The sequence below is a fragment of the Melozone crissalis genome, unplaced genomic scaffold (genome assembly GCF_028551555.1).
Source record: "Melozone crissalis strain CALT ecotype California unplaced genomic scaffold, PUWL_Pcris_2 ptg000006l_1, whole genome shotgun sequence".
In the NCBI taxonomy this organism is placed as follows: Eukaryota; Metazoa; Chordata; class Aves; order Passeriformes; family Passerellidae; genus Melozone; species Melozone crissalis.
This window is the reverse complement of record NW_026535784.1, coordinates 42031803-42175981: the sequence shown is the minus strand read 5'-3', so window position 1 is coordinate 42175981 and position 144179 is coordinate 42031803. Positions and strand designations below refer to the sequence as shown.

The window sequence follows — 144179 nt, the reverse complement described above, 5'->3', positions numbered from 1 at the left end:
CAAAATACTTAATTAAAAATATTGCAAAAATGTAAAGAACTGAAAATAATAAATAATTACTTTAAGTTCTATGATTATTATCTGTCTGTCAATGAAACATTTTATAATCTGCTAGTAAAACAGAGGAATTAAATTTCCCATCAAGGAGTATGTTCCATTAATTCCACACCATTTTTTTTTACTTCCACTTAATTTAGTGAATACCATTATTTAATCTTCCTTTCTCAGAGAAGCTTCCCATCTATTCCTAATGCTTCATGGAAACAGTTGCACCATGGAAACACCTTGCACCTAAAAACTAAAACCAAGATGGTTCAGTCACCTCTTCAACAAGGTAAAAAAATTCTCTTGCCCACTTGTCTGAGCGGGTCAGAGTCCAGCAGCGTGTGAGCCACAGCACAAATCCCAGGTGATCTTCTCTTGCTGAAGTGCTCCATCACCCTACTGACTGGAAAGTGATTACTATTTTCATAATCTCTCACTGCTTACTACTTTTGCTTTTTATATCAGCCCAGGTTGTGGGTAGGAAGTTATTGTGATGATATCATGCAGGCACAATAGGGATGTGCTAGAATATGATATTTGGATATAATTCCAGTGCCCTTGACAAATCATTAATTTTAAATGTCAGCAGGAATATATCTCTGCTGTGAGATGAGGGCCCCCTCTTACATATGTGTTGGACTCATTTTTCTCCACTCCCTGCCTTCTCCAAGCTCAACAGAAAGTCTGTGAATCCCCTTCCCTTCAAATACAAATTGAGATGTAGACCCAGAGGCCAACATTCCCGTATTTCATTTTTCAAAACTTGCAGAGCAAAAGTGCCTTGGAGGTGTGTGCTGCTCAAATGCAGAGAGCAGCTTTAAAGTGCCCCCTGAGGTGGAATTCTGCTGGACCACAGCCTGAGGAGTGTGCCAAGTGGAACACACTGAACTGGTGTCACCCTGACTGTGCCTATCTGCCTGCTTCCAAGGCTCCAGGAGCCATGGTGTGCAGGGAATGGCAGGTCTGCTGCCCTCCTTCCCCTCCTGGCTGTTGGTTCTCCCTTCATTCCTCTGTACATGGTGTCTGGGGAATTCTGCAGCCTGAACTGCTTTTTGTTTTTCTCCAGGTGAGGAGTCAAGCTCTTGGCATGAGTAGCCACAGAGATCTTTTTTTTACAGAAAAGTAACTCATGGCCGCAGAAACCTAAATTACCAAATCTACACTTCTCCCTCAGCAAAGGGGAAGAACAGGGCACAACTCCTTGCCAGCAGAGCCACCCCACAGGGAATGCTGCTGCCAGTGCAGTGTAGACCTGTCCCAGGGCAGCATGGACTGGCATCAGGAGCCAGAGAAACCCTGAGTGATTAGGATGGTTTTAAAGTGCACGTCTTCCCCCATGGCCAGGAATCACCGTGATACAGTCCCAAGCTGACCACATGCTGTGTCCTTGTTTCTGTCATCCAAGAGCATTCACTCAACATTCTGATGTTTCTGTACCTTTATGTCTGTGGTGGGGAAACCAGGACATCCTGCTGTGCTGCCAGTCAGCTGAATATGCAATCCTGGTTACTCTCAGACATATGCCTGCTGCTAAGAACTTCCTCCTTGGCTGCAAAGCTAACTTTGTTCAAACTTGCTCTCTCTCAAGGATGTCAAATAAATTCTTGCAGAGCGCCTCTACCAAATCTCTCACTGAAGCTCTGTATTACAGGGCAAGTGATTTGTGAGCTCATATCCTTGCTTCATGCAGCTGTCATGGACTCTGTTTGACCTGCAAGGGGCAGTATGTGGCTTAAAATGCTTCTTTCTTCTATGGCTCTTTATCATCCAGCTCAGTGACTTTCAGAGGGAAGGATAATTGGAGAGCTGACTGAATTCCCCTGACTAGGAGCTCACTTATACAGTCTGCTTGTCTGAATGGTGTCACACTGCTTCCTATTATTCCTAATACTGCTCAAGCATAGGAAAAGATTTTGAATTCCTTTCTTTTCTCAAGCTTTTAAAGCTGCTTTTTACAGTAGTCAAAAGATTTCTTTCCCTTTCTGTTTTGAAAGCTTATATTTCCTATGTGAATTTTAGAATAGCACTGTGTGGCTCATTTCTACATAATGTTTGGGTGTCATCATAAATATACCTAGAGAAATAAGTACATTCAGTCAACAAACAAACTTAACTTGTGCACATGATTTCCTTTGCAAAGCTAGTGTTAAAATTCTCAGCAGGGATAAATTCTGCTAAAGGTTTCCTGAGTTTTATGCCAATAAAGTGGTTCAAGCTTAACCTTTTAAGAAGAGAAAAATAGGCTCCTTTGCTTTCTTTTGAGAGATATCAGCCTGATTTGTTTCTTTTTGGTTGTCACCTAAACTTGAAAATAACTTCAGTGACACCTTGCAAACCTCTGTTGTGCAGATGGAGTAAGAAAGCAGTGTTTATATATACTGGGTTTTATTCTGCAGTCTCAGCCATGAGTCAGCCCTCCTGAGGACTGAATGATAATCATAAATGATGCTTTTCTCTCTGATTCCCATCCTCCCTCTGCTTTATGTGTAAAGGTGCTATGCTTCTGCCTTGTCAGCTGCAAGTCTGGTGCTTTTTCACAGCCTTTAAAAATAAATCTTAAAAGAAACTATTCTGTTCTGTTTGGCTATAAAGGACACTGAAAGTTTCATATATAGCATATCATGAATAAAAATAATTGCTGGAACTGCAATGTACAAGTACTTATTGTTCCCAAGTAAAATCAAGAAATGTCACAACTGAAAAATATTACTCTGGAAAAAAAAGTCCTTGCTTTAAAACGTAGAGGGAAACAGCTCTATCAGGGGAAACGCAGAACACAGAGAGGGTTTTGTTTGTAAGTCAGCCTTTTTATGGTACTCATCAGAATCCCTTTAGTACCTCATAAATATTAATTAATTTATGCTCATAACTCTTCTATGAAGCATGCAAATATTCTTTTCTTCAGTTTAGAGAAGGGAAAATGGGACAAGCAACGATAAATGCATTGCCCAACATCATAAGGCTCACCTGTAATAGAGCAGAATACAAATACAAATGCAAATGCAGGTTTCCAGAGTCTGAACCACACTTTTAACCATTGAACAAGCTTTCTCTCAAAGATAATTTTCGGTATCTATCACAGGGAGAAAATATCAGCCCCACTTTCAGGAAAATAAAAATATGGGCACATGGATGAATTGTTTTATCTGGAAGTCTCTTGAGATTTAGAAGCATTTAAATGCTAGTAAAGTTTCCAAAGACTGACTTTAGATTCAGCTATCTTCATAAGGTTTCAAGATTTAAAAAAATTAATTGAAATAGTCCATAAACAATGAGAATTACAGATCAAGAGGGGAAATCATGAGCACAGCTATTTTTTGGCTTTCCAAATGTACATGAATATCCTATTTTAACACCATGGATTTCTCTCTCCTGTCAGTTTCATAATCCTCAATTTCAGGGATGATGTAAAACACACTCTCCAGTAAGTATGCTGATGGTTTCATTCCCCTGCTAGGGCTGCCTAAACCCCAGTGTTGTGAACTCAGCGAAACCAGCCCTGAAGTCAGGAGATTTTTAGAATTATAAATATTTCTGGTTCAATCTTCTCCAGTAATACCAGGAGTTCTCAAGTAAGAGAAGGCCTGCACCATGCTAGATAGAAAAGAGCTGATGCGAGACAAAGTCATGGATCCTTTTCCTCAGTGCTGTCTGACTGCAATTAGACAATTGTCACATTAGGAAAGGTACAGTGAAGCATCAGGGGTAGCACTGTGACAACTTCAAAGACAGCAGAACATCCCAGAACCTTACTTATCTCACTTAATAGATCATGACTGCATTGCACCGTAAATATTGCTTATGTGTTTTGTTTGTAGCCACCTAGGAACAGGATGCAAAGAGTTTGGAAGGAGTTAGGTGTGCATCCATCTGCATGACACTATATCTAGTAACGTGTATCTCAGTATGCCTAAGATGGGAATGCTTTAAAATAGGAATATGTATTTTCTGGCCTGTGCCCTGAGCTCTTCTTCCACTTTTAACTTTTCCTGCCCTTTCCTGGCACAACAATGTTTTCAACTCTTGGTCTTTTGAAGTTGCCTACTGACTTGAAGGTTTGGTTTGAGATGCTGCTTAAAACTTTTGGACTGGCTACTTTCATCTCAGTGTTTTAATATTGGACATAACAAAGTTTTAGCTTTAAGACTTCTGGACTTGGAATTTAAGTGCATGTGAATCAGAAGTCTCCAGGTTGATATTAGTGGGGAAATTAAGTAGAATGCAAGGTGGAAGAGAACATGTATATCCATGTAAAAGCAGCCAGCGATGTATGTGATGAAAGCAGAGAGGGAGAAAGTTATACCAGAAGAGTTGCATTGTCGCTAACAAAATGCCTCCTGCTGTGAATTGCATGGGATGTGGTGGCTGTCCCTCACTGAGTGCTGCAGGAATTTGCCTAACTGGCCATTCACAGGGGTCACCAGTAACCTCTGCAGCTACATCCAACTGCTTTGCTCTGCTGACCTCTCTGCTCTGCCACTTCAACTGAAACAAGTTTCAATACCAAAATGTTCCTTGCTCTAAACTTCTCCCAGGCATGTGTGTGGTGTCACATTGCATAACACAATGTCCAACAGTCCAAGCATAAATTGGCCTTGTGTTACCAGGAGTGATGGCAGCCTACAGGTATTTCTTGTGTGTCTGTGTGTGGCGAGAGAGACTAATAGATTAGGAAGTCTGTTCAAAAAAAGCTGTTTGTTCTTTCACAACAGCTCAGTGTAAAGCCACTCAATGTCTGCTTGTTTTGCTTGCTTCTGCACCTACCTCTGCAAAATGATGTTACCTGACAGTCTAGGAGGTAGAAAAGAAACTCTTAAAGTATTTTATTCCTCTATGACATCTGGCAAGTCAGACTCCTGCTTGAAGATGAAGTTGAGAGCTCAGCCCTCAAGTGGAAACTCTTTTGGAAGCAAAAGGCTCTTTTGGAGGCAAGAGGTCATGTGGCTGATTTCTTGCAGCACCAACTGCTCAAATCTTAAAATAATTAAGTAAGAAGCAGTAGATTTAATCCCACTGTGGTTTGTTTTTTTTCCCCTCTGACCATCTGTGAACAGAAGTGCTTCTTCCTTCGGTGCTGAAACAAGGGAAGATTTACCAGCAGTAGAGACTACAAAAGAAATGGCAAAGGCTTGGGTCCTGCTGGGATGCTCATCACTTCAGGAGAAGCAGAGTTATCTGAAGAAACACAAGCAGTACCTGTTAGCTTGTGCTCTCTCTTTCAAAAAAAAGGCAGCCTGTTTTGCTTCTTCTCTGAAGGGGAATAAGAAAAGACCCACAATGTTCTGCGCCTGTGGGAAAGGTGGGAAGATAAGAAAAGACATCTTGTCTTAGAGAAGGATGATCACAGGCACGTTGAACTGTCACGTCTAACATTTCAGGGTGTGAGCAGCCTGGAAGAATAAACCCATCATAAGGACATTTAAAAATGCAAGCACAAAGTGGAAATAAAAAAATAAAAACTAGTTGAATAATAAGGGGAAATTATGTTGAATAATAGGGGGAAATTATATCAAATAATATGGAGCTTAGCAGTAAAATGAATGGTGGAAAGAGGTAATTACTGAAAGACATGCAAATAAGCAAGAAAGAAGAGATTCAAGATAAGCCTTGAAAGAAGATTAGGGACAGAAAGTCAGTGTCTCCCACAAATATTTTTGGAAGCTTTTTTTCCTTAATTCAGTTCCATATGCTAAGACCTGATCCCATCTTTAGAGTTGATGGGTTATGCCTTTTTATCAAGCATGTTTCTCAGCTGTGCTAACAAGTTTTTGAGCAGGAATGCAGCACTGTATTTAAGATGGAAAATAGAAAAGCCTGCTTTAAGACTTTTAAGCTTCCTGAAACTCCTGCTTTTTGAAAAGCCATTTGTTCCCAGATACAATCTCTTGAAGAATAAACTAAGGCCAACTGCTTGCTGCTCCTCACTGTTTTTATAGTCAGGAGTTGTGTATGGGCCTATTTGCTGAGAAGTGTTAACTGTTGCTCAGACTCTTTTTTGGCAAAAATAGGATTTCTTGCAATTTGTGCATTAGCACTTCTATGCCAAAAGCATAAATAAAAACCAGGTAATATATAAACTCTATATGTTTGAAAGCAATAATCTTAGACTCTGCTTTAAAGCCGCTCTGAGAACCTATTACAGCAAAGCAGATTTCTCCAAATTGGTACCTCTCTCACCACAGGTAATATTCTTTAATAGGATCTTCAGCAAGTTATTCCCAGTGCATTTGCAAAAGAGAATTTGCAGTTCGTATCCACTGCTGTTCAGAGAACTTTTGGGGCATGAGGTGTATGGGGATGAGAAGCAGCATTAGCTGTCACCAGAAAACTGACTACAAGAAACCCAAGACTTCAGCTTTATCACAGATATAGATGTGGGTATTTTTGCAAGTGATAGGATGGATATTGCATCACTACATCCAGCTCTGTTCCCAGTTAGCAGGTGTTGAAGCTGACAGTGGGTGCCTTGCTCGCTCCCATGCTCGGGGAGCAGGAGCTCTGCCAGCTGCACTCCCCTGCCAGCTCCCCAGATCACAGCCTGCAGGGACTGGAAGGATGGCACAACACAGGAAACTCATTTACAAATGCCTGAATTTCAGCTGCCTGGCTGAAGAATCAAGAACTTCTCAAGATATTTCAGGGTCTTTTCAGAGCTGGGGACTCAGACAACCTTTACAAGTAGAAGGGAAGCTCTTTAAATGCAACCTACTAAAGTGAGCTGCAACTACGGCTGACACCAGATTTCCAGGAAGTCAATGGTACCTTCTAATTCAGGATATTTTATGGTTCTAAAATACATCTTTATACAGCAGCATATCTGCTGTATAATTTAATTTTGCACATGCTGATGTATTCTTCTCTGATTTTTCCTTTCTTATTATGAGCTCACAGCCATTTCTCCTTCATATTGAGACAGCTTCAATGAACACAGATAATTCTGTCTGTGCTCCTCAGCAAGCAAAGGCCTCTTTCATAGACTCATGAAATGTTATAGAATATCCTGAGATGGAAGAGTCATCAAGTCAGCTCCTAGCTCTGTGCAGACAACCCCAAAAATCCCATCACTGTTTCCAAAAGCTTCTTGAACTCTGTCAGGTTCAGTGCTGTGACCACTTCCCTGGGGAACCTGTTCCAGTGCCCAATTCCCCTCTGGGTGAAGAGCTTTTGCCTGATCTCCAACTTAAGCCTCTGCTGACACAATTTCAGGCCATTCCCTTGGGTCCTGTCACTGGTCACCAGAGAGAAGAGATCAGTGTTTGTCTCTTCAGTAGCTCCCAGAATATTCTCTATAATTTTACCAGTCATTGAAATGAGACTGACAGGCCTGTAGTTTCCAGGCCATCCCTTCTGGACTTCTTGAAAATTGGGAAAATGCTTGCTAGGTTCCAGTCCACTGGGACATGTCCAGATTCCCAAGACTTCAAAAATCATTGAGAGAGCTCTTGTGATGACATCAGCCTGCTCTTTGCATACCCTTAGATGAATCTGATCAGGCCCCACAGACTTACAGAGAAGCAACTGGAGTGGCAAACCCCACACAAGTTTGGGATTGACTAGGAGTTTATAATTTCACATTGTATTTCTTTCTCTATCATTTCTAAGTTCAGTGGGATGTATTTCAGAAGAGGATAGCTCTCACAGCTGCAGCCTGCAATCTGACTCCATGAAAAGCTTTGGTATCAAATCTGATCTCAGTGAACTATGAGCAACCTGAGTACCTGAGTTACTGGGTAACTTTGGCTCTCAAAGTGCAGGGTGGGATTATTGGCTGGTTGGATATAAGCATATGAGCTTTCAAAGAAGCAGATGGAAATGTGATGTAAAGAAAAAGACAAACAGTCTGGCAAGTCAGCTATTTTGCTGTGTTTAGGGTTAAATCCTCCTGTCCTTGCTTCTGCTGAATAGCATTTATTAGCTTCCTTAATATGCCTCCAGGAGTATTTAGGTAATGGGAGAAAATAAAGATGTCAAAATCCCTTCTCTACATTGTCTTGCACCAGGGGTGCTTGTTCAGCACCAAAGGTGAGAGCAAGTTATAAAACCTTGTGTCCCTTCTGATGCTGGGAACCATGAGACAAATGTGGCTTCAGACTGACCTATGGTCAGGGCATGGCACCCTGTGCAGACCTTCCCTTCAGGGCTGGGATTCACTGGCATGGACACCTTCAAGTTTTGATAGGACTTTCTTAGAAGTAAAATAAACTGCTTCCTTTCAAGATAAAGACAAGGACATGTTGAGGCATCATGACTGGTTCAAGGTGATAGTGATCATAAAGATTTTCCATTATGATTAATCAGTTGAGTTTAGGTTTAGGGGACATGTAGAGCACAGCACAATCCAGAAGGCCAAGAAATAAGTGTGGCACAGCTCAGCATGTGCCTGTGCCTGCTCTGGGTAACCAGTGCATAGACACAAGCTCCTCGGAATACAATAATCTAGTTGGAATAACTGCATGTGCTGTATAGTCTTGAAGTGGATGTGAGGTGTCCTAGAAGGAGAACACATAGATTTCTGGGCAAAATTTGTAAATGGCTTAGTTTTCATGGCTGATTTTTCCTGGGGGAAATTTATGAGTAGTACCAGCTTTTCCAGTGCTTTCTGTGTGGAAGTGCTTCTATCACGGTAATTAAAAAGCCTGTAATTGCATGGGGAGGGGCATTTCCACATCATTTACACTAGCTGTGTGTTGCTGAGAAGTCACAAACAGGAACAGGACTCAGACAGCTGTGCTGGTAATTCCCAAAAGAAACTACATGATTTCCATCTTCTCTGCATTGCTTAACCCTAGCAGAGCAGAAACTGCTTTCAGGGATGAGGGGACTGTCTTTCCTGTTCACTTCAGTGATCTAAATCAGTATGGACACTGCCAAGGAACAACGCTCAATTGGTGCCAAATCTGGGCTGTGAGAAACAGACCTCAGCCCACTTGGAAAGCTCCACAGCCTGCCGCTTCCAGGCTTGCAGATGCCTGGGATGAACTGTCTGGTCTGGCAATGCCTCCTTTGTCCCTCTTTTGCTAGTGTGTAGTGCTCTCTTCACACCCTGAATGGGCCCTTCCCTTCCCCTCCCTCCCTTCCCTGAAGGGAGCAGCTGCTCCCAGGAGGAAAATGCTTTTCCTTTGCTGCTTTCCTGAGCCACAGAGGATGTCCCTTTGTAGCCCAAGCCACACGAGACCAAACTAGACCAAACTTAAATACTGGCGGTGTCTAATAGAGGCTTCAAGTTCTGACCATTTCAGCCAAGAGTATCAAACAAAAAATGTTATGGATGTCTTTTTTGTCTCTTCTTCTGCTGTGCAAGCCCATGTCATAAGTCTGGGCTGTGCAGAAGCAGGTGGTAAAATTCCTATTGATTTCAAGAGAGCCTAGGTTTTACTTCAGAAATAAACTGCAGAGCTGTGCAATAAATTAATTCAGCATCCCAGATGCAAACTCATACATTTTACTGTTTAAATTGTGCACTCTGAGTGTATAGTGGGGCTATGGGAGCATAAATTATTCCAGTGTTTGCAAGGTGTTATTGAAAATCAGATGCCAGACTTAATCTGCCTAAACTCCCAAACTAGTGACACATAATTCAACTACAAATTGTGTGCAAAAATGTGCGAGCTGACTGGAAGAAGCTTCAGTCAAATACGTGCCTGGGGGCTCAGTAATGGATACCACGTTACACTTGCCAGTTCATTGCTGTCTGTGCTTTCCTCATGCATCCGTCCTTGACTTACATTTTTACCTAATGGTAGGCCCATTCCTTTCTTCCCAAAATACTGAGAAGGGAACTGAAATGAAAAATTAAAATCATTGTCTAATTTTTACCAGCAGAAGGTTCTTTGGCATAGATTTGCAGTGAAGCAGGCATTATTGACAGCTTTGTCAAGTTTCCCATATGGACAGTTTATGCTGATTGCCAGGCAGTTACAAATAATTGAAGTTAAAGATCTCTGTAGCTTGTCTGACAAGGCTGAAACAAGAAACATGTATATGTTTGATTTTGGGCAGTTTATCATTTATGGTGCTGCTGGTTTGCTTCTTCAAGGAACTAGCAGGTTGTCTTCTATTACCAAACAGCAGAGACTAATTTGGCACTGCCAGAAATGATCACAAAGTGACTTTCATAAAAGATCAGAGAGTGCAGCTTGAAGAAAGCTGGTAATGTCAGGCAAAATGGAGCAAACCCTTCTGTTCAGTATGTGTTGAGAAAGAGTCCATTTCACCTGTCTTTGCTGGTATCATTTTCAATATGCAATAAAAACAGTTGTAATGAAAGAGAAGCTTGCCAGCCTGACAGCTATACATCTTTTTTTATGGTGAAGATGCCTGTGGCAGTAAAAATCTGTTTATTAAAGTCTCAGAATATGTGTAATTACAGGGTACTATGTGATAAAGATGAAGTTAGGCATGAAATAAATGGTATTTTAGATGCTTGCAGTAGTTGTTAGATACCTTGAAAGCAATCTTACCTCACATTGGTAATGTATGAACAAAATGGACTTTCCTTGATGACAAAAATTGTCAAAATTACCAGTGATCAAATCCAACAAGCAGAATCACCACAGTCATTATTCCTGAATTTTTGTGTGTATGACAAGATTTGCATTGTATATTCTATATGTTTGGACTACTAAGGCAGTCAATAGGGGCAGGACCAAGAATCTACTGATAACTGATGTGTGTTGTAATTATGCTGGGTCTGGTTTGTGTCTAGTGATAAGATTCCTGTGTTTATATAATTTAGACACCTGAAAAGAAAAATGGGCATTTGGAACCTCAAGAACGGAGGGAGTTTCTCTTTCTGCTGATTCACAGAAAATAATAGGGCTGAAGGGTGAGAGGTTATCTAGTCCATCCTCCTAAATCAGTGTAAGCCCAGTGCCTTTTGTGCAGCCTCTGAGGAACCAGGAGTAGATGAAGAGTATTTACATATTCCGAGGCTACTCTTGTGCCCATTCTTCAGTGCTCTTTTTTTAGGTTGCTGCAGTCTTTTCTACACCAGTGCTCCTGACCTTTTCTTCTTCCTCCACAAGGTTTATTAGGGGAGAAAGAAAACTCCAGATGCACCTACTGTTCTTGAAAAAAAAAGAACCAACAGTTGATCTTTTCAGTGAAAATGAACACAGAATTTTGGGTTTATTCACCTTCAGTCAATAGGTTTGCCCACACATCAGAGTGGTGCATTTATGGAATGTCACAACTTGTTGCCTTTGTTAGAGGCCTTTAGGATTAGCTGGTTTTCTGCAAAGAATAAGAACTTTTTATCTTCATTGACCTATAAGCAGTCAGTGAAGCTCAGGCTTATTCTTCACTAGGACATTTTAATGAGAGTCCCTACTAAAAAAGTCCACCTCCCAGTCATACCAGTATGGTGCATTTGCTGACTTCAGGAATGTTCTGAAAGAAAATCTCTGAAGTATTTATGGTTGCTGTTCACCTTTAGGAAGATGTAGAACAATGTGCAGGTCAGGTATAGAAAAATATGATGGGATATTCTTCTTCATTTCTATCTGGCTAGAGACGTTACCTTTTGTTTGTTCTGTTTGTCCTGATAGAAACACTGAAAATCATGAAACTGAGAAAAATATTATCTCATTTGCCAGGTTTCTGTTTCCTTTCTCAACCCCTTACAATTGAGCTGATGTAATTATGAAGTTAAAATTACCTCTGAGTTTTGGTACTGCTCAGTTCTTTGCTTCATCTTACAAAAAATGTTGGAGTTTAATGCACATGTTATGGATGTATGGTACCTCCAGTAGGAATTGCTTCAACTAGGGCTATGTAGGATTTACTTTGAACAGGAAATTCTAGGAGATTCTATGCAATCTAAGACTAGGTGTACTAAATAATAGTTATATTTCCTTTATGCCTATAGTCAGGATCTCCCCTTCTCCTTGCAAACCGTGTCCTGGAGCATTTATTCCACTAAATTTTGACCATGACTTACTGAAACCAGTGAAAAGTTTTTCTCAGTGACACAGCAGGGATGTGGTACAATTGCCTTTAAACTACTCTTGTTTTGTGTCTCCTTGTTGTTGTGCTTAGCATTCTCAGTGCCACCTCCTAAACTTACACAGAGTTCTCTTTTGGCAATAAAAGTACTGGCTGGCTTCCACTAGGATTCCCAGGGCTGAATGTGGCCCATAACCTCATAGTGCTCTCTGAGTGAGTGTGATTTCCTTCTGAAAACTTTGATTGTCCTAAAAATATCATTCAAACATCTAAAAACCTACTTGTCAGATTCTCAGAAGATGAGCAGTGGTGTAGATCTCCAGAGTTCATCCACTGGCTGCTGCCAGAGTTCAACACCTAAACACCCTGAATAGCAGAACTAGATTGATGTTTGTATATGGAACTAGTGAACATTTATAGCACCAGCACATAAAATATCACACTGCATCTTTTCCTCTTCCTCACAAGTACAAATAGTTTAGAATATCTTAAAAGTCATTAAAGAGGCAGAGAACTAACAGACCTAGTTTTAATTTTAAAATAATGGTCATTTTTAAAAAGTTCCCCTTGCAAATCTATTGCATCAAATCCTCCAGTCTCACACTTCTGCATCCTAACATTTCATCTTAGTGTCATCACTTTCCACATAAATAGCAACAACCAAGTGTGTAATCCTTAATAGTCATGAGGAATTTCTCCCTTTCTGACTCTGAATTTTACTTGTGAGGAGCTGGAATTAAATTCTCATCCACCAAGTGTTCTGTCTTTCAAAATAACTAAGTTTTCATTTACCCACAGATTAAATCCATGAGTGTATCATCCTCAGGACAGATAAGGCTTTGATGTCAAAGGATTAAATCATTAATCTCTCTTGCAAAGTCAGTGTGAATTTCCAGAACTCTTTGGAGTTTTCCTAATTTGTATCAATTTATGTCCATATTTTACATTTCATGTGTCCTCTTTTTTCTCTTCCCTGAAACTTTGTACATCTTTGTCTGCTGATTGTAATTTCTTCCTTGTCTTTTCTTCATTTTTTGCTTCTTTGAGGAAATCAATTCTTAAATTTTTAATTAATTATCCTAGCACTGTCTTTATATTGGGCATGACCTTTGAGATTTTAGAGTTTTGGCAGATTTAATTGGTCAAGTAACACCCTCCTCCTGTTTACTGAATTCCTCTCCTTGCTGTAGAATCCCATTTGTTACATCTGGGTGACAGAGTTCTCTCAGCTGCAAACCATGTCAGAAGAGCTTTTTCTTTCTTATCACTCTCTCCTTACTTTCAAAGAAAAAAAAATATTAATTAGTTTTTAAATCACAAGTTTGAGTATCTCTGTGTAGTCTCATTCTTATCTCTCAGTTCTTTACACTGAGGCTGTCCTCAATTAGGTTTTGATGGCTATTTATATCACTCTGGAATGTTCATCTCCAATTATAAATCTGTACAAAAGGCCAAGTCTGAATTTACACCGAGCATACTTCACCAGTTCTCATCATATATCTGACTGAAATGTGATCAAAGAAACTAAGAGAGACTTGTGAAGACAATTTAAGGTTCTCTTGAAGTTACTGAGGCTCTATTAAAGTGATGAAATCAGGAGTTAATGCCAGAATGGGAATTTTACATTAGATTTGGTATCCTATCTGTCAGACTGTGAATTTTTCTATTATACAGAATGGAAATAAAAACAGATCTCCCAACACCATTGCAACTAGTTTACACAAAGATTTTTGTTCCTCTATACAGATATAAATTTAATATTTGTCTTGGGATTGGTTTTTTTTCTAGCTGCCTAAGCTTGAAAAAACCCTCACCGGTCTCTTTTGTCCCAGCTGAGTATCCATTAACTTCAGGTGAATTTCATATAGTCAGTCTTTCTCATAAAACATTTATTTTTAATTATAAATCTTGTTTTTAAATACAGTACAAGGGAATTGCATACTACATTTAATGTAATAAGTTTCTGGGTAAAAGGTAGATGCAATCAATAGATTGAACACAAATGAAATCTAGGTAAAGATACGTGGGGATATTTTTCTACTGTTATCCTTTCTTTCTCTTTCCTTCTTTCTCTCTGTCTCCTTCTAACTTCTTCTCCAAATATATTGCAAGCCAGACTAAAAGATCCCAGTCAGTGCCTCAGTAAGTGCCTTATGTCTGAATAAGTTAAAGTTGGATAAGTTTGCATTTTAAAGTTTATGAAGTACCTTACTTTGTCTGTATGCTGTTTTAAAATTTGCCTAGTACATTATTCTACCTTAGTGTTCTAAAGTTTGCAAGTAAAAGTTTGTCACTGAAGCTTCTGAGAATATTGTTGTTTCTCCCACACACCACCCAGAGAGAATCAAACAACCTTGCCCTAAACCCACTGAGCAGACCTGAGCATAACAAGGTGTTCAAACTCTGTCATTCACCATATGATCCACCCACAGATGCTTTTTTCCTGCTCTTTTAATGGATTGGAATATATTTTTCAGTCAGATTCTGTTATGGAGGCTGATTTCAGGATTTCTACAGCAATCTAGAAATATCTACTGTACTGATTTTTAGCTAGAAAACTGCTTATTTCTGAATCCTTATTTTGCCTGGACACTCTATAGAGCTGTATCTCTCATATGTGTCAAGACCAGGGGTGAAATATCTATGGGAAAGCAGTGCCTCCAACACTAAGTCCATTTTATCCATTCTTTTCCCTCTTTGAGACCTGTGTGCTTCCTTGATTAGTCTCAGGGTGAGGAAATTAGTCTAACTGAAGCTGTAGTAACTGAAAAGCCCCAACCAGTGGTTGATTTTAGTGCCTAATGTCATTGGGATTACACCAGTGATGAATTTAATGCAAGTTTAACAAACACAGTCCAACTATAAAAATGTCTTGTATAAAGCTGAAAATCTCTTCACCCAGTTCATTAAACAACCTCCATATTGGAGAGTGACACTTTCCCCCCGTTTGTAAACATTTGCTTCTTGCTTTAAAATTCCCAGTTATAATGCATCCAATCGTAGATCTTATCTACAGTCCAGGGTGAACTGTACAATAACACCCTTTAAACACTGCAGTGTCTTCCCTCTAAGCACTGCTCTCTGGACTGGTTCTATTGTGAAAGCTCCTGCAAGGGCTAGGACTGTTTTCTTCAATACTTTTCACTAGACCACAGAATCTCTCTCCTGTTTTCCTGCTAAACAGGACCCTGTCTGGGTCTGCTAATGAAACACCATAAATTTGTGTAGAATTCTTCCAACAGCAGAACTGCCTGGGAGTTCAGGCTTCTTCATTGTAGCCCCAAAAATATTTGAATTTCTAGCGGCTTATTGTTCTTGAAATTATAGACTTCATGTGAAAAATATTGTTCTATGAATGGCAGAAAAAACCAGCAGCTGCACTAATAACCCTCTTATTTCTTATTTTCCAAGTCAATATCTCTCAGGCAGTATGTTGTGGTCACTGGGGATCAAAGAGGAGGAGTCAGAAATCTGCACGATTGAGTCTAATATCCACCTTGGTGTGACTGATGTCCTGTCAGCAGTTAAAAGTCGCTCTTATCCTGGCTTGTGTAAACTGCAAAAAGAGATGCATCTGCAAAAGGTTTAAGGAAGGTTTAGAGTTTGTATAGAAAATTACAGTTTCCTGAAAACTGGTGAACTGTTATCAATCTAAATCTAAAGTCTCAGATAGGATTCATGGAGATGAAGAATCTGATGCTAATTGTGAATTTTTATCTGAAACATCCTGTTTAAAATGTCTATTTTGAAGGAAAAACAAGTGTATTTTCCTTTTCTCTGTGAAGACCTATAATGTTTTTACTCAGTATAGTTGACTAGATCAACACACTCTTGCAAGTCTTACAAGCTTTTCATGACTTTTCATGACTTTCCTACAAATCAAGTAGGAAACTTTCATCAATAGTTGCCAGCATTTTAATTCTGATTCCCACATCAAAACGAATCAATCCCCTTTATAAGTCTACCCACGCCCTTTGTTTTCCTGTCAGCAGATAGCACAACAGAGCTGAGGGAAATAAATTTAAACAGACCTGAGGGAAAGAAGTTCAGTGTGAGTGATTACTGTGTCTTTCTTTCCATTGTCCTTGTTTCTATCCTTTGCATGGAAGAGCAAATGGATTTGTGAGACTGGGAGGTACTGAGAAGAAAAGCTGTCCCTTTTTGCTCGGCGAAGGACAGAGTAGCAGGTGTGAAGCAATATGTATCCAGCCTACTATTAGCAATTCCCATTTACCAGCACACTTTAGCTTGGGATGCACTGTGTTCATTTTGTACTTACATCTGCAACTGATGCACAGATCCTGTAGAGCACTGCCTTGAGAAAATAAATCCTCTTCTATTCCTCTAATAGTGCATTTGGTTTCCTTTATTTGGGCTCAGTTTATTTAAAGCTTTCTGAGCATTGAATCTCTAGTGTGTAAATAACCTCAGGCAGTCCAATCTATTGGGAAGAACATCTCTGGTTATTTATTGTTTTTCTAAAATGGCACATATGGAAAAGCAGACTATGAAAAATAGCACTGCGTAATAACTGGTTATTATACAATTGTGTATATCATAAAGAGGGTAATGTGCTATGTACTCTTAATTGCCACTTCCACTGTAGTATCTTGAGGCACAGGTCTCTTCTTTCAGTGGTATCATTTTTTATGGAAGCAGTAACTCCCTGCCATAAAAATAGTGCTGTCTTCATTATAGCAACTTCATAGTCATGTCCTATGTGCAGTATAAGGGTAGGATTTCAAACTGCTTTGTTTAGCCACATGTGTTTCCCTTGTTGTGGATATCTGTGTTTGTGGGAATAGCTAATACAAAGAGATTGGCAGCATTTTGACAATTTTTGCACTGACCTCTCTTCAGTTTTGTAGGGGTCTGCCTATGGGTGGCTCAGTGCAAAGCAAAAGCTGACTGTAGATGTTAAATATTACTTACTCTGTATTTTTAGTAGTGAGTGCACAGTGTGATCCTCTGTCTGAAACAGGCAAAAGAAAAATTAATTCCAAGGAAGCAAAGAGCAAACTATGCCATGTAGGAGGCCATTCCAAATAGATTTTTCTCTAAAGAAAAATACAGCAAAATTCTTCTTCTTGTACTTGTGTGAAACAAAAGGTGAGCCTGCATACTGCTGAGCTTTTTTGCTTCTCCACATCCAACTCCCTAGTGGCAAATGTAGTTTAAGTGTTTGGTGCAGTGGGCTAAGCTCTGTCAGTACCTCTCAATAGAATCACAGAATTATTAAGGTTGGAAGAGACCTCTATGCTCATCAAGTCCAACCATTAATCTAGCACCACTATGCTTACCACTAAAGCATATTGAGTGCTGCATAGAGCCAAGCTGCCCTGTCCCAAAGGCAACAAACCTCAAGCACATCTCGAGTTTCAAGGGGTCCCAGGGAGCGCTGATATTGTGTTGCCTTACTTCTGTATGTGTTACATTGGCAGGGAAGTTTGATTTCTTTAGCTATTCTTTCTTTAGCTCCTTTGGGACACCTAGTGAAGTGTATTGGGAGTCTGAAACAAGACCTCAGAAACAAATCATTCTATTAGCTGAGCACCCTAGCTCTGTTGAGGAGGAAAAGTTGCTTTGAATGAAGATTTCCTACATGAGACAGGTCAGAAGCAGAGAAGATGGAAGATCCGGTAGAATCTGCAGGATGGGCAGCTATAGCCCTGAACACTGAGATCTTAGTTTTGGCTGACCTGTAGTCCATTAAGAGAAGTTTTGAGGCATTTCAGAATTCATAGCTGGTCTTAGCCATGGGGACAACTGAGAGGGAGGAGGTCATTGCTGTTGTGCAGGGATAGCTCCTGCTTGTTTACTGAGAACATCTGTGTCTGCTTCAACTTTCTCAGCTTGTCTTTATAGGAGGGGTGCTTCAGCCCTCTCATCAGCTCTCTGGCCTCCTCAGGACTCACTCCAACAGGTCCATGTCCTTCCTGTGCTGGGCACGCCAGAGCTGATGCAGCCCTGCAGGTGGGGTCTCACCAGAGCAGAGCAGAGCAGAGGGGCAGAATCCCCTCCCTGCCCTGCTGCCCACGCTGCTCTGGATGCAGCCCAGGACAGGTTTGGCTCCCTGGGCTGTGAGTGCCCATGGCTGGGTCATGTCCATCCTGTCACCCACCAGCACCCCAAGCCCTTCTCAGCAGGGCTGCTCTGATCTGCTCCTCCCCAGCCTGTACTGGTACTGGGGGTTGCTCCAAGCCAGGTGCAGCACCTTGCTCTTGGCCTTGTTGAATCTCACAAAGTTCATATGGGTCCACGTCCCTCTGGATGACATCTCATCCCTCAGGCATGTCAACCATACCACTAACCTTGGTGTTGGGAATTTTAATTTAATTCAGTTTCTTGAATAGTAATTTATTCAGCTGGGACTAGATCTCATTAAAATACCTAAAAAGATATTGACTGTACTTTTGTTCATAAAGAACTGCTATATTTCTCTTAAAATATGACAGTAGAGTGCATGTTTGCAAATGGAATTTAAGCTCCTTTTTAAGCTGGATTCTTTTGGACAGACATAGAGAGATTTGGGATTTCTTCAAATGGAATAAAACTGTACCTGAAAATATCGTCTCATGCTTGAACACAAGCTGAGTTAGAAAAAGAACATATTTTACAAATAGTGGGAATTAAACTTTAATTAAATAAAACAAAGGAGGAATTGCCCAGTAATATACAACATTAAATTAGCAACACATCTGGCAAGGATACAGCATATTCTGGAATATCTTTGCAATTGCCAACTATTTAAATTGTTTCGTTATGAGCAAGGTAAAGAGAAGTGACATAGGATCAGAAAGTTGGCAGAAAAGGTTAAGGGTGAAAAGAAGTAGGAGAGAAAAGTGAGTTATGCAGCAGCAAGAGAAAGGAAGTAGGCCTCCACCCATTCAGCTGACTACACAGCAGCTTGAAAAAATAAACTCAAGCTGTGAAAGGCCACCTGTTACTGGCATCATCAGTGCCTTTGAAGACATGAGGGAGAAAGCAGAAAAGCTGTCGTGCATCATCCTGTGCTGTACCAATCCTGTGTGTACCAATTCGTATCTGCTGCTGGGGACAGCCTAGCTGGCAGTGGCAGCTGCCTTGGTGGTGAAGAGGTGCTGCTGTCCTTATGCCTCTGCCCCTCGAGGCTGGCAGAAGGAGCTGTGCAACAGCGACTGTGTGGCCCTGGCTGTGCTGGAACAAGGAACTTCCTTTTCACTGAGTGCAAAGTTACCTTCTCCTGTGTTTAACCAGGCTCATGCAAGTGGGGGGGTTTTGAAGCTTGCCATGAAAATAGGTCATTGTAGGAAACAGCTACTATGTCAACTCTGAGACACTATTTTTGGATACCAAAACTCTCAGAGTTACTTTTCAAAAAGGAGATGAGAGTAACAGAAGAGCATCCTGCTCCTGCAGGATATATCAATTTTGTCATCACACAATTTTTTTCTTATTAATGTCTTTGATAAACTTATTTATGAAGTAGTAGTAAAAGTCAATGTTCAATGTATGGTTTGAATTGCATACAGTCAAACCACTACTTTTTTTAGCAGACTTGCAGCTATTTTTCAAGTGTTAGTGTCAAAGGTTCAAGTCAAGTGCCGGAAAACAGATATTCAAAGCACACATCGGGGTCTTTTGTAGGCTCTGCAAAGGCAGATGTAGCAGTATCAGGAAGAGCTGACCAGAGAACTCCTGCTAGCATGCTCTGAAGCCTTCCTTGAGTTTGCCAGCTGCTCCTCTCATCCACTCTGTCCTGCCTCCTTTGGGGCAGTGGCTGTCCTTTGTCATGTGCTTCTGGTGTCCTGTGGCATCCCAGAATCACAGAACCTCAGAACAGCGTGAGTTGGAAGGGACCCACAAGGACCATGGCTTCCAGCTCCTGGCCCTGCACAGGACACACCAAGAGTCACACCCTGTGTCTGAGTGTAGTGTTCAAGAGCTTCTTGAACTCTGTCAGCCTTGCTGCTGTGACCACTTCCCTGGGGAGCTGTTCCAGTGTCTACCAAACCTCTGGGGGAAGCACCTTTTTCTGATATCCAATAACCTATTTTCTAATTTTCAATTTCAATTTTCTAGTATCTAATAACCTAAACCTCTCCTGACACAACTTCAGGCAATTCCCTCAGGCCCTGTCACTGGTCACCACAGAGATCAGTGTCTGCCCCTCCTCTTCCCCTCATGAGGGAGTTGTAGACTGCAATGAGGTCTCCCCTCAGTCTCCTATTCTTCAGGCTGAACAAACCAAGTGACCTCAGCTGCTCCTCATATGGCTTCCCCTCAAGGCCCTTCACCATCTTCATTGCCATCCTTTGGATGCTCTGTAACAGCTTAATGTCTTTTTTATACTGTGGTGCCCAAAACTGCCCCCAGCACTCGAGGTGAGCCCTCCCTAGCTCAGAGCAGAGTGGGACAATCCCCTCCCTTGCCCCGCTGGTGATGCTGTGCCTGATGCCCCCCAGGACAGGACATCTTGGCTGCTAGGGCACTGCTGACTCATATTCGGTTTGGCATCCACCAGGATCCCCAGGTCCCTTTCCACAGTGTCCCTTTCCATCATCTCATTCCCCACTCTGTCCATACACCCAAGGCTGCTCCATCCCAGGTTCAGAATCCAGCACTTTCCTTTTCAGAACTTCATACCGTGGGACTGTTAGAGATATAACTGTGCTACATCTGGAGTTTTGGAGAAAGTCAGGGTAGGTAAGCAAACTTCAACTCCAGCACTTTCATTTAGGGGTATTATCACCTCTTATCTCTAAGCTATATTAAACCTAAGGGCCTCTCTGCCTTATCTGCGGCCAAATAAAAAGGGAGTCCAGATATTCTGGCAAGGTTTATAGGCAGGCTGTCGGATAAAATCTGAAGAAATACAGGCATAAAAAGACTACAGACATCATATTACTAGCTCTTCTTTTTATGAAGTTACTTATTTTAGGTAATAAACCATCTTTTCTCTGTCTCTGTGTGTTGTAGGCAGACAGTGGTAGCTGTAAATGCCATCCTCTTCCTTCCAGTGACTTAACAGAAAGGCAGCATGTCTGCCAGGCAAGTACAATAGAAGAAATTGCTAAGATGGTTTTAAAACACTGAGTGAGGTCGCAGAACCTGGAATGGCAATGCTTCTGCAGGTCCTTTAGCACTACCTTTCTGCTTCACTCAAATAAATTCATACATTCAAGTCTGCTCCTGTATATTGTGCCCAGTGATTGTACCAGAAGGTCTTTGCTACCTGCCTACATCCATTTTTAGCAGCAGTACCTTTCTATTTTCTATTTTGAGTTGGTTTTTCAAGTGGGAAACAGTCTCATGAGAAGCCGCAGCAATCTGAAAGAGCAGTAAGTTAGTTAGCAGTCATGAGATGTTGCTGGGAAGAAATGTAATCCCCACAATTTAAATATGCAAAACACAGCCCTGCTGTTTTGATCAGAAAATAATCTTTCGATTCTGATTATGCTCCATTCAGACAGCAGGTCACCAGGCAGGGCTGCAGTTTTGTGTTAGCAGAAGGCAGAAAGAAACAAAGCCAAATATTTTACCACGCTATTTCCCATTGCTTTTTTAACAGGTCTCCATAGGTTTGCTAAAGTATGGCTGCTGGAGTCACCCATGTATTTAAGGCAGTCCTATAAACCTGTTCAAGGAAACAGAGTAGACCAGATGTATTTTTTCATACCTTTCGCACTTAGTTGCCTAATAGTAAATAGGTTTTGCCACCTATTTTTATCTGATTGTATAAACTGAGCTTGGTAGTACTGCTAGGCACTGATTTAAAGCTGAGATAGTCAAGGTCACAAATCCACCATTTACTTGTGAGGTCTGTCAAGTGTTGAGGGATATTTATGGGAAAGTGAGGGAGGAAGTTTGTGCATTTCCAGTGACTCGCTTGGACTGTCGATCAAGGTGCTTTGAGCACAAAATTAATTTTATGTTACTTTTAATCCCATTCATTTCTGCCATGGCAGTAGGGTTTGTTTCTCAGATGAGGTTTTGAAACAAGTAGTTATACCAAGGGGAAAACGTGTGAGGTGTTTACATTTTTCTGAGACCATTGACCTCCCAGGCTCCCTGTCAGTCACACCAATGGAAGTGTGCAATGAATTAACATTGGTTCAAATTTCATACTTTGTAGACTTTTTTTAAAATGAAACCTGGAAGCTGCTTAGCCTCAAATATCTTAATGACCTGGAAAAAGCAAATGCACCTTCTAACTGATTATGGATAAAATGTTATGATAAGCATCTCTGGGGTTTTTTTTAATGAGTAAGATTGATGGTCAACTTTTAAATGGAAAGAGCTGGCTGAGTCAGACCAGCTTTGATGCCAAGTTCTATAATGGAAGGAGAAGATACTATCAGTTCCCAAGTATTACTACTTTATTTCTAAATTGACAACACCATGCACATGGGTGAAATCTGTGTTTCCCATCACGACTATATAACAGGAGTCAAGATGTGGTTTTGTCAGGACAGTGGAGTAGGAATTATAGGAGAAAAAGGGCTCTTTGCATACTTGAATAAATAATAAATATCCAAAGCAAAGGTACTCACTCATACCACAGAGCATGTTCATTCTGGGAGAAGAAATGTAATTGATTTCATTTCAACTAAAATATTTAACTAACCAGTAGTTAATTACAGCCCACTTAAAACACTGTAGGAAACATTGGCATGAAGCTGCATGTAGCTATACCTGATAGACAGTGATCTAATAAAATATCCTTCAGCTGTATACAGCATCCAGCCACAAATTGGGATTTTTAATTTCAGAGTTCAGTTTGGTAGGAGAAAAGTGGTCAACAATTCTAGCAATTTCATTGCATGAAAAGGAGTCAGGATAACCAGTACTAGCACTCTCAGGGACAGCTATGAGCACTATCCTACAGGAGAAGTTAATTCAGTTCCAGCCCCAGTTCTGACTGTTAAGTTCAGATGTCAGAATTAACTGGGAGAAAAACCCATAATTTTTGAGTGGAAGTTGGAGCACAATATATACCCTGTGATATTCACTTTAATTTTTTTTTTCTGGAAATTAGAATCCAGCTGGGCCAATAACAGCAAAAATCAGTTTTTTGTTTAAGAAATTGCTATAAATGGAGGCGTAAAGTACTGGGCATATACACTTTTAAATAGATAAGGAACTGTGTTTGAAAGAGCATGTAAGAAGGGGCTGGGATCTCCCTTGGCATACTGCTCTTGGCAAAGCACAGATGGAGCTCCATGACTCAGCTTCCTTGTTCTGCTGAAAAGATAGGACAAGTCCTTGGTAGATCCAAAGTGTTATTCTCCCTGTGCATAGATAGCTCCAAAGACAAATTCAGTTTGGTGGTACATGCAGCCTTCTGCCCAGACCACAGTTCTCTCTCCCTACCTGCTTACACAGCAGATGGAATGCTGTCGGCACTATGTTGCATAACTGTCAACATATTTTTCCCATACAGCTACTGCCAAGGTAAAATTGCTACTTATCCATAGGCTAAAACTCTAACTCATAGATCTTCATGCCCCTTAGACTCCTTAAACTGCTTGCTGAAAATGAAATATGCAGTCTGTATGGACACAGGCATTTATGACTGACTGGTGATACCAAGTCTTCAGAGAGAAACATTATGCAAGCAGATGGTAGCTGCTTTCAGCTGCCTTTAACCAGGAGACGAAGGCACCAGCTGGAGCCTTACTAGTGCTTGAAAAGCAAAGGCAGCCACTCATTGACATTTCCCTGAGCCATACAGTTTCCAGAAAAATGTTTTTTGATGTCTCTTCTGCAGTGTAGAGTTCCAGCCAGGAGCTACAGCGCAGCAAGTGGAAAAGGAAGAAGAGGTTTAATCGGCTGGGACTGATACTGATGTTGTCACTGGCTGTGAGAGCAGAAGTTGATTGCTGTTTAGGCATATGAGAGGGAGCCATCTAAGTCAGGAATTAATTCTTAGCCAGGCAACCCACTGACAATGGTAAAGTGCTGATGGGGTTTCTACACTGAAATGTGCAGTAGTTTAAATGTGGACAGCATGTGCACCATGAAATCCAAATTTCCCTAGGGTGGGATGGCTTGCTGGTTTTTCAGACTGAAAACTGGAAATCAGCCTGTTTATTTCATATGTTACTCAGGAGTTTCAAAATTTCTCTAATAGCTTAGTGCTGAGTGCAAACTATGCTATGCTGCATATAAATGGCTGGTTACAATATGAAAAAAAATACATGGAAACTTGGATTGCTTGGAATTAAGCCACATAGGTTATTTCAATTATATATATATATATATAGAGAGAGAGAGAGAGGTTTTCTCCTTTCAATTTGGACAGTCCTCTCTCTTATCCAAACATCATGCATGCCAGGGCCAGCCTAGAAGCAAATCCCAGGCCCTTTCCTTTCTGCTTGCAATGCTTTTAATGACTGCAGGCAGTATTTTGGCTTCTGTTGAAGTACAAATTTTCAAGTAATAGAATGGATAATTTTGGAAAACAGGTGACTGAAGTTCATATGTATGCATGCAAGGGCAGTGAGGAGATATTGCTGGTTTGGAAATATTGCCAGCATCCTCTTCACTGCTGTCTGGGGAGCAGACTTCTGCTCTACTCCCTCAGAAGCTGAGAAGCAGGGGCTGGAGGAGCTCTGCTGCAGTGCTGTGCTTGTCTCTAAAGCCTCTCTGGAGTGTGTGCACTTCATCACTTGCATAACCAGTGCCCAATTGACCACCAGATGGCCTTTGCAGAAGCAAGAAGTTAAGGTCAAGATTTTTATTTCCGATTTGCGGGGTAGACACTGTTTCCAGTCCTGCATAATCAGATTCTCTGTGCACCAGCCAATTTCCTAAGGCATAACATATTTAGATGGGTAGAAAATGGCTTACATTTTTCCCAAAGCACTACAAAGGTAAGCAACAATCCTCAGTATCCTTGCAGAGAGGCAGCATAGAGACATGAATTGTTAATCACACAGGTTCTCATTCACTCCCAACAGGCATTCCAGGGTTGTGGTGCCTCCAGCTGGCTCAGGAGGACTTTGTTTGCAACAGAGTGGGTAACATCTGTCTGTTGTACCCACAACATCAGGGACTGCAGAAAATGCTGTAAAATGAGTCGGAGAAACTGAATGAGCAGTAGGGTGGGTATTTCAACACTGAGTTTTACAGCTGCAGCAATAGCTAAAGAGTTTTTAAGTTAGGTACATCTGCTGTATTCTGTCATTGTGGCAGCAGAGTCACTGTCAGGAAGCTAAACACTGAGCCGTGGAACTTTCACCATTGGTAACGATAATGAATCTGCATCTCAAACTTTACATCTGGTGTAAATAGAAAATAGGAATGTATACAGGACTGCACTGAAAGAAATTATGTTTTCAGGGAAATGGATGCTGAAAAGCATTTCCAGGTGATTTCAGTCCCAGTTAGAAATTGCCCTTCCTGTGTCAAACTAACATAAAGCTCCCACTCCTCCTTCCACATGTCCCCTCAGATCTACAGAATCCCAAACCATTCTCTATTCCCATCTTACTTTTGCTTCTGCTGCAGCTCCAAGCCATCAGTCTGTATGGTGTGTGAGTGTGTAGCATTGTCTCTCACAGCAATCTCAGGTAGTCTAGGTGAATATTTCATGGTTCAGTTTTCTCAAGGACTGTATTCTTTTTTCTCATTCCAGGTGAGGCAAAGGATGCTTGTGACTCTGTGTTTGCATTGCATGGGGTGCTGCTGAGGGAGGGACACAGCATTTCTTGTTATGAAAAAATGAGGATGCCTAGAATTCCCAGAACTATCTTACCTTTGTATTTTTCCTCAATGCTGGTGGGTTAGCAGTCACCTTAAAGCCTTCAGAGATCCATAGACATGGATGGGCTTGAAAATACACAAAGGAATTAGATTGAATTGTTGTTTTTAAATTAGATGGCTGGAATATTCTTCATGCCCTCTTCCAGGTTCAAGGAGAAGTCCAACCAAAATACTGATGAATTTTGTCTTTCACCATCAATATCAATTTATGAAATGCTCTTCTATGTCCTGTGATGGTGAGTTTATTGAAGTGAATCACCAGCTATTTCTTGTCATTGCCAGACATATGCCAGGATGTGTGAATGAGTAGGACTGGTTGTGAACTTCTACATATAGAATCATGGAAGCATTAGGGTTGGAAAAGATATCCAAGACCAAGTCTTGGACCAAACACTACCATGTCAATCAGACCATAAAACTAGATGCCATGTCCAGATGTTTCTTGAACACTTCCAGTGGTGATCAGTCCTGCATTTCCCTGGGCAATTTCTGTTCCAACACTTAACCACCCTTTCAGGGAAAAACATATTTCTGATGTCTAATATGAACCTCCCCTGGTGCAGCTTGAGGCCATTTCCTCTCATCCTGTCACTGGTTGCCTGGGAGAAGAGACCTGGCCACAACGTCCTCTCAGGTGGTTGTAGAGAACAATAAGGCCTCCCCTGAACCTTCTATTCTCAGGCTGAACAATTACAGCTCCCTCAGCTGCTCCTCATGTGAGTTACTCTCTGGACCCTTCACCAGCTCCATTGCCCTTCCCTGGACACGCTCCAGCACTCCAATGTTGTTCCTGTTGTGAGAGGCCAGAACTGAACACAGCATTCGAGGTGTGGCCTCACCAGTGCCAAGTACAGGGAGGCAGTCACTGCCCTGGTCCTGCTGGCCACACTCCTGGCGATAAAGGCCAGGATGCCATTGGCCTTCTTGGCCACCTGGGCACAGCTGGCTCATGTACAGCTGCTGTCAGCCAGCTGTGCCCAGGTCCTTTTCCTCTAGACAGATTTCCAGCCACTCAGTTCTCAGCCTGCAGTGCTGCCTGGGGTTGTTGTGACTCAAGTGTAGGACAGGGCACTTCACCTTATTGAACCGCAAAATGCTCACCTCAGCCCACGGATGCAGCCTGTCCAGATCCCTCTGCAGAGCCTTGTTAACCTCCAGCAGATCAACACTCCCACACAACTTGGTGTCATCTGCAAACTGATTCAAACTGATTGAGGGTGCCCTCAATCCCCTTCTCCAAATCATTGATAAAGATTAAACAGAACTGGCTCCAACACTTAGACCTGGGGAAGCCCCCTAGTCACCAGCCCCAAGTGGATGAAATCCATTCTCCCCACTCTTTGGTTCCAGCCATTTGGCCAGTTTTTAACTCAGAAAAGAGTTCACCTGTGTAAGCCACAGCCTGTCAGCTCCTACATGAAAATGCCATGGAACACAGTATCAAAGGCTTTTCTAAGTCCAGCTAGACATATCCACAGCTTTTCCCTCATCCATTGGGCAGGTCACCTGGTCACAAAAGAACAGGTTGGCCAAGCAGGACCTGCCTTTCCTAAACCCATGCTGGCTGAGCCAAATCCCCCAGCTGTGCAGAACATGTTGCATGATCACGCTCAAGATGATCTGCTCCATAACTTTTCCTGGCACTGTGGTCAGGCTGACAGGCCTGTAGTTCTCTCGATCCTCCTCTAACCATTCTTCTTGTAGCTGGGTGTCACCTGATCAACCTCCAGTCATCTGGAACCCCCACAAGTGGCCAGGAGTGATCATAAATGATGGAGAGTGGCCTGGCCAGCTCTTCCACCAGCTCCCTCAGCACCTTCATGTGAACCCCATCTCAGCCCAGAGACTTGTGAGCTTCTGAGTGGCACAGCAAATTGAGTAAGGCGTCATGGGTAGTGTTCTCATTGAATATACCCTCCAAAAAAAGTGAGGGCAGAAGGCCATGGAAGAGCTGCCAGTGGACTCCCACAGAACCAGGAAGAGTGCAAGAAATTCTTCTCCCAGAGAATACCACTGTCACAGCAAAGAAGAGGGTTGTGGTACATCTTATGAGAAAAAGTGTTTTTACAGTATTCCTTACCACAAAGGTTAAGATGTCAAAAGAAAATCCCAGCTATTAAGTGGATAAAAGTGGGAATCCTGAGCAGAAGCTATTATAATGGCTGAATTCACAGATCAAATCTGCCTAATTCTGTGCCATCACTAATTGTTGCTTCATAGGGTGCAATCAAGCTTTGGATGAACAAAGCCACGAACAGGGGTCTTATTTGTATAAGCTAATAATGTGTTTTTTGCTGGGTGGCAGATCAAAACTGTAGATGTTTACATTTTTTTCCAGCTCAACTTGGAGGCCTGTTTTGGCACAAAATCAGCACATACCTCATTCATCCAGAAAAATTCACCTTTTTGGCCAGCCAGGAAAATTCACCTTTGGTTTCTGACCAGAGTTCTCCTCATTTCATTTCCTTCCCAAAGCCAAGTTTCAATTAGCACATTGAGAGCAAAGACTTGGGCCCCACATGACAGTGTTTACCTCAGTGTGGAAACCACAGGAGATTGCTGAGCAACCAGGACTGCTAAATAGTTCTTGGGAACTAGTGCAGAAAGAATAATTGAGGAGCAGATGAGGAGTTTGTGTGCAGCCTGTTCGTACAGGCATACACAAGCCTGCTCTCAGTTACAGTAGCTGAAGTTGTGCCTACTAACAAGTCTCAGCTGAAAACATTGGGTTTATACTTGACAAAGGATGTTTGTGCAGTGTCAAATAGTTGAAACATAACAGGTTTGGGGTTTTTCTCCTCTATTTTTATTGTACTATATGTTTTGTGAAAGCAATCACTTAGAAATCTCCATTATGTAATGCTGTCTTAAGACATTCTTAAGCTTCATGAAAAGAATCTCTTTTAATTACATGATCAATTTCTTCCTTTAGCGTGCTTTTTTTGCATTCTACATGCCTCATGCCTTTCTTTCTACCACATTATCTTCATGGGAGGATAAAGAATAGCACTATTTACTGTTCTAGGATTACAGTTTCATACATAAAACATATAGTGAGAATTACCACATCTAAATAGGATTAGCATTATTTTTCTACTTATTTTTTAGGTGGATTATTTTTATATAATTTATTCACACCCATCTTTTGTGTACCAGGAGAACAGCTTTCAGCTTCTAACCCTCTTCTTCCCTTCTCCTGCCTGCTGAATGTTTTCTTAACACAGAAGTTGCTGAATAAAGTTAGAGGCCAGGTCATATATGAAACAGGATCTGAACTTTTTTTTTTTACTGGAGATATAAACTTAGAAGTCTATATCTCTCTTTCATCCTTCACTTCCCACCAGAAAACATGCAGTGAATGGTGCAGCTCAGGAGGGGAAATGTGCCTTCCCTGAGGCTGAATTTCTAAGAGATATTTTACAGGCTCTGTCTAGAGCATGCTGCTGGTGGGGCTCCACACACCCTTAGCTCGGGGACAGCTGGGCCATAAGCAACTCCTGGAAGAGTGTCCTTGCTAGACCTTGGCCCCAGCTGTGTGGACAAATGCTTTAGGGAGTGCAGCTTGAAGCCTTCACCTCATTTTAAATCCAGCCTGGTGGTAATCCGCTGGGGACATTCCAAGTAGGAATGTCCTCTGAGGATAAGGGCAACAGCTAGCTCCCATCTCCTCAAATCAAACTGAAAAGCCCCCAGGAGCAGGTGCCTCTGCCTTTCACCATGCAGGTCACCTCCTGGAAAGGGCAGTGAGGGCTCAGAGTCCCCACTGAGCTTGGTGCAAGAAGCAGGCTCAAGGGGCTCTGCTGGGAGATGCCTGGAGTGTTTGCCAAGATGACACCAGTGAGAGCTGCTTTTGCAAGTATGACACACAAGCAAAAGTGCCAGTTTGAATGTTCAGAAGAGATTAGTTTCAGAGACAGAAATACAGATGCAATTGGGATACTACTGCTTCCAGGGGTAGGTAGCAACTGAGAGAAACCTTGAGGGCACCTGCCTGAAACATGGAGCCATCACTGATAGTTTTGTTAGACAGTCTGACTGTGTTCCCAGGGAAGTCTGGGACACATTGGACAAAAACTTTGTTAAGATATCCCTTAAAATGAGAGAAAGAGAGTATTTTGCTTTCTCAACAGTCCAGAGTTTTAAATGAGCTCATGGAGGACCTCAGTATTTCTAGGATGAATTTTAAACAACTATTTAGAGACAGAGGCATCTTCAGCTTGATGCCAATGTTTACAATCAGAAGATGGCATGATTCAGATGCTTTCAACTGCTATTTCTCATCCTGACATTCATTCTGTGTAAAGTATTTTAAATGGGATATAATAATAAAATAGAGAATTAATGAGTTTATAATTATTACTTCTTGCTATTTATTAAAGAGCTTAAATGGATGCTTTCATATTTGAAATAGATTGCTAGATAAAAGGATAAATTTGGCCAGCATTGGGGAATATAATGTGCTCAAACATCTGGTAAGAGTTTTATTAGATCTTACATAATATTTTGATACTAAATAAGACTGCCACAAAATTACCAAAGCACATCTTAAAAAAATAAGATGGGTGACAAGTCTTCAGCACATATAAGCAGGTAACCATGATCAAGCATATCTTCTTCCAGAGTGGTCAGCTGGTGGCAGCTTCTTGATCATTGCCCAACTGCCAGAAACCAAAGAGGTTTACAACAACAGCAATGTTGAGCTTAAAAGCCAGACTGAACAACATGGTTCTGTGAATAAACTGAGAATAAGCTAAACAGTGTAGGTCTTAAACTGAAGTTTATTACTCAAATAAATGGTCTGAGTGCAATTTATAATAATAAAAATGAGTGGAGGAAATCTTCCTCCATCTCAAATGCTGCTTTAGAGAAAGCAGCATTGCTCTAAAGGATGGGGAGGGTAATTTGAGCTGCTGGGGTAATAAGCTTCTCCTTGACAGGGCAGGGTCTAATGCACTCCTTGGATGTATAAACAGAGGTAGTCCAAATAAAAATGGAGCAATGATATTTGTGTTTGGCACTGAAGAGAGCACTAATGAAATCTGTGTCCAGTTCTGTCATTAGAGAAGGGTATTGGCAAACTGAAATGGGTTAGAGAACAATTCAGAAGCTGGAAAATATTTATTATGGGCAGAAAGCCCACAAGCCAGAAGCTAGTGTGTATTTTACGAAAAGAAAGTTAAAGGGTGCCTAATTTGCAATCCATGAGTTTACCAGAGAGGAAAGCTTTGGTGATGGCCTCCTGCAGCCTTGAATCCAGAAAAAATGGAAGTAGAAGCATGGCACAGGATCTAACAGTAAGGCTCTCATCAAAAGTTATGGTGGCAATTGTAAAACTTTTTTTTTCTTGTTTTTTTCTTACAGCTGCACTTTAATAAGAGTCAACACAGGGGAGTGATGCTCCAGAGTCATTCCCATTGGCCTCGGGAGCCACAAATCTAAGAAAACTACTGAGAGTATCTCAAACAATGAGTGAGTTAAAATTGCATGAGCATCCACACAGAGCCATAAATACAAGCATGAGGTCAGGGTCTTACCTGAAACCAAATGCTTTGAATATTGAGAAAACTGTTCAAGACTGTTAACATGTACATCAAAAACAGTCACCTTATGGCACACTGGCTGCCAAGAGAGAGGTAAGAAAGTTCCAGTGAAGAGACTGAAAAAGGAATCCAATATTGCAAGGGAAAAGGGTTGGTTGGGCAAATAACATATGTGAGATGTAGAGCAATGAGAGTAGCAGAGAAGCCAAGTAACTCCTTGCCATGAAAGGAGGTCTGAGAAGAGTGGGGTTTTATACAAGCACATAAGGGTGAAATTAATCCTGAAAGGAAAATGAATGAGGTAGGGATTTGTATTAGGATTTGCGAACACCTTTATGCAGGTGTTCTCATTAATGTGAGAGTAAGGGGAACTGCAGATGATGTGAAAGTACAAGTAACTGCCCTGGAGGAAATATAAAAGAAGATATAAAAAAGTGGTCGAGGATAATAAGACAGGCACAGAATAACAGTGTGAGATTCAGAGTGAAAATATGTAAATTAACTCATTGAGGCAGAGGAAAAGATGGAATTAATCCAAAGGAAGGGAAAATTGTACAGAGCAGCTATGCTGCAAGATAAGAAATGTGCAAAGATGGAAATACAGAGCCAGTGAAATGAGTCTACAGTGTGATATTGTAGCTTAAAAGATGGCATTAGTTCTGAATTTCACATGTAAAAACACAAGTTCAGAGTCTAGACCTGTAGGAAGGTCTGCTGCCAGGCCCTAAGCACAGCACAAGGTAAAGATGACTTCCTAATGTTGTTTTCTTGGGAAAAAAAATACCATGCTGTGAGTTGAGATATCAATAATACAAGGCAATTTTGGAGTAACTGAAATTAGTTCAAGCAGGATCCAGACATGGGTCAAAATACATTTGGATCTGAATGTAGCTGAGGTATTCTGATATTGGACAGGCTCTAGCCAAATTCCCATTTGCACATTGAAAGGTGACACGGATTGGATTGAGGCATGTTGCTCAGGAAACTACACAATGAAACTTGGAGAAAATTAGTTCTGAAACTGATCTGGAAATCTGAGTCTTCCTTGGTTGTCAGACAGGGCATTTCCTTAGAAAACTTCTAACAACATTTTCACCATCTTAGATACAGCACTTGTACAACTGTACCATAAAAATGTTTCAGAGGCAAGGAGATGGATTAGAGTATACCCACTGGGTTTTTTCCACCTTTGTGATGACTTTATGAAAGCACTTTGTCAGCCCTTCACTAACTACTGTGTACTTAGCTCTGATCTTTCCTGTCAGTCTATGGTTTGGGAAGTTAGATTTAGCTATAAATTCCAATCTGTCTCTCTGAAATCTAAAAATAGAATAGTTGAGAATGTATGGGCTGAATTATGGATCAAATGTGTCACTGCAGAAATCAAGGACAAAATGTGTGACATTAAACTGATGTAAAAGAAAAACTCTTGACTTGACTATTTCTGTACTCATAGAGTACATTTTTCATACTCAGAGCTCTGTGAAGACATTAGCTAATTAATCTTCACAGGATGTCAGGGGACCATTACTCACACTTTCATTTTTTAGGCAGAAGAGAAAGTTTAGAGAATCTTTCCGTCTTCCAACTGAAATCAGGAATATGAACGTCTTGCCCGTTGCCCCATGCTGAAGTCTCCAGCCCACACTGCCACCTAATGCCTGTCTCATACATGTGAGAAAATGCAGCCTTGACAGAACAAATTCAGTAGACATTTTCAAACTATTCACAATTTTTAGTATTTAAAAAAATTACATGCTACATAAATTGGCTCGAAGGAGGGTTTGAACTGGTTTAAACTGGTCTGGACTGATTTGAACCGGTTTGAACTGGTTTGAATGGATTTGAACTGGTTTGGACTGGTTTGGACTGGTTTGAATGGGTTTGAACCAGTTTGGACTGGTCTGGATTGGTTTGAACCAATTTGGAACAGTTTGGACTGGTTTGAACTGGTTTGGAATGGTTTCAACTGGTTTGAACCAGTTTGGACCAGTTTGGATCCATTTGGACTAGTTTGAACCAGTTCGGACTGGTCTGGATGGATTTGAACAGGTCTGAACTCGTTTGAACTCATTTAAACCGGTCTGGACGGGTTTAAACTGGTTTGAAATGGTTTGAACTCATTTGAACCAGCTCAAACCAGTCTGGATGGGTTTAAACTGGTCTGGACTGTTTCGAACGAGTTTGGACAAGTTTGGACTGGTTTGAACTGGTTTCAACTGGTTTAAACTGGTCTGGACTGCTTTGAACTGGTTTGAAGTACCAAAGGCCGATCCAGCACACACTGAGCAGCGTTGTTCGCTCTTGTGAGCGGTTGCAGGCTGCCTCCTGTGCTGGTTTGGTGCAATGTGATCCACAGCAGCACAGGCACAGCCTCTGCGCATCACTGATGCAGCCCTCAGATAACTCCTGGCTGCAGCCAGCAGTGACTAGAAGGAGTTTCCTCATCACTTAGGGGGCTTCAGCATTGATATTCCCCTCTACCACTGAGGCAAGCATTGGTGTATGAGCTCCACCTTTCTGGGAGAGGGGGAAACTAGGCCAGCCTGTGATTGCAAGTCTTCTCAGAGAGCTCAGGAGCATAGGAATCCCCAGCCATCATTTGTGATAACAGCAGCTGCTTTGCCCTACATACTGATGAGGCCAAAACTTGTCCTGGGACCACAATGCTGAATTGCTGCTCCCTCCATAGCAGTAACTTCTACTGCATCATCAGTCACAACTTCTTCAGTTTTCAGCTGTGCCACAAGCAGTTAGAGTAGCTATTATTCACAGGTCCATCCCCAGCACAGTGATATTCATAGGCACACAGGCCTGTGTGTGCTGCCCCTGGATTGCTGGCAGCTGCTGAGGCACACACGGCCACGTCCACCCTGGCTCTGGACCAGGGGCACACCACTGACACAGCCATCGACTGTGAGATGCCACTGTCCTCGAAACAGAAGGAGGTGGCACACTTGTGCTGAGTTAACATTCCTGATGCACCTACACTCTGGACTTGCTAAAAAGACATGCTTGTCACTACAGCATGCAAGTAGCCATTGCTCAGAGGCAGTATAAAGCAATTGTAAATCTTTTTTCTCAAATTCTCCAACAGTTAGAATATTCCATTAACAGTATTATTTGCATGGTCTTGCTACTCACTGAGCAATTTTCCTGTAACTATTAGATTTAGTACTGGTTTAATGAACCCTGATATTTTATTGTCCCAGCAGTGCTGACAGCATGGCCACTGGAAGACAATAACAAGGGAGAAGGAACTCCTATCTTGTTGCCATTGTTATAGAGGTGAAATTCTGTTCTGCTGTGGTTGAATAACCTTTAAATCAGGGGAAAAATCAGGCCTATATAAGTACTCTTGTGTTTTCATACACAATATGCTGAATGTAGGGGATTGCTGACAAGCAAGGGAAGCATTCATAGTGAAAGCTAAGCTTTTTGCATTGGAGAACATTTCTTTTTGACCATCATTCAGAAATCCTTTATTAACCTAATGCATGATGTGTCCAAAGCTACAAACGTATGCACAGAAACGTAATTCTATGCCTTTGAGGATTTGGAGATTATACAGTTTGCTTTTGTCCTAATTCAAGTGGAAAACCAAAATGTTTGGAGTCCTTTATGTCAGCACTTGAAGGCATCCTTACTCTTGACTTATGTTGACTGCACAGCAGATATCACTAGAGCCTTCAGTCCTAAAAGTACCCAAAATTTGTGCCTGCCAGAGATCTGTGCACCAGGCAGACTAGCTTACCTGGCATCTTTTCCTTTTGAAGAGAGCTGCCAACTGACTGGGAAATGGGACAGGCAAGAAACCTGCTGAAGAGACCTTGTTTGTTTTCTTTCTCTCTAAATTTCACTGGCACAGACACACATTTGCAAAGCATTTCAGGTTCAGTTAATTCAGCAGCTGGTAGTGAAGAGAGTTTTCTCTGTTCTGCCCTCCCCACAGTGGTTCTAATCTTACCAGAAGATAGCTAAAATTACTGAGTATTAACTTTCATTGGAAACGGTCAAAGAGAAAAATTCATAGCCTGATTTTTAAAAGGTAATGACTGCAAACTTTCCCATTGGAGTGCACATGCTTGAAGAAATTAGGTTATTTTCCTGTTTCAGTATCTTTCAAAATAGGCCAGATTCAGCCTGGGAGGAAGTAATTGTATTTATTACAAAAGAACTCAGTTTTCTGGGAAGTCAGTGGCTTTTTTCCAGGAAAACTTCTGTTGTTGTTACTTTTATTGTTAGTGGTGTTGTTTCTGTTAATTCTGTATGGCAGTCCCACTATGTTATGTAATATAAGATAAAAAACACTCCCTACATCAAGGGAGGTAGATCTCAGGAAGAAAAGAGCAAAGCAAGGAAAAGAAAGGAAAGGAGACAGGAAAATTGCAGTTTCCCCATAGGATCACATGTATAGGCCTTGCTGTTTCTTATCAGTCATCTTCTAACTTTCCCCCACCGCCACTCGAGTTTAAAAAGGAAATGGTTTTGATGGCACCCACCCCCATCTCAGAGCACCACAGTGTCAGTGCTCTGTGCTGGGTTTCCAAGTGCATTCCCAAGCAGCCAATTAAAGCAGACAAGATAGGTACCAAAGGAAAAAATAAATATTCGTCAGCTGCCACCTCGTTATGGAATGCAAGTGCCTGTCTCCTGTCAGAATCACTGGAAGGTTTTTGCAAATGCATAAGTGCATAAATTGTGCCTGGGAAATTGCAGCTACCATTGCTCCCAGAGAAGTGCATTCTGATAGCTTGCTTTTTAGATAATATAATTAAAGACATAAGTGAGGCTTGTGTAAAATTTAGACATACTGAATCTAGACCGTGCACTATTGCAATATTAACAGGGCTTCCATTCTCCACATATCTTGGCAGATATCCTCCTTTGCCAAACTTTTCCAATTGCTGTTTACTAGACAGGGAACAGGCTGAATTCAGTCCTGGTTTTGCCTGAGTGCAGACACAATTTCTTGCCTGCAGTCAGGTACATGTAGTAGCCACTCAAATGTCGAGACAGTACGTTAAGACACACAGAATTGTCCTTCAGAAGAAATAATATCTTATGCCTATGAGGCAGCAGACATCAATTTACATAATTTACCACAGATCAGCCCTAATTAGCCTGAGGAGCACATGCTAGGCTTGAGCATTTTATTGCCTAAGTTATGTGGAAACAGTATTTGTATAACAGGAATGCAATGCTTTTTGTTTTGTTGTTGTTGCTGTTGCCAAAACCAGCACATTACAGTGTTGTTTGCAATGAGTGGTTGTGGGAAGTAGATGTCCCCTCTTCCCTTTGAGCAGAGGGTGGGACAGAGGACATTTTTAACTGTGATTTCTACCTACCTTTAATTGCTACTGTTTTGTCCTTAGAGGTAGGTTAGATAGAATATGTATTTCTGAGCCTGATAAAAGAAGCTGAGATCAAAGTGTTGATCTTTTTCTCAGTGGCATTGCTGTAACTAACTAAATTACTTGGGAATGGAAAGATAATGAATACAGAAAATGGATTGGAAATGTTACCAGAATACCTTAATGAAATTAAAAATTTTAAAAAGCAATTCAGCAACACACTGATTGTCCCTTACAAAGTCACACATAACAGTTAGTGTACAGCACGAAGTAGAGGAGGAAGAAGGGTCTACCAGCTTCCATTAAGTAATAACGTCTAAGGATGAAGGTTTTGTCCTTGACCTCACCTTTGATGAGCCTTGGTATTCTCCCTGAACTTACCTATGAAACTTTAGGTTTTCCAGGTCATTTTAGGGGACAATAGGCGTGAAAATCTTGCTATTGTAAATTCATGACCGTGTGACAGCTGCTTGCTGGCACACATGGCCAATGCTGGCATCCAGGCTCTGGTGAGATAAATGTCCAGGTCCCAGAGGTCACCATGACTGGCTTTACTTGCATTTGCAAGGAAGGGATGGAAAGAGATCTGCATTTCCACTTTGGGAGGCCAGCATGATCATGCATACTGCTTTTGATATTTCTTTCCTGGAGGCAGATGATTTGCCTTCAGTCCTATTTGAGACTCTCAAAGACACCTCCCTGCCTTGCTGGAATGGAATGGCTCATGCAGTAGAAAAGCATGTTTTCCCACACACACTTTCAGCTCTCTGACTCCACATAAACACAACCCTTACAGACTGAGTACCTCATAATAATGCAGTAGGAGCAGAGCAGCACTTCAACTCTGGCAGTTCCCGGGTGTGTTCATGTAGCTCTTAAAAGCCTGGCACCTTCAGCAGTAAAACCCTGCTTTTTAAAATCTGAGTTGCTGTTTTTCTGGCAGAACTGAGGAAGTTGTTGGCTTCCAAGCTGCACAGAACACCTTATTGTTCTGCTTGTCAGCTCCGATGCCGGGATCATTGCCTGCACGCTCCAGTGCACCTCTCACAAATTATAGCTGTACCTGTATGCAGGCTCAATTAGGTTTGTTTGTGTACAGGGGAGCTGAGACATTTCAGTGCTGCCTCTGCCAGTGCCTATTCCCAACACTCTGACATGGAAAGAAAGAAGAAAAAGATTCCTTTTCACAAGAGAGAGCAGAAAAACTAGAAAGGAGACCTGCAGTAATGCTGGTCACTGCTTCCCATTATACTATCTACAGAACAGAAAGATCCAGGGTAGTAGCAAGGGCTTGGGATGTGCACAGGCAACTGGGAAAGCAGGGAAGGGGCACCAGTGATATTGTGGGGAACCCAGGCCAGACCTTTAGGGCCAGAGAGAGGTTGGGAATAGAAGCAATAAGCTTGAAGTTGATTTATAATCATCTGTCTGGGTTTTTTTTCCTTACCTCTCCTCCCAGTTAAAGAATGGGACAACAAATTAATATTTCTCTAGTTTTCTGGTAACCGAGGTCTTTAATTTTACTCGTAAGCTGAAAAAGCAATGAAAAAAATATTTTCAGAATGAAAATTTGAACCTTTAGGTTTCAAAGGCATTGAGATGAAATTTTGGCTTATCCTAAAATATGTTATTGGGGCAGAGGAAAACATGGGATCCAACCTAATTCAGCTGAATTCATGTGTGATCACTTGAGACTGAATTCTCTATTACATTTAGCTGCATTTGCTACCAAAGTTGAATCAATCTTGTTTTTTCTTTTTTGTTTAATAATTAAAGTTTATGGTACAATTATGCTCATGTTGTAACCTAGATAGTTCCCACATGTGGATGTCTGGCTGTAATGCTATTTCTAATAAATTTGGACTCCTTTTTATTTTTCATTTCTTACTATTTAAATGAAAATTATTTCTGATATAAAATAGTTCTAGATGTTGAAGAAAAGGCACTAAAAATGACATATTGAATGTTTGAACATTTGATTTCAGTAAATACTCATGGGTTTGGACAAATTAAACAAATCTTGACAGAAGATCCATGAAATATTTTTTATCTAGGTGGTGAGAGATGCTTTTAATTTATATAGTAGGACTTGCCCTTAAAATGTCTTTTACAGTTAAGGTTCTTATGTCACCTGTATTTATGAATTATTTGAATGAAGGGGAAATCAACCCGCTCCTTAACATGTGACTGAGGGGAACATTTTTCCACCAGACTATGAAAATGTGAAGATAGTGAAGAAACAGATGTTGGAGCAAGGAGGTGATTATTATGGCCAGCAGGAGGACAGGGGCTACAGATGTGCTACTGAGCCTGAAACCTGCATTTTCATCATCATGCTTGTACTTTGACTCAGTCTTCCCTGCTGCTTGAGCTACAATGCAGCTTTTGGCAGATAGAGTTTGTTCTGTTAGAAAATGGGGGTGGTGACCTTCCAAGCTGGAATTTCAGATTAACACCTTTGGAAAGGCAGCAGGAAAACTGTCCTTAGTTTCAGCTGTCAAAAATGAAAGGCATGTCAGTCATGATACATACAGGCACACACAGTTCTGAATTGATCTCTGGTCCTACTTAAGAGTAACAAGCAGGTAACAATGCACAAAATGCTAGGAGATATTTTACATTGAGGTTTAATGTTGCTTTCCTTCAATAATGTGTATGGTAAAGAAAGGTGCATAGTAACTTAAAACACAGGCATAAAAAAGATATTTATTTTCTCATTATTTCTATACAAAAAAATCAGTGGTGAAAAAGTTGAATACATATAACTGTCTAGCACTTTCCCAAAAATAATTCCCCTTCTATTTCAGTTTCCTTTCTCTCTGCTTTTCATAGACCCTCAGTAGTTTTTGTCCCTGCTATTTTTCTTTTACCTCAAAGCATGGCTTCCCTGCAGAGAAAACAAATGAAAGGAGTTTTGCCATTGATTTCAAAAAGGACTTGATTTGACTCTAGATCATCTTCCTGGCCATCACAAAAAAGAGTAAGGGCTGAAACACACAGTCTAGGAGCTTTTATGGAAATTCAGGGCTTTATTCTGAATGCACTCAGGTGCAGCATTTCACAGGAAATTTCCAAAGGTTCAGCCAGATGATAGAAATCAAAAGTACAGTCTCACAGCCAGTCTGACCACTTTGCCTGAGACTGAAAATCATGAAGATCTGCTTTAAGCAAGGCTGATCCCAACAAGCGCACCAGGCCTTTGAGGTTAAATGTATTGAAAGGCAGTCACTAATGTCACTGGAGTTATAGCAGGGATGTATTTATGCTGAGAGAAATCTGTGGTGCAGAAGTACAAAATGCCAAGCTCACTTGAAAGGTTTTGGGGCATGTGTGTGCAGATGGGTAGAAAGATGTGATTTCTTTCTGCTCTGTTTGGTATTTGGTTTTTTATTTTATTAAACTTTTGGAGTAGTAATTTATTCTATGCAGCATGTAGTGATATTTGTCATCCTTATTCCTTCAACTATTCCAAAATCAAGGCTTACCTGCTTTGGGTGGCACATTTCAGGTCACTAAATCGGGAAATGAAATGAAACTGGAAAGCCTGTAGAAGCAAACCACCAAGAAAAACTCATAAAGGAGTGCTATTATCAGAGAATTGAAGAACAAATATGGAAAAAAATATGCTTGTGTTTCCTATTTATCTGAGCAAAACAGTGACTGTGACCTACATAAGTTGTGGACAGGACAAGGTCTATTTGTCTAAACCCCAACCACAACATAGACACATATAGCACTTTCTTCAGGGCTCCTGAGGGAACACCTTATCCTGTCCACAGCAAGTCAGGCTAGAAGCTTTCATTTATAGATGCCAGAATGCCAGTAATTTTGGAAAGTTTTCCAGTTTCGCTCTGCAAGTGGAGCAAAATCTCTCCCATCACTGCAGAGACCATAGTAATTGTGTGTGCATGAGTATTAGCTTTGTTGAAGTACAATCTTCCTACCAAGGAGTGTCCCTTCAAAAAATGCCTTATTATTCTAAGGCAAATTCAAGGTGAACCCACAACCCTTCTTGAATGTGAGGGCAGAAACTAGCCCCAAAATGCAGATCAATGAAAGTGTCAATGAAGCATCTCAGAAAGAATAAGTCAGTTACACATTTTATTATTCATTGTGATCTCTCAGGGGTCTTTGCAAAATCATTGAATGAAAATGTGATCTGAGATGCTTGCCCTGGATGTGGAGGCAATATAGATTCCTTCTCTACATTGCCGCTGGCAGAGGAAAAAGCTGTGATGGAATTCATCGTAGACTTGAACCAGCTGATGTCAACAGCCCTACCTCTACTGACTTCCACACAGCCAAAGTGGTTGACCCTCATTTAAAATCTGCCCCAGTAATTCTGGTCCTTCTCCAAATCTGTCTCTTAATAGCAAGTGAGTTTCCTGAAGTACCTTCATCCATCTTGTGCCCCTCTTTCTATCTAATATTTTCCAGAGTAAGACATCCTATAGTAGAATACATTTCACTAGGTTAATTCCCCTGAGGTTTATAAATAATAAGTCACATAAGCACAGCATCTTATTTGCTGTATCTGCTTCATTTATTTCAATACAATTCAGTTGTATTTCACTGCATGGAAGCAGCAGAAAATAGCCTGCAAGTACCTAACAATACTCAAGACAGTACAAAAGATTGTACTGAGTAACAAGCTCAGCACAGCTCAAACATCCAGTGAAGCTGTGACAAAAGCCTCTCACAGACCACAGCTTACAGAGCCAACCTCCAAATTACTTCTTGGAGCAAGAGCCTTGATTGTCCCTGCAAAATAGAGGAGGAAGCAACGCTAAAAGACAGTTCAGCAGCTGGGCCCACTTATCAGGGTTTCTCAGTCCTAAGGCTGGTGCTTGCCATCCCTCTATTCAGTGGAGAGAAATGGAGTTGGCACTGGGGAAGAAAGCCTGCTAACAGGCTGGAAATTGACGTATAGACTGCAGGAATTAATTAAACTTCCACTGGAGCAGAGAGGAACCAATAGTGAGAGCTCTTGTGCTCTGCAACTAAAATTTAGCTGGGAGCAGAACACCAGAGCTCAGGTGCCTGACTCTAGGGTTTATTCAGTGTCTATCCCAGGCCCAACAGTGACATCATTGCAACCAACAGGACCTTAAAACCAGCGGGGGAGAACTGTTACTGGCCCCATCCCTTGAATCAGCAGCCTGGGAAAGCCCTCAGGGACACATGCTGCAGGGAGGGGGGCTGTGGAGGGCTCACTTGGATTGTAGCACTGACTGGCTCTTCTGCCCAAGCCTGGATTTGGGTCTGGTCATTACCCAGTAGTGTCCAAATCGCAGGCTCCAGCAGAGGGCACAGCCACCCAGCAGAAGCAGGGAGCAGGGCCAGCAGCAGAGGCAGTGCCAGCAGCAGGATGTTCCTGGGAGCAGAGATCACAGAATCACACAATCTGCTGAGTTGGGAGATACCCACAAGGATCATCGAGGCCAACTCCCAACTCTGCACAGGGCCATCCCCAAGAATCCCACCATGTGCCTGAGAGCATTGTCCAAAGGCTTCTTGAGCTCTGTCAGCCTTGGTGCTGTGACCACTTCCCTGGGGCGCTGTTCCAGTGCCCAGACACCCTCTGGGTGAAGAATGTTTTCCTAGCATCCAATATAAACCTCTCCTGACACAACCTCAGGCCATTCCCTCAGGCCCTGTCATTGGTCACCACAGAGAAGAGATAAGTGCCTGCCCCTGCTCTTCTTCTCATGAGGAAGCCATAGACTGCAATGGGCATCTCCTCAGTCTCCTCCAGGCTGAACAGACCAAGTCTCTTCCTCCTAAGGCTTCCCCCTAAGGGATCCTCACCATTTCCATTGCCATCCTCTGGACACTCTCTAACAGCTCAGTGTCTTTCTTGTGTTGTGGTGCCCAAAACTGCCCCCAGCACTCAAGGTGAAGCCACCCCAGTGCAGCGCAGAGCAGCACAATCCATTCCCTTGCCCAGCTCTGTCTGATGCCTCCCAGGATGGTGCTGGCCCTCCTGGCTCCCAGGGCTCAGTGACTCATATTTAACTTGCCATAGACCAGGATCCCCAGCTCCCTTTCTGCAGTGCTGCTCCAGCTTCTCGTTCCTCAGTCTGTATGTACATCCCAGGTGCCAAATTCAGAACTTTCCCTTGTTGAACTGCAAATGGCTGGTGAAGTCTCAATGCTCAGAACTGGCTCCTGCCGACCCCAGATGCACCCTAAGAGGAGCTGGGGTCCTTTTCTAAAGGACCTGGTCCCTGCTACTTCCCAGAGAGGTGGAGCATCTGTTATTAGCACCACAGCATATGAGCACCTGGTCTGGGCAGGTTAAAGGAAGGTAGCACAGCCAGAATGTTGCAGTGGGATTTTTTGGTGTTTTTTTTGTTTGTTTGGTTTGATGGGTTTTTTTCTTCATTGTTGTTGTTGTTTTGTTGGTTTTTTTGGTGCAGGGAGTTGGGGTTTTGGGTTTTTTAGGGTTTTTTTGGTGAGTTTTTTTTTTCCAGTGTTACGTTTGATCTTATTTTGAATATGTGCATCAGGCAGGCTTCCTAAGCTGGCAGCTGAGGTTTGCCATTTCTTCCCACTAAACTCAGGTTCTAGATTCAGGTGTATTTGACAGTTACCTGGTTAGAGATTTGCTTCCCTTGCAAGAAACAGAAAACTCACCAGCTCTAACCTGTAACTAGCTTTTCTGCCTAGTTCAACAGGGAGCCGTGGGCCTGAGGTGAAGTGGGGCATGGAGGCCCCTCCTGTCAGAGCTGGGACAGCTCTGCTTCCTTTCCCCTCTATTAGCCTGTTCAGCATTTCAAAGGGACCAAAGCAAAGGGAGGGCATTCCTCCTTTTCAGCCAACACATGAGGAGAAAGTGATAAACATCCTTCAGGGAGTTACAAATCAGGAGATGTGCCTTCCTTGTGCAAGGGAGAGCTCAGGGACCACTTCTTCCTGTGATGCCTCCCAGGGCTCATTTTAGCTTTGTGTTCTCCCCAGTCAGGGCTCTCCCTCTGTGGCATGATTGAAAGCACACTGGAGCTTTCTGTTTGTCTCAGTAGAGCATCATGGCAGATGCAATTGCCATCTTATACAACATGACAGCAATTAACACCTAGCTACAGCACTATGGCATCTAGGTCTTTCTTCACTGATGACCACAAATCACAGACAAGCATTCACACTATGAACACTATGAATAGAGCACATTTTAATTATGCAGACAATGTATGTAACAGATATGCAGCATAACAATTATGCTTTGGACATAAACACTTTCCTTTTAAGGCTTTCCCTACATTTAAGCCTCAGTAATGAATTAAGCCATCTGAATCAGCTGTGATGGGAGAGTTTTGCTCTTTAGAGAGAAAATGAAGCAGAGAGTTTTGCTCTTTAGAGAGAAAATGAAGCACAGAAGTGACTTTTCAGAAGCATCTTGGAAACTCTGCCACTGACCCATTTAGGCTTAATGAATAAAACCCATAAAGTTCACAGGTTTGGCATGTAACCATAAATTGTGTTTGCACATGCCTGCTTTTGGGGCCTGACAGAAGCCCAACAAATACTCTGTTGATTTCTGTAATAAAGAATCAGCACTTTGACCTTCAGAGGTCATGCCATGACACAAGTTATAAGAGGCAAGATATGAAATTTCCTGTCTTCTGGGTGTCGATTTGAGCACATGAGGGGTTCAGATAGGAAATACATTGATTTGCTGTCCTTCCTAAGGGAGCTAGTGAAGAGCTCCATATGAAAATGCAAAGAATCTTCCTCTGGTCAGTCCTCGTGCTGATTAATGCTCATATCTGACCTATCCATAGTCAAACCTTCATCCAATAGTCATATAAGCATGCTGGAAAATTCATCTCTCTTCTTTGGACTGTCCTGGACAAGGGAGAGAAAAATGACAGGGAAAAGTATCTTGGGATCAAAGACAGTGGTATGTTTCTGTATCTTCCTATGGGAAGGTAATTCTTATCCCTGGAAGGATCTTTCCCAATATCTGGAGAAAAACCCCATAGTTCCATATTTTGTCACCCTTTTTTCATAGTCAATATTACTTAAACTGATATAATAATGCCCTACCTTATGTCCATATGACAACTTATATATCTCTCTCACACCAAAACCCTGAAACCCCTCCTTTCCAATCGAGAGTCAAACTTTAAACAGAGCCCTCTCCCACCCTGAGCACAAGTTAACTAAGCTGAGCAAACCTGAACCTATCCCTTTCTGATCAGAATAGTTGGCCCAGGGCTAATCTATTTCAAGCCCTCTGCTTCTCTGAGTGAGAAGTTGTGTCTGCTGTAAGCTTGCAATGCTGTGGGCTTATCCTTGGACAGCACCTGGCTGTAGCAATATGCATTTCCCAGTTTACAGATTGGTAGATAGAGGACCACTGAAGCCGGAAAACAAGATTGAAACAAGCAGATAGCTGGAACTGAGGAACAACCTGTCTGCCCAGTAATGTACAAAACCCAGAGAGAGCTGACACCTCACACTTTAGCACCCTTGCCATACTTAGCAGGTGGTCTTTCTTCCCTGCCCATCCCACAGCCCCTGGAGATGTTTCAAGAGTTGGCCACTACAACTTGCTGGCTCACTTGGCCCCTTTAGAAGAATGCAAGGGAGCATCCCAGTTCCAGCTGTACCACCAAGCACACTACTCACCCTTTCTATGGGCCACACCTGACCTTTCAGGGAGCCAATACATCATTGTACAAGCTATTTACCTTTCTTTTTTTAGATGAATTACCCACCCACTGTAATGAGCAGCATCAGATGATGGAGGGGCCAAGGGAATGACAGGATTGCAGAAGCAGGGGGGATGCATGACCAACAGGAGAGCAAGAAGCAGAAACTCCCCTTCTGTGGCAACCAGGCTGGTTCAGCCCTTCCACCCAGGCAGTCTCTTCCTGCCAGTGTGGCAATCGGTTGGAGTGCAGAGAGCAAGATGACATGTTATTTTGGAACACTCCCCAGATAGCATTCATCCTCCAAACAACTGTAATCCTCTGGCTCTTCTGTTGGAATGCAAACAGCTTGAGGCACACAGGCATGGTTGTGTGCCCAGCTGCAGGTGATTGCATCCATGGGTAGGTAGGCTAGGGTATCTAGCACATTTCTGGGGCTGGTACAGAGGACATGAGATTTAGGGGAACAGCTGCTGGAGGCTAAGAAGAATACTGGAGGGTATCTCAAATAGCAGTACCAGACACCTACCTCTCTGAAAATGAGTTGAGACTGAAGCAACTTATGTTAAGGGTCCTCAGTCATGAGGGAAGACAGCTCCAGCTACACTGATGAAACTGCTGGGATATAGGATACCCCAAGGCTTGAGTAGCAGGGGCAGAGACTGCTCACAGACTTCCCCAAACCTCTGAAACAGTGACAGCAGATTTAACATACAGTTGGGTACAAAAACTTACCCTTGACCCCACTGACTTCCTACAAAAATTCTTGTAGTTGTATTAGCATCATAATTTCTTCTCCTTTCTTCATGTATTCCATCTAATGCTATCATAGACCACTTTTTTATGCCAACAAAAAGTACTTATGAAGCCAAAAAATACATGTGCAGAAGATGTTCAAAGATGTGTTTAAAAATTAAAAGAAGCCCTTTAAAAACAGCTTTTGTCTGTGCAACTGTTTCTATAAAGCATTTCTTTCTTGTACTTTAAAGTGCATGCATCTCTAAAATGCAAAGTAAAGTTCTTTTCTATAATATTTTTGCACAGATTCCAGATGGCACAGAGCAAGTGACTTTGCTATTGAGAACTAAAGGTTTTAGAGGAGGTGACTATAAAGATTTCTTCATCTTTTGCACCCCCTTCCTCATTGTCTGCAGGGTTTCGTTTGACTGATGAAGTGAAAAAACAAGAGAAAATCTCAGCAATCATTTCCCATTTTCAGTCTTGAAGAATCAGCCAAAGCATTATTTGAGGCACCATTACTTTTTTGATAATTCCCTAAAAGTGAATATGATCAAATAATTGTATGGTTAAATGTCTCATTATAACATGGAAGAGCGAGATCTTCTTTTTCCCCTTTTTAATCAGTGAGCCTTTGTGCATACCTGTATGATCTCAGCAGCAGCAGGAAGATTATGCAGCACACCTATGACTTAGTCCTGTCCTTCATTTTGGTAATCTCTACATGGCACTCGTGTAGCACATTCACATTTGATCTAATAGCAGCAGTAAGTAATAATAACCTTAACAGATAAACAATAATTAACAGGAATTAATCCTGGTCCTGCTGTGAAGGAGCCCAAGTGATAATTTTCATCTTCAAACACGTAGCAAGTGGGCACCATTTCCAAATCCCATCTCTGACTCCATTACCTCAGACAGCAAGTGTGCCACCACATCTAGTCCCTGCTGAGAGCAGCAGGTCTTTCCAGAGCCACTGCAAGATACAGCCCAAATCTCCGCAGCAGAATTGCAATCTGTTTGTACTGCAAGCTGAAACAGTTGGGATTGAGCCTGTAAGCCATTTGGCAATGCCACTGTTGCATTATCAGGGTTTTTCTAGGGAAGGGAGTGAACTGATTTGTTCAGGAGTGATAGCAGTATCAGTTGCGTTGACTCTGGAAGCAGTTAAACCTGCACAGAGCAGAAGCAGGTGAAAAGTCCAGGCCTGTTTGATGACACTTTCCTAATCACAGCTGGCAGGCAATCTCACTGCTAGAGGGTGAAATCATGAAGAAAAAAATCCAACCACAAGATTTTCAGGGTGCCCAGTATTTTGCTCTGTGGCCACTTTATCAAAGCACCTGCCAGCTTTTTGCTTACTTTCCAAGATCGTGAAATATGCAGAAACAGGTTTTCAAGAAATCTAAACTATAAAAAAGCATGGAAGGTAAATATTGAAGTACACACACTTGTTGCTACGTTTACATCTTTTCACTCTTTACCCAAAATACAGGCATACCTACCCAGACACTGGCAATAACAGCACTAGGCATCTGAAACCATGTTTTCTGCTTCTGTCTCTTTTGTACTGTAATGTAAAATTAAAATAGTTTGTAGAATGTGATTGCACAGACCCCATTACTTCAACCATATTTTTCATTTTTAACTTGATTCAATTAAAAAGCAATACATAGGAATGCCAAGAAAATTTATGGAATATATGGAATATATGGAACATCAAATACCATAAGTCAGTTGCTATTCCAATCTCTGCCATAGACCTTTATCATGTCCTCAGCATGAAAACAGGTAGTTCAGCACAGGCATCCAGCTCCAAAATTATGTGCCCATATTTCAACTTTTTTGTCTTTTGCTTCTGCATCTTGCCTCCTTGCCTTACAAGACAGATTCTTTTTGTTGAGTTCTGAACAATGAAAGTCAATGTATTTTCTCTCCCATTTACTGATATCATCCTACTCAAGGTATTAGGGAAGGGAGGACACTGTTGGTGTTGGGCTTTCCCCAGCTTGTATGGCTGCAGCACCCCACAGGTCTGCAGATGTACTGGCAGATAATGCAGAAAAAGACTGGTGTCTTTTGCCTGTGAATGAATACCATCTGGGATATGCTGAGAACTGCTACTAGTGTGTGCAAAGATAGCGAGTACAAATTTGGTGATTTATATGGAAATGGCTGTAAGGAGGGAGATCATGCTGTTGGATTGTGCTTTATATACAAGATGTCATGTGATCTAAACCCACAGATATTTTCCACTTCTTGCCACAAACCACAGGCTAGAGCTTCAGCTCAAACTGAAGAACGCTTCTGGTTCTTATGGCTGTGGAGGTAGCACTGAGAGGGGCTGAGGAGATGAACCATGTTCAAGACAAGATAAAATTACCCCACTTTCAACAGTAAGTTTTTATCGAGCCAGTTTAAACCATTGCCCTGACAAGGAGGAGGGGCAGATTTCCATCTGAGCTACCCACAAGGGCTGCACCCTGGAGCTGCTGCCCAGGCCTAGCATGCATTCTGCAGCTAGCTCCTGCCCATCATCTAGGTAACTGGCATGAGCTGCACTAAAAATATTTCAGGAGAGCTCAGATCTAGGTGGCTTCAGAGCACACAGGTGACTTGTAAGCATATGATCAAGATGAAGTCCCTGGGTTCTGTAGCATGATAGAAGAGAGTACATTGAGACATAGACTATTTTACGGGCCTAAAGATGACACAATGATCCTGCTTTACATTTCTTTGTAACATTGTAATTCAGGTTAATGCTTACTATTAATTTATTATGTGCTAACACTTCCTGTGTACATAGGGTTGCTTAGACCTAGCATGCAATTCACTCCAGCAGCTCCCCAGCTGCCCATGGTTGAGATCAGGAGAAATGCAGTGGCACAATTTGCAGGCCTGAGTTATAAGGTAGACTTGGGCTGGACATCAATGCCCTTTGTCCATTTTTGGTTCATTGTCTGGCACTTGATGAAATCTTTCTCTATGTTAGGACCATTCATTCCTGATGCTATCTCCCATTACCTTATCTAAGAGCATCACTGATTTGTTTCTAAATGATGGGGTTTATAGAAGAACCCAGTTTTCCATGGCTTCTATTATTGCATGTTGCTTTCGTTTCAAGCATGCCAAATCACAGATTGAGAGATTAAATCCTTTGATGCATTAATTGATACAGCTGGAAATAAGCTCTTGAGCACATAGGCCTCCTTCAAGTCTTTGTGTGTTTTAGTAATCGATGTCACATTTAAATCACAATGTCAACTCTCATTGCCACTTACTATACCTTATGTTGACTTAAGCAGTATAGCATCTCATTTCCCAGCAGCTGCTAAGAGTTTAGTTAAGACCTAGCTATACATCAGCAAGACAAACTATTCAAAATTACTTCTTGCAACAATAGAAGCCTAATGGGTTTTGCAATAAATTAACTCTATGACACGGAGGGAAAAGTATTTGCTTAGTAGCAGCAATGATAATGGTTACGTGCCCAACCTGATTAGAGAGTTATCTGTAAATCCTGAATGAAGCTGCTTGCATTATTCAACCAAAAGGTCTTGGGTAACAGAAACAACATAAACATATATCTGGTAGAAAATGTATAATTTACCTGCTATGCCTTCTACACAGCCTTAGGAGACATGCCAAATAAAAGGAATTAAAAGCAATGCTCAATAACTATCCACTTACTAAACGAGATGGGCATCCCATAAAAAACCACAGCAATACAGAGGTATGCACATGAACAAGCACAGAGGGACTAACATTGTACTCCCTGCCTCCTGAGACCACATAATTCTCCCCACCTCCTTTCTCCCAAGAGACATTTCCTACTTTCACTTCAAGTTTGTGCTGTTCTGTGAGAACTAATTAAATTACTTCAAAAATGGTTACATAAAAGTTATTTTCCTTAAAAATACACTGTATGTTTTTGTTTACTGTTCTTGACTGTGATCAGTTTAATCAACTAGAAGCACGTCTTACAAACTCCTCAAGGCTAAGAAGGTTTTTATGCTCTTCCATTGCTCACACAGATTTTGCAAGTGACCCCAAGCTTGAGGATTAACATGTAGATAGTAACATGCTAGGGGAAATTTTCAGGTAGAGTAGGACAGGAAAGGAAGTAAGATTCACTGCAGATTGTTTAACCTATGCAGAAGTTGTGAGAGCTATGGAAAATGTGGAAAAGTCCCCAGTGAGTTTTTGAGACTCACATGAATCTCAGTAGGATTTTGTGTTTCCAGGCTGTTTATGTATTTCCTGAAACTGTTACAATAAATTTTCAAGTCTTGATGTGACTTGAACTTGCACTCTGATGAAGTCTACCTGATGTCTTGCACTCTGCAATGAAGGCTGAATGCCACTTGGATGCTTTGCGAGTCTGGTTGGTAGCTGATCTCCCAGGTAGACAGAAACCCTGCAGGGGCAATAGTCAACCTCATCTGAAGCCCCATGGCCATACTAACCCTAAAGGAGCCCTTGTCATAACATTTCATAACTTGCAGGTTCATCCTGTGCACTCCACCAGCTCTGACACCAACTTTAGGAAGCTGCCAGTGTAAGGGAGCAAGTCTTCAGACGTTGGGGCTAATGTGCCAATGAAAACACGACTCTGAAGAGCATGGTAGCCCAACTGCAAGCAGGATCAGACTGGTTAGATGTTGATGTCTCAATACTTGAGGGCTCTCTTTTTTCATTTTCTCAGCGCTTGGATTTAATGATACTAAAAACTTCCATGTCAATGAGAACTGAAGTCCAGGAAAGTCAAGAGAGTGCTGACCTTGCTGGACCTGCTTGCTTACACTGGCGTCTTTGACCCTGTTTTCCTCCTGTCTTAAGACTGCAAGTTTAGTGGGGGCTGGGACCACTCTTTTAGCTCGGCTTGTACTGCAGTGCACGTCCAGGATGTTGGAGTCGGAAGAGCACGGCTGGAAACATCAGCAAGTGTCAGATGAGACGGGAAGGAAAATTAAGGCTACATAATCACCGTGTGACCCAACTGCGAGAGCGGCTCAGCAGGTGATGGTTAGACTTAGGGTCTCTGTCCCATGCTCCACCAGCCCCATGCATACTGTAACATCCAAAAGCGTGTCTGTGCACCGCAGGGAGCTCGGGGCAGCCTGGCTGCAGGACGGTGCCCCTCTCATGGGGACACCCAGCTACAGTCCCTGTCCCCGCAGCAAGCGGGACCCGGCTGGGCAGGGGGGCCGAGAGCCCACTCCCGCGGGATGGAGGCAACCGCAGCAGGTGCGCTGGGGTCTAAATGCAAAAAAGGACATGTCGGGGGTGTGTAGGCTTCTTCTGGGGGAGGGTATGCGTCTGCCCTTCTGGCTAAATTCGAGCCTGTGCTTTTTAGTTGCCGGCTGGCCAGCAAGGGCACGCAGGGCGCTGCGGCATGGATTCACCACAGGGGTGGGGGCTTCCTATTTTTGTAGCTATTTTTGACAGCCTGCGGTGTGTGTGTGGGGGGGTTCCTCCCTGCCATGAGCGCAGCCCCGGCGCAGTGCACGGAGGAGCGCCAGGGCTGTGCGAGGGGCGGCGGGGGGCGGGTGTCCCGGGCGGCGGCGGCGGCGGCGGGCGGGCACTAAGACCGCGCCGCCCCCGGGCGCTGCGCGGCGGCCGCAGAAGAGGAGGAGACCGGCGGGCCCGGGAGGAGAGGCGCGGAGGGGAGCGGAGCTATGTTAAACCCGGGGTACCGCTGAGGCGGGGCGGGCCAGGCCAGAGGCTCTCCGGCGGCGGGCGCGCAGGGGCCCGGCTCCCGAGGCGGCGGCAGGCAGCATCTCGGCGCGGGGAGCGGCTCCGCAGCCACCGGGCCAATGAACATGTCAGTGTTGACTTTGCAGGAATACGAATTCGAGAAGCAGTTCAACGAGCATGCGGCCATCCAGTGGATGCAGGAAAACTGGTGAGTGCCGCCCCCGGGCCCCGCCGCCCGCCCGGATCGGGGAGGCGCTGAGCCCATCCGGGTGCGCGGGTTGCGCCCGGCCGGCGCGGTGCGGCTCGGCTCGGCTCTGCGCCGCCGTGCGCGGGCACACGGGCGCTGCCGCCGGAGCTACCTGCGCGCCCGGGCGGGGTCCACCCCGCCGGGTTACACAAGGCCGGAGCATCCCGCCGCGGGCGCGGTGCGATGCGGGGCCCGAGCCCCACCGCCGCTCCCTCCCGCCGCGCCCCGGCTGGCCCGGCGGCGCAGAGCCGCACACGTGCCCCGGCTCTGCCCTCGGCCTCCCTCGCCTCCAGCCCTGCCCGACCCTGCCGCTCCCCGCGCTGCAGTCTCGTTCAAACAAGTTGCGCGTTTGCCCGCGCTCCCCGCGGAGCCCCTTTGCCTTCCCCCTCCCCTCCCCCAGCTCGTATTAAACTTCATTTGCAGCCATGCGGTTATTAACTTTCCCGGCGTGTGCGTGCGGCCGGGGAGCCGGGGCGAGCCGAGCCGCGGCGGCACCGGGCTGCGCATGGACTGTCGGGGCTCCCCGGGTGGCGGCGGGCGGCCCCGCAGAGGGACCCGCGCTCCCCGGCTGGCCCGCCGAAGGGGAGTGGCTGTGCCGGCAGGCTGCTCTCTGCAGGCACTGCCCCGGGGGCATCCCCGGGCCTTGGCCGGTGGCAGGGAGACGAGGATGGGGAGAGCGCCCCAGCTGCCCTTCCCCCCTCCGCGGGGCCCTCTGAGCTGTGCTCTTGGCCGGCATCCCTCTCTCGATGACACTTGCCCACCTTGCCCCGGTTCTTGTCCTGGCTTTGTCCATCTGCACAGGCCTTGTGTTCACAGTCTGCCCCCACATACCTGTGCCTTGCTGGTGCACCGTCCCTGACCACCCTCTCCTAGTGCCCAGTCTAGCCCTTTCTGCTGCTTCTGTGGTCTCTCTCGCCAGCTGGCCCCCAGCTTTTGCATTGCCCGCGTGTCCTCCCCTGGCAGGGCTGTGTGCCCTTTTGAGCTCCTGAGCGAGGCCCTTCCCCATGGCACCCTCATGGGACAGTGGTAGTATGGGACTGCCTCTGAGCCCAGGCTTTCGTGTCTACATTTGTAGGGCAGAGTGGTCCAGGATCCTAGGTGGATCTCAGCCAGGGATGTGCTAGAATCCTTTAGTGACTTGTCTGGGGAATTTTAAGGGCAGTATCATTAAAATGACCATTTAAGTGCATGTATGTCTCCCTCTGTTCTGTAGGTGAGCTCATCACCTCTTGAAGAGTGCCTGGTGTCACTCATGTTTCAGGAGAAAGGAGACCACATAGATATTCTTGGGCTGGGATTATTGGGTGCTTCCCATTCTGTCCGTGTTCCAGAAGAAAATTGGCATCAGAGTAGGACATGCTGATGAAAGAGGATGGAGGGGGATACATGAGTATATATAATAACCCAGGAGAGATACAGTTTATTTTAAAGAACATGCCTAGCAACTAGCACTCCAGCATCTTCTCCTTGACTCTCCTGTGCTTCATGATTTGACCTTGGGAACATTACATAACCTCTCCTAGGCCTCAGTTTCCCCAGCAAAGAAAGACCAGGGGAGTGGGGGATAATAATGCTGAAATGTGCTTATGAGGTGCTTGAATTACGTAAGTAATATTTACCGAGTGCCTTGAAGATGTCAGGTACCACATAAGTACTAAGCAGTGTTATTGAAATCTCTCTGGCAGTTTGATGTGCTGCAGAGGTCGTCAGCTGGGATTCTGCAACGCTGGGCTCCCACTGTCCGAGTTCAGAGGAGGAGACTGTCAGTGTTACACTGCTGCTGTACAGCTAGAGAGGCACAATCATACATGTCCACATGCTTTTCTGTCTGGTTTCACCTTCTCTGAGGAAACTGATCAATTAATGTCTTTGATTCTTGTGAAAGTGAAAGAGAATGATCTTCCTGTGTCCTGGGAATGTTTTTGGAAATTAAATAGAGCTGCAGCCTCTGAGGTCTCTGTTGTGGCAGGCTTTTCCTGAAGATGCTGCTGAAGACTTACAAGTTTCAGGTTAAATTGGGCATTTTTATCTTGAAGAAACACTCTTGCTTAATGAAACAGGTCCTGTTCAAGTGTATGGGTTTTGCAGGGAGCTGAACTGGTAAAATATAGCAGATTTTTTTTACTTCCTTGAGGATGACTCAATAGGTCTGTGTATGCAGACATCAATGTCAGAGTACACAGCTCCTGCACTTTGTAGGTGTAGCCTTAATGTACACATCCTTAACGTAAGAGCCATCAGAGATGAAGTTGTCAGGCAGTAGTATGTAGGGATAAACATGTTCCTTCTCTCTTGGAGCAGGAAGACAGACTGGGGGACATGCTTAAGGAAAGACTATGGCTGGATTTTATACTATAATTGTTATTTAAATCAGGGTGCCATACTATTACAATGTCTAACATGAAGGTAAACAAATTCTATAGGTGTGGCATTTGCTATTTTACTCATCTGAGAACTATGTCTTGTAACCTTACAACATGCACACACACAAAAAAGGCTGTAGGGTGTTAGGTTGGCTCTAAGGAGTTGACCCTGACTTTTGGATTTTGAAATGTCTGGCTAGGTTGGATATGAAGATGTCAAGTTTGAGGATGGATATGAATCCTTTTACATATCCTCTTGAGTTCTGAGCTGGTTAAAGCACCATCATGCCCTTTTAATTAAAACTCTGTAAGCCTAAAGCTGGAAAAGCTTGAACTCAAAGCCTGGGGGTGGTGGCATACACCCCTAGGTACTGGTATGGTTGGTCAGGAAGGATCAGGTGCAAGGTCTGGTTCTGTTCAGCCAAGGCTTGCCCCTCTTTGCCTTAGTCCTTTGAGCCTGATGCAAGTTTCATCACTCCCTGGGGCAAGTGTATGTCCTCTGCCCTCACCAGTAGCTGGCATCCAGTCTTTTCTTTCCCATCCCAGGGCTTGTTTCCTTACTGCCATTTGCCCCTGAAAATCCCATCAGAGGGCATATTGGTCTAATGGCAGTGAATGAGCTCTTCCTTGCTTCGTTCCAGATGGTCCTGCTTCACTAGATGGAGAACCCCATCCTGAAACATGCATGGCACTGAGACCTCTTTAAAGCTTGGGCCTGGAGTAGCAGTGCTGTAAAGAGGCTGCTGGTTTTGAGGAGAAATGAATAGTCTGTTGCCTGATACTTATGAGCAGATAGGTTTCATGCCTCCTTGAATGCCTGGCTTTATATTTACGCACACCTTTGTGGTATAGCTCCCAGACTGCCTGGTTCTCATGCAGGGAGGCAGCTTGGAGACTGCAAAGATAGACCTGCAGTCTGCTGGTCTCTGATAATAAGAGCTGCCAATTAGTTGCCTTCCCTAAATTAACAATGGCAGGATTTCTGGAGGCTAATGAACAGCAGGTCCATTTACTCTCATGAAACTCCTTATACTTTGTTTTGTGGGAAAGCTGTTATTGATACATGTTTAAATATAGTGCCATCTAGTAGCTTTGCATTTAAAATAAAGTATCACTTTAAGATATTGCCATGTTGTACTCAAATCATGGGAGGTGTGATTTCAGCATGTTCAGGATTAAGTCAAATGTTTATTAAAATAATTGCTTAAAATGATTTCTCAAATCAAACTCGCTCAGCACCTCCTCCCAAACTTCTTCAAAGAGGGAAGTGAATGAAGTAAATAGTCTGCAAAGGATTTTTTTTTCTTTAAACTGCTGCATGAGAATTAATGCAACTCTAATCCTTTATTTCTTATGGGTAACTATATTTAATATTTGTGAAGAAAATTCACAAATGTTCTGTCAGACATGCAGCAAAAAGTGTTGTAGCACTGAGATCCTGATTCCCAGCTGCAGCCAGTGAGGCAGCAAAAAGCTGGTGGGCGCGCTCAGGAAAGGCAAAGTGACAGAAATGCCTGGATGGAGTAGTGACCGCCAGAGTCCTTCTCCATCGTGCTGCAGAGCACCAGGTTCAGGCAGCAGCACGAAGTGACAGTCGTTCCTGTTATAATTGTCTGGCCAATAATAATTATCTTCAGATGTCTGCTGACGAGGGGCTCGCCAATGGGGAGGCAGGAGGCCTGTGCTGACTGCGCTGAGATTATCTGGGAGAGCTGACGTCACACCGGGGCTTGCCTAAAATCACAGAAACTTTTCCTCTGCTGCTCCGCCGGCTGCTGCAGCGCTCCGGACATCCCTGCCCCAGCCTGGTGTCCGCCTGCCAGCTGCTGCCCTGGGCAGGCTCTCCTCACTCCTCTCTCTCTCATTCCTCTCCTGTTTTGCTTCCTAAAAAGCCAAGGTTTAACCCTTTGCAGCTGGCAGGATGCTTGCAGGTAGTACTGGGAGGAGGACGAGCAGGATGAAAGTGAAACTGGTTATTCCCTAAATATGCTGTTGGGCTCTGCTGCACAAACTGGCTGGTTTTGTTATCATTACCTGAAGTAATGCTTCAGTAACGAGAGAAGGACTGCTGGGAATTTTTTGGTATCCGACAACTCAATTCTGAAATCAACTCAGTGGACCTTGGATGAGGATAATTATTTATGTATTTGAAAGAAAACATCTCTGCAGGAAGTTATTTTTAACCTTTTGTTACCAAAACTTTTATGTGAAAGAGGCAGAAAATGGAGCCAGTGCTGGGAAAAATTTGTCCTTTGGTGTGATTTTCTTTCAAGTCAAAACTAGAGATAAATGTGGAAGGGCAGAGGGTCAGCTAATTTGGATTTGTAAATGCACTTGCCTTTTAATAATTCACACAAGCACTATCATCCTAGACAGGTTTGTTTCCTAAATGCAGAACAAGCTCTTCTCATCCACTTAAGCTGCTCTTACCTCATGCAGAAATTAAGAGTGAGAGGCTGTGAGCGTATCTCTCCAGGCATATGTGCGTAGCAGCCAAAAACTGATGTAAATTACTTCGCCCCCCCCCGCCCTGAGTTCTTGCTGGATGCCAAGTGAAGGATGTAGAGAGGGATGCTGCAGTCACCCTGTACTTTCTTCTGTGCTGCAGCAAGGACTCAAAGGAAGGATGTGAATTGGTTCTTTTCAACTGAGGGACTGTTTTACTTGAGCAGAATTCAATTGGCCCAAAAATTTAGCCTACCTCCTCCACATGTCATTCTCCAGACAGGATTTTTCCTGCTCTCTTCTGCAAATTGGCTATAAAGCTCACAGAGTCACCAGTGCATGGCAGAGATTAGAGAATCCCACTTCTTTGCCTTTCTTTCCTCCTTCAGGCCTTTCTGAGTCAAAAACTGATGTTTTGGACTATCACACGGTTTTGGCTCTTGGAAAATAAAAGGATGGAGTCTATGAGGAATAACAGTAGATGTCCTTTCAGAGTTCAGGTTTTTCTGTCTCTGTGGGTTTGGGGAAGAAAAATTTTTAAAATATGGTGGACACCAAAATGTCATCCTGGAGATAAAACATCAATGTCTTCTTGGTTCAGCCTACCACTGAAACATAGTCATTGGCCTTTTGTTTACTCTGTTCCTAGAGTTTGAATGTTTCAGTCATCATGTTGCCTCCGTGATTTTAAACCTCTTGAGAGTGACAACCTCTCTTCTACTTTGTGAAACACCACATACTTCTGGGAATAATAAACTTATAGGAGTGGAGCCAGGAGTAATATAGGAGCTTGCCATCATCTTCAGAAGTGAATATGACATTCAGGAACGTGGACGTTCCAAAACACTTTTTGGAAAGCTTTGTTAAGAATTTAAGTGCTTTTTCTTTTAATGGAAAAGAGCAGAGATTAAAACATTATTTTTAACTGTAAATTGGTCTGAAATATTGAATAAATTTTTCACTTGCTTAGGCTATATCAATATGTGAGATGTTTGTGTAACAAGATTACCTGTGTGGTGGTATCCAGTAAATTTTTTCTTAGCAACAGTTTTGTCAGCCCACTTGAGCCTTGCCCTGGGTTGGAGTGGTAGGGTTTTTTGTTCTGCTGTGCTGCCAGAGTGTCCCAGACTGCTGCTACTACAAGCTGTGCTGTTCCTGTGTGCATCCCAGCATCACATCTCCTGGGGCTTCCAGGATTCACTGGGGAAGGAAGCTTCTCCCCATGGAGAGCTCTGCAGGGACACCCAGGTTAACGTTTCGCAAGCCATCAACAGTGCAGGAAACAGTGAGGCTGTGGCTGCACCAAGGCTAATAGAAGGAGAAAATTGTATCAGTTTGTGTGCAAGGTTTGCAAATATTATGATTGCTATCAGTGCCAAAGTAGCAATGGTACTGATACTGCCCTTCACGGTGTGCCTTGTACTATGTGCTCTGTTGCAAACCATCAGTTGCGAGACTCGTTTGTTGACTTTTGTGAGGACACAAACTTTTTTTGGTGTGAATTTTATTTACATACTAGGAGCAAGGTGGAAGGACTCCAAAAGCAACATGACCTCAGTTTGCCTGGAGAGGGGACCCAGGTCCCACAGAACAGACATGTCGTGAAATGATGGGCAGAGCTTGCATCTGCTGAGCAGTCTTTGACCTCCTGTGGGAAGAGCTGGTATTCAGAGTGGGGAAGAAGAGGGGGAGATGCAAGTCAGTGGTTTACCTCATGCCAGGGCAGTAGGGACCTTGCAGAGCACAGGCAGTGGTTTATGTGCTGCATGGCATGCAGGGGAATGATATCTCTGAGGATGTGGAGAGCCTGACTTCAAACTGAAGGCAGCCATAGCCACTTTTTAGAAGTTGGGCATCAGTCAGGTGCCTGAGTCCCATCATTTCAATGGAAATTAAGGACCTGTGTCATCTCTGAAAATTTCTCTTTGTTCCTTAGTTCCTCTGCTGTGAAATAGGGAATAATAACTTTCTGGGAATATTCAAAGTTGGCTTTCTGCTGTGTCGCAGAGATGATCCTGAGGTGGTAAGACCTGTATATAGCTACAATACAGCAGTACAGAAAACAATGGTCTTACACTATTGCTATGCGCCCTTACACTTTTATAACAGCAAAGAATACTTTATTCTTGCCAAGGATGTGGGGCAAAGTTTGTCTCCTTGATTGTGCTAACTGAGGACTGAGAAGCTGTAATATTAGAGGCAAGGCAGGTTATCATGGGATTAAACTGCAAAAATCCAGACCATTTCTAATTGCAAATTTATGAAAGGAACTGTCCTTCAAATAGTCCAGTTAAACTTCTGGCATCAACATCTGATGATAGCTTTTAAATAGAATTTTAAAATTTGTTAGTAATTAGTTTCAGTATGTGAAGTCTGCAAACTGAATAAAAAATGAATTGGACGTCATCCATGTTGTGAGTTCGTCAGATTGAATGTGTTGACTTTGGTATCTGATGGCCTCAGTTACCCCTGGACATAAAATTTAAGGTCAATCAAGAGTGTTATTAAGGCCAAATGTCTGCTCTATATGTCTTGAGCCATAAGTAGTATAAATACACCTGGAAAGAGCAATCCCAGGGAGTGCCAAATAATGTTTTAAGGGGAAGAAACAATGGGCCAAGTTAATTTTTGAAAAAAGGGGACTCTTATCTTTTGACTAATAAAATTTCCTGGGTTTCAGTTCTCTTTTTTTTTTTTTTTTTTTTTTTTAATTATTTAGAGCCATTAAGAACTACTTAAGATAGCAGTAAAACCCCCTAAGTATAAACAAAAGTGGGATGCCAAAGTTGTTGCACTGTGCCATTCAGATAGTGGGTTTATTAACAAATGTTTAGAAAGTCTGTCTTTTTCCTTATGTGGTTTTCCTTTTAGCTGTAATTGGGAATTTGCCCTCTAAGTCCCCTGATGTGGTTCTTCTGAATGCAGGTCCTCTGTAAACATAATTAGGAATTTTGTTGTTGCCAACATACATCATCTCCAGGCAGGTGAAAGCTATGGCTTTTCTTCCTTTTTGTTCTCCCTGGTGGAGCTGGCTGTCCAACTCCTTTTCCATGTCTTTGCAGGTCACGAGCAAAAGAAACATTAGTTATTAGCAGGACATTATGTAGACACCTTGCATTTCAATTCCTTCTTGTTTCCTTGCTCACCTTGGCTTGACAGCCAAGCAGAAAACTCCAAGCTGCTTTGTCCACCACATGAATGTCTATATGCTCTTGTCTACCTTGACTTTCACAAAGGCTTTTGCTTGGCTGGCACAGTAGCTCTGGGGCTGCCAGCTGCCCTGGACCCTGCTGCCTGGTCCCAGCTCTGGACAAGGATCCATCCTGTTCCATGTGTGCATGGCGTCTTCTGTGTTCATGAGCATCCAGCCCAAACCCAGCCAAACCCATGGGTGATTTCACTGCCTTTCCCAGGTAAAAGCAGAGGCTGTGGGGATGTGCTAAGGGGAACTGCTGATGACAGTGTGCCGCATTCATTTCAGACTCATGATGAAACAGGTTGTTTAGCGGGTAGAAGTATTTCAGGATGCATAATGTTGTCTTTACATTATTTTGTGAGGGTATTTCCCCATTATAGGCTTTCATAAAATACTGCTATTGGCACTGTCTGAAACAAAATACTGCCTAATTCAGCCTTTGATCTGACCTGACTGCTCCTGTGTGCTTAAATATCCTTTTTTGATCACACGTCTGATAAAGAAAATACTATTTTTGGTCACACAACAACTGTCTGGAAGTGACATTGCCTCTTGAAATGGCAGTGTACACAGATGATTAGATTATTTTGTTACACCATTATTTGGTGTTTTAGCACTCTGTAAATACTGTGGAATTAAATAGTTTTTAAAAATCTTACTTGGGAGTCTTATGCTAAGCAAAATTCCTTCTGGGCAAGGCACTGCCCATGGATGCAATGAAAAACTCTTGTCGTGCCCGTAACTTTGGGTTAGTTTAAGACTAGCACTCTAAGCAGACAAAACTCACTATTTTTTAAAAGTTTAGGCAAATTATTGCATGGACTGTCACAGCTAGATCTGTGCTGCTACATTACCACCATCTCTGTGACCCAGTGGGGAGTTTTGCTTCTGTTCCACTGGGGAGAGAATGGCTCCAAACAGCCAAAGACCATGAAGAAAAGTAATGTTATAGCACTGAAAGGAATCTTCAGTGTCCTTGTTCACTAACTTCTAATATCAGGATTGAAATGCATATTTTTTCAGTTTTAAGAAATTCACAAAAGCTTTCCAGCATTTTCCAAGAGCTCCTCTCCTATATCAGTGCTTAGATCATGGACAAATTTTAAAATTTTGTTTGAAAGGGATCAACACCAGCTATTCCTATTTTAACTCTTGGAGCCTGACTGTCTCAAGGCTGTTGTGCCCAGGATGATCACACTTTTTAGGAAATAAAGGAAAACATTTTGCTGAAAGAAAGATTCTGAAAACCAGTCCCCTGATGTTTGTGAGAGGTGGTCCTTGTGTAATGGTGCCCCTGAAAAAAGATGGTAGTTACAGTGGATGTGCTTCCCAGATCCTTCCAGATGTGATGTCTTTTGATCCTGCTTGGGATGTTTTGTTTAACGTCCGAGATTCTGGTATTTGATGATTACAGACAGTTTGTATTACTGTTCACTCAGTCAGGTCCTAGGAGCAGCGTGCAGGCACTGGTGATGGCATTTGTCTGACCACAGATGCCTGCTGTGTGAGGTGTCTTGAGTCATCAGGAAGTGGGCAGCTGAGAGAACTAAGTTTTATTGTAAAACCACTCCCTCTCTTACCAAATGTAGAGACTCAGGGAGCAAACTAGACCATAGTTATTTCTCCTGATCCTTCTTTCTTCTTCTCCCGCAAAATGCATTTTTCTCTTTTTTCAGGTACCTATTTGGTTTTTACTTTCTCCCACACTTTTCCCATTCCTCTTTCATTTTCTGTATATCTTTTTCCCCCTTAGGAGCAGTTAAGTCAGCAGCACAAGTGGCTAGGGAAGGTCCTGGATGTTTGTGCAGAACACCCTGCACAGTGGGAAACAGCTGGTGCATATTTTGGCGTTGGGCTGGTGGAGTTGGGCGGCATGGGCCTGGCCTTGAGCTGTCTCTGGCTGAACGTAAAAAACACTGCATCAGGGTAGTCCCACTGCCATCTTCTGATAAAATCACTTTGTTTCTGGAATAAAGCAATAATAACCAAGGAAGAGTTCTTGCTTGTACTTTTGCACAGCCCCATGGTATACTGGTATAAAAGGGCCCTCTCTTTTAAAAGCCACTTCCCAGTCACTAAGTGGAAAAATACTAAAGTTAGTCTGTAGTGAAACGTAAAAGATTGAGTTCCTAAACTTACGTGTGTTGGCTAAATGTAATGTAGCATCTGGTATGTAAAACAATTATGACAATTCACATATTTTGAAATGGTCATTACTGTAAATGGAATAATTGGAAAAGATGTTAGGAGAAAATGAAGAGAAAAGTTGTGTCTACATTTAGAGAAAAATACACCAGGCTGATAATATGAGCAATCTGGAGATGAGAGAGAAACTGTAACTGGAAGAGCTACTGCAGCTTTTTATTGTGGGGTGGACAAGCAGAGCTCCTTCCACTGCTTTCTGTGGTGGTATGCCATTGATGGAGAGGAGAATTGTATGAGGGTAACAAAACAGGATCTGTTAGCATCGATCGTATATCGGCATTGAAGCTGGGAATGCGGATTTTGACCTCAGGCTTCCCAAATGTTCTTGGCTTAGCAGTTCTTGTGACTTCAGCTCTTGGGGTGCCATGGGGCATCTTCCCTTATAAATTCTGTTGGCTCTGGGGTAGGCATGTTAAGTGTGTAAGATACTGAAGGTAGTCCTTTGCTGTGCCTCAATGCAAGTACTGTGACCAGTTTTCATTGCTTCCAATAAAATGGCATATTGAGGGACATTTTTGACAGACCACAGGTGTCTTGCCTATGCTTTTATGATTGTGGTCCAGCATTTTGTCTTTACAGGCTGTATCCTGATGACCTTAGTTATGATCCATATTTATTGATGGCAGAGTTACACTCCTTTCCATAAACTAGATAGTGTTGTATCTGTTCACAGGGGATACAAATTTGGCTTCAGACATCTTTAACCCATTTACCTTGTTCAAATTTTCAAGACTGAGTCTAGATGGAGTTTCAGGTAGTTCTTGTGTTCTAAAACAGCTGTACATCTTGAGAGAGGGACACTTGTGTTCACTGTATTACCATGAAGAGTTATGGTATTTTAAGATTCCTTTTTCCCTTTGCTAAGATCAAGACAGAATTCCACAGTCACATTCTTGGTGAGTTAGAAGCTTTAATGACACAAAGTTCTGTAATGTAGCATTTTGAAGAACCGGAAGGATGCCTTGAAAGTGGTGGATCTGCACAGGCATGAGGGCTACTCTGAGAGATGCCTGAAGCCATTGCAGCTGGAAGTCTTCCCAAATGAAAATTATCATTTCCACTGTCTTTCAGCAGAGGTCTCTCATCTTAGCTCCCAAGTCCTGTGTGACAGTAAAAGAAAGCAAGACTTGCGTTCCCAAAACTTTGGAGAGTCTCCCATTGCATGTACAGACATAAACTTGGTACCATCATGCATTTTTCCTGGCTGCTGGATCAAATGCTCCCTCTTGAATGTCAGCTAGTCTGTGAGGCAACAGGGACAGTCTCCTGGTCAGCCAGGTTGCACAAGGGGGTGATATCAGGGTGGGATGCTTTGGGTTTGCTGGCAGTGGAGTAGTTTCCCAGGGCTGAACTTTGGCCTCATGCTGCACACGTGGAAGCACTGCCACAGCTGGGTAAACTGAGCTGCCTTTCATGGCTCCTCCTGGGACTGTGGTCTCCTGTGGCAGAGTGGAAGGGACCAGCAGAGGCAGTAAACTACCACAGTGCTCCAGCTGCCTTGCCTGGAGGCTGCCTGTGTAGCTGTCTTGAAAGCAGTCCTGGAGGAAGCATGGCATGGAGGTGATGTGTCCTAGGATAGTGGCATCTACACTCAGGTGCTTGTGTGCCCAAACGTTGCACCCATGCAGTCTGAGCTGTTTTGTTATGGCTGCATGAGGGGGAGATAAACACTCTTAAGTTGTGAACTGAGCAAACATCCCTCCCTAACTGTATCCCGTGATCTGCTGTGATAATGCCCTGTGGTGTGGTTCCTAGACTATCCTGCTTGACCTGCTGCATTCAAAGAGTGGGTAAGGCACCCGTACAGAGACCTAGAGACTGTCAAGGACCTTCATTATTAAAATTGGGGCCTGGGATTCATCCAAGTCAGTGGGAGACATACCCATGATGGGAATGGGAAGAGGATGTAAATTTTCCAGGATGAGTAATGAGATGGCTCTGCCATTACCTGTAGCTTTGGTGCAGACAGAGATCTGAGTGCTGCTGAAGTTGGACTAAGCCACCTTCCCATAGGCTTCCTGCAGAAATACCAATGAAGAGTTTTAAATGCAGGATCTGGGTGGGGAGTAAATGATTAAATACAAGAGAACACTAGAACGCATGAAGATTAAATTGAAAAGAGCTTGTTTCCCAGAGACAGGCTTAGATGCAATCATCTCTGTGGAAATGTTCTTCCTCCAGCATAAAACTACCCAGTGTTGAATGACTTAATATGAGCAATGGCTTAGGCTGCCTTCTGCTGTGCTCTGGGGTAGTGGCTGTGCACTGCAGAAAGCCTTGCAGAACAGAAAGAGGAAAGATGTCATTTTAACTCAGGCTGTGTTGACTCATAGGAGACATTCTGAAGGTTATGGATATATGTTGAGCAGGTATTAAATAGCTCTTGCTTTATAAATATCATTTACAAAAGCAAGTATCCTTCAGGCACCAGAGTATAGAAGCATGTGAGTTAATTAGAGCCTGCATTTTCAAAGCGGCGGAACAACAGGATTTAGATCAGAAAAACTGCAATATGCTTGCTGATGACGTGAAATCCAGTGACTTCTGTAAAACTTCCTGGCTTTGTGCCTTGCTTTTTCTTCCCCTTCCCTGCTTTCTGCAGCTGTGTCCCTTGGACTCTGTGCAGTGGACTGTGATGTGTGTGACCCCAGAGAGGAGCAGTGCAGTCCCATTTGCACAGGTTCAGCGCTGATGGGGACATGGCAGGACTCTGAGGCACTCAGTCACTTCTTTTGCAGAAAAAGCAGGCTGGCAGGAGGAAAAGCCAAGCCACGGGCTAAACAGGCTCGGTGGAGCATTTCATGGCCTGCAAAGTGACAGGCTAGTCCTGGAAACCTGCAGCCTTTATTGTGACACCTGACACAGCCAGCCTCCTCTGCTTTACCAGATTTCCATGCTCACATCTCTTTCTTTCTAAACATGGCACATATTTTTTCCTTTCTCAGGCTTAAGGATGGGGAGAGGGTGGGAGCAGGTGAAAAAATGTACATTAAAACCTTCCCAAAACCAGTCTGAAAATTTTGAGGTCCCCCTGCAAAAGGATGGGGGCCCTCACATGAGGATGATCTTCCAGGTTATCAGGGCTGTGACTTTGCAGCGTAAGCAGCCTGGTGGTGCATTCAGAAATGCTTGCCTGACTAACATATTGCTTACATTTGCTGACTCACTCTTGCACTGCCTTTTCTTTCTTGTTCCCTGGTTGTGTTGATTTTTATCTCTGTTACTAGGGCTGTGTCCCAGACACTGTATAATCATCCTGTTTGTGTTCGGCTCCTGTGTCGGTGGGAGGTATTTACATTTGGATACAAACGTTAATATCGTTCACCCACAAGGGAATAACAGCAATGAAATACAAGGGTCTGAAGACCCCTGGGATGTGAAGGAGTGCAGGGGCATCACTGTCTGGCATTTCACACCACCACCTGCATTCGGTCTTGCTGTCTCTGAAAGCCCTGCTCACCCAAACTGTTTTGGACAATGAATTTAAATTCAGAATCACAAAATATTTTGAGCTGGAGTGGACCCACAAGAGCCATCAAGTCCAACTCTTCAGTGAATGGCCTGTAGTCAGCTTTGTATTTCACCTGCAGAAGACTCTAACACAGGCAGCCTGTGTCTGAAAGCACTTTCTAAGTGACAGCCATACATGGGCATGGCTAAGAACATCAGCAGAGCTTCTGGGTCCCACAGTCCTGCTTTTCTAGGACATGTGTGGGTGATCAGAGGCCGTGCCCTGGTTGTAGCTTGCTCCTGGAATGACTTCATCTGGCTGCTCTTCACCAGCTGTGCTGCAGCAGCCCTGCCTCCTCACCTCCCAGTGTGCCTTCCCACTTCCATCCATCCCACTTCACCCAGAGCCATTTAGTGTCCATGGCTCTTGCCACTTCAGAGTGCCTGTTTTTGATATGCAATGTCCATATACTTCTGGAGGTGCAGTTCATTTCTGACATGTCTTTTCAAATACCAGTGATCCTAAGTGATGGTCCTAAAATGTTTGAGGGTCCAGGTTAGTATGCAAGGACATTATGTCTTCAAGTTCTTTCCCTTTAAATCCCAGGCTCCTAAACTTTTTGTATGAGTAGCACAGGTGATTGCAGCTATCTTGTCTTCTCAATGGCTTTTAAACAAGTCACCATCTATTTTTCTTGTCCAGCTTGTTTAGGTCTAGTTTGAAGCCCATGTCATTAAGTTGTCATCACATGATGCTCCTTTTTCTTGTTTTAATCAGATGATGTTCAGTATATTCACATAGTCCTCATGCAAGGACACTGCATGGCCAATTACCAGGGAACTAATTAGCAGCTTCTTCCTCATGGTTCAAAGAGCACTATGTATGAGTTCCCATAAGATCATGCCACACAGCATCACCTTGCAGCAGCATTGCTGTAAACAAAACATGCTGTTTGCCTCTCTGCCTTCTCCTTCCTGCTCACCACGTTTGTGTCAGCCTAGGTGCAGACAGACAGCACTCCTCAGCATCACCAAGAGGAATCCAGCTTCCATGGTGCCTTCAAAACCCTCCCTGAGTTGGAACTGCAGCTTCTCTGTGCTGGTTCTGCGCATCAGCAGCTGAGCAGAGCCAGGTTTCTGAGTGCCTGGACACTTTGAGGGACTTTAGCCTTTCTGGTTCTTCTTAAGCATGATTCTTTTTCTCAAGTTAAACAGTATTTATAGGATTTCTTTTTGCAGGTTTCAGTATTCCAGATTCAGTGAGATCAGTGATATTTAGCATTTGCAAACAGAAACTTCAGAAAAATCTTGGCATTTTTGACTGTGACTTTTGTAAGTGCTGGAGGGAGTTAAACATGCAGCTTCTCTGGTGTCTTCTGTTATCTGTTTATTCATAGTGGAAATGACTGTCAGCTTCTTGAATCAAGCTCTGAAAGCCCTCCAGGCATTTCAGTGGCAATGCTAAGGACTTGTGCCCAGATTTACTCACTTTAGCATTTACATTTTTGTCATTGATTCTGAACACAGAATAGACCAAGTATATATTCAAACAATATCAGGACAATGTGTGCTTATACACATAATTTTGTACACTTGTTAATGCATTTTTCTCAATCCCTTTGACAGCAGAAAGCAGACTACAGTCTGCTTTCACTTGAGGGGCATGCAGTACACCAGAAATCACTGCCCCAGTAGTAGAAATACAGCCATGGACTTACCCAGACTGCACTGGAGTGGGATAAAGTTTTATAACACCTGCAGTGCATTGACGATATCATTGTGTGGGGCAATATAGCAGAAGTTTTTGAAAAGGGGAAGAAAATTGTCCAAATCCTTCTGAAAGCCACTTGTTTTTACTGACTTTCAAAAGCACCTTGAACCCATATGATGTAAACTAAATGATGAGCAGAGCTTTTGTTTTACATTAAATTAGCCCATCTTCTCTACCCCAGCTTCCTCTGAATTTGTTTTATACTTACTGGCAAAGAGCATCTAGCATGACCCATTTGTAAGTCATATATTTAGATTTATTTTGCCCAAGTGAACAGAAGCCAGTTCCAGAACAGACAATAATACAAGAGCTTTAATAATGATGCCTTATCTTTATCAGTTAGTGGTAGTCGTATCCTGGTGAGGTCTGCTCTACTGAAATATTTCTTCATTTCTGTTGCTTAAGGTGAGCAGTAAGCTTTTGCTTCAGTGTGGCACACTCTCACAGGAGTGGGTGAGCAGTGGTGCTGGAACAGATGAACCCCCTCCAAACTGCAGCACTTGCTCCCAGTAATGTTTATGTTCCTTTGTGCAGCTGGATGATGAATTTCTGCGATGGAAAGCTGCTTCAGCGCAGAGTTTAAAATGGAAACCAGGACTTTGCCACCCAGCTTTCAAATCCCCTCTTTTAGAGAGTTGAGAAGGCTTTGTTGCCTTACCAGAGTACCCAGTAGCCTGGAAACCCAAAGCCTGCTCCCACCCTGGTTGGCCTCCAAACTGCTGATCCTTCAATTTTTTGCCATATGCCTTCCCCTGGTGACTTGGCTTCTTCTGTAAGATAAAGAAAGAGATTTGTACCTCTGGAAGGTGCTTTAGGCTGCAGGCAGCATCAAGGAAATATCAATATATTAGTTATATGGATAGTTAGATCAGATTTTCCAGCTGTTTATTTTACAAGCCTCTTGCGACATCGTAATGCAGTTAGAGGTTATTAAGTCCAAGTTGTTAATTTTAATGATTTTAATAGAGCTGTAGCATTCCTGTTTGATCCAGTACTACTTACTGGCTTACACTGTATGTTGATACTTTTTTGAAGTGTCAGATTTGGCAGCTCTCTGAAAGAGTACCTGTATTTCCCAGATACTTGGATGAATTTCTTTCTGCTGCTGTTAACCAACATAGACTTCTGTCTATGCATTTATATCTGCATTTGGACTAAAATTGAGACCCATCTGCAGAAAGAAGCCTGATGCTGCTGTTGTAAGCAGCATCACTGGCTGATTTTGAAAATGGTGCCTGTATGTGTCTGCCAGGCAGAGGCATTGGGTGGAAAGAAAAAGATTTGGTTTGGTTCAAATGAGGCATAAAATATTGTACCAGCCAAGGAGGCCTAAGAAGCTGCCCAACAGACCATGCGACCTTGTTCACTGAAGTGAAACCTAGCACAAGATGCTTTCAGCCCTCTTCAGAATCCCTGGGAGAAACATCCTGCTGGCTAAAACACAACAGAATAAGTATCAACCACCACTTTTTTCTGTGTTAGTTAAACATCTTTTCTTTAGGCTTAAAAGTGCTTCTCCACTAATTCAGTTTTAAGTTTCAAAGTTTCTAGAGTACATTAGCATTTAATCTGCCTTCTACTAGCTGGCAATTTCTATCGTGATTTGCAGTGATTAAAAAGTAATCTAGGTAGGATTTGGTGGTACTCCAGGATTCAGGCATTTTGATCTTTTAAGTCAGATTTTAAACTAAATGTACATGTACACCTTATTCTAAAAAAATAGAATCAAAGTTTCATTTTTAATGTAAAGACTATTGGTGGTTTTGTGATTTACTTGCAATTGTATAACTGTAGCCACACAATGAGAGAGAACTTTGCATTTGACTGGTGGCATCTTCTGTGGCTGGTATCAGAAAAGTACAAAAGCAGTTTGAAAGTCTTTACCTGTGGCTGCTGTTTTTGCAGTTGTGTTTTAGGAAACAAACTCAGGCAAAGCTTTCACTAATGCCATAAGGACAAGTGTTTTCTATACCATGAGCAACCGTAAAGGAATGCTAACTCAAGAAGAGAAGACTTGAGGCCATATGAATACTTGTTTCTCTTATAGAGATTATCCCAATGTGGCTTTCCTAAATATTTTGTCAAGCTTTTCTGTCTCTTGTTTTCTTTAGTGTATGTTGGCACTATATGTCTGCTGACTTATTAAACAATGAAGGATCAGCCTTTGTTGTTTAATAACTTCAGGTAATGTGTGCAAATCCTGGACTTTATTTATTTGACTGGTTTTTGAGTAAATCCATCTCAGTGTTTGTTTAAATCTGCTTGAGTCTTAAGCGGTGAGGATGTTGATACCCTACGGATGTATTGCAGGTACTTGCACGTGACAAATTTTGTTTAATTACAACAAATTACCATGTGGGAGTGCTGATTGGGGTAGATGATGTGGACCTGTTGGAGTGAGTCCAGATGAGGCCATGAAGATGATCAGAGGACTGGAACATCTCTCCTGTGAAAACAGATTGAGAGAGTTTGATTTGTTTCTTCCTGGAGAAGAGGATTTTCTGGGGAGACCTTAGAGCAGCTTTCCAGTGCCCAAAGGGAGGCTATAAGAGAGCTGGAGAGGGACAGTTTGCAAAGTCATGTAATGGTGGGAGAAGGGGTAATGGCTTTAAACTGAGAGTAGATTTAGATGGGATATAAGGAAGAAATTCTTTACTGGGGTAATGAGTGGGGGTGATGAGGCACTGGGAACAGGTTGACTGGAGAAGCTGTGGATGCTCCATCCCTGGAAATGTTCAAGGCCAGGTTGGGGGGGGGCTTTGAGTAATGTGGTCTAGTGGAACATTTCCCTGCCCACAGCCAAGGAGGTTGGAAATAGATGGCTTTTAAGGTCTCTTCCAACAGCAGCTATGTCATGATTCTACGGTTTTCCATAAATACACCATAATTAGTATTCGTCTAAATTCTTCCTGGCTGCTTATTAGTTCATAAAGGGCTACACAGCACTTTCACTGGTTAAATTCAGTGATAAGGCATGTATGAAGAAACCCATCTAACCAAAGCTCTAGTCTTTGGTTGCTGGTGTCAGTGCTTTGTCCATATGACTTTCATGGTTTGCCTCTCACTTTCTTGTGTTGTGATCTCTTTGGCTTAATATATCTTTTGATCTTTGGCTTGTAAGCAGAAGTAATAAACACTTCTTTAATGTGTCAAGGGCTTTGTAGAGAGAGGAGTCTGTTGTGCCGTTAGGTAACTGTTTAGTGAAATAGCTTATCCCACTGGACACTGAAATGCATTGAAATGGTAATCCTATTTCTAACCTAGGTTAGGCAAATAGCTGTATTTGGACTCCTCACCAAATGTTAGTGTGTTATCCAGTAGGCTGCAGTCACACTAATGTGAGACATTGTTTTACCACCCTTGAGTAGAAAATAGTGGTGTCCTTGAGTAGCCTCATGCAGTATCTCAGTTTTACAGCACCACTCAAAAGCAGATGTAATGAGCATTGTTTTGTTTTTATTGTGCCTTCAGTCGCTGACATATGGGGATAACCCCTGTTTCCATTTCACTATGCATGGTGTGTAGTCTTGTGTTTTACATCATTGCATTTTACTTGGTACCAGCCTGGACTGTGGTCCTGCATGAGGTAGTACCCTTTCTCTCACTCTGGGAGCTGCCTCCAGTTTACCTCAGGGTGAAGATACAGCAAATCTGCATGCAAAAAGTGAAACATTCAGGCCCAGGTTTCAACCATATTAGAGTTTTTGAATATTGAAAATCTTTGATTTACATTCTTCCATCCTATTGTGAATGTGAACTAGGTCTAAAATTGCAACATGCTGTACATTTTAAAGTTCATATAGGTTCATTGAATTCAGAGAAGATTTAAAACCTTTTAGGGTTACTTTTCCAAGGGAAATATAGAACAATGCTGTTACTGTTCTTTTTTGTATAATTCTGTTCTGTGACTTCTTCAGTTATGTACAGTACATTTTTGGTATTACTTGAGTAATGTTCCTAAGTCTGATTAGAGGTTAATTTAGAAGATCTAATTTTTATACTTCTGTCATTTTAGCAATGTGGTCTGGAATATATTAGCAGAGTTTTCAGCATTATAAATTTGTCATCTTCTGCAAGTAGATTCTTAAGTCAGAACCAAGTTCTAAGTCAAGAAAGTACGAAATAAAGTATCAGGTTCAGACATCCAGAATCAAAAAACACAAAGGTTTAAGAAAAAAACAAAAAACCACAGGCTTTAATGAGATGTAATGTTCTTACCTTGTAGAGAAAGCTTTCTAGAGAAAGATCACTATTGTCTTTAGCTTATTATCTAGAGTCATATGTTTTTCTACTAACAACTTATCTCTAATACATTGCTGTTCAGTTATAAAATAATTTTCCTTGAGACACAAAGGCTCTCTTCTCTTATTTAGTGTTTCTTGTTTTTGCTCTCCATAGGTGGGACCATAATAACTGTCCTACTACACAACAGACATAGCAGACCAAATACAGGCACAGCAGTGTTTTGCCAATTTTCCAATAGATCAAATAAGGCAAAATCAGGTACCCAAATTCCTGAGAGCATTGCAGCTTCAACATGTGATGTGTGTGCATCTGGATGCTCTGTACAGGACTTCACACTGGAGTTAACTATGGAGACAGACTCTGTATTTAAATGGTGGTCTTTCAGAAGGTGATAAAATAATATCTTAACGTTTACATAAGCTAATCCTCAGTAACAAAAGGTGGTGCAGGAACCTGCACAGGTTGGTATGACTCGACTAGAGTGCCCAATACAGAATGACAATAATGCTGTCCCTTTACTATCTATTGTCAGTAGAAGAATGATGGACAGCCCAAACTGCAAACTCATGTAGACACTGCATGCTCTTTCCCCATTCCCATGCTTGCAGAACTGTGCAGAGATCCATCTGTTCTTCTCTGCACTTCAGTGTGGGGAGAGAAAATTCACAGGTTTGCAATGTTTTTAGGCTCAGTCACAGTCTTCACAGAAGGCAAATTTTGAAGTCATTTTAGAAGATCATAATGAATGAATCAGCTAGCCCTGTACTTTTAAGTTGATAGAATGATTACGTAATTCTATATTAGATTTAGTTCAGTTCAGTATAGTTTAGGCAGTTAAAATATCAGGGAAATAAGCAGTACGACTGGAGAATGAGTCCAGGAGGAAAAAAATCACCAAAATCTGGTCAGTATCGCAAAGGCTTAAAAAATTAGCTTATTTGCAAAGAACTTCAAGCTGCCATTTCCTGTAAGACCAAAAGGGATTTGCTGAATTCTGTGTGATCTTTTTGGATCACTCCTTATGGCTCTAAAGTCTAAAGGTGGCTAAAACTAAATTTACTTAATGTAGAAAAGGGCTATGTATTTTTTAACCTCTTCTTTCAGTCCAGGATGGAGAGAATTAGGAAGAGAAAAAGAGAACAGCCTATGAAGCATGGTCTAGAGCTTTCTTTGCAGACCTGTTTAACCTGGGGAGCAATTGTGGGGTTTGTCTTTATAGGGTCTCTTCAGTGCTGAGCTATGTAAACAGGAAACAATTGGAGAAGAAATACAGTGCCCTATTTCCATTGCATTTCCTGTGCAACACTGTGGGCTGAGCCATTTGTGAATTTCCCTTTAATTGCACCCTTGGTTGTGAGAGGTGTGTTGATTGAGCATCAACAAGACCCAAGTTCTGAGTCCCAGACTTCATCCGAAACAACCCTGAGCAGTGCAACAGGCTGGGGGGAAAGAGAGGTTGGAAAGTGGCCCCATGGAAAATGACCTGGAGATCCTGGTCAACAGGCAGCTGAACATGAGGTCACATGTGCCCAGTGGACAAGAAGGCTGATGGCATCCTGGCTTGTACCAGCAATAGTGGGGCCGGTGGGACCAGGGCAGTGGTGAGGTCCTCAGGTGCTGTGTCCAGTTCTGGACCCCTCACTACAAGAAAGGTATTTAGGTGCTAGAGTGAGTCCAGAAAGACAATGGAGCTGGTGAAGGGTCTGGAGAGTTAAATCCTGTGAGGAGCAGCTGAGGGAGCTAAGATTATTTAGCCTGGAGAAAAGGAGGCTCAGGGGGACCTAATTGCTCTCTTGTACAATTACCTGAACAGAGGGTACAGTCTCGTGGGGGTTGGCCTCTCCTCCCAGGCAACAAGTGACAGGACAAGAGGTCCTTTATGCCTTTATGGTCTAGTTGACATGGTGGTGTTCGAAGGTTGGACTTAATGATCCTGGAGGTTTTTCCCAACCTAACTGACTCTGTGATTCTGTGGATTTTACCTCACACACCTGCCAACACGCACACCTGCTTGGAAGTGACTAGGGCAAATTGCCATGTGTAATGAATGGTGTTTCAGCTCAGTTTGCTGTCTGAAAAAACTGAGGGGTGAATTCAGTCCTCAGTTATGCAAGATGAGTTGCAGAGAGATCGTGACCCTCCTGCCAGGTGTGGGAGGAGGACAGCATGGTATGAGCTTGGCACCATCCTTCCTTCAGGCGTTCCCAGAGAAGTGTCCTCATGATTATGGCTTCTGCTTGTTGCAGGTAGCCACACTGTGTGGCTGGGGAATGTGCCCCTGCCCTTTGGTCACAGATGAAGTTGTGTGTGTTGCACAAATAAATCTTGCCATATATAATCCTCTGAGCTCTCTGGGATGAGCGCTGCTTGCCTTGGGGCTTCCTGTTTGTTGCCATGTTGTCATAGTAATAGTAATGGCATAACTTCAAATCAGAAGAGAAGGAGACCGTCCGAGGCAGGCAAGTCCTTTGAAAGTTAAGAGAGTGCCAGCAAAATGAAACTAGGACATCAGGGTATGCATAACCCCTTTAAAGTTCAAGGAATTTGTGCATAATTAATAGCAGTAACCAAAGTAGAGCAACAGTTGAACATTGGTCTTGGCTTTGTTTTGGCAACTGCTTGGTATGTCTATTTTTCTGACTGAGAAGGAGCAAGTTTAGAGGCAGGTTTCATTGCTATCAAACTCAACTTGATGCCACTGGCAAGCTTTATCACTGCTGAAGATCTCAGAATTGTGTTGTTCTTTCATTTCCTTCAGATATGCATTAGTTCTGAGGTATCTAAAGGATGAATTGGGCTGCATATACAGTAAAAGCTTCTGGATTTGCCCAAGATGAGTAAGATCTTTCCAGATTTCTGTAGTGCTGATTCAGAGGAAGATGCAGGCAGTTGTTCTCAAGCTCCTCCTGTAAGTCTGCAATTAAAATCTGTAGGGTTTTGTGATACTTGCTGGATTATTCATCTGGATTATCCAGAAGATGTAGCTGTGCTGTAGGGATGGATGCACACATACATGTAAACTTTTGAAAGGCAATTTTAATGGAAAAATGATGAAATGACACTGCATGGGGATTACTGTCAAAAATGCTTTAAGCCACAGAAAGGTGAGTAAAAAATAAATGCATGGTCAAGCTTAAAATAAATTCTTTTACGTTGGTTTGTTTGTTTGGCTGGCTGATGATACATGCATTCTTTGGTAAGATGGTTTTTCTTGGTGTGATTGAGATATGTATGTAAAGATCACTGGTTGGATTAGAGGTTTCTGTGTGAAATGCCATTTGGCTTCTGCTCCCTAAATTTTCCTTAAAAAGCATTTTATTATCATCCAACACAAATATGAGATTGGATTGATAATATATTCATAGCTATAGAAAAGAATACCTTTTGAACCTATGCACATGATGCAGAATTAACTCTTTTTATGTAGTTGTATTTGGAGGGATGGTATTTAAATTACAGCCTAGAATAATTACAGGAAAACAATTACATTCATGCATCTGATGTTTTAGAAGTTCAGTTTCTTAAATCTATTTGCTAAATATATGTCACCTTGCTGGAACTTGCACAACCTGGTGATGTGTTCACTTGCACAATCCAGAGCAATTCAAACAAGGCAAGAGGACAAAGATAAACTTGGTTTTGTAATGATAATGCCAAAGGCCTTTATTTTTGTGCAATTAAAATTTCACCTCAAAATTGCGTAGTGAGTTGTTTGCAAAGCATTTCCTTTGATTCTTCAGCCACCTTATTCCAAGAAAGTTATGGAAAACATGAGTCAAACAGGTGCTGAGCTGCACTTTGTTTGGAGCTCTTTTGGGCTGTGTTGCTTGCTTCTCGTGAGCTAGTGGTTAAGGTGTCAGGTGATGCTTTTAGTTGCAGTCATCCTAAGATTGTCTGCTTTCATATTTCTTCCCAAGGGCTGAGAACAACCTCCAGTGAAACATTTGTGGGTAGCTTAACCATTTTTCAGTTAGTCTTGTGCCTCTCGGCCTCTGGATGCTTTGGTATTCATTTTTTATGGCAAGAAGGAGGAAGTCCCAGCTTTTCCTGATTGTTTTTAATCTTTGGTGAAGTGCCTTGTAGAGAAATCAAGCGCACACAGCCCATGTTTAATGGTACATCCAGTATGATTGGGGGTCCTCTCCCTTGCTCTTTGGAAGCGCTTTTGGAGGATGTGCCAGTGCATCAGCAGTTGTAGTTATAGTCAGGTCAGGTTTTTCCTTCCACAGAATGTGCTCAAGCCAAAGAGACCATAATGGAATAAAGTCAAAAAATAGTTTTGGATATTGAAAAAAATTTGTATCCAGCATTGACAATGTTATTGCAGTGATGAAAAAGTTGTGAAAGAGCTCTCAGATGACTCAAGGTCTGCAGAAGATGCCCTCTGAGGAAATATGTAAGCATTTATCTGATGATTTTATCCCAAATTGTCATGTTAGCACCAGAAAAGAAAGAAAACACTGAGCACTGAAGAATTCTCCCATCTTGTAAAGGGAGGATGAGCAAGGGTCTGTACCTGAGAGGTGAAGTCCTATCACAGCATTTGTGGCTGGTAATAAGCCTGATTATGCATTGGAGCAAATTAGTAACCTACGTAAGGAGACTACTGTAAAATGTTTTGGCATCTAGGAAAATTTTGTCCTTTCCTTAAGTGTTTTCTGTCAGTTCTTGTGATAATCACCTCTTTAGAAAAAGCAGATGTTTTTATTAGTCCCTAGGAAGAAGCCTTTGATGTAGAATTTCTGGAATTTCAGTAGTGAAAGAGGTTCAGAAATTGTATTACTTTAACTGCCATGCACAGTTCTTCATGTGTAGCATTTCATGTGTTCCCAGTGTTGATGATGGCATTCTGGGACATAAGGTTCATTGTCACATAAACAGCTGCTGGAGATGAGATGCATCCCTTTCTTTACTCTTGCTCATTGTTGTTCACAGGGTCAACTTAAATGTATGTTCAATCTGTTACCTGTATAGTTTTATTAGATTAGTTTTCTTTATTTGTTGCTGTGGATGTAACAATATTTAGAGATATCATTGCCTTTAATTTTCCACTAGATTATCACGTTTGTTTACTTATACCTTTGACTAAATTCTTCAGCCAGAAGGTGAAGCTAGAATGAGGAAAATGAGGAAGCTAAAAGTACTGAGGCCATTGAGCATTGGTATGGGTAGCAAACCTTTTTTTTTTCCTGAAAGCAGAAGGTGTTTACAGTGGGTAAAGCCAGGGGATGACAGAATTTTTGATCAAATACTGCTGCTCAGAACTGCCACTTGGGTTTCAGAAACCAAATTTTCAGACAAAATAAAACTAAATACTTGGAAAAAATTCTTAAACCTTGTGAATTAAGTTTGCATCAACATGTAATTTTCTGCCCCATTACTGGAACTGAATTGAATGCTGCCTATTTTTTTTTTTTTTTCTGTAAGGCACTAGTACTGAGAGTTTAATGATAACAATTTAAAAGCATTCTCTGCTGATTCCTTTGTGGGCAAACACAAAAGGAGTGGACTGGGGACATCATATCTGAATGCTGTCTGCCATCACAGGTGTGATGGCCTGAGTCTGAGAAAGCAGTTTTAGGGTTTGTTCCAATTAAATTCCCTCTCGTCCCAAAACATCCCAATATCAGTATGCACAGAGTGTGTAAATAGGGTGTGTGCAGGTATTGCTTTTGCTCAGTGCAAGATACATAGATGTTCCAAATAGTAAATTTTGCAAGCTTGTCTTTTCCTAAATGCTTGTGTTAATAAAATGCTCATTATTGGCTGCTTCTGGAGCAGAGGCAGGGCAGTTGATGGTGGGCAGAGAGGAGCCTGTCTCTTATGTAAAAGATGTTTCTCCAGTCCAGCTGAGCTCTGGGCATTCCCTGTGGGTGCTCTGCTCCAGCAGCAAGTGACCTCCTGCTCTCTGCAGGGACACAGTGACTCAGTAGCAGACACATCCCATACAAACACCGCAGCACTGATGGGGGAGTGCTCAAACACAGGAGCCAACAGGGATCTGAACAGTGTCTGTGCATGAGAAAATGAATCAGAGGCAATGAAAAAAACACCCTAAATGGCTGGAAATTAAAAATAAAAAACAAAACCAGCAACCAAAACCAGACCCCACATAGCAACCATAGCACACTGATCTGCTTATTGAGATGTGTGTGTGTGTGTCTGTCCTTCTCTCTCTCTCTTTCTAGTAATCTTCTCCACTGTTACTTGGTATGCCTGATTTTTGAAAGACTAGGATTGTTTTTTATTAAGAAACTAACAAAAGCTCTATGTCAATTAGTCAATTGTTGTGGAAGCAGGCTGCTTATTTTAGTTTATTGTAGGAGTAAAATATGCAGTTAGGTCAGCAGAGACTAGCTAAGCCTTGTAAAGCTGCTTATGTTGTATTAGAGAACCTGTAAAGTAAGGGGAGGCTCATTATTTCTTATTCAAAGTTATTTCAGGAATGTCACTGTGAAGTGCAGAAGATCCCACTTCAGAAGAATCCCAAATATTTGGAAAAAAATTATCATTGCAAACAATAAAAAGATCTGTCTGTAGTACAACAGTGCCATACCTTGCTGTTTGAGGAAAAATATAAATACAGAACAAAGTGCCCCATTTCTAGAGAATCAAAGCTTTGTGTTCAAGCAGTGCTGGTAAAAGTGCACATTCTGCCTGTCAAGTCTCTGAATTCAGGCAGATTTGGTTTTGATACATTGAGGTAATTCTTCTGTTGCCTTTGCCGTGTAATATCAATATGTTTTGGAAGCTGCCATCCAATCTGTTTAGAATAACTATTTAAAGTCAATAAGCAAATAATTCGAGTGTGGCTGAGGTTAAGATGACTGATGGTGTGGCTTCCTAGAGTAAAGCTCTAGCCACTCACCAGGACACTCCAGTGTGTCCAAGGTTCTTTTGGTTGGAGCCTTTTTTAGCGTGGAGGGTTTTGTCTAGGAAGGTTGTCTGTGCACGACAGTAGTGTTTATGCAAGGACTGCAGGGGTGACTCCATAACCCAGCTGGAGACGAGCAAGTGAAAGCACAGAGCAACTGGGTTATTACTGAAGGGTGCATGTGTAATTTAGGGAAAGCCATGTTTGTTTATGTGGTGTCAGATTTGGGGGGTTCTTAACTAATTGAAGAATTATTTGTTTGAATCTTAACACATGGCATTCATTACTCTGCTGCAGTATTTGTGTGAAATCTGGAAATGGTGGGAAACGAGTGCCTGTGTGTGGGTTAGTATCTATGGAGTTATGGCTACAGCGTGTAATGTGAAAGTTTCCCTTTGAAATGTGCATGAAGTCAGGTGCTCAGTCTTGGATATCTACTGTGTCTCGAGGTTTTCAAAGTGACTAATGGTTATAATTCTCCCCAAGAGTTTCCTAGTCAGAAATACCTTATGAGAGTCTGCAAAAGGTACTGAGCAGCTCTGCTCTGAAGGGCAGACTGGCTACCAAGATCTTGCAGTCACAAGCATTTACAGTCACTATTCCCTGTGACATCTAAGACAACACTGCTCAAAAAGTTGTTCTTGGCTTTTTCATATACTGCCAATTGCTGAGGCTCAGTCATATATATGTAAGTGTAAATATATGACAATTTCTCAGTTAGATCAGTGACTGGTTTTTACCCAAGCTGCAGTCCTTTTTCTTTTAAAAAACAGGTGAGCTGGAATTACTATCCTATATGACATGACTAAATGCTAAGTATTGATCCGTTATTTTTTAAAAATTCATGAAATAACAACACCCTGCAAGCATTTAATTTATCCTGGATCTGCACCCATGAACATTGGAAGGCAATAGCCTGTAACTACATTTGAAAGAGTCCTCTGATCGTATTGTCAAATCCACAGAGGACTGGGTCCCACTCAGCAGTTTTAATTTCATTTTTCATGGTCAAAACAATGGTGAGGGTTTATGAGATCTCCCACCAGTAATCTCATGCAGAAAATAATCCAGTGCAAATAAAACTGTTCTTAGGAGACTAAAGAAGGGGAAAGCTGAGGTAAGCTAGGGAATTGCATTAAGTGTGTACATTGCTTATTTTGTCAAAATCAGTGCTGGAGGAAGGTGCTTGTTCAGGACTCATTGCATGTCTGTTGTGACTCCATGTAAAAGCAGGAGTTAGATGGGGGTGAAGGAACATGGTGCTGGAGGTATCATCCTGTTAGTGAGACACGTAACCCTGGTCGAGCCCGTATGCAGTCACAAGAGAAGGGTTGCCAGCTTGAGTGCTCAGAATTTCTGTTTGAGTAATTATAGTGTGCCTCCCTGTCCTAAAGTTCCCCATGAAAATGTAATAAGTTCTAGTTCATTTAAGTCCTTGAGCAAATAATTTTGTTGCTTGTCCATGTCACATTTTACTGTCTGTGAAGAGGTAGCAATATCTTTTAAGGCTTGCACTGGCATGCTGTCAGGGTGAATTTATAATTTTGGTATGTACTTATCTATGGGCTGAATTGTATCAGTACCAAACAGAACAGTATAAATTTTAAAGGGGTGGGCGCAATATGTGTTGGCTACTGCTAAAGCTGTATGTGTATTTTGGTTTGCTGGGCTGTCAAGAGGGCACGATATACCAGGATTAACATGGGTCACATCCCTAAATGCACTTCTGAACCTAATGAGTGACTAGCTAAACCTTAGATGCAGTATGGTCTTTTATGGGTTTAGTATTTATTTATTTTTCCTGTTCTCTTTACAAGTGCGCTAAAAGCAAACAATCTGTGACAGTGAGTCAGAGAGGCTAATGGTGTCTTGCACAGAAAATCCACAAGCTTTTTCAGCTCCAATTATTTCTCTTTCACCTTCATTGAATTCATTGCTGGTGAAGGGTGAACAGTCCTAATGTCTGAAATGTTCTGACCACAGCTGTGTAAAAGTAGCAGTGACCTTCCTCAGCTTTGTGTTTCTGCTGAGAGGAAATGATAAGGCTGTTTCTTGCTAAGCATGGCCTTAATGCTACCAGCTCGACTTGTGCAGATTATCAAATAGTCTTCAGGTAGTAATGACCTTTGGTCATGGTGGACATGGGCCAGATCTAAACTAGCAAACTGTAAAAGTATCTATATCCCATTACCAAGCCACTATCTGGTCTTACTCATTAACATTTTAGTGGCAAAAGTTCAAATGAGTTGTTTCATTAATAGTCATGAAACTAATTACATTGAAGTGCATCTGTCAGTGGTAAAGACAGCTGACTTCTATGCATCTGAATAAATTCAATCTGTGGTAGGAAATGTTATTCTTCTTCTAAATGAGATAAATACATTGCAAATCATGAAGATGTATTAAAAAGGAGAATGTAGATGTGCCCTACATGTAGATGTGCTTGGTGCAGCAGTTCCCTAATGCAGTCAGTTAATGAAGTGAATAATCAGAAGTGTCCTTGAGTAGAGGCAGGGTCTTGAGCAATATTTTGTGCCTCATTTCCTCCCACAGACACCAAAAAGTCTGCAAGATAAGAAGGTTATGGGGCAGGAGTGTTGTCACTGACAACCCTCACATTTGGTAAAACCAAATGCACCCCAGTATCAAGACTAGTTTCGATGTAGAGAGACCTGAGTATAATGAGAGTGAGTCAGGGAAGAGCGAGAAAAGGGAAGAAGTCCTGCATCTGTTCCTCCTCAGTTTTGCCATTGGACAGCATTTCTCCACAAAAGAGACTCGAAAGCACAGGTAAGACTGTGGCCAGGCCTATTTTTGTAACACAGTCTTCTGTCTGTAAAATGGCACTGACCTGTTCTGGGGTGAAGTAAAAAAGCGTGTGAGAAGAGTATGAGCAGTAATGAGGTTACACAGGCATTTAAAGTAGATGAACCACCTTATGTAGTAATTATGGCCAGAAGTCAGCTGCATCTACCAACAGTCCACTGTTAGAGAAAATACTGTATGTGGGGAGTTGTTACTGTGAATCTGTCCATACTAACATGTCTTTATGTGTCTCATAACGCTGTGGCAGTTTGCACAGGTATGAGAAACTAGCAGAAAGATATAGTTTTCCCTCTTGGCTCTATTGTCTCTGATTTTTGTGTTGTAAGCAGGCTCCAGCAAACTGTAGTGTACCAGGACATTACAGGAGATGGGGGTCTCCGAAGTTTTAAGAAGATGATACAGACATAGAAAATATAATTACATATTTATTTTATTTCTGAATAACTAAATTGAGGTACTTCAAGTGACCTACAGTAAAGTTCATGAGGTGGCACTTTGATATGTAACATACATGCTGCATCCAGTAAGATGTTGTAAACCAAAGACGAAACTCAGTTACTTCTGCTCCTGGTAAGTTCTGGTTTTATTTCTGTTCTTCAGACCTACTCTAGAGAAACCTCCACTAGGGTAGATGTACAGTGGAGTTGTACAGTGCAGATTCACAATGCAGACAACCTGGCACCAATGCAAATTACAGTCTTGTAATGCCACAAATGGCAGTGAAATTAACTTTAGTGGACACAGCTGGGTTATACAGGCCAAAGATTAATAGAAAAAGAGAAACTAGGTTTTTTCTTTAGTGGAGTGCAATTTGCTCCTGCTTTATATGGAATGTTCTTCAGCAGCCTGGGGACTTCCAGTTTTTCTTAGGAAGAAGCTAAGCTGTAGTGGGACCAGGGATGATGCCACCTGTATGCAGTGAGTGGGAGTCTTGCAAGGAAGCAGGAAGGCAAGCCTGCATTGATGTCTATCCCCTTCTGACTTCCAGCTAATGCCTGTTGTAAGGATGCAGAGGCTGTAAATGGCTTGGACTGGCTCCTGTGGTTGACCACAGCAGGAACATGGTCAGATGTGTAGTTCCACCCTTGAGAGATACCTTTGTTTAATTCACTCTTGAAAGCCAGGCTGCGTGAATTTTTTAGATGAGGAATAGTTTTTGAATTGTTTCTTTTTCACTTACTAAGCAATATAGATATAGTCAACACACCCATGCAGGGAGTGGTAATCTTGCCAATCCAGTCAGGAAAAGGCAGAATAAAACACTTCAGAGGTATGGCAAGAAACCTCAGGGAAGGGGAATAGGGTTCAACACACTTTTGCCTGTGAATAAGTCACACAGAAAGAGAGATCACTGGAAGCTGCTAAGTCCCATAAGAAAGTTTGCTTAACCAAGAAAAAGCATTGGATAAGGACTTGGGGGACTAAGAAATAAAATAAGATTGTAAAGCTGTTGAGTTTTGCTGTCTGACTTAGGGATGTCAAAAAACAGGGTCCACCAATTGATATGCAATTTTTTCAAAGTGCTCTGAAATTTCAAGGAATTTCTCATTGATGCCCCTAAGCTTGCACCAGACCTAAGTGTTTCTTTGGCAGTCAGAGAGAGGTGAAATCTTTTCTGGCTTCTGTGCAGTTGCACCACATTTTTTGGCAGTGTTTGGCATCCTCTGTCTGTTATTTCCCATTGGGCCTGTGCAGATCAAAAGGACAGGAAAAAAAATATGTTTGTTCTTTGACAGGCAGTAGAGCAGCTTTGCCTGCAGCATTTATGTTTGGCTTGGAGTTGCTGAGTTGTGTTTCTCAGATATAGAAATGGGTGCTTTCTGCCAGCTTATGCCTTAAGCAAGGGTTGTTCCCTGCCCTCTCTTCCCAGTAAGTTGCACTAACTTAAGACTGTGTCCAAAGAAAGGCAGTGAAGCTGGTGATGGGTCTAGAGGGTAAAGTCCCATGAGGAGTGGCTGAGGGAGGTGGGGTTGTGTAGCCTGGAGAAAAGGAAATGCAGGAGTGACCTTATCACACTCTACAACTATGTGAAAGGAGTTTGAAGTGAGTTGTGGGGTGGTCTTTTTTCACAGAGTGATTTATGTTGGAAGGGACCCCTGGAAATCATCTAGTGTAACCTCCCTGCTCAAGCAGGGTCCCTTAGCACATGTTATTCAGTTGTGTCCAGATGGCTTTTAATATCTCCAGAGAAGAGACTCCAGAACCTCCCTGGGGGTTCAACCTGTGCTAAGTCACCTTCATAGTAAGGAAATTCTTTCTCAGATGGAACTTCCTTTCTTCCAATTCCTGCCCATTGCCTCTCATCCTGCTGCTTGGCACCACCAGGAGGAGTCTGACTCTATCCTCTTTGCATCCTTTCCAAGTAACAGGTGATGGGACAAGAGGAAATGGCCTCAAGGAAATACAGAAGAGGTTTTGGTTGGATATTAGGGAAAATGTCTTCACAGGAAGTGTTGACAGGCACTGGAGCAGGCTGCCTGCAGAGTATTTGAGTCACCGTCCTTGGTGGTTCTAAAAGTCATGTAGATGTCACACTTGGGGACATGGTTTGGAGGAGAATTTGGCAGTGCTGGGTTAATGGTTGGACTCGATGATTTTAAAGGTCTTTTTTGGCCTCAAAGGTTCTATGATTCTATTTTTTCTTGACACATGCATGGTTACAGCTAGAGAATTAGGTGGAAAAGAACATTTAGCACTGGGAGCAAACACCAGCTTGGCAGCCGTTTGTTCACCCTTACAGGTTGAACAGTGCAGGTCTCTCTACATCACCTCAGCTGTGACCTGGGCTGACTTGAACTGAAGTGAGAGAGTGACTCAGTTAATTAATTCCCTGTCAGCCCTTTTGGCATTGGCTGCCACGATGGCTGAGCTGCCATGACTGGCAGTGCCATGCTGTCCTTAAGGAGAAACTACAAAAGACTTGTCAACATCTGTTGGTAGAAACTTGCAAGACTTACCAAGTCTTGAGCTCAGATAAATGTTGTTATCACTAGGAGACAGGCTCCCTTTCTCTATCTCCTTTCTGCACAAACAGTGTAGGGCCAAACCCTGAAATCTTCATCCTCTTTTGTTCTATGGTAACGCATAACAAATACCACTGATCTAAACCAAGCCAGACAAAAACGTGCTCTTACTACAAGTGACATACTTGCTAGGAATGGGCTAGCAAATAGTTTTCTGTTTAGTTCGCAGGAACACTGTTGTCAGCCCAGTCGATGCATTGATGCAGCAAAGCATTTTGGTAAAACAAATAGAAGGAGGAATCTGTGCTCAGTGAGCTTTTTTGAGTAAGGGGTTTAAACACTTGGCTCTGAGTTGCCTTCTAAACTGGAGCCCTTTAAACTGTTTGTGTGGCTGGAGGGACCTGGAGTATTGAGCAAAGCTGGGCTTGGCTTGGGGAGGTGTGGGAGCCTGTTCACTGGTAAATTGTAGTTCTTCACTGTTCTGCTGTGCAGGAGGCGAGCACATGGGGAAAGGGAAGCACAGGCCAGTAAAATACTACATTTCTGCTATGAGTCAGCCCCAAAGGAATGCTAATTTTAATTTATTCATTTTAGGTTGAGCTACCAGCTTTTATCAGTGCAGCCAAAACCCCTGGGTCTGCAGAGCACTGTGCTGGAGACAGACTTGATACCATGACAGGGACCACTTTGGGATCCTTGCTGATCCCACTGCCACTGCAGCCACTTCAGCCCATCTCAAGGTGCAGAGTAATGAGATTTTTTCAAGCCTCATCCCAAGTCTGGTCTCTGTGTCTGAGTAGTTTAGACAGCACTTTTCTTCAGGGGCCCTGGAAATAGAAACCATCCTTTGTCACCGGTCTACAAGGATGCAGAAGATGATGCAGCAGATAGGCTGGCAGTCACTATGTGGCTGTGCAAGACCAGATCTTTGTGTCTCTTAATGCTTGCAAACTTACTTTTCCTTTTCTTCTTTCCTTCTCTAGATTTGCCTTCCTTGCTGATAGCTCTGCAGCTCTCCTGGGTATGCGGTTTTTAGGATGTTTCCTGCCCAGAGGAGGGCTGTATATAATTTTTATGCTGCTGTGCTGTGCAGGAGTCTCAATCAGAGTTTCACTGTGTACATCTTGCTCAACAAGTCCCAGCCTTGCAGCCTGAGGGATTTGCATTGGCAAAATGCAAGTGCTGGGAGGCAAAGAAGCTTTTGCAAATTAAAGGTGCTAGGCTTGCATGCTTCTGTTTGCAGAATGACTCTGTTGTGGGGTAGAGGTGAGACTTGTCTGCCACCTTTGTGTGTCACACCCAGCTGTACCCAGCAGCACCGAGCTTTTCCTCTCCTGGGTCTGTGTTCCCAGTGAGCACTTTCAGCACAGTCATGCAGGAGGTGATTGGGTGCAGGCAGGAGTGCCCAAGCCCAGTTTAATTTTGTAAGGAACCTGAAGGGTCATGCAGCCCATCACCTGGTCTTTAATTATTTTTTTCCCCAAACTTGCCAAGCCCCATCTTTGAAGCAGGCAAATATTTTTGCACTTGGAAAGCAGAGTCTCCCAGAGTTTGGATGTCCTAATGCCTAGGAGTCACCTTCCTGCCTACACTTAGTGGTGGCTGGCGTCTGTGGGTTTGTTCTGCTGCCAGGAAAACTGAAGCGATTATGTACCTTCCTCACCTTCCCTCTTGCATGAGAGCAAACTCAACCTGCCAGGGTTTTTTAATAGACATGAGTCAGGGAAGAGTTGTGTGAGCCTATGTAAGGCATCAAAAGATACTTAAAAACATAATTAAAGCATGTGTGGTTAGTGCAGGCTGAGGAGCAAGATAATCCTTTCGACTTTGTGAGATCAGAAGCCATCCAGTGTGTCTGTTTTGATAGATTTGCCCAGCCCTTGTGCTAGAAACTGCTTCTCACTGTTATTTTGTTAGTGTTTATCATTGAATATTTATGCAGAAATCCTCAATCATTTAAGATGCTCACTTGTTCCCCCTCTCCCTCCCAAAGTAAAGAAGGCTGAAAAGTAAGACTGTACTTAAGCAGAGGCAGCAAAACCTTTTCCTAGTATTAAAAATGGAAAAGGATTACAGAAAACAGCTACATTGTTTGTTTGTTTTTTCTTTTAATGCAGAGAAGCATGTTTCCTTTTCATTTGTAAATTACAAAAGAATACTCACCAGGGAGAGTCTTGTTAAACAAGTCTGGCATTGAACAGGGAAAGAAAGCAAAGAAAAGGACCTGCCTTCACTCTGTAGCTGCTTGATCCAACTCACAGCCATGACCTGAATTTAGTTTCCTTCCAGCTTTTTGTTTCCACATTTTTCCTCCAGTTTCTTTGGTCCAGTATTGACAGCTCCAGGAAGGATGACAGAGCCCTATATTTTGCCCCCAGGCACCACATGGAAACACTGATTTAGAAATTTAATCGTCAGGTGTGGACTTATTTCATGCGACACACACTTGCAGCCCAGGGAGCCACGGGAGCAGTGATGCGTGCCCATTGCTGGCAGGCAGCTGCAGGGACTTTAATTTCCCAACTTTCTCACTGCCTGTCTGACTTCCTCTTCCTCAGACCCATCACAGACAAATACTTCCCCAGCCCATTTTACCTCTCCATAAAATGTTTAATTTGGGGGAAGCTGAAATTTTTTTTTCCAGGCAGACTAAGAGTGTGGGAGCATTTGAGATGAGCTCCCTTGCAGGTTGCTGACCTGAAGTCATGGAAACATCTCATGAAAAGCTTTTGACTAGTGACTAGACTGCAGCTCTAGGTCTAAAATTCTGTCCCCCAGAGACACCATTCAGGAAGCTCACAAAGTTTGCTGGAAAACCAACTAAATAGTGGAGGAGCCTTCCTTTTGTGAAGGAGTCCTAATCCTAGTGGGTTCATGGAGCTTCGGATGCAGAGAGTTTTCCAGGACTGCTCACTCTCTCCAAAGTGCATTAGCATGTAAGAATAAGCCATGCAGGGACATCAAGACATTATTCTGTTACTTTCCAGTTATATTAGCTGCAGGATAATTAGGTTTTGTACCAGGACTTTCACATTTTCATTTTGGCTGCAGGATGTATGCCAGAAGGATGCTTTATGTGCCACTCCTATAGTTTAAACAACTGTGTGGTTTAAAGCACTTCAGTGTACAATGGTGAGGAAGAGAAGCAGCTGTTTGAGAATGTTTTTTGCACTGTTGCTCTTTTGGATCAGTGCAGCCATTAAATTCACACAGACACATTACCAGCTTTTTCTTGGTCTCAAGGAGCTCCCAAACCATTGCTTATTAACACATCCTGTCATCAGTACATTTTAGAAGGTCTAATGGAATTAATTCATGAGCCTTCTCAGAAAGGTGTCAGCCTGTGAGCACCAAATTTAGCCAAGTCGTTTGAATACAGTTTTACTCGAAGTTTATGGTCTTTCTGTGAATGCAAATTTAGCACTGGGATTAAGTTTCAATTACATAATGCCACATTCTCAACTAGTTACCTCTTTTGTGAGTAAATAAATTTCTTTAATTATTATTTAAGAGGCTCATTTAGCATGTTACCAGTAGTAGTATTATCAGTAGTATTTAATTTTTATCCGTAGTGCTGGTGTTATTTAACTGGAGTGAGTGAGTAGAAATGGGATTTGTTCTTCACACCAACCAAGCAAACAAGCACCTGTGAGACATGAGTAAAGTGTGTTATAGTGCTATAGGGAATTTGGTGTATATCAGCACATTGTTTAAATACCAAGATATAAGAACACGGAAGCACAGTCTGATTTAAGTGGTAAGGACTGGTACAGTTGTGACTGAAGTCTAGTTATGCCCATCATCTGGTTTTTAGCCATGCCTTCGTCCTTGTTTTATTTAGAGCAAAAGCTGTCAGGGGTGAGGCAAGATGGGTGCAGTGGCAACTGTAACACAGATCCAGCATTTTCCAGAAACATGGATGAGAAGTTCAAAGCAGTATTTATGAGAATTCAGTTCCCAAAAGAACAAACTTCTGCAACTACAGGCTTGATATATCTTTGAACAAGTCACCAGGGTCCTATGAGATTGCTATGTCTAAGGCGGGGAGTTGCTGATTGTTTTTGCTGATAGAGTAGACAGGTAGAACGACTAAAACATAAACGGTAGGCTGAAATAAAAAAAAAATTTGCGATGAATCACAAACTAACTGTGTTTTTGCTTGGCCCTACCCATGGGACTGAAACTGCTAAACCAAAACTTTGAGCATGGATGTTGTTCCTTCTTGGCAAAAGACAGAGGACTGAAATATTTTTCTTCAGAGGTTTCTCTCTGTCACTTGTCCCTCTGTACTTGCTGTCACCTTGTTCATTCAGACTAGTGGAAAGGACCAGAATGAAGGGCTGCACTGGACATGTCCATGTGAGCTGGTGCACCCCTGCACTGCGCTGACCATGGGGACCCGGCAACCTGGAGCCCCAAAGAAGCAAAGCAGAGCTTGAGCCTGAGAGCATTGCTGCTGGCTGTCAGTGCAGGTACAGGCTGACTGCAACACAGCAGAACCACGGCCAGGATGCAGGCAAACACAGGGGCATGTGTCTGTGTTGGTGGTCACTTGGTGGTGGTGCAGGTCCAGGTCTCTCAAATGTTTTTTAGTGAGCTGGAGTCCCAATGATCTGGAGAAATTGGATAAAGTAGAAAACCCCTTGCAATGGGGCAGAAGGGGAATCACTGGCATACCTCCCTAAAATGTGAGTAAACTCTTTCCCCTTGGTGCTTTCAATTCCAAGACTATCTCCCATTTGGAAAACAGGCTGGAGTGAAGTGTCAGTCCAGATGCAGAGTAATTGTGGAAGTCTCTAATACGCATTTATAGCATGCTTACATTCATAAATCTCAAAGCAAGCTACAGCAACAGAAGAAGCAAAACCAAAAGCAGCAAACATTAGCAAACTGTCTTTTGCTCTAGGGTATCATGGAAGTGGAAAAGCTTGTTGAATGCACAGCTGTGCAACTTTTTCTCCAGGCAGTTAGGTTAGCTGAGTGGCAAATGTGCAGTTGCGTTGATCATTACCAACCTCAAAGAGATAGCATTTACCTTCCCAAGGAGAGGCTCGTAAAAGCAGGCTACTATTAATGTGTACTTAATGCTCAGAAACTGGAGTGCCCCACCCCTGGAGAGTGTGGTAGGTGCTTGGATCATGCAGGTTTAGCAAGAAAGCATCAGATATTTCCCAGTTGCATGTGTGGTTTTTGTGATGGGGGCACCAGGTGCAGGGGCAGTGATGGTGACCAGTGCTTGGGTGTTGATTTTGTTCAGATGGTGGGCTCTGGTGGAAGAGTTACAAAGCACTGGAGCACTTCAGGGCATGCCCTGAGAAAACAATGTCTTTGGAAAGATCACCTTCTTCCCTCTTGCCTACCAAATCCGGCATGCAGGGGCCAAGGGACTCTTGTATTCTGTTTGCAAAGGGAATAGAGCATCCTTGAATGAGATACTGATGCAAGTGGGTTCATGTGTCATCTAATCATAGCATGAGAGAAACAGTGGGCAGATGCAGGAGGCAGATTTACTGCTGACTTTACAACAGCCCCACGAAAGAAAAGAGGTAAGCATAGGTGATGAGAGTGGAGAGTGTTCTACTATGTTAGCTGTGTGGTACAGAAATTAATGTAGGACTAGCCTGGCTTTTGGCTGGAACAGATTTTTTTAACCTCTTTTTAGGCCACCCATAAGTTAGTAAACCTGCCAAAAATTTATTCATATTTATGCCCTTGCTTGCTCCATTTGTCTGCCTGTCCAGAAGAGCCAGATGTCAATCACTGCTCTCTCCTCATGATGCTCCTTTTCCTTCTCTAGGGTCAGCCACTTCCACCCTAGTCCAGATTCATCACCTTGTTTGTGATTTCTTTCCTTTTGGCTTCTCCTGTCTTTTAACAGGTCCCCTCTGAGCAAGATTTAGCAGAGACTATGACAGGCAACTCTCTTTGTATATGTAACACTTTCATGGTACACTTCCTAATCCTTCAGTAACCTGCTCTTCTTATGCTGCCGTGGAAAGTGAAATACGGCTAAGCAGTTTAGTATCCCATCTCATTAGGTGAGGAGGTGGCTGAGGGCAGAATGCAGTCAGTCAAGCCATCGTGGCTGGAAGCAAAAAGAGACTCAGGCTCTTTAGTTTGGGACAGCCAGTGGGTCCTGCCACCTGTTGAGAGAGACAGAGGGGAGTGTGCCAAGCCTGACGCTGCAGGCAGAGGTGGAAAGGCAGAACAAACTGTCACAGCCATATTGCTGACAGGATGGAGATAAGCTACATTAATGCCTTGTACTTTGTACTGCTTTGTGCCACTCCTGCTGCTTTATGCCAATTGTTTTGGACTTGTTCAGGAGTGCAAGTGGGATGTCTGCAGGAAATGGCCAAAAAACAGCCAGGCTGTGATATTTAGTTGAGGAACAGGTGCTGGTGATTGTACAGCGTACAGCTCTTGCTACATTCCTTTGTCCCACCTTTTCCACTACAGGTATAGGAATGTCATCCTGCTTCTTAAATTTTCTCCACTTCAGATCCTGAAAATTCTGACAGTAATTAGAAAATTACTTCCGCTAGTTTATTGCTTGCAGTATTTCTCATTATGTTTAATATACTCCTCAAAGACTTATTAGTTGGATTCAGGCCAGTTTGCCTCTACCTTTGCATTTGAAAAGATCTGCTTTAAAGATACTGCCTTGACTGATTTCAAGTAAAACAATTCTGGATTTAATGGAGAAGCTATAGGTCACAGTCAATCACATGGGAATTGTGACAGATTGAAAGTACCTGGAAATTTATTAGCAGATTATTCTGGGTATTGAAGCCTCCACTGGGAACGAAAAGCAAGAAACTCTTAAGTAAGTAGTAGTGAGGTTTAGTTCACGAAAATGCCATTTAGTAATGACAACATAATCGGATAATGATACCTTCCCTGCCAGTGGACACATTGGGCAAGTGGCAAAGCATTGTGCTGGGAGGAGGTAGCAGCATGTAAACCTGCCTCCTAGCTACTCCAAACTGCTTTCTATTGCAAGTTTTGAGCTCTGCTCAAACACCTTTCTGTTTGTTCTGACCCAATTCCCAGTTGATTGAGAAGCAGAATGGCTGTTGGGCAGAGCTCTTTGTTTTTGAGAGGTAATTGAAAAGATTATGAAAAGATTGCCCCATTTTTTTCTGGATTTTGTCGGTTTCCAGTTGGTCAAGAGTTAGGTATATGGCTTCACTGCAGCATGTCCATTAGCATCCTTTATCACTTGCTCTCTGACCCGTAGACAAAGGTCACATGTCCTTGAAGATTCTATTAGATTTACATCAAGCAGTCCTTGACATCATGCATCAAAAAGTACTGTGGAACTAGTCAGAGGAGGCAGTTGTTCTCAAGATGACCTGATTTTTCTTCAGTAGGGAATGCTGGAAGAAATTCTTTCATTTGCTTCTCCACCAAAATGTCATTTTTTATGAGTTCCATTTGCTGCCTTCTCTTCCACAGGTTGCCTGGACATTCAGAAAGTTTGAAAGCAAGGCATTTTATTCCACAGTTCCATTACTGCAATGTCACTGGTACCACTATCCCCTTCTAATCAAAGCTAGGCCACCAAAGGATATTGCTGGCTTGCTCTCATCCATGTGTATGGCTTTAGGTCTTTAGGTGGCGAAGAAGAGTGGAGTAAGCGTATATCTGACGTGGTTTAGGAATGGTATGTGCCAGTTTAGAACTCCCACTAAAACCCAGGCTCCTCTAACTCACTCCCCTCCTGGCCATTCCCCTGCTGCAGAGGAGAATTGGAGGCACCACAGGTTGAGATAAGAACAATTTACTGGAAAGAGCAATGAGAAGAGAAGACAAACAGTAGCAGCAGCAATACTAATGACAGAGGGTCCAGGACAGGAAGGATTCACACACAAAACCCCCAGCAGCCAACAGGACTGGACAGCTCCCCCTGCCATGCTCACTTGACCAAAAGGAACCTCTTCTTCCTAGAAGAGACTCCCTTACCTCCAACCTCAGCAGTGATATGTGGTGGTACAGAATAACCTCTGGGTGCCAGCCATGCCCTCTCCTGGCTGCTGCAAAATTAACCCTGTCCTGGCCAGCATTCTAAATTATTATGCTTTTCAGGCATCCCCTTAGTTTGGTTTCCTCTAGGATAATTTAATGTTTTCTAGCACTGAAAAAGTTATATGGTGGTGCTTTTTATAAGGGGATCAACAAGCTCTGGCTGTAAGGTCTTAATTGTATATTATTGTCCTGTTTCTGCCATTGCTCTCTGCTCTATGGGAAAATCATGCATGACTCCTTTGGCCGAGAACGCTCTCAGGGAAATCATAACAGTTTTATTTGTTTGTGTTTTGCAATCCACTGACAGTTGTAGCAACATCATTTTCTGAGGCTGCATTGCAGAAGGCTGGAAGGGAGCAATGTCTACTGGAATGTCTTTTAGGGCAGATAGATAGAAAAGTAACACGCTGCTTGCAACCCCTCCATTTTCCATGCTTCATCTTAAATGACTGCTTTTATTTTTACTTAAATATTTTTTGGGATCCAACAGACACTTTCCCAGAATAGTTACAAATTGCCTTTGCAATGGTAGAGAGACATGAACTTGCCATTGTGGTGCTGAGGCTTTCTGCAGGTGCACAGGCAAAGACATCTTCAGTAAAGTGTTCTTATTGATCTGTTAGTTGAGTTGTGTTTTGTTCTGTTTAATAAACAAATACCTATTTGCTCAACAGTTTAAAAAAACAACACCTCTCTATGTAAATAACATTTTGAGTTTCTTCAGGGATCTTCTTGGATTTGAAGGATTTATATTGACATACTCCTTTAAGTGTAAAATTATGAGATGTCATAACCATTGATTAATTTGATCAGATAAAGCAGATCAAAGGAGTAAGACAGTTTGGAAATCTAGTTATTTTCAGCTATGTTTGTATGACATACCTCTATTAGCATCTTCACTAACTGCTTTCAGGTGAGAGGTAGGAACAAACAGAATGATTTCAGCTGGGAAGGATGTAGGTTAGTAGCCCCCAAGTTCACTTGCAGTTGTGTTTACTAGCTCCAGGTTTTTATGGTGGAGGCCAGAGGTTTACATTTACTTTGATGAAATTAAAAGTGAAAGTACTGTAACTTTTCATTAGAGCTGCAGTGCCTATGACCTACATTAGCTTCTCTGCTTTCTGCCATCTCTCCACCAACTGCCTGAAAGTCTCAGCAATGCCTGGAAATATCAAGTGGAATTGGAACACCCTGACTTGTCACCTGTTATAACCCCAAATCTTTGTCTTAAGAACTATGTGTGTTGTCAGAGTGATATCAATGGATTTAGCAGAGGCTCCCATTCAAGAAGTTTCTCTGACTACACTGAGCTTCTGTAAAGGCTCTTTACAGGGACAGGGATGGCCATCATTTTTCCAGTAGGGTCCTGTGGGGCTAGATTCAAGTCTAAGCACTGGCCCTGTGAATCTTGGAGGGAGTTGTGCAAAAATGGTTGTTACCTATGATCAGTGTCAGTAACAGTGGGGTCAGATGCCATCCCTGGGATGTGGCCCATCCTTGGGATGTGTGGTGGCACTGACGATGAGGTGGTGCAGGCTATGACTTGGGCTGAACCGTGTCACTTGGGATGCCAACTGGGTAGGAGGGTATGGTGTGGCTCACCCCAGTCACCCAACCCACTGAGCTGCAACTTCCGCTGTTGTCTGTGCCAGGTGAAAGCTTCAGGGATGGCTGTTGTCGTGGCAAGCACACTCACCTGTCATCTCCACTGGGTGGGTCCCCATTCACAGCTTAAGTGGAGGAAGTCCGGGGCAGAGCCGGAGATGAAGCTGATTTTCCTTCAGTGATAATTTTGGCAACTTGGTTTCAAAACCCAAAGTTTTGGAACTTGTTTTGGGATGTTTTTCTGAAGTGCTTTCTATTTGAGAGGTTCTTTTCTCTTGTGACATGGCTTATATTTGGGATTGTAACTTTTTTACAGATTTATGGTTTGTTCCATCAAGCCTGTATGAGGCTTATAAAGAACAGGGGACCATGCTTCAGAGCTGAGTTTGCCCTTCTATCTGAAAAAAACCCCAAATTGTTCCTGAATTTTAACTTCGTTTTTCCACCCGTATGCTTTTCTTATATTTTCCCACTCACAGAGAAGACAGCGAAAGTTTGCTGCTTTCTTTGTCCCTAGCTGCCCACATTTGAAGTGTGTGTCTAATACTCTCTAACACCTATGTTTTACAAACATGAGTATTACAAATTACTGGCAAACATTTCAACAAAACAGATGCAACCATCAGGGAGGTGCAGGACATGAGCCACCTTCCCCCGTGCCCCCACACTTCCGTGCCCTTGTTTCTCCTCTCTGTAATTTTAGGGCTGTTGTCTGCCCTGACGAGGCAGGAGTCGCTTCCTGCCCCTGGGTCAGACTGAATGCAGTGTGGGCAGAGGCTCAGGTGGGCACAGCCTCTTGCTCCCCTGGGACAGTGTTGTATTGCACTAAATAGTTTAGCTCTTGCAAATTGGCTGGTGGTGAACTGGGGCTATCTCCACTGGACCAGAGCAGGCTATGAGCTGGTGATACACCACAAAAAAATAGTTGCTCTGCTTTTCGGAGGTTGCTGCCCCTGCAGTTCTCACCTTTGGCACTCTGACCTGGGCAGTGGGGACCTGGGCTTCACTGCCCCTCTGCTCAGCCGCTGGCACTCATAGAGCAAGAGTGCATACACAAGTCTTCCTCATCCTTCTTCCATGCTTTTCAGCAATGTTGTGCTTGGGACAGGTCCCACAGCAGTCCTCCTGGCAGCCTCCCAGGCCCATGTTTCTTTCCTTTGTGTGGGTTGAGGAGTCGGGGCAGTGACACAACTACATCTGGCAGTAACGACAGAATTGGGTGATGGGAGCAGCAGCCTAGAGAGAAGGCGCATGTGGGGGAATAACAGTCCCTGGCCCATGTGTGGTCCCAGGGCCCTGACTCCTCTTCCCTTGCTCTCAGACAGGAGAGAGGTGCCTGGAGAGTTGCTCCAGCCTTGGGGGAAGCACAGACTGGCACATCCAACAGTACCTGTCACAAGGAGGCTGAATGGCCTTTGAGACACAGGCTTTAGAAATGAAGGGATCAGATGACTGGTATGAGATACATCTGTGGTTACTCTCTGATAGCTTTTTACGTCAGAGACCATCATCAGTGAATCACCTACATGTCTGTGTGACTGTCATCACTGCTGTCCTAAATATAAATGTCAAAGGGTATTGAGCTGCAGGAATAAATCAGACTCTGTTGGCATGTGGGTGTCAGACAGGTCTTCCTCTTCTGTGTGTCCTTCTCTCTCTGTTATGAAGGCTGCTAGGGTCAATGGGAAGCAGCTGCAGGAACTCAAATCTAAGCCAGGAGTACAGGTTATATTTTCATACACAGATCTGGCATATCCACACATTGGATCTCTTCTTGCTGGTTCTGTCAAAATTGTATCAGTGGAGAAAGAGAGAAAGGTTTGCTTTGACAGTATTTCTGAGGTAGAAACACTGAGAGACTGAGAAGCGTTTTCACACCCTTTTTTATACAGAATGTGTGATTTTTAAATAAGCACCAGAGAGAAAGTAACTTTGCCAAGGCTACCAGCCCTGCTGCCTGATCTGTGGACATGGGTATGTTGTGTGATTCACATGGGTTCAGGTTAAAGCACTTGAGCTAGACTCTCAAGTTAGCAGTTTCAATTATAAACCTAAGTTATTGTTGTTATTTTCTGTTGAAAGCTGGGAGAAAGCAGTAGGAAAATTCCCTTATATTTCATATAGCCAGACATTATCTTCTTTCTTTTTTTTTTTTTTTTCAGTAAATCTGGTTGGGTTTTTTTTACATCAGTAAAATGGTGATGAAGGCCAAGAGAATAACGTCAGGAACCTGAAACTGCTTGTTTACTTTCAAGCAACACTCTGCTCTGGCAACTGCAGTGGGATTTTTTTAACCCGTTGTGCTCCTTTTACAACAGATGAAGTGTTAGTGAATTTAAAAATGAGCCTTGAATGTGCAAAGTAAATACATCTTGATTTAAAAAAGCTTTAAAAATCCTATGGAATGTAGAAAGAGGGGGCTAACACCACTTTACTACTCCTTTACTGAAGGCTGTTATGCAGATAATCCTATATTGCATGATAAATGAGAGTTTAACAATCTGTGATAAGGTTGTCTTTTGGGCATTTCTGTAAGGACTTTCCTTAATAATTAAGGAAAATTCTGTGGAAATAGTCAATTTTATAGCACACACACACACGCACACACTCTCACAGACACATATATATATATATCTGTTTACTCATTAACATCAGAGAACTCTACAATAATGACTCAGGCTGCTATTTTCAGGGGGAAAAAATGGCAACAGTGCATCTGGGCTTGAAACCACCTCCTTCAGCAGTGGTGCAATATTCAGGGCTATTTCACTTTGCATCAGAGACAGGGGGATGTCTCATGCTGCTGCACATGAGGCTCACCCTCAGGCTTCGGCCCCTAATTTTAGAATAGTGTGGTAACATTACATATTACATTTTCATCATTTTATAAATTAAGTGCTTCTGTGGAAATCAGGATTTCTTAATCCTTAGCCATTTGTTTACAACTGCTTTCCTCTTTGGATTATTTGCTGCCCCTTCCTAGTGCTGTGTTTTCCTGCCTGAGGCTTGGGTGGCTTATCTCTTCTTGTCACTCTGTGGTGCTTTGAGTGGGCTTTCCTGCGTGGGACTCCCTGCTGGAAATGAGTAAAGCTTTGTTTCTGTCTTTCTCTATCATTCCCAGTTTCTGCCTCCCTCTTCTCAGCTATACTTTTCCTCTTTCCTGTCTCTGTTCCTCTGCCCATGGATGCAGGAAGGATCCTTCCAGGGGTTCCAGCACAGAAAGAACTTCAAGCCTCTTGGCCTTCCATGCTGTCCCAGCTTTATGTCCATCTCATGGCTGCCAGCTCACATCATTTGCTGCCATGCTTACTGTTCATCCTTTCTCTTCTCTTTCTCACATCACATGTCCCAGCTTCTTCCTCTCCCTTTGCCTCATGACTCAGCCATCTCTCTGCTACTGTCCTGGAAGATCTGTCCCATATCTTTAGCCCATAGCCCCTCTTGCCTCCCTCTCTTGTAGTAAGCCCAAATATAGCTTTTAATAGGTTCTCCAGAGGCCTATAAAGGGGGAAAGAGCTGGCAACTTTTGTCAGAGGAACATGGAGTTGTATTCAGTACAGATAGTACTTAGTCCCTGAAGTCTGAAAATGTAGGAAGGTGGGAGACAACTGTGAGAAACAGAAATGCCAGAAAAATGTGGAGGATTTGGCAGCCTTGTCTTTATGTCTACTGTGTTACCCTGCAGAACAGAATTGAAGACAAACATATGAATGTGCTAACATTTAAGTTATTGATGCAAGTCTGTTACCGAATTACTTTGAGGAATTTTATTTTTTTTAGTTTCAAGTTCAATTTTTTTGGTCATTGTTCTGCTCCATTTAGTTTCTTTTCGGGTAATAGTATTGAAAAGGTACATTACAGAACAACTCCAAACCTCTGTCTTTCAAAATGCTTGTTCAATATTTCTCTCCTTTGGCTAAAATCGTACCAGACCTAATTCAATTCTGTCAGTTTGCCATTGCTTTATGTCACTAGCCCAGCACCACACTGTAGTATGAACCTTTGCAAAAATCCATCATAAAAACACTAGTAGGAAACTGGTTAATACCAGTCTAATGTAGTTTATCAGATTATCTTAAGAGTACATACCTCTGCAACCCCTTTGTAACTCTGTCACCTGGCCTGTCCAGTTCTTTTAACCATTATTAGGATGAAAAAATGGGGAAAATTCAAAGTCCTTTGAGTGCAAAAAGTAGCAGGGATCAAAACAGTGGATGATTTCAAGATCAGCCTAATCATTATTCAGTATTGTGCTTACCTCTGATGGGAGATAATACTAGTGTGTCCCTCCTTGTCTGAAACTGCTGACAACTGCTCTCTGCAGTTCCCATCATGTTTGCAGTCAAATCTTGCCATGTCTGCCACTGCTGATACAAAGCTACATACTCTGGGAGTACCATTTACTGTCATTGTAAATAATGCTGTACTCATTACAAAGCTCTAAAGTGACCTAAAATTTATCTATTCTAATTACTGTAACATAACTATTGACCTCAATAAATTGATTGAACTCACAAAAGATAGTTTCAGTAATAAGAAGCAAAATGAAATGTTACTTGATGTAAATATATAGATTATCTGGCTCAGGGTGAAGTGGAGACAGACAGAATATAGACCTGAACTGTTAACTCATTCAGACTGCTTTTCTTGTCTTGAACTGGAGCTGAAGTTGAATCGTTACTTTGAAGTCTCAGCTGTGTTTGATCTAGAACTGAACTGTTTCCAACTTGCCTTTTGCAAAGTGTCTCTAGCTCCTGCTCTTGAATCCTGACATCCTCCCACGGCAGCCTGCATGGCCTGTGCTGTGTTGGCAGCTGCATGGCAGCACTGCATGGCACTCTTTTCCCCTGCATTACTTGGGGTGTCATCCTGCTCTGCTCTCAGTTGCTTTGGAGATCAGTGCAGGACAGACCTCACGCATGCCCAGGGTGGCATTGAGCTGGGCTTCACACTGCTGCTGAAAAGGCTGCAGAGGGAAGGAGATGGGAATGCAGTCCAGACTCACACTAAGAGTCTGCTTCTATCTTTCAACCCATAAATCTTGTGTAAACAGTTAGGTGGTTCAGTACGAGCAAGCTTGAGGTGGTTCATCATTACCCAGACTGGTTAACAAATATTTACTGATCTCCAGCCAAGTTAAAGTGCAGTCATGCTTTCAAATTGGTGATTCTGTCCCTTCCCTGGCCAGTGAAGTAGAAATAAATGGGTTTTTTTCTGTATTATATGAATAAGGGCTGATGCTTTGTCATTTTCAAACCCTGGTCATGATAACCATTGCCCTGGCAATTAGACCATCTCAGTGCACAAGGTGAGAGGGTGCTGGCTCCTGGGTCTTCCTGGGGGTTTTGCCAGCATGGATGCTAAAGCTCACCCAGTGGATTATAGGCACTGGGTCCTCCCCTTCTCAGAGCATCAGGTGTGTTTTCATGCGGTTACCTGCCTTTTACAACACAGAGCTATAAATATATCAGTAGAAACAGAGTTTCTCAGTGGGCAGAAAATGGCATGCTGCAGAATGCTTACTGATACGCATCTGACTCTCTTGGGTTAGTTTTTACTTAGCTTCCAAACTTATATAAAATTCAATTCATTTATCTTGATTGAAGGTTGCATTGAAGGTTCCAGTCAGATGTGCTGCAGCTTTCTTAGTTTTTCTGAACCTTCCAGGAAGACCCTTGGCCATCGAGGGTCTCATGATCCATTACCAGCTGCCTTGAGGAGGCACAGGCACATACCATGCTGTACCACACTGCTTGGCCCTCAGGACCATGCTGTGCTGTGCTGGACAGATTCCTTGCCATGAGATAACCTCAGCTAGCCAGTCACAATGGAAGAGCCCAAAGGTGGCATCTACTTGGTACCAGTAGTGACACCATGACACATACTTGTTTTTATCTTGAGGTGAAGCAACATACTGTCATTTAAACGCCAGTTGAAAATCCTGTGAAAAGTCTGAACACCTCAGTATGGCTGAGCCTCTCTCCCAGTGGGAAGCCTGGGCAGTATGCCATGCCCTGATCATAGGCCTGTCTGCCACAGCTACCCTTCAGTGTCAGAAAGAAATAAAGGTCCTGTAGCCTGCTGCTGTTCTTTTCAGTCACGTTAATGAAGTAGTTACCTTTCTTGAGAGTATTTGTCATTCTTTCTTGGTGTACAATAGGAGCCAGAAACTCCTGGTTCAAAACTATAGTCCATAGTTCCTATATTTGTGAATGTAATGATAAATTATGTAGAGAAAATTCTGTTTTTGAATAGATGCCCTTCCAGTTAGGCTACCATTAATGATGTACATTATGAAGCCTTAGTCAGTATAATGTTGTGCTGTGTGGGAAGGAGTCCCAGGCTTAGTCTATTTTGGACCTCTAATGGTTGATTTAAAATGAGTTACAGTAGCAGAGTTCAAATATTTGGTGATTATTGCTGAGCTGGACTACTATCAGGCAGTTTTAAAAATAAAATTTGCAATTTGAAGAGTATAATTGAAGTTCCTTTAGAGAGCTCTGCTTGACCTTTCAGCAAATGCATTGGATTTCCTGAACCAGCAGTCACAGGCAGGGCGATGCCACAGGGCAGCACCAACCAGCATGGTTCTGCTGCTTGATGGGGCTATTGACCTCTCCTTGCTGATCCTCTGCTTCCTGTGAGGCTCATCATGGTGTGTTGCAGGGCTAATGATCTTTAAGTGTCTTTTTAGGGGAAACAGTGGGAAACTAAAATGCCACATAGGGAGGATCCTCCAGGAAACAAAAATTTGTATGAAAAAGATAAATGAGGCACAGAATGTGATCAGCTGGTTCAAGTTCCAGCCATGTTTTGCTTGCAGAAGTGTGTCTGGGCTCTGCCACATCTATTCTCTTCCTCACAGAAGTTCAGTCTTCTGAAACTGGTGAAGAATGGGAGCCAAATTTGTCTGTCCTTTTTCAGAACTTCCCCAGGGTCAGTTTTGCCTGAACCCAGCCCTGAGTGTGTGCAGGCATGTAGTTTCATACTGAAATGATAAGCTCAGCTGGAATGCAGGAATGTCTCTGAAAGAGTTTCCTTTCAAGGAAGCACACAAGCCCTTAGCCATGTTGTCCATATGTGACTCTGCTGTGCATCTAATATTAATTAAACATTTGACAAGTGTTTTTTGGTTTTGTTTTGCAGGAAGAAATCATTCCTGTTTTCAGCTCTGTACGCTGCCTTTATATTTGGTGGTCGGCACCTAATGAACAAACGAGCAAAGTTTGAGCTGAGGAAGCCGCTAGTGCTCTGGTCTTTGAGCCTCGCCGTCTTCAGGTAGGCACTTCCTCACACCACCTGCCTTGACACCAGGCCCTGGAGAGGTTTGGGCTTCTTCACCTCCAGCAGCACTGCTAATGCAACAACAGGCTCACACAGAAGTGGCATTTCTTTGCTTCTGTTCAGGGTTGTGTCCTGATCCATTCCTTAACACTGAAATTATTCCTTTTGACTTAGCAGATCATAAAGTGTTTGAAGATGGGAGAAATCAGTAACAAAGGTGAAAATACAGGAGGACATGGGAAAAAGCACTTATCATTGCAATACATTTACCATGCAAGCTACAAATGGAAATAAACACATTGAGATGTTAGTCTTGTCTCAGGTGCTAGTAGTATTATGTTTATGTGGTGTGTATGTATGGAATATTCAGTCAGGACTCTGATCCCCATTACAGTGAGGTAAAACAAAAGTCACTGCTTTGATAACAGGTAAATTAGACCACTGTAACTGATATCAGGAGTTGACTTCTGGTTATTCCATCACAATTGCTTGTGACTGTAGCAAAAAGGTGGCTCCACAGGGAAAGGCTGTTTCTTAGTGATGTACATCTCTTGGCTGTGTGTTGACTCCGTATCTAGTATGGGGAATGTCATGTTTGGATTGTTGGTAGTCGTTGAAGTCAAATTGGCCAATCTGAACTCCACTTTACATGCTAATATGCTGATTTTAATGAGGCTGAAGATAAATGAATGAATAAACAAATGCTGATAAAAATAGCCCTTACAAACACACGAATTTTGGTACAAATTACTAGTAGCAGTACACAGATAGCCTGAGGACTATCCTTCATTTCAGGGACCATTGGGACTGTAATTTAGAGTTCACTGAACAACATAGAGACCATCCACAAACCATTACCAGACACTGCTACTCATATTTTTCTAATTTCAGTATAACGCTAACTGATTATATTACTTCACAACTACATAAAACATGTTTGCTTATTGAGCAGGTGTGAATGGTGCATTGTTTCTCACAGGATGGGAATAGTTTTTGCTGAGAGACTCTACAGAGTGAAATAAAGCAGGAATGAGGAAGTTTGGATTTTTTCATGGCTTTTCCTTTTGTTCTCCAAAATTGTATCACCTTGAAACTTTCCAAAACTCTTGCAGGGGAAAATAAATTGTATTTCTAATAGCTAGGGCATGCTAACAAAAGAACTTTAATTTGGCTTGGTTTTAATAGTTCATCAACACATCAAAGAATATCTCAGAGCAGACAAAACTTTTAGTGGTCTGGATAACTTTGAGAGCAAGTTGTAACACCTTGGAAATTTGTAATTTTCACTTGATTGCACTTGGTGCTGTATTTCTGGCTGTGTGTCTAACATCATTTTGCTTTAAGGTCCTGTAAGCAATTGTCATTGTTTGTTCCAGAAATGGCTGAATCTCAGCAGCTGTCGAATTCGATCCTAGATGGCATTTTAGTTTTGGATCAGTTTGTGAAGTTGTTTGTAGCCAGCAGGATCCCAATTCTGATAGCACTTTCTTAATGAATGTGGACAGTAGGAACTAGATGGCTTACACAAAGCATTTGTAGTTTAATTCTCAATCTGAGGTGGGGAAGCATGATTTTGGAACTCTTCTTTGCATAAGATGTGTAGGGAGAATTTAAAAACCAAATTATTTTGAGATGTGGCTGACATTCACAGTGTGGGGTTTTGAAACAATTTCACTGGCTAATTTCCTCCCAAAACCTCAAGTGATCAATGCAGTGATCAATGAATAGCATGAATTTACACTGCACTGCCTAGATGGGCTTTGAAATCAACAGATTCATTACTTCCTGATTGGAGTTTCCCATCATAATCATATGAAGTAGCTAAAAACTCATGGCCAGCATGAGCTGCTGAGCGATGCTGGCTGATATAAAACTGTGGACTTCATGTTTTGAAGCTTCAAGCTGCCAGGGTGAATCTGCCACAGAGAGCACCTCAGGGCAGGCACTCAAGGAGAGCCCTGCTTGTGCGGATGAGAAGCATTGGCCAGAAGGGCAGAGTTAGGAGAGGGATTCACGGCTGCACAGTCTGCTTCCTCTGTCAGCTCAAATAGCACCACTCAGGGACAAGGGTTCCTGAAGCCCTGCAGAACTCACCCTTTCCTCTGTGTGTTAGGAAAAGAGACAGCAGAATGGAGGGAGTGTGTCAGATGTTTGGCCTGCACAGAAGCACTGTGCATTTAACCTGCTGGATTTGCCATGGGCATCAACTGATTATGAAAATTATGTGACTATGTTTTGCTCTTCTGAGGTGCTGAGTAGTGTGCAGAAGAGAGAAATAGGGAAAGGGAAAAACCAACCCCAAATGTTTGCAGTAAGACAGCATGAAACCTTTGAAACCTTCCCTAGCAACATGAAATCCCATACAAAACCCCTTGACTTCTTCCCTGGAAAACAGGAGAGGTGACAAAGAATTCATAAAGACATGAGACAAAGACTTACAGAAGTGTTCACTGGAACATCCATTACCTGATGCTTCAGCACCAGTGTCCTTTCTGGGGCCATCTGTCACAGCCTTACTGACTGTCTCAGCAAGCAGCACTTGACATGCTGTGAACTTGCCAAGTAACTTGGATTTGGTTTTTTTCTGGTTCCTCTTGTAACTAGGTGTTGTGTTTATATGTGCTTGGTCTGAAAGGCATTCCAGCTTCCTCCAAAGGTCTATTCAGGTACATTTAGGGGACTGGATACTTACTACGGGTCCAGAAAAGTGCTCCTTAAGTTTCAAAAGATTTCCTCTTTCGCTTTCTGGGATGCTAAAATGCTCTGACTTTTACAATACCTTGCAGAAATTCTAAGTAATGTATTTGTCAGCCATGAGTGGTTGTACTGAGGAAGAAAAACCTGCCTGGGGAGCCCTCAGTATTCTGCCTCAAGGTCAGTGTGAGGCTTTTTTCTGGGCTCCTTGTTTATCTCGCTTTTAGCAGTCCTACTATTTTACCTGCTTCAAATACCCTCAGAAATAGTAACACTTAGGAGAGGCTGAAAAGATGTGTTTTGGGCTTTAAAAGAAAAGGAAATTGCCTGCCAGGCAATCACATGGTCCTTCTTCAGAAGGTATCCTGTATGCCCTCACTCTTGCCAAGATCATTTAAATGTGGTAGCTGCTACAGTAGGAAACTCGCCACGCTTATAAATAAACAAAACAATTACACCAGCCTGCTGAGCTTGCTGAGCATTCAGGAGCCTGGTCAAGAGCGAGTTTTGTGTCAACGCTGGCAGACAGCAGGATTTCTGAGAGAAAAAGCAGCTTTATTTTCCTTTGAAAGCATTGACTGGTTTTGAACATTTTGTCACTGAAAACTTCAGTAGGAGCAATGACAGTAAATCTTGCTTTTCATTTGGAAACCACTGTGAAAATATCATCTCCTGAAATCTTTGGCTGAAAAATCATTTTGAGATACTGGGGTTGCTGGGCTGGTTTGGTCTTTTGGTCCCTAGCAGGTTTGTTGACTTGTTTCAGTCATTGAAGATTTGTTCTGTTTTGTTTTGGTTTGTTTTCTACATTTTAATTAAGTGTGTTTACCCAGCCTGGTTATGTACTGAGGTCATTGGGGAGCAGAACCCTGTTGCTCTGTGGTAACAGGAACCTGCAGTTAGGCAGCTACACAAAAGGTCTTTCTTCAGTCCCATAAGACCCCAAGGAAACCATTGCTGTTTCACCTGCACAATTAGAGTGACAGTCAGTCCTGTATTTTTGAATATTTCTTGGGGGCAAAACACATCAAACCTGAATTGCCAGTTTTATATTTGTGACACTTTGAACATAAAGTCGGGGCCATTCATTGAATGTTTTACTTGGAGTCTATCAAAGCTGAGGCCAGGACTCACAGAGGGATACAAGTCATTAATTCATGTTTTCATTACATCTCAGATGGATTTTTGTAATTCCTTTTATAGGCCACAGAGCCTGTGTATGGGTAGCTTTTCTTTCAAGGAGCTTAAACGTGTTTGATCACCTCATCTTCACAGAGGACAGCAGCATGGCACCATTTTCCTATGTATCCTTAAGGGGCTGACAACAGAAGTTTCAGGGTCAAGGCTCTAACTAATAATAGTAAAAGGTTGTCTTCCCTAGGGAGTGCTGTCACATCAGTGCAGGAGGCAAGGAAGCTAAAACATCTAACGTGATGCAATCATTTGTAGGCAGAGGCTTAGCCTGACTTTGGCTGGTGGGTGCAGTGAAAGGAAGAATATCTCTTCATCTAGCCCAGCCACATCACTATAATGCTCTTATCATCTCCTGAGATCACTTAGATTCTAATCCAAACGCAGCTATTCATTGTAGCTGTGGTGGAAACGAGTAGATTTCAGTACAGGGTTTCCAAATGTCTTTCTTCCACTTTCTCTAAGCAGTAGAAATAGTATCAAGTGTAGTTAAAAGGTTGCTACCTGCTTGCCACAGAGCTAACCAGAGCCTCAAAAGCAAAGTAATTCCCACAACAACAGGTGTTATAATTGAAATACAAACCCCAAAAGACGCACTAAAGGAAGGTGACTCACGTTGCCTTTACAGAACTGGTGTTGACTGATTTCCTACTGAAAGCACAGCAGCACATGTAGAGGGGTTTGCACCCACAGAGGGCTCCTGACAAGGGAATCCGAGACATGCCTTTATGTGAAGAGCTCAATTCTGAGCTGAATGAAACAGAAAAGACAAAACATATATTTAAAGAAAATATTTCAGTTGCTTGGATTTGTGACTCTGAAATACTTTTTAGTTATCATGCATGTAAGTAGGAAAATCGATAAAAGATGGTTGAGATTTATGTCCCATTGTAAGAACCGCTGTTCACAGATACTTGCTGTGGAGATTTAAACACAACTTAATTTCATATGTTGCTGAGCAACCCATCAAAATCTTAAAATACTCTGAAATTTTATAAGGTCCTGTCAGTACATTCAAAGAGAAAATTAATTACTGAAAAGAGGAACATTTGCCAAATAATGTTGAAATTAATAAGCACATTTAAGGTGAATTAATAATCTTCTCACTTATAAATTTAAAAGGAAGTTAATTCAAAGTGAAACATTCCCTATATTTGTAAAGCATTTTTAATGCATATTCTCGGGACATTTCTCAGAACCCAAATCAGTAAAAGGCTTAATATGCACCTACTTAACAATTTATTTCTATAGGACCATGTTCATCTTTACATACTTACCTGATTTTCTTGCATGACATATAAAGAAACGTCTTTTTAATTACCATTTTGGAGATGAAGTTGAATGTTGGATGAACAGGAGAAATTCGGAATGATTGGAGAGAAGACAAAAATCCATTAGATAAAATTTACCAGTTTAAGAAGAAAAGTTTATTTGCCATAAGTTATTCCAATTCCAGTAGGAAAATAGAAACAGCGTTGTGTAGAGTGAATTCATGCAGTGCAAGACAAATGGTAGCTGGCATTAAAAAAACTGTGTAGAGGTGATAAAAATATACAGACTAAGAAAAATAAATTATCATAAAACAAAGCGCTGTCAAGAAGATGTGTCTCCAATATCTACCTTATTTATTCTAACTAACCTTATTCCCAGATTTGTAACTGATGCCATGTGGCAAAATACTGTGCCCATCTTCTGAAATCTCACCCCTTGGTTCACTCTGCTGTTACTGCTGTGGACTCCTGTGTTCATCAAAGTAATTTTGAATGTAAGCTGATTTTACTGTTTTTACCTACTCAGGCCTAATTAAAAGTAAACCATGGAGTAACTGTGAGACCTGGCTGATTGTACTTTACAGGAGATATGGATAGGATTGTCTAAAAATTATTATGAAAAATCTCTGCTCAGTGCTAAGCTGCACCTAGGTTCTTTAAGACCTTTTCTTTTTCTCTGACTTAGCTTGCTTGCCTTTATTGCTGGAAAACAAACATCTTAGTGAAGTGAATTCACTACATCATTTGAAAAACTGTTGTGCTCGTTTTGCCCCTGTTCCTTCCCCTCTCTCACAATCAATGAGTGTGTTTCCTTCTGAGTAAGTCTCTGACAGCTTGTGCTTCTTGGAGGCAGTGGGAATACAGCGCTGAGAGGTGTTAACCTGCATGACCTGTCAAATCCAGCGCTTCCTCTGCAGCCAGGCTGCCAGTAAACCCTGCCAGGGCCAGCAGGGCTCGCACGCAGGACTGGGCTGCGCATGGGCGTCGGCCCAGGGTTTAGCAGAGTCACAGTTTGGTTTTGTCACAAGTTCAGCGTCTTCTAAACAAATGTGTCTCCTTGTGCCTGTACCATTCAGCATCCTCCCCCCAGGTTGTTGAATTTAAAAGAAAAATAAGTTATTTGCTAACTGTAGGCGAATCCCTGAGATGTGAACTTCTTTAGGTGCTTGCAGGAGCATCACCCCACTGAGGACGGAATGGAAAAGAAGATCAGTGGCTCCAGACCAGCAATTGGTATTAAATTATGGATCTGAGCAGCTCATTACAATTGTATTATAACTTCTAGCTTCTTTAAGCATCCTTTATTCTGTCAAATGCTAGTGTTTCCCTGTAACATAGATTTTTCTTACTTTGTTATCTGCCAGTTTTACAGCTTTATTGATGGCTGGCTTCATTGGTTGGCTTTATTCTTTGCTAAATCTTTTACTTTATTACTGTTTGGCTTTATTTGCATAGGATAATTTCAAACTCCTGAATACATAAATTTCAGTGCTATACATGACAGATACTCTGCCAACTTGATACTTTTGATCCTGTAAGTATCTTTAATTTATCCTGCAGAACTAGATAGTGCCATTTTTTTGGATTATCATGTAAATCACTGCAATTCTATACTTACTCTAAGATTGCCTTGAGATGATGTTGGATGCTGAGAATAATTTTCAGTAACAACACAGGAACAAGTGCAAATGCCCCTGATGCATTCATTAAGGACTGCTTAAGAGGCACAGTGTGCTTATGAATCCTCATGGGCTACTTTAGAAATCCTCAGATGGATTCCTTAATTCCTATGAGATTTTGCACCAAACACGAGGCTTAAGTAGAAAATTGATTTTTTTTTTTCCTTTTTAGTAGTTGAGCCACAGTCCAAACTTGTCGAAATAAATTTCCAAGAACTAGGAAATACTTCTTGAAAGAAAAATATCTCACTGATTATGCAGCCTTCACAGGGTGCCAGCGAATTTCAGCTACAACAAAGTCCTGTTATTATTTAGTGATGGTATTGCTCAAGAAGTAACAACGTTCATCAGGAAATATTGTTCCTGCAAGTTCCCACCCTCCATGCTAGGGCACCAGGAAGCAATTCATGAATGGGCTAAAACCAGGTGATAGGTAATTACTATTGATTAGCTTACAACTGACTCTTTGGAAATCAGAGGAGATGCAAGGATGCATGGTTAGAGATGGAAGATTATTTTTCATTCTCTGTAAGAAAAGAGTTATGTGATTTGTGGCAGTGTATGGGTACAAGAGTGTCCCTCTGGTGTTCCTCAGGCAATGATTGAGTGCAGCTGCCCTTCAGCCTGACCACTGCTCCCTGCTTATCTCTGCCAAAACCCAGCGGGCCTTGCACAGCTGCTGAGGGCTCTGGGTAAGGCTCTCCATGCAAGAATAACTCTCTTCACTTTTACCAGTTATCCTTCCCGCTGTTGCACAGACTACTGGTAGGGATCTACACCCCAGCTTTTTAAGCAGCACAAGTTCTTCCACCAGCTCACAAAGCTTCACTTACTGATTTTTTGGTTTTGTGCTCTGCTCTTGGGATTGCCTGAATATAGCTATTCCCAATCATAAGGAAGGCAGATCTGGAGAATCAAACTACATTGATTCAGGCTCCATGAGGAGAGACCGGAAGGCAGTACCTGTGCTAGATTGATTTTTATCCACACATACAAATAAGCCTTACAAGTAGTAGTTGCAGCAATTGGCAGAATTGTTGAGTTTGCCACTTTAGCAGGGGAGAGTCAGATGGATTTTCCTCTCCTGGAGTGTTAATGTGATTAAAATCTCCAGATGACAGTGTCCATTGATCGGGAGCCCTGCAGAGATGTTACTGCTTGGTATGCTTAATGAAGTCCCTGGGGAGGGAAAGAAATAAGTTAGATCTGGCTTTCCTTCCAGTTTTGTCAATAAAAAGGACAAAGAAATGGTTTGGGGAGCCAGGTGAGTTGCGACTAAGAAATCTGCTGACAAGAGGGAGGGGCTGAAGGGAGTGGTCCCACACTGAGGAATTTATTGCCAAGAAGAAAAAAAAGGCTGATGCAGGATGCGCAGTATCTGCCCTCACTTGGAAACTACAGAGCGAGCCATCACTTTGATAGATGTGATTACCTCATTACCTTCCCCAAAATTTATCACATAGGATCCTAACACCACCCAGGCATGCATGCATATGCTTATGGGTCTGTATAGCTGCACAAATGATATATTATTTCTTGGAGCCCTGTAAAATATTTGCACAATTTCTAAATCAGTCTGAGCTGGCCTGACTTCAGATTTTGGTCCCACCTGAAAACTCAATTGATTTGCATTGCAAAGCTTTCTAGAAATGCATCTGGATCACTACAGTAGACAGGTCTGAAAAGCAAGGCTTGTATGCTTGGTTCAGTGGTAGGGGTCTGTTTTAGAAATGGAAGGGGAGTTCTCTCAAATTTGCTTTGGGATTTTGATAGGACTGAGCCCAAACCTCAAAGTATGTGTGAGTTTATGCAACCAGAAATTTTCTGCCAAGAAGACTGATGATAACTGCAGCGATCAGCACAAGTTGTGCTCACACACATGGTTCTGAGAGCCAGAGAACCTCATTATGAAGTACTTCCAGTACTGCTAACCAGCAGGTTTTAGGATAAGAAAGCACCATACTGAAAAAAGTGTTATTCCTCATCTCCCCTATTCCTGCCTTTTTTTTTTTAACATTACTGTGGCTTGGACTTCGCCCTGAATGAGTCTCCTTCACCTGCAGGTCTGATAAAGGAGGACTCTGTGGGTGAACTGCAAGATTGATTTGTTCTCCTTCCCAGTTAGGAAATGGTCAGGGGGAGAGGCTGAGGAGCAGTTGGGCAGCAAAACATCAGAAGGAAGGTTTCACTCTTGGGGCTTGTCAAATTCTTGGTGTTCTCATGCTTTGCATTTGTGTATGTTTTGGAGGGACCCATTTCTGTTATTCAGAGCAGTGGATTATAGAGATAAGAGTCTGTAATAAACATAATGGTTACTAATAGAGCATTGGTACTGTTCCTGCTGCATTCTCAACTGTAGCCTGTGTATTTCTGTCACCCTGTAAAAGGAGCATATTTAACACAAGATCTAGCAGAGATGCCAACCACTGTCTTGAGCTCCTTTTCAGTGGCTTCCTAGAGCAGAGAGCTGCTCAGAGCACAGCTCCACATTTTGAACTCTCTAGTGCCAAGGCTGCTGGAAAGTCTTTGCCTTTCCCAGTCTTTGTTTTCCTCACAATGAATGAGAGCAATGAAATCATGTCATTAAGAAGTGGAGGACAGACTGTTTTAGCTGCATCATTCACCAGTCCAGGTACATGGCATGGCCATGGAGCCAGCCAGAGCAGCACAGCAGGATGGGCAGCAAGGCACTGCAGGCAGCACCTGCCTGTGGGGTGGGTGGAGGGGTGGGAGAGCTCCAGCAGAAGAGGGCTGGAGCTCACTGTGGAGTACATGGATACAGGAACTTAGAGCAGGGAGCAGTCACAGAGAGTGCCCATTGCTAGTAATCACATTCGCCTCCCCAAGGAAAGCCAACATTTTCTAATAGTGCATTCCCTCTCCTCTCTCAGCTGGAGAGGTAAAATTGCAGGTGGGAACAAAGGCATTAGTCATTGCAAGCTTTCAGGCAGTTTAGGAAGTTAAAGACATTTTCTAGTCAGAAACATTTGTGAAAATAGTGCTCTTAATTATAATGATTTAGTCATTTTTTAGATACCTTGTAGCCTTTGGGACACATGGGATGAAGAGGATGGGTACTGTCTTCTTTTTAAAGAATGAGATTAACATAAGTGCTCTTAAATGACTGTTACGTTAATTTTTGGAAAAGTGTTTTTAAAGGTGTTCAGCTACCATAAGAAAAAAGTGTATCATGGAACCAGGGTGCTTATTCCATTATTTTTTCTTTTTCCTGCCTGTTGTAAGAGAATAAATAATAGTCACAAATTATTTTATATGTAGGCTAGGACCTGGAGGATACAGGCGTGAGGGAGTTGTTGCTGTGCTTTCAGGTATCTGCTGCAACTGAATTGTAGTAACTGAGCACATGGTCGACTAAACACAGTTAATAAGGTGTTGTCTAAACACAGTTAACAAGGGCTAAAATATGGTGGCAAAAACTTCCTTCTTTGTTTTGACGGTTTTACACTAAAATTGCTAGATATAGAATGAGCATGTAAATAGTTACCATAGTTCATCAGCACCAGAGAAAACTTGGTAACATTTTTTCACATCTGTGCCCAAAATTACTTTTCTTAAAGGAAAATGTGAGAAAATTATAGCCAGTGTGATTTTTTTTCCCAGTGAAATGCAAACAATGTAGAGCAGAAGGGAGTTCAGCTTAGGTGCTCTGAAACGTTACAATGGTCCTAAATCCCAGACATACAAAAAGAAGTGTTGCAGTCCTCTGAAAGACTGAGATTGAAATAATCAGATTTTTAAATTTTACAGTGAAAGTTTAGAGTTCTGGTTTTGTCCATAGTTGACTCAATGGTTGTGTCTTCAAGCATTTCCTTCATAGATTTGGCTGGATAGAAGCCTTTTAAAAATGGATTTTCCACATACTCTGTTGCTGATGAATAGGATTAAAACTCCATTTTTGTAGTTTTATCCTTAAGTAAAGGAGAACAGGAGTTTTTAAGAATATTGGCATTGAATTTTCTACCTCACTTTTGTATCTGCTCATGTCACAAGCAGTTAAGCACTCCATCATGGATTCTGATCCATACCTGATTTTATTCTGGAGCTAACTGACTGGCGCAAAACAACAACAGTAGTTAAAATAGCTGCAAAACTTCCATGAGGAAGAAAATCCAAGTATTTTCTGCCACAGTTAAGGTCAGTTGCTGCAGTCTGGTCCTGTGCAAACTCAGGACGTGTGACAGTGGGGAGGAGGTAGAAGCACAGATGCTCTTGAAACTCACTTTGTTGGGTCACATACTCTGTCACTTCTGTCCTGCTGTGTCAGGCCAAATCTACCCTGGTGTCCTTTCCTAAGGGAAAAGAGAGAGTAGGCAAGGGTCTGACTGCCTCTGTGGAAGGCACATCTGGTGTTCAGACTGGGTCAGAATGTTTTCAGCTGTTGGGTGTTTCTAGGACAGCACAGCTTCGTAAATTTGCACTGTGTGTCTCTGCACATCACTCTGTATTTTTAGATCTTGAAAGTGTGCTGCCAAAATATCAAATGTACAAGCAATGAAGTGTTGTTAAGAGGTGTGCCAATAGCTTTTATGTCTATGAACTATTTATCTTGACAGGCATGGGTGTACCTTGGGTAATTAAGATGAAGGACTTTGGACTTGAAGGTTTAGAGAGCAACTTCAAAAAGTTAAAAGAAAATCTGCAGTAGGTCAAAGGACTCTGAAGAAAATTCCTCCTAGTGGAGTGTGTTTACTGTTATATCAACTATAGTGTTTTCAGTGATACAGAGTGAGGTCAGACCTCTTTCTGCTTACATCAAACAGACCTCATGGGTAGGGCAATGAACCACAACTCACAGATTCGCAGAAAAACCTGAGTTGGGAGGGACCCACAAGGATCATAAAGTGTAACTCTTAAGTAAATGGCCCTTACGGGGATTGAACCCACAACCTTGGACTCATGAAGTTGCACATCATTTCTTATCCCAACTCGGATACAGATTTTTGACAGAACAATTAAAATTCAGCTTGCCCCACCTCTCTTTGAAATGGGTTTTATGCTTAACCACCTTACAAGGCTATCACAGAAGTATAGTCCATAAAGTTCTGTGAGGAATTCCTACATAAAATGTTAAAGGCCTTGGAGATGCCAACAGAGACAGAAGTCTGAAGGAAGTTACCTGAATAGACCCCAGCTCATAAACAGCTTTGCACCTAGCAGTTCTTCACGCGGGGCCGTCTGACCTAAAGCAGTTGCTGGCCTGAATATTACTTAGGTTGGTAACTCTGGGACAGCCCGGGCTGGAGGTGGTAGGCCTTGGCTGTTAGAAAGCAGAGAAGACCAAGATTTTGGAATGGCAGAGAAAGGTCTGTGCTGTGGAGAGAATGGAGATGCTCTTTTCATCTGAAGTGGATTCAGTAAGGAGGCAGAGCCTTCTGGGGAGGTATTGGATCAGTTCTAGGAGGTAAAACAGAGAAGTGCTTTACCAATGTCTTAAAACAGCAGTCTTCCTGAAGGATCAGGTCTCCTTCATCTCCTTGGCATTGCTTGAAAGCACTTTGGAAATGTTAAAAGATGATGAAACAATAGCCTAATTGCATTAATTTTGTTTGCCATTTCTTACAAAATAACAGTTGGGCTGAGTTCATCAGCTGTGATTTGAACAAATGTCTCTTTAGGATTTCCATGTAACTCACTGTTAAGAAGTTCTGTCTTTTAAATGCTTAAAAAACACCTCAAAAATATTACATATAGAGTTAAGAGTGACCAAATCCATATTCAGTACCATTCTTTTCAGACTTTTTTTGTGAGTACCATATTGCTGTGTATCCTTCACAGACCAAGAGACTGATTATTTTAATTTGGAAAGTTAAACACTCTCCCACAAACCGAGCAAAATATTTTTAATAACTAGGCACAGAGTTACAAATCTGGTTCTTCTAGTCAGTTACTAATACAAATTAATATTTTGTATAGGCTGCCCTTGTGTCACATTGACCTTTTAGGATGTTGGGTGCCAGATTCTTTTCTAGGCTATTCTTTGTGTGTTTCGAGGACTCATTATTTTGCAGTGATTTAACAACAGGTCACACTAACTCTGTGAAATCAAAACAAGAGCCATTAATGCTACGTAGGTCACTACGTGGAACAACAGTCAAGTGATAGCTTTCAGTCATTGGTCACATTTATTTTGTGCTCAATGATCGACTTTTCACCATACAAATATCATGATTTTGCAATCAAAGGTAAGTCTAAAGAAACCATATAGTTTCTACACCAGTTTAAATACAGGAAGATCCAGGACTTATAGCAGTTCATGGAACTTATGTGACCTAAATTTTATTGCATACCATCAAGGCAAACTAAGACAGGAGTCACATCTGAGATTTAGGTGGTCTGACAACCTTTTCATGACACTATATATTAAGATTTTTGTGGGCATAATTGAATAATTCTCTCTTTTAGAAGATTTGTTCCATAGATTTTTTTTTTTTAGTACTGCACCATCACATATTGCACATTGTCCAGTGAAGCTGGTGCTGCTCCTTCCTTCCCCCTGCAGAGCTGGCCAGATGTGGACAAATATGTCCATCAGTGGAAAAAAGTCACAATGAGACTTCAGAGGTGATCATTTAAAAAAAAAAAAGAAGTGGAGGAACAGCTACAATGAAACCTAACCAATCCCCAAACACCCAAGAGCAGCTTGGGTATCAGAAATAAGATCAAAACAATTGCAAATTCTGATGGGTTGTGTTGCCCCTTTGCCATGTTCCTGCACACGACAATCCCCCAGAAACTGGGGCCCACAGAACCCACATTCTCTCAGTGATACCTGTAAACATGTGCCCATGGACACAAAAGTTTAAGGAAACTTAATTAGCCAGGAAACATACTTCTCACTTGTCCTTTGCTTCAGTACACTGGAAGGTCGGTGTGTGACCCAGTTTTTCACCATCTCTCATCAATGCAGGAAGGAATGCTGTCTCTGTTGGACAGACTCTTAAGGAGCCTACTCTTGTGGTCTTAATTCATTTCCCAGCCTTAAAAGAGGCTGGCACATCTGCCCACAAAAGTTTTTGGAACAATAATCTTTGAATAAGCACCCAGGCACCAGTAAAAGTCAGTAGGGTGTTGGTCCGTAAGTCTGGTCAGCTCAAACCAGACTGTAGTGTATCCTTTCCTCATTTGTCATTACCCAGATAAACGCTTTAACCTGGACATTCCCTTTTGGTATTGCCCAACTTTAAAAAGAAACTAGTCTCTCTATAGCTACATCCTGGGAGAACTGAAAAAAATGCAGTTCCTTTTTTTTTTATTTGGAGATGATGAGGACAGACTCCCATAGGCATTCTGATTTAACTGCTAAAATTTTCTTTGACTGCCTTCTCTTTTTGCCATTAAGGTTAGCAGTTTCAGAGTACTCTGCTCCTAGGGGACCTGAAACTACCACAAAATATAAAGACAGATTTTAGATTAGGAGCAGGCCAATGGTTCATTAAATCTTCCATCTTTCCCACTGGGCTGATAGTATAATCACCACAGCAATAGCAATACAGCAAGCACCCTGTGATCTGACTACCTCACCTATCTACACAGGTAATAGTTTAGGCTTATCTTTCTACAATACAGCTGTAAATATATATTAGTATGTGGTTGCCATACAAATGCACATTCCCAGAACTCAGAATGCACAATGAGGTCGCCATACAAATGCACGTTCCCAGAACTGCCCTGTTTGCTAGGTAGGAACTGTCATCATCTCCTTCCTCCCTGGAATAGGCCATTTCCCAACACTGGTCTGCCAACTTTATCTCTAGTCACCTAGGAAAAAATAATACAAAACTTGGAAAAAACCCTTTCCTCTGCTGGTTGGCAAATGCCCCCTTCAATGCCAGCATCCTCTGGAGGTGCCCCAGTGTCTATTGAGTCAGCCAAAACTACTGTTATTTCTCACATGGCCAAAGCAGGGTCTTATGGGAGACCAAGAAAAATCTCCTACAAAAAGCTTAATTTCCAGCAACAAAATCTGTCAGTTTCTTAAGTCTGTCACCTAGCCCTGTCTGCTGTGTTATATTTGTGGTGAACATCTTTGATGGGCTGGTACTGTGAGACAGCAGAAAAAGTGAGTGATTGGAAAGAAGATCATCCTTACCAGGTGGAGAAGAAAAACTATTGAGTACTTCCAGAGAACTGCAAAACAAACCTACCACTCATGTTGAAAATGCAAACTTATTTTTAGGAATTAGTTAAAAGCACAGCAAGTGAACGACTGAATGACGTGACGACTTTGACATGGGGATGCACCCACCTTGTACATGGTGCTTGGTAATACCAGGAGTTCCTGAGTTTCTTTACTCTTTTGACTACTGGGGACTTGAGCAGTGTTTGATGAAGCTGCATTCTTTTCAGAGAGTTGTTTCTGATACATGCTTCCTCCCTGCATTTTTCCAGCATTGGTTCATAGTTTGTGTGTGTTCTGTTGCTTGGCTAAGCACAGAAGGACTCTGCTCCTCCTTTGTACAGATACTGCTGTCTCCAGGTGTGCTTTCAGGACTGTCTTGCTGCTTGGAACTGACAGACTGAGGGGTTGCTGTGCTTCCCACACTCCTGTGCCAAAGCAGTGCAACTGCTTCGTCTTTCCTGAGGACTGTGGGATTTAAATCAGAAGGGCACAGAAGGGCCGTTTTATTACGTTATAACTCCTCAGCAACAGAAGGGAAGGTTGGAGTGACTGCCAAGGTACTGCTGCTGACCAGAACAGTAAGGTGAACATGGTTTGATTTGTCATGAAGGAAGGTGTGGGAAGCTCCACACTCTTCACTTGCTACCCTTTAGATGTTGCAGAGTTCTGCCTCTGTAAATATTTCACATGCTAAAATAAAATAAATAAAAAAAAAAAAGAGTCAACAGAAAACTAAAGAACCTGCTTCCCTGCTCTTCTTGCTGTTATGGTACAAGCAGGCTGCAGTCAGTGTGGTTGTCTCAGCTGCTTTCCCAGGACACTGTCTGCTCAATGGGGCTTCCACAAAGGAGGATGTTGTGCTTTTTGCCATAGCCTTGTGCTTCCAGGGCACAGAGTTACCTGCCAGAACTTCTGTGAGTCACCATGTAAGCAGGTTGGGGCAGAATTAATATTTTTTCTCTTTTCAAACTGGTCCTCAGGCTGGGAGCTGGAGCTGGACCTGTGGGAGCTCTGGCTGGCTGTCTCACTGCTGGACTAGCCCAGCACACCCACAGCACACTGCAGGCCAACACCTCAGAGACTGGTTGAACCAGCTAGGCACTGTATATACAGTTTGCATGGTTTGTTTGGTTAAGCTTTTTTAAAGCCAGAGCAGAGACTTTCCACTCTGTGATTGTCCTTTAGGACATGTTGCTATATTCTGTGCTGCACTTCCAAAGTTCTTCTTATTTGGAAGTCACATTCCCTGCTCAGTTCTGCAGTGTTGAGCCTAGAGTGGAGTGTCCAGAAGTGTCAGGAGCCAAGTGCAGCAATGGATCTCCATAGAAAGCAGGCCTAGCAAAAATGTGCAGTTTGTGCAGTGACCTCCACTGTGAGGAGGAGCTGAGCCTGCTGCAATGCCATCTGGAGTTGTACTGAAGGCTTGAGGTACCTGCTACTCACGTGGGCTTTTGACAAAAACATACTTCACTCCCTGCTGGCAGGTAGGATGGAGACAGCAGAAAGTAGCATTAGGCTTCATACAATAACACCTGTATTGTCTACCCACCTCTCCAGCCAGCTCTCAAGCCCTTCTTAATTCTGCACATAATCCATGAATGGGATGTGTTTTGAGGCCCTCTGAGTACTGGATTTCTGTGTCCAGGTTTTGGTAGCAGGAGGATCATTCCTCATCCCTCTCCTCCCCTCGCCACTGGGGAAGAAGAGGTAGAGAATTCGGGAGTAAAGCTAAACCCAGGAAAAAGAGAAGGCGGGGGATGTTTTTAAGATTTAGCTTTTATTTCTCATTATGCTATCCTGTTTTGATTTGTGATAAAGGAATTTCCCCAAGCTGACTCTGTTTTTCCCCTGATGGTAACTGGTAAATGATCTCTCTGTGCCTTTATCTCAGCCCAGGAACCTTTTGATATATTTTCTCTCACCTGTCCAGTTGTGGAGGGGATTGATAGAGCAGCTTTAGTGGGCACCTGGGATGCAGCCAGGGTCAACCCACCAACCCCTGTGTGAAAACAAGTTTGAGACGGTAAAATATTTGTTTGTATTTTACTCATGGACATATCTTGATAATACTATGGAGAGTAAAATATCAATTGGGCATTTTTTAACTTACTAGAGAAGTCACTGCCTGAAGGGAGGAGAATGTAGGGCACTCTGACCCTGAGTACATAAGAAAGCTGCATTAGATGATGCAGTTTCTGATCAGTCTCTCTAGTTGTAATTGTACAGACTGTAATTGTACAGTAATTCACTGCTACCTTATTTTGAAAATCCCTGCAGATGATTCCCACCAGACAGACTGCTTTGGTAAGCAGTTCATTTCAGTACCTCACAAAAGCTACAGCAGAGAGCAGGGCGAGGACAGGATGTAGCAGAAGTGATTTACTGAGTAAGCAATGTCATCACTCTGCTGCACATCATGTCTTTGCAAGATAGAAATTTGTTGGTTGATTTTACCTTACAGAACAAACAAGATTAAGTGGCAGGGGCACAGAAAGCAGGCTTATTTCTCTGGCTCCAAGACACATTTGCAGACGTGCATTAGATCTTTTTCAGTCTCAAGTGGCAGATACTTGTTGGCAAGGCATGGTTTTGGCATGCAGCACTTCTCAAAAGCTTCTACCTGCTCATAGTGTCTATTTTGGTAATTGAATCAGTTACTTGGAGTTTGCTGTCCTTCCTTTGCATAAAGCCTTCCTTGGTGAATTATGTGAAAATGTAACTTGGTTTCTGTTGAGAAAAAAAATACAGATTAGTTTGACTCACACTGTGTAGAGCTGTAATTGGGGTCACTTCCAGAGTCATGGAACTAAAGGATGCCACCATCCTGAGGAATTGTAGAAAAGTGTGTGAGTGAGTGTGTGTGTGTGTGTGTGTGTGTGTGTGTGTGTGTGTGTGTGCGCGCTCCAAGGAGAGCTCTGCAGTAGCTGCTAAATGGAAAGACAAGCAGAATTACGTCAATATAATCTCAAAGACAGCAAAGGGACACTGTAATGCCCCCCCAGGCAGAGACTTTGTGTCTCTGTTACCAGTCTGAGTTAGATCCCTGGGTGTCCATACCAAATCACAGTTAGATCATTGTTTGCCTGCTGCTCCAACAAGTGTTCTTCTCATTTGCGTTTGTGTTCATGGCACAGAATTTTCTTTAGTAGCAAACAATTTTTTAGAAAAGCAATAAAGCTTCTTTATAGAGAAAGACATATTGCTTGCAGCTATTTGATTTCATTATTTAAAATTTCCTTGTCTCCCCCCATTTTAATGTCAGCACTGAGGTACTTGCTAATGGGAGAAACCAGTGTATCATTAGGTATTCTGCCTGATCTTCCTCCACCCAGTTTTGCAACTACCCAAAACATAGGAGCAGGCAGCAGCATGCCCTGGCTAGCCTGAGGAGTTCACTGCCTCAGGAAGTGATCAGATCACATCTCTGTCAGGATCTCCTGTCTTCTTCTGGGAATGAGAAATGCAGTTCCTGAGAAAAAAAGAAAAAAAAAGGCATATTTTAAACACCAAAGAGAAGACACAGAATGAGTTGCACCTCATTTCATAACTCCTCCTGCAGGTTTTGGCACTCTGCTGAGTTTAAATAACCGATGCCTGAAAGACGTGAGAAAAGTGTGCTGAGAGAACATTTCTGGGTGGAAACCACCCTACATGGAGAGAGGATGCACTGTGAGCTGTGTGGATGCTCAGAGCTCTGCACTGTCCCCTCTGCATGCAGGGGTGGGTGATCATGGGAGACTGCAGTGGCTCTCTTGCCTAAGCCTGGGAATGTGTGCATTGCTTTGGGCAATGCTAGTGGGAAACCCAGACTCAGCTAAACTTCTTCAGCGCACCTGGAAACCACAGCAGGGTGGTTTTTTACTTGCACATAGCACAAGAGGACTCATCTGGCAGCAGACCCAATGAGCAAATACCACAGTGCAAATAGCAGATAATAATAGTAGCTTTGTAAGTGCTCACAGTTGTCTGAATTTCCTGATGGTGCAGTGAAACCTCAGGCATCAGAAGGTAATGGTGCAGGAGCCAGGATGCAGCATACCTCTGTGGGTATGACCTGGCTGTAGAGCCCCATCTGTGATGCCACTGACAGCCCAAAGAGCAGCAGGCACTGTGGCCCTCCACTGGGCTGCAGATTCCATGCAGTGGACGGGGAGAGCAAGCTGCATTGTTCCTTAGCAGCAGGGAGATTTGACTGGGTGTAGCAATGCTGCAGATTTGGAAATTGAATACTTTGTGCAGATTATATATAAGTTAGGTAGCAGTTTTAATGTGCAGTAGGCTTGCTAGAACCATCTAGTCTGACCAAGAAGCATAAAAACTGCCATCAAACTCAGCTTTTGAGGCTGCCTTGATGATTGTAAAACAGTAGTTTTTTACAGAATATTGACTTCACAAGACAAGGGCAAGTAACAAAGAATCTACAGCTTCAGAGGAACTGTTCCTTCTTTCACACAATTTGCATAAATGGTAGCTTGCATTACCCACATGTGTTTATACAGCAGTTCTAGGTGGCTTGTTTTGCCTGCTGCCATGTAATGACAGTGAGGCACAGTGGGAACCAGGTTAGGTCAAGGTCACAAAGAAGTTAGAGGGGAAATAAGATGGAGCTGGGTAGAGGGATGAGAACGTATGATGTAGGCATAAAGTAAGATATACTCAACCCCTAAATAGATTGTGTCTGTCTTTGCTCTATTTCTTTTTGAAAGCTGCTTCCTTCACCCAGTATTCATCACAACTTACGTGGGACCACCAAGCTACAGTAGTAGACAATGGGCAGGCATGTTCTTGCCATAAAACAATGAGACAAAACTCCTTCTGCAGATCTCCTTGCTGGTGAGACAGAAGCCTTTGTTCGTGATATGAGCTGGATGTCAACCTATCCCCTCTGTAATTGCAGTAATTAATACTGTTACAAATCTGTTGAAGTTTCTCATTTACAGAACACTGTTATCTTGCATCTGACTTTGATAAGGTGAAGGTGCATCTGCTGTTTACAGCTTGATTTAACTACCTGTTTCCGCTGTTAGCAATGACCTGTTCAGGGATGAAGTCAAGCATGTGCACCAAAACACTGGCTCTGACTGAGATTCCTCATCAAAATCTGTGTGCCTAGGTGTTGCTGTGCTCAGAGCTCTTGTGGATGTAACAAATACAGGGAAAAATGAGAGGAAACTCGGAGGAAAGCAGAAGAGTGAATTGATCCTGATTATATTGCTAATAAACATTTTATCAACCCATTTCTTGTAGTTTCCCAGCCATCAGCATCAAAACTCTACATGTTGTTTTGAGCTGAAATAGAATGTTTCCCTGCTCCTGAAAGCTGAAGGATCATTCCTGTGGTAATGAAATAAAAAACACTGATGTTAGCATTCCAGACTTGCGCCAGGAGATGTGGCTGCAGTCCAGTTTACAGGTCTGAGTACAGAGTAACTTCCTAGAAGCCAGCAGAGCTTCTTCAACTTTCAAGCTGTCTCAAACTTATTATTTCAGCACAGTTATGGCCTTTTCCTCATAATGGTTTGAAGTGATGGCATTGTGATTTCAAATGTCCACTGACCTTTCCTAATTTTCTCTTTTTGTTTTAAAGTATATTCGGTGCTGTTCGAACTGGTGCTTACATGCTGTACATTTTGATGACCAAAGGCCTGAAACAGTCAGTGTGTGACCAGAGTTTTTACATTGGACCTGTCAGCAAATTCTGGGCATATGCATTCGTGCTAAGCAAAGCACCCGAACTAGGTGAGTACCCTCTCTCTTTCTCTCATGTGCATTTGTGTATTTTTAGAGAAGAAACATCCATGCAGACAGCGCAAGAAGGGTCTCATCAGTGTCAAAATCCCATTTAAGTCTCAGAAAAACTGAGTAAACATAACCAAGCCCAAACTACCTGCTTTAGCCCAGGAATAAACTGCAGTGATTATACACAGCAGGGCAGTCGAGAAGTAAAAGCAGTCTGGTCCATACCTTTTCCTGAGCTACTTGCAGGCAAATGGGAGTGGCATAATTGGCAGTCACACACCCCGTGGCTACACAAGTGGAGGGTGGGCTAGAGCAGCTGTGTCAGCAAGAAGCTTTGAGTCAGGCTCTGCCTCTGTTCTGCAGCTTTCATTCTTTAATACACACCTAGGTGTACAATTATGAGCAGTAAGGTGCTTCCTCCCTAAACTATGAAAGCTGTGGCTGCCTGCTTCCTCCAAGTAGAAACCGATTTCCCATAATATCCCTAGCTTTTTCTGTCTTGATTTTTGTAAACTTATATCTCTCCAGCAGTTTCTTGACAAGGGTACTTACGATATCCATGTGAAAGCCATCTTGAAAGTCCGGCTTAATGTGTTCTCATCCATGGCTTATTAGTGTAAGAAAGGATTGTTTTAATGGAAAGGAGCTGCCCTCCAGCTTTCATTTCAGACGATGTCCTTATTAAACCCCAAAGGACTGCAGCTCTCACTGTGTTCAGGTGTACAGCAAAAATGAGACTTTACCTTTCAGCAGGTAATTTAATTCAGCAAATTAAAGAGGACAGCAATTCATCAGCATTAAAACTAGAATGAGACAGACACCAGTTGCCTTGCTGTGTCAGAATCCCTGGGTTTCCTGCTGCTTAAATTGCTGCAAACCCACAGAAATTCAGTTGTTAAAAATGGGGAACATCAGCTAGAATGCACAGCAACAATAAATTGAACATATGATTACTTATTAAAATATGAGTCAACATCATGCAGTTAATGAAGTGAACAGCAGTGTTATGGTTTATTGCAGACCTTGAGAAGACAGTGCAGTTTTGCTTCCATCCATGACTAATATTCAGGACTTAGATTTGCTGGGATACTTACACACCAAACTAAGTCCCCGGGTTCAAATCTCAGGGATCCTTTTGGAAACACTGTGTGTATAATAGTGGAAAACAGGTAGCATACATATATATCCATAAATCTAATTAAGATGCTCATTGCAATATGAGAAGCAAATGGAAGAAAAAAAGCAAGCAAGATGAATAATACTAACTTTTATACAATAGTAAGATTGGTTTGCAGAAAAGGAATGTTTCAACATAACACACATTTCTTCCTGGAAGCATCTCTTTCAGTACGGTAAGTTGCATATGCAACAGCTTTTTTGTGTATTATTTCAAAAGGCTCTACCGATTTTAACTAGGTTCAGTTTGCACTTAGACATTTGAGCCAGAGGACAGTGTGCTGCTTCCTCTAGGTTTTCTGCTCTCTGTCAAGCTGCATTTCTCTTCCAGTCACAGTACATAATAGGCAGTCTCACAGTAAGAGATGATACACCTACATCCACCTACCTCACCCCAGACTTTTGTGGATAATGTTTGCAGCAAAAGGCTACCAAGTACACATACGGCGTTTTCAGATGGGGTTATCCATACAGGAAAATGTCAATGCATTGGTTTGCTAAAGATTGCATAGGGATTAGGAGCCAAACTGGCTCTCAGGCAGCCTCTCAGATCTAGAGCTGAGGTGGATTTCATGCTCTAAAGTAGTGTATACTCCAGCAGCAGCAAAGGCAAGAGAGCACTGCGTTAATTATGGAATTGTTTGATATGTTTCTCATTTCCTCCCCCCCTTTTTTTTTTCTGTGTGTGTGTGTTTTGCTTTCATTACAGGTGATACAATATTCATTATTCTTAGGAAGCAGAAGCTCATCTTCTTACACTGGTACCATCACATTACAGTGTTACTTTACTCTTGGTACTCCTACAAGGACATGGTGGCTGGCGGGGGCTGGTTCATGACCATGAACTACGGGGTGCACGCCGTCATGTACTCCTACTATGCCTTGCGGGCCGCCGGCTTCAGGGTCTCGCGCAAGTTCGCCATGTTCATCACCCTGTCGCAGATCACTCAGATGTTGATCGGTTGCGTGATCAATTACCTGGTCTTCTCCTGGATGCAGCATGGCCAGTGCCATTCCCACGTGCAGAACATCATCTGGTCCTCTCTCATGTACCTCAGCTACTTTGTGCTCTTCTGCCATTTTTTCTTTGAAGCCTATATTGGCAAAACCAGAAAAGAAAGGAAGGTTGACTAGAGGTAGAAACGAGAAGCCATAGCTCAGGGTCATCAAGAAAAAAACAAAATTATAAGAAAAAAAAAGGCACAAGGAAACACATATATGTATGGTGCAGCTAAAACTTGGCAGCTTAGGGAAAGTTAGCTTGGTTTAACCCAGTAAGTTTATGATCCTATCATGGTGAGGACTCACTGAATTCTACTCTATCTCAAAGGACTGCTGATGAAAGACAACTTCCTTCTTGTACCTCTCTGCTCTAGAAAAGAAGGAGAAAAGAAGAGAAAATTCAAGAAAAAGAAAGAAAAAAAGAGAGAAGAAAAGAGATATGGAATAATGTTAAGGGGGGAGTAAAAAGTACATTAAATAAGCAGTGTGTTTCCCCAAGGTGGAGGAGAGACTTCTATTTAGAAAAAGAAAAAAGGTTTCTAAATCCTTTCTAATAATTTCTCTGCATTAAACAACAACAACAAAAAAAAAAAAGCAGAGGTGAAAAAAAAATCTGTCTATAATAACAACAAGATTGCAGAATTAAAATTTTTTCCATAGAAGGTTAATACCTTCAGCCAAAGTGAAGCCCAAAAAGATGTTTCCTGCATGGAAACTGGCTGAACTCCACACTGTGGTTATGTATGGAAAAGAGAAGAGATTGATTTCTCTGCTATGTACTCTGCCAGGAGAGCAGATCTGGGATACAGAGTGACTTCCCTCAGAAGGTGGAAAGGAGCAGTATTTTTACAAGAGTTTAATGTGAAAAGATGCACTGTTGCAATACATATCTCAGAGAGTGCATTTCCAAGTGCATTTTTCAGTTAAAGGCAAGGAATTTCTGCAGCAGGATAAGTCATAGAGGGTTAAATCAATCAATATTTGCTAAATTACCAGGGGCTAATAGCGGAGGGATGTTCAGAAAGGAGAGGGAGACAACTCCTCTCACATGATTTTTAGGAATTATCCATTGCTCTTAATTTAGCCCGCAGCAACACCGAATTAAACGGGGGAAATCGGGAGAAATCGCAGTTAGCGAGAAGAGAGTGATTTATCTGCCCACTGTTTTCAGAACAGAGCCCTGTGGTACAATCTAGATTCTGTGTTTTTGCAGACACAAGGATGCCTGCCTGAGTCGGCAGAGGTGGCAGGACTGTGCGACATTGGGTATCACTGTGCTTCTGCATCTGCCTCCTGGGCAGTGCAAAGATGTTCAAAGTGCCCTCCTCTGGTCATGTGGAGATACTACTACAAAACATACCTGGAACAGGTTTTTCTTGAGATTTGTGTAGGAAAAAAATTAGTCTAAATGAAGTAATTTTGGTGCAACAGCTTGACTCTAAAGTCCAGAGAGAGTGATCTTTCATTAAACAAATATATCTCTGCAGAATCTGTACTGTAACATCAGACTGACCGCTTAAGAAGACACTCTTTCTTCTCTGAAGTCAGCTACAGATGTAAACAGAAATGTATTTCACTCTGAACCTTAGAGAGTTAGTTGAGAACAGCCATATTCTTTTAAAGACAAGTAGATTGCATTATCTGTGATATTCCAGTCCTTACAAAGCCAAATAAAATGTGTAAAAGTTCCTAGTATTTCAAAGACGCAAGTATGTAAACTTGATGTTAAATGTGTTAATGTAGTATTCTAAATTGTAACAGCTAGGTAGTTTAACTAAACAATTAGAAGAACTAGATCAACAAAATAGGGACTGCTGTTCTGCATAGAATATACACACACCTATAACTACACCCATATACACATTCTGTGAATTGTCGACAAGAAAAAACAGCCCAGTGGCAGAGAATCACATTTCCTGGCTAATGCAAAAGATTGTCATTATCTTTCTTGCTTTAATTTGAGATTGTACAGTACAAAGGGGTTTCTTTAATTATTATTTTTAGCTTTAATTGTGCTGTCATTCATGAAACAGAGCTGCTTTAGTATCCTGTTAAGAGATGACAAGGGCTTTCGGTGTCTCATTATATACAAAAGAAAAAAAAATAAAATTACATTCCATATTATGTGAATGGTCTTACAAATCAAAGGCCTTTTCAGGCTCAAATCGTAATTATAACAAGCAGAAAATGAGTTTACATTTGTGTTATTTAAGTTATTGATGTGCTGACATTATTTTATGGTACAAACCATTGCAAAATGTGATATGCAGTAATGAAGCTATGATACTCATTAATAGGACTACTGTATACGTGGAAATATTAGACAAAACCAATTAAATGTGTAAAGCATTTTGTTATACAGCTTGGGAGTAGATAATTATAACGCTGAATAAGCCTTTTTCCTCATGTTTAATTTTGCCCTGGCTAAAAAGCAGGTTAAGAAGACCAGTAAAGAGTGGAAAAGGCAAAATTAAAGTTAACTGCAATTAGCTGATAAAGTGTTAGTAGGAGCCCACCATTGTGCCATTCAGAGCCTCAGTCCCATGTGTCTTAAGTCTCTCAGACAGAGCAAGAGGGGCTGGAAGTGGTCCAGTGTCTGGAGCTGAAGCTGGAGCAGACCTCTTGGACTCTCTGAAGTCAGTGGAGGCTTTGCTGTGCTTTGAACAGAGCCAGTGTGCCTGACTGCCTTTATCTGAGCAGAGGGGAAGGAGCCCTGCATATCTCCTGCAAATTTGAGGCTTATGGCTCATGACTGAAAACCTTTATTGATGGCAAGTGACATCACAGCCTGGCAAGGACTTGCTGCCCAACTTTAACACAGGCATGAAACAGGGTGGGCTGCAAACAGCAATCACCCCTCTTTCATACTCTGTTTTCCTTAATTGCATAGGATTAAACCCCCATATTTCTTGGTCCTGGATGGCAATGCTGGCAATGCCAACACTGATTTCAGCAGAGCAAGAAATTCACCTGCTCCTTCCCCATCTCCCAAAGCCCTCATGGGTGCTTCTGCACCGTTCCCATGCCCAGTGCCCTCCCAGACAAGGCTGGCTGTGGGGGAGGCAGCTGCCCTGCTGCAGCTTCCCTCCTGCCTGGGAAGCAGCTCCAGTGCAGTCACCAGCCCGAGTGACCTCCTCAGCAGGCAGTGCAGATGCACCCCTGGTGTGCAGGGGAAGCTGAGCACCAAATGCAGGGGGCATCCTGGCAGGTGACTGGGCTGCACACAAGCACACTTGTAGGGATGTGGCAGCAGGATCAGACATGTAAGGTACAGTGACAAATGAGGGAGCATTTGTTGTCACACTGGGAGCTGGCTGTGACACTGCCATTTGCTTCAGGAAATTAGAACATCACACACACATTTACAAGGTCCTATGGCCCTACTGTACCAGCAGGGTTTTCCTCTGAGGTTTTGCACTGGAGCCAAATGGTCTAACTGCCATTAAAGAATTTGACAAAAATACAAAATACAGCTGACACTGTTTTTCTTACTTTTCTTCCCCTGAAACATACATGCATCATATTTAGACATCATGTTTAATCCACTTGCAAATTCTTTAACACTGAGCTTGTCATGTAATGACACCTCAACGGTACTCCTGCTGTTCCAACCTTTGAGCCACAAGATACAAACAGAGCTAATTGGGTCCTACTTATTTCCCCTGGCTTGGGTCTTGGAGTCATATTTTCAGATTTTTCTGTCCAGTACCAGAACTCTTTTTTTCCCTAGTTATTTTAAAGAAACCTGTAATTCTGTTGTGTTCACACATGCCATGGGGAACTCAAACTTTATATAAATTTACCAAGGGTTATAGGACCTGTGACATGTGTGAGACATGCTAGAAATGCTGTTATGGGATCCACTGTTAAAGTCAGGAAAGTTCCACTGTTGATGAGGTCGCTCTACCAGGGTCAAAGTCTGTGTTTTATGTTTTGATGCATTAATGCAATGTACTGAAATAAAACCAGAAAGGTCAGTATGGATTTATGCTTAGGCAGCTGCCAGCAGAATTTGGCTCTTCCTTAAAACTACTTCTGTGTAGTGAACACTTTAAGGAAAATATTTTAAACTAGTTAGTGAAAGAACAAAAACTTGGATAATTCTGCAGCCTCCTTAAACCATGCCTGTGATGAGAAGGAAACCCCTGGTTCTTACAGATCTTTTGTAACTCAGTCACAGATGATTTAGGTCTGGGCTCACTGATAACACCCAACTAGGAGCAGCTGACTCCAAAAGAGACCTCTCACCAGCATCTCACAGTAAAATGATTTGGGTTTTTTGCAAGATAAGGGCCAAAGTGTGCAAAAGGAATCACTCAAAAGAGTCAGGCAGAGTAGCAAGAATGAAATATTGCACACAAGTTGCAGGAGAGACACAGAGGGAGATCTATTCCATATCCCAGGACAAAGTATTTCCAGGGTGAACACTCACTCCCTTCCAAGATGAGGAAAGGCAGTGTGGAAGGAGGGTGGGCTGCACAGTGCCAAGTGCTCAGGATGAGGTGGCTGTTGGAATGAAGCTTCCATGTAGGGGTCCCTCCTGCAAAAGTTAATTAGGCAGTTGCTCCCTGAGTGCCAAGGTGGGTGTGTGGGTTTGTTTGGAGGAACGTCCATGGTTTGATAACTTTATTTTTTCATCTGAAAGTAAAAACTTGGGACATTTTAGTTGAAAACAATGGTACCTTAGGGTTCAGGCAACATTCAGGTGGTTTCAGGCAACAGAGCATAAGAAACCAATTGTTGTGACCATGAAATAGCAGCCTTTGTAAGCAGTGCCAGATGCAATGCAGTGGTGCTGTAATATTTCTAGGAGTTGTAGTCTGTTGTGTACTTCAGAACCAGAAGCAGAAGTACAGCATCTTTGTATAGGAACCATAAACACAGACCATAAAGTAATGAAGATGGCTTTGATCAAGGAAGACATCAAAACAAATTTCAGACCATACTGCATAAGTTCAGGACTTATTCCAATGCCTGCTTAAAGTGAGATTGTTGGTGAGATGTCCAATGACTTTGGGTAGCTTTGCTTCAGCCCACTGGAGGCCAGTTGCAGAGGGTGATGTAAGACCTAAATTCCCTTTTTGCTTAGTGATAATATGAACCCTCTGGGGCATTACTCAGATCTGACCTGGGTCTTCAGTCATATTTTCCAGCCCAGCATCAATGAGCCCTCTACAAGCGAAGATTTGTAACTCAGAATTATCAGTGAGTTTCCACGGTTTTATTTCAATACATTTTCCATTCCATTTATTTTATTAAAAGCAAGCTAAAGGACAAGTCCCTGATCCTGCTATCGTGAACGCTCCCTTGCAGCCAGTGCACCATACACAGGCTTTTGCTTACAGGGGTAAAGGCAGGACCAGGGTCTTGTTACTGACTTAATTTCTAGCAGAGCAAACACCACAGGGTAGGATTTGATTTCTTAAATTGAATCAACTGTACCAACACAAATAAGATTGGATCTGCACATTAACTTGACAGCTAAGGGTAACCAGGGCCCTCCCCAGGACATCATAATGTAAAATGCTGCATGAAGAGGGGTTAGAGTGTATTTCCCAATGGGTATAAAATAATACTTCCCTGAAACAGTGACCTTCCTGAGAAATCTCCCTTCTGTCCAGTCCTGGACAGCTTCAAACAGGCCTGTCTGCTGAAAAAATGCAGCTCTGATTGACTTATCTGCTTTCTCAAAAGGGCCACTACATGCTTTAGGCTTTTTGGAGCCTTAAAGCTCAAGCTAGATTTATATTCAGAAAAAGAAAAACAACCTTAATATGTGTACAATAACTAGAAGAGAATAGTATGATAAATATCTTTATTTTACCATTTTCAAATGGCTATTTCATTACATAAAAGGAAGTTTTTATTTTTATTTTTGGGGGTATATTGATATTCCAAATAAATTTTAACTTTTGGTTCAAAATAAAATCTGTCTCTGTGTCTTATTAATGTGTAACATCCATTTTTTCTCTCAATTTGCACCAAGTCCATTTGTTGAATAAGAGAAGTCATTCTCCAGATATGAGACTACAGCATGACTACTGTGTCACTTCCCAGCAGATCTCTACCAAGTTGATATTTTTGTGCACCACACAGAAGCATCACTTGTTTTTTTTTCTTTTTGTGTGCATCACATGCACCTGTGTGATGAGAGTGCATATCATACAGGTGCTTAAATGTCCTGACTGTACACACCTACATTTTGGGAATCCTAATCTTTACATCTGTGGTAAGGAACAGAATCCCTGTCCACCATGGTACCATCTGTGCAGGGAGATCATGAGAGCAGAGCAGCTCTTGCCAGTGAGCCCTGGCAGCCCTTTGCTGTTGTACCCATGGCACTGGCTGCTCCCATGGCAGTGGCTCTCACCAGCCATTCCCTGGACAATCCTGTGTCTGTTGTTCCCTGAACATCCCAGTTACCCATCCCTGCCAGCAGCATGGCTTGTGCAGGCAGGCACCCCTGCTGAGTGATGGACACAGCCAGCCCTGCTCTGCGCAGCAAGAGCAGTTCGTGGCTGGTTTTGCTCCTGCTCTTTTGGAGTTAAGCTAAAGCAGGCTATAAAGGAAAAGCTTTGTTGCCCTATATACGCAATTCAATAAAGTGACTTGGCATCTGGCATCTACTGCAGGACTAACCAAAATCTGAGGCAAGATCCAAAGTGAAAGATGTTTGGGCTGCATCATCACCCTGCTGAACCCTCACCACTCCCCACTGCCTTCCAGCCCCACAGCAGCTTTCTGAGCAAAGACAGCGGAGGCTGGAGGCACAGGGAGGAAGGTAAAGGAGTGGGAAGCCCACAGTAGGGACACATGGGGATGTGAGAGACCCTGGTGACCTTCCTGAGGACTGGCTTGGGAATCAGCCCAAGGAGGAGTCTGAAAATGAAACATCAAGAAGAGGGAATTGATCCAGCATGCACATATGACTGGGAAAGTGCTGCCTACCATCTTCAGTATTATCACAGGGAGAGTGAAAGAGCAAATAATGTAGCAAAGCAGAAGGGGGTTTACAAGGTAGGCACAGCTCAATAACTGTTCAATAACCAAGTAGAAAAAAACCCCATTATGTGGGCAGTATAGGATTTCTTCAGACTTCTGGCAGAAACTGCATTTTCTTTCCTCCAGCTCTCTATGCTTCTGACAAGTACCTGTGACACTGTCTATGCCCCCAAGCACAAACGTCAGCTCTTCTTTCTAGATTCTTCTGTCAAGCTGCAGTAAGCTTGTGCCTGGAAGTCCCCAGCAGAATTAGTCATCCTGGCATCCCACTAAACATGGGCTGCTATTTACCCAGAAAGATGAAATCAGGATGAAAGGAATTGTGTTGTGCTTGTCCTTCAGCACTGAGTGGACATGCAGGCATCCATCACCACGAGGCTCTAGCAGTGCTCTGTTTATTGCCATCGCAGCAAGAAGAAACATTTTCCTAAGCTGAGCACATGCAGGAGCCCAGCCACAGTGGAGGGGAGCTGTGGAGCTGTAGCTGATGCTCTCCTGGCAGCTTGTGCAGGGAGTGGGGCACAGCCCCACCTTGATCCGTGCTCTGCCCCTCCTGCACAGCAAGTGCCTCGGAGACAAAGCTGAAGCACCTCACAAAGTTCACATTAAGTCCATGCAAGCAAACACAGATTCTGCAGTGATGTTGGACTTGGCCAAGAAGTTTCTTGAGTCTTCGCCACATTGCTTAATGTCAAAATGCTGAGTAAACTTTCTTCATCCATTCTCCTCCAAGTAGCTTGGTGACCTCTGTGCTCCCTCAGAGTGATGTGCCCACAAAATCCCTGCCAGAAACCCCCACATAAACACCTTCAGCTGTCCCTGCTCTGCCACCTTCCAGTCCTTTGGAGGCCTGAGAACTTGTCAGGCAGCAAACCCTCACTGCTGCTCTGTCAGAAGCTCACCAGAGAAGGCTTAAAAGGGGTTGTTTATAATGACTTTTATAAGTGATGGAGCAGGCTCAGTTGCCTGAATTATTGACCTGGGGGAGAGAAGTGAAGCCAACTGAATTCTGCTAGGGGCACAGTGCTCTGTCTTACCTCTCATCTACACTGCTCTTCACATTTCCTCTCTGTGTCACCAAGCCCCAGGTCCTGCTGCTTCAAGGACTCTGAGTCTGTCTGTTCAGCCCAGGCTGTAATCCATTGCTTTGTGCAACAGAGGACGACTTTTCTGTCCACCTGCTCCAGTCCCCATCCCATTGTTGCCAGCTGCAGTTTGCAATCCAATGCTCAAATCCTTTCTGCTGCTGTGCTCACTGTAATTCTTCATATTCTTCACGCATCACATCTCAGCTGCTGCCCCCCAGCACGGCTGGCACCTCCACAGGGTGGGGGATGAAGAAAATCTAACCACAGAAATGGCAGGAGGTGACATTACAAGAAGGGAAACAGTAATAGAAAATACCAGTTTCTGAGCATTAGAATAATTTGCTTTTGCTGAAAGGACCTTAAATGTCACATGTAAAGGATTTTTTTTGGTCAGTATTTTTTCCTTTAAAATTTTACTAGAAGTGCCAGGGATCTGAGGTTTGTCCAATGCAATGCTGGCACTTGGATACAAATGGTGCCACTAGAACTGCTAAGAGCATTTAAACCCTTTTTCCTTAGTGTTTGTTAGACAGACAGCAAAATACAGTTAACGAAGACTTTGCTGTTCACCTCTTCTGCTTTCTCACTACAGCTTTTCTTTCAACATGGCTTTATCCATGTAAGATAAGCTTAGCCCACAGAGGCTGGTGGGCTTTAAGGGTATCTGTCTGTAGGAGAGGTAAGATCATGGCTGTTTGGGGCTGTACTGTCTGTTTGGGAATGTTTTTTCTGTTGTGTAATGGAGTCTTTGTCTAGGGAGATGAAAGCTGTTCAGGCCTGTTGTCACTTGAGAGTGGTAACACTCATCACTTATGCATTTCATGATGGCAGCTCTGTACCATTTGTTGGAGAATTTTGCTCAGACATGGCTTGAAGGAAAAAAAGGCCATGAAAATATACAGCTGATTGAAAAGTAAAAGGCAGCTGTAAACAGCAAAGTTCTCACACACGTTCCTGTAAACAGCAAAGTTCTCAGGCTTGTTTTTTAATAACAAGTAAATACCTTGTCCTTGGATGGTGATGGGAAAGCAGAGTGACAAACATGGAGGCCTTGAGAACAGTCAATAATAGGATGAGAAAAACAAGTTTTGGTCTCAATAAGAAACCACAGGTATTGAAAACAAGAGGAGGGGTTGGTGTGTAATCTGTAGCCAATAATGAGCTCAGGTTTTGCAATATGTATGAACTTAATTAACACGATTATAAAAGTGTGCATGCTGGATCAATAAATCGGAGTTCGATGCTGCTCAATAAGGATGGGTCGTCTCCCTTCGCTTCCTCACCATTTCAGTATTTAATTCACAGCTGTTGATGTCCATAGACATTTAGGCTGGAAGGATGTTAAATCACTTCAAGCATATCACATGAAACTGTTGCCTCAGGTGGAGTTTTGCAAGCCCCAAGCAGAGATGAGCTCCTTTGTCCCACGTGGCAATCAGCATGATGCAGCCATGGGGCTTGACCCCACACACCAAAGCTGGAGGGGGCATCTGCAGGTGAGCTGGGCCTGGCATCCTGCAGCTGTGAGAAATGCCCACCCTGAGAGGTCCCTGGCCCTGTCTGTGGGCAGTGAGTCTCTACAGAGGGGTGCCAGTGCTCCCAGGGAGCTTGGAGAAGGTTTAGTCAGCCTTGGACCATGGGCTGACCACAAGACACGGTCTGTGGGCTGCTCTTGCTGGGGTTTCTGCCCCTCAGCTTGCCCCAGGCAGCTGCTGGTTCAGGCTGGCAGCAGAGGACCTTGGCACAGCCATGCAGAGTGCCTGGAGCTCGGAGATGCAGTTTGGGGGTGTGTGGCTGTTAATGAAAGTCATACAAGGATAGCGCTATAAACTTCACAGGGCTAATTTAAATCAGAAAAGGACAAAACATACAGGAAACTTGGCTTCTGAAAAACATCTGCTGCTTTTAGCTGATGGAACATTCAAGAGAAAACTGGGAAAAATCTCAAAGACTCCAGCTTAAGGTTTTGGTCTTATCTGAGGTCCCCTGTGAGCTTCCACCCTGCTTTTGCAGCCAGCCCTGTCAGTACAAAGCCATCCAATGTAGTACACTATGTGGGCCAGGAGAAAAATTTGCATGAGTTAAAGAGTTTTAAGTATGAACTACATCCAGGGAACAAAATTTCAGAGTATCTGCTCCTATGCAATATATGTGTCTTTGAGAGAACACCTTTGAGCTGCTATTTTCCCTGCTTTATCCCAGACTCATTTGAATTGAATCAGGACACCTGTTCCTTCAAGCAAGAGAAGAACACAAGAAATGAGATGTGGCAGCTGGCCAGGACCATTGCATGCATGTATAATGTTGGTGGCTTGTATGGATCTGCATCCAGAGGCTGGGAACACCTGGCTTGCTCAGTGTGAGGAAACCATGCAGAAATCCCAGACAGACAACTACCATGGGCTTACACAGCCTGGGCACTGGGTTCCTCTCTGCCATGCAGCTGTGAGCACTTGGGACCTCCCTTCACTAAATTGCCCATCCCTGGTGCCCTGGAAGGTGGTGAGCGGCATGCAGCAGCACTCTGGAACTCAGGGCTGCTCACTTCTTGCACTGCCTTGACAAAATATGGTTTACTCCCTGCTCTGCCACGCCATGGTGTGGCCTCAGTCTGTGCATAAGGCAAAGGGCTTTTCCCTGAGCAAAGGAAATTATTAATTTCTAGCAGGGAAGGAGGTAGCTGCTGCTGCTTTAAGGCTGTGTGCTGTCCTGGAGGGCAGCAGAAATGCCACTGGCAGGTCCTGCATGCTGCCCATGGGACTGGTATGGGCTCCAGGCCACCACCCAAAATGGCATGGCTCAGAGAGAGCAAGCTTGGCAAGGCAGCACTGCATGGGAGCCTCAGGAACAAAGACAGCTCTGTCTTCTAAAATCATACAGCACCACAGGGAGGATTCAGTGAAGGAGCCAGCAAAAACTGGACAACAAAAAAGGCTCTTTTCCCTTCCACCTCCCTCAGCAGGGTAATGCTAATGAACTTGAGGGTCTTAGGTTGGAAAATAAAAGCACTTCTACAAAATTAACTTCAGATGTAAAACAGAAAGAAAAAGCTGCTGGTATTTGCAAGAGGACAAACTGGATGTCATCATTACCCAGCCAGACTTCCCCAAGCCTGTCTTTTATATAACTGCAGATACTGCACACCTGACCAAAAGCCTCTGCCACAGCTTGGCACTCCAGGACATGCTGAGATGTCTCTGGTCCATCAGCGCAGCCAAAGCCACCTGCTGGCCCCTGAGCCCCAGAGAGGCTGAGCAGCCCCCGAGCTGGGCTCTCTGCCTGCCCAGGGCTGGTGGATGTGCATCGCTCCTCGGCTTTCCACTCCTTTAAAGAGGTGAATTTCAACCATCTACAGCTTCAGTGACTCCAAACTGTACAAGTGTCTCTTGAAAATTCAATTGCTCTCAACTGTGTAGAGTCTTTTTTATATTCTTTCTTTCTTTTTTTTTGTTTTGTTTTTCTTTCTCAACCTCCTTTGTGTATAATAGTGGCAGTAAGAGGAACCAGGAGCTAACTTTGCTGCTCAAATTCTTTAGAACTCTAGAAAACTCATCAAAAGTATGTGTGCATTTATATATATAAAATACCAATATTTTAACTGCAAAGGTCTCATAGGTGAATATTTGATGTATAGAACTTCCTGGAGTCATTTTCTTAAAAGGCAGCAACTGATTTTTTTTCTTAAAATCAGGAGATTTTTTAAAGAACATAAAACTTTCATTATGAATAACAGCTCACTCCCATGCAAACTTTGAACTTGCAGTTACAAGCAGTGCTGTGCAATGGCAACCAACTATAAAGCACGTTTAGAGAATACAGTTTTGTTCCTGATTCTGCCTTCAAAAAGGACTTGTATAACTCCGTGTGCAGCATGCACTTGCCAGTTCTTCATGAATTCATTCTTCATAGGGAAAGTTCTCAGCAGTCAAAACCCCACAGTGCTGGTCACTGCCTGCAGAGTGAAAAGTGTATATCAGACACCAACAAGTTGGTAATTCTGCTGACAATTTTTAATTTTGAAATTAAGCAATAATGCTTAAAGGAAATAGTTTTTTACTTGTACTGATAAGCTTAATCCTTCAGTATGGCAGACACTCTGGGTTTAAGATCTGTAACATATTTTGTGGACCTATTTTTTGTAAATTCCTACCTGCTGCAATTCTACTCAGGGCTGCCTGTTCCTGAGTCATCCCCTTCTGAGTTGGAGTGAAGCACACAGGTCACCTCTGGCTTTGTGTCCCTGCTCTGAGCAAATTATTCTCCTTGTGCAGCTCCTCTCTAATACACTGGCAAGCCTAAAAGAGAGAAAAGAGGAGGGAAAGGACATGAATTATTTTTTCAGAATGATGCCTGGTGAAAGAGTCACTTTAAGTCACCACATGTCTGAGGAGACACTCATAGCCACTGTTGCTACCAATGCCAGGACTGCCAAAAGCTCAGGATGGCTGGGCACTTGGGTCCTCTCTGCTGCAAGAGTTAGAAAATGTGAGACTCAGGCATGTCCCCAAACAAACCACAGAAATGGAAGCACTAAGAATGACAAGGACAGGCCTTGCACATGCAGCAGCCCACAGAGATGTGACTGTGGTATTGTGATATACTGAACCTGTTCATTTACCAAACTCTCCATTTATGATTATTTCTATCCCTTGCTTAATGATTGTCTGCTTGGTGAGATGCCTGTAAGTGCTTGTGGCTGGTCAGTTGTGAACCTGCTGTCAGCCGCAATATGTTTGTTGATAAGTTCTTTTCTTTCTATTTCTCCCCCTGATAACACTGGGCTTAAGTGCAACTCTCAACGTTGATGGTCCTGTTTTGTACTGAACCCAATCTTTACCCTCTCAATCAGTGTTAATTAGACAGGTAAAACTTCTATTTTTAAGTTTTTATTAAGATGGCCTGGATAAGACAGACACTATCTGGGTAAGGCAGTAGTAGTCATTGTACATGTCTCAAGAATTTAAGCTACTTAATTAACTTCCTCAAAGTTCTTGTCAGGTCTACAGGATATTTCTTTGTTTCATCATTTGTTACTCTTTTTTTTGGCATGCTCCAATTAGATGCCTTTCTCTGGTTCCAAAAAGTAAGATAATATTATCCACCACCTTTCAAAATCCTTTACAAGAGCAGCAAACATGAAACTTCCAGAAAAGAAACTTGCTTGCTATTTGGTTGAGCTGTTCCATAGCAATAGTCATAAATTGTGCAAGAGGAATACAAATAGATCTTCTTGCACTCACAAAGACTATTTATGCTGTTGAGCAATATATACCTTACAGGGATTACAGCTCTGTAGAGGGTGGAATAGTTAGAATAAAAAAATCAAGTTAAACTATAGACCTTTAACTTTAGAAAGCAGCATTCAGTAAAGAATGACTCATCAGTTCTTTCTTTATGTCCACATTTACAGCTTGAGCTGAATACTGCTATAATTAAATGGGAAAGCTTCCAAAACAAACATAAAGAAAGATCCAGACAAACACATGTTTCTCTTTTAGCTGAAGCTAATCTCCTCATTGGTCATGTCAATGGTAGAGTGGGAGCCAGTGTTTTTCTTAAAAATAGATATTTCACCAGCAGGACTGTCATGAATTCTATGCCTTTGGGTAATTATTGCAGCAGGACCCTTGAACCTTGAAAACATTTTCAAAGACACAAAATTAAAATTTTGATGTCATAATTAGAGGGCAGGGGATTTGTGTGACCTTCTCTCTAGGCATGAGCCATCTTTTAAAAAAGTTCTCAGCACTCATTACTTTAGTCATGTTTCACGTGGAGACAAATGCCCTCACTTAGCCTGACAGCTCTCCATTTGGAGAAGAGTTAGAAGATGTGCACAAAAATGCCTCAAAGAACCTCTCCTGACTGATGAGAGGCCGTGCTGCTGTTCCCAGTCTCTGCTCTGCAGTACAAAACTACCACAGATGATGCACTGTCCATCTGCAGAGCCTCTTCTGCTCTGCCTTTCCTGTTTCTTCCAGCCCTCCCAAAGATGGGATTTGAGGGTCAGAGGCACTGTGTCTGTTGCAATCTGCCTGTTCCCATGCTTAGCCAAGAGGGCAGTGGGTGCTGTGATCCTACATTTGCATTGCACCTTGCTGGCCAGTGACTGCTGCTCTTCACAAGTTCCTTCTCTCCAGAGACGGTGTTCTAAGGGATGAGGGATTATTCACCTTACTTCTACCAGCTGGACCTGGAAAAAATAAAATAATTTTTTTTACCTTAAAAATTTCCGGAATCTGCCATATCAGGAAAAATACTTCCCAGCTTTCATCACAAGCTCAGAGCCTAAGCTAGTAGGTTTTCAACTTTCTCAGCTTGAACTTTACAAGAACCTGACTTTTGTTCTTGTGGTAACTCTTCTCCCCTTCCTCTGGTGCCAGGATTTAAAAGAAACTTAGAAAAAATTATCTTTGTTAAAATTCAAGGAAAAACTGTCTCTACTCCCACTTGGAACAAACTTTATTCCCATGAAGGAAGCCATGAAGTAGCTCCTGGGGTTTCCTTGCCAAAAGAGAGCGTGACTGGGTGATCGGCTAACCAGAGGGGTGACAGATCTGTAGACAAAGGACTCACTTCAAACACAAAGTGTGTGGAAGAAGTTGGCCTCTAAGATTTTTTTTTTTCCTGAGTTGCCTTCCAACTGAGAAATTCCAAGCCCTTCCCAGCTTCAGCTTCCTTTTTGGCACACAGCATGAAGGTGAAAGCTCTGTGCCAGCCTTCCATCACCTGCTGGCAGCACATGGACTGTGCTGACCTGGATGAGCAGGTCAACACGAGTGTGTGCCTGGGTGCAGTGCCTGCAAGCAGAGCCGGTGCCACCCAGTCCCTGGGCAGGGAGAGCAGCAGCAGTTGCTGCTGGGCTCCTCACAGCTGTGAGGGTCACCATGGGCTGGAAGAGCAGCCCTTGGTTTGATCAGCCAGTACTTTGTCTTCCTGGAAATACATTTTGCTACTGAACTCCAGGCTAAGAGCAGAGAGGACCAACCCTAAAATCACAGTGTGCCTGGGCTTTTGCTGCTGCAGCTCAGGAGGAGAGGGAGAGAGTGAGTCCCCCAGCTGAGCCCTGGAGGTAGTGACTGTGGAGGATCAGGAGCCGGGGTGTGCAGACAGAGGGAAATGGAGTAGCTTGGGGAGTTCAGCTGCAAGGGGAGACAGCAAGCCCCTGCAGAAGCCTCTGGAGTAGGCATCAAATGGGCTTTAGTTTGCCTGCCCTGGTGTAATTTCTGTCTCATCATACTCAGTCACAGATGGAGGAAAGAAGACTTCCTCAGGATCTGGAAAGGGATTGTCCTGTGTTTGCATTTGTACAAACTTTCAAGCAGGTGAAGGGATTTTCATGTGAAAAGCCAGCCCTGATGGAAGAAAATATGGATACTCCTGGGAGCACAGCAGGGAAGAAGGAGTGTTTTCTCTCTTATGCTCCTTTTCTTCCCTCACATGTAAGCCTACCTGAGGTTTTCTGGATAGAATCTGAAGGAAAGGAAAAGAAACAAGTTTCCACCAGGACTGGGTATTGATGAAGCTGTCCTGTGAGGGTGTGGGTGAGATGTGATTCTGAGCACATGTCTACTGTGCAGCCATGGCTCTCTGTGACCCATGAGCAAAGCTCACAGAAAGGCATGTGCAAAACTGGGAGAGAAAGTGACTGGCAGGGTACCTGACTGCTTAATGCTCCATAGCTTCTAGGGGAAAATACCTGTATGACAACCCTCTCAGTCACTCTAATAAGGGGATAACCTCCCATTCCCAAAAACTCCTGCTTTCTAAACAAGGGAGCTGAGATCAGGCAGCAACCAGAAAGTGACTGCAAATGAGTGAATAACAAATATCTGTGACAAGACATATATCATGGGAAGAAAGTGAATGTCTCTGGTGCTTTCTTTAATCATCCACATAAGAAGCCCTCAAGAGGAGCTCAAGGGACATTTCAAGACAGAAGGAATCTCTGTTTTACTCTGCCATGGGAATTAAAAATGAAAACCAGTGGTGACGCACGCTGCAGCTCTGGACTCCTGCCTCGCACAGCCTGGTGGCCACCTGAAGGCTCTCCCCAGGAAAGGTGGGAAGCACCCTCTGAGCTGCAGTGCAGCCACAGCCCTGCCCTGTTACAGCAGCACTGTCAGCCATGCCAGTCTGACCTGTCTGAAATGCAAAAGAAAGCCCAAAAGTAATTTGGATACTCCATGGGACACCAGCCTGAGTGTAGAGACCCTGCTAAAAGTAACGTGGGCCTGAACAGTGACAGCTGCTCTGTTGTTTTTCACAAGTGCAAGACTCCTGAATTTGCTAATCAGGCTGCTCACTACCTAGTAAAACATCAATCCCTTGAATAGAAATTTACAGCCTTCAAATTAAAGAAAAAGTCATGTTACTCCTCCTGTCAGCAAACTTCTCTTAACAGAGTTTTCAGATGTTCTGGTGGAAGAAAATGGCCAACTAAACTGATTCCCTCTCTAAATCCTCATGTAACAGTATCAGTGCTGAACATGACAAATTCAGAGAACAGAACCAGGTAAGGGCTGGCTCAGTGCCACTTGTCCCCAGTTTCCCTAAGCAATTTTGATTTCCATTCTTTCACACACATTAACTAGCTGCTTCCTGCTAGATAGTTTAATTTGCTTCTAGGAAAACAGAGAGAATTTGCAATGGAGAGGTTCACTCATTAGCCTGGTGGATCTGGTTTTCCTGTGTAAATGGCCATAGTTCACATTCCTGGTCCCATAAAAATATTTAGTACATAAAAGGGAATGCAGGAGCTGTGAAGAAAACCTGCTCTGTTCACTTTCTCTTCAATTAGTAGACCTTGTATGATTGATGAGGAGATGATAAGAGATGCCTTCCCTTATCAACCCTGATCTAAATCAAGCAGAGCAGGGTGTGGAAGCAGCCTTTCCCACAGCTTTGGGAAAGCCCCACCCAGCAGCCAGGCTCTCACCTGCTCAGTCCCACCAAAGCCCTGTGCTGCCTTCCTTTGACAGATGGGTCAGACAGGTCCTGGACAGATGGGTCAGACAGGTGGGAGTACCAGCAGTTCCTCCCTGCTGGTGCCCCTGAGGAGCTGGATCCCTGGCAGAGCTCTGGCATGTTCAGCACCCATGGCTGGTGCCACCCCAGCCAGCATCCTTGGCCCATCAAGGAGAAGGGCAGTAGGACATGGAAAAATGTGGCCTGCTTGCCCATAAGGGACTGATAAAACCATTGTCCAGAGACAAGCATGGCTCTCTGATTTCTTTGGCAGCATTCAGAGCACCAGAGGGACACCTGCAAGCCAAGGTAATCTGTATCAGCTTGGAGCTGGCAGCGTGGTGAAACGTTCTCAGGTGTGTCAGTCAGGTCCCTCCATGACTGCCACTAAATCTGTGCATTTCAGATGCACATTCTCACTCCCACCTCTGTTCCTTTCCTCCTTGCTCCCTTCTCACTCCTCCTACCCCTTGGCCCAGGCAAGCAGAGCAGGGGATGAATGCACATGGATGGTAGATGGGTCAACCCAGCAGTTCTCTCCTTTCATCAGATGCATGAAACAACATTTCAGACATCACTCATGCTTTTGAGTTAATCTTCCAAACCTACAAACTAGCTAACCCTGGGAGCTAGCCCCAGGGTTTTATCTACATTAAATGTGGTGCTTATGTGATGTGGGGGAATGTTTGACAGAGTAGGAGGTGTTCACATAAATAATACAGGCCAGCCAGAAAGTCAGTGGGGAACTACTTACCCAATGCAAATTGGCAAAGATGGCAGCATCTCCTTGAGAAGAGTCAGAAAATTAAATTGAGGCAAAAAGCTAATCTTGTTTCCATTCACCAGGACTAAGTACTCCAGTGTCACTTTCTTTCTTAAGAAAAATTTAAAGACTTCTTGATATTTCATCAATCAATGTTACACACAGCTGTTAATAAGGCCTTGGGAAGGTTTGTTTGGAAGGAGCCACCCAGAAAGTCAGCAGCCCAAAGGGACAGAGCAGCCTTTAGGAAATGCTGAGGGCAGAGGTGAATGATTACAGTCTGATCCTCTGGACTGTAATCCTGCACAGCCAGTGGGGAGATGGATGCACTGAGACTGGAATAAATGTGGGGATGGGCAGTGAGAGAAGCAAACAGAGGCTCTGACTTGGACTTGGCCTCCAAGTGAGCATGAGTTCATCTCACAGCAGGGAACCAACCAGCACAAATTGCTGTCCTGTGTTTCCATTGCTTTCCATAGCAGAGGTGAGCAGTTATGCGATGAAGTAGGGAATTTTACCAGGATTAAGTAATTTTTTTCTGAATTGAGAGAGTGATCTTTGATCTTTCCCTCTGCAGAAAGGATCTGTACAAGCATGGTGAGCACGTGGACTAGCATGAAAGGCTTGCATTGCTGTTAGCCAATACATCAGCCAGGAGACCAACCTCCTGAGAAATTAACACTTAATTTCTGCAGGTCTATGCTTTGCCACAAGAAGAACTGTCAGTATCAATATTTTTTGCTTCAAATCACAAAGCCAGGAGTCCTTTCAGTATTTTCTTTCCTTCTCATTTTCCTTCTTCTCCTTTCTGAGGAGTCTTTGTTTGTCTCACACATCTTGCAATGTTGTTAAGGCCAGAACAAAGTAGAGCAAATCAATCATTTCTTCATCTTTAATGAGGTGATCAAGGAAAGAATGAACATACACAATCAAAGCAAAGTGGATGCTCAGAGCTTTCAACAAGACAGACTCTTGTTTGGGAATAGAAGTCCCTCTTTTCCTTTCTTATGGTGCAGTTACTTATTTTACAGGAATCTGACAGGAAGTATATTGAAGCAAATATATCTTTCCTAACAGCCTGACTACCACAGGGATTTTCAGCAGCTACACTAAAAAAAAAACAAAACAGCAAAGTGCTATATTATTGATCCAAAAAAATTTGCTTTAAATGGCAATGCTAAAAACTGTCAAAAGAATCCTTTTTCTATGACAATTCACTCAATTGCAGTTTACACTGTAAGAATCTTGCCAACAGAGAAAGATCAAAGAGCATTACTAGAATTAAATTCACAGCATTAACTGGGGTATCTGGGTGTAAAACACAGCAAATTGGACGGTTTGTTATCCTTTTATTTTTAATCCAGATAGAAACAGTGAGAAAGAGGAGGAGCTCTGCCTCCTAGGCCTGTCCACTCCCCTGCTATTGCTCCTAGCAGCTGGGTACTGCTGGTGGGGTTTGGTGGGTGATCTGGGGCAGTGGTAAGGGGGGCTTCAGCTTTAGCCCAGCCAGACAGCAGCCAGCAGCACCCTGCAGGGCTGCCCCAGCTCAGCCAGGCTCTGTATTGTATTCCCAGCCTTTCCTCTGCCAGGGTCCTGCTCTCAGTGCCAGGCTGGGGGGTTGGTCAGAAGGGACCTTCTGGCCCCAGGCACACCTGAGATGCTGAGGATGCCTCGTGCCTGCACTGAAGCAGCATTTGCAAGCTTCAGATGAGATGTAGGGCTGGCTGGGCTTTGCTGCAAGGTGGTCAGGTCTTCAGTTGCCCAAATGTAGGCTGTCTGGTTTTATGTAAAACTTTGAGGGGAGGCCATTCTCACAGTTCCATCCTTTCAACACATTTTTTTTTTACCCCTTGTCAGCACACCAAGACATAACACAGCCTGAGCCCTTCTCTTAATTCACTGTATAATTTTTCCCTTAGAGTATCAAACCACAGAAACAGCTTATAGGAAATCTTGGCAAGGTTATTCCCATTTGTCCAAAGGCAGTCACTACTCAGTGTGATAAAGAGCAAACAAGGATCGGTGGTTTGCTGCTCTCCCTTGGTTACAGATTAACTCTGAATGATTAACTATTTATGTATCAGCTGAGATTTGATTTTTTTTAATATAGTGATCCACTTCCTTTAATTCTTTACAAACTTATTCTGGGGATAGGCAGAAATTTTCAGGGGCAGCAATAACTTGTAATATTCCAGTGTCTTTCAGTCAAAATGACTGGACACAGCAAAACATCTTGTTCCATTTTGAC

The 144179-nt window shown here is 42.7% G+C and overlaps 1 protein-coding gene across 1 annotated transcript; it reads left to right on the top strand.

Moving 5' to 3' along the window:
- The first annotated feature begins 51706 nt into the window (after positions 1-51706).
- On the top strand, positions 51707-128735 carry ELOVL6 (ELOVL fatty acid elongase 6). Its single transcript, XM_054295578.1, has 4 exons — positions 51707-51925; positions 101082-101213; positions 121782-121933; positions 123819-128735. Exons 1-4 carry the CDS (start codon positions 51837-51839, stop codon positions 124241-124243), a joined length of 798 nt encoding a protein of 265 aa, XP_054151553.1. The 5' UTR covers positions 51707-51836; the 3' UTR covers positions 124244-128735.
- Positions 128736-144179: the final 15444 nt, after the last annotated feature.

Excerpts from the sequence above, each read along its gene's own strand:
- ELOVL6 (XM_054295578.1), top strand. The coding sequence starts at position 51,837 with ATGAACATGTCAGTGTTGACTTTGCAGGAATACGAATTCGAGAAGCAG. Across the intron at positions 51,926-101,081 it reads CAGTGGATGCAGGAAAACTG|GAAGAAATCATTCCTGTTTT; the intron begins GTGAGTGCCGCC and ends TTTGTTTTGCAG. Across the intron at positions 121,934-123,818 it reads AAGCAAAGCACCCGAACTAG|GTGATACAATATTCATTATT; the intron begins GTGAGTACCCTC and ends CTTTCATTACAG.